The 112,794-nt window shown below is 44.8% G+C and overlaps 2 protein-coding genes and 1 long non-coding RNA gene across 26 annotated transcripts; 1 reads left to right on the top strand and 2 right to left on the bottom strand.

Moving 5' to 3' along the window:
* Window positions 1-22,685: 22,685 nt before the first annotated feature.
* On the top strand, window positions 22,686-63,992 carry epb41a (erythrocyte membrane protein band 4.1a). Of its 24 annotated transcripts, none has more exons than XM_078081232.1 (21): window positions 22,686-22,954; window positions 29,753-30,069; window positions 31,245-31,550; window positions 36,309-36,413; window positions 39,266-39,308; window positions 39,391-39,466; window positions 39,677-39,895; window positions 40,281-40,368; window positions 43,118-43,270; window positions 43,388-43,485; window positions 43,573-43,748; window positions 45,489-45,721; window positions 46,113-46,187; window positions 47,301-47,348; window positions 48,854-48,916; window positions 50,695-50,865; window positions 55,205-55,333; window positions 56,106-56,207; window positions 60,242-60,322; window positions 61,556-61,675; window positions 62,250-63,992. In XM_078081232.1, exons 2-20 carry the CDS (start codon window positions 29,761-29,763, stop codon window positions 61,652-61,654), a joined length of 2,574 nt encoding a protein of 857 aa, XP_077937358.1. In that variant the 5' UTR covers window positions 22,686-22,954; window positions 29,753-29,760; the 3' UTR covers window positions 61,655-61,675; window positions 62,250-63,992. The 24 variants fall into 24 exon arrangements, with proteins under 24 accessions (XP_077937358.1, XP_077937365.1, XP_040044503.2 ...); XM_078081235.1 differs by lacking the exon at window positions 48,854-48,916 and adding an exon at window positions 49,018-49,065 and having other exon boundaries at window positions 22,821-22,954; XM_078081234.1 differs by lacking the exon at window positions 48,854-48,916 and adding an exon at window positions 49,018-49,065 and having other exon boundaries at window positions 22,821-22,954; window positions 56,091-56,207.
* On the bottom strand, window positions 60,394-65,635 carry LOC144383523 (uncharacterized). Its single transcript, XR_013450953.1, has 3 exons — window positions 65,503-65,635; window positions 60,971-61,041; window positions 60,394-60,814 (listed from the first exon to the last, which is right to left on the bottom strand). It is a non-coding gene; the product is annotated as an uncharacterized LOC144383523 (long non-coding RNA).
* A 19,886-nt stretch (window positions 65,636-85,521) lies between these two features.
* tmem200b (transmembrane protein 200B) lies at window positions 85,522-86,884 on the bottom strand. The gene has a single exon (XM_078081255.1). It carries the CDS (start codon window positions 86,749-86,751, stop codon window positions 85,663-85,665), a length of 1,089 nt encoding a protein of 362 aa, XP_077937381.1. The 5' UTR covers window positions 86,752-86,884; the 3' UTR covers window positions 85,522-85,662.
* Window positions 86,885-112,794: the final 25,910 nt, after the last annotated feature.

The raw sequence follows: 112,794 nt of genomic DNA, 5'->3' as shown, positions 1-112,794 counted from the left end.
ATTTTGCTTGGTAGTCAGCAGGTAGCAGCAAATAATAAGCAATGTACAAGATAAAGATACACAAAAGGAATCAAATAAGTGAAAGATAAAAAATACACAAGACGAATAAAAATGTTACTGCAGTATAAAAGTATAAATAAAAATAAGTTAAATGCGTGTTTGTTTGTTAGAAAGCGATATGTCAGGTTCCTAACTTGTCTGCCTGAGCTCACGTTGATCCATTTCTGTTCGTAATATGAAGTATGAACTATATATAAAACCGTGTGGTCCTCGGCAAGATGTTAGTCAGCCTCCAGTGTGACAGTTATTAAAGTGACTTTCGGACTAACTGCATTGGACAGCTCATCACTGGTTGGACAACCTCTCTTGTAGTAACAATAAGCAGTTCACAAGTTGTACATAAGTGAATAAACCTACGTGTAACAACAACATGTGGAACATTTGGGATGTTTCTTTGTAGAGTAGAGCAACGCATAACACATAATCGACGACGATGAATAATGATCCTGCATGAACACATATGCAGTGATCATAAACACTGTTTATTGCACCTAATGTGTCTCCACTACTGCTACAAAAAAAGAAGATGAAGAAGACTTGATGGTCCGGTCAGAATTCTACAGTTCAGCTGCTCTCGGTCAATATGCAGCGTGGTGAGTTTGTCCAGCAGACAGCAGCAGAGAGCCGAGCAGCAGAAATGGAAGAGCAGGTGGTCCCTGAACTCGGATTATCATCGTCTAATGTCTGCATGCTGACCCAATAATGGTGCAGAGAGAGGGGAGCATTCTGCCGCCTGGCTGAGGAAAGGACTCCGTTGTCATCAGCTTACTGTGATGTTGTCTCCTTGTTGATTCACTGCACTTGTGCTTTCGAAGAGCAACATGCTGAACGAGTTCCATTTGCTGTCGTTTTTGTTTCAGTATTGAAAATGTAGTATTTGAACCCACTTTTACAAATGATAGATAAAGTCACAGGATAGCCCAGATGCTCAGCCTCCTTAATGACATTTAGCACATCATCATGGGACTGTGACCTAATTCTATACCTGTTTTAAAACTATGAAGTCAATACTGTGCAATACTTTCAGAGCTCAAATTTGACTAGACCACTAAGAATGATACTTGTATTGATAACCAAGTTTATAAATGGCCTAATCTATAAAAGTATCTTCTTAAATATTATAATATTATTAAGAAATACAGATAAATAGAAACATTAGAAAGTAGAATGTACCGTGTATTTATCCACCCAAACATGTTGTATTAGAATCCAGAATCTACTGTAATGTATGTCAACATGACCCACTGACGACATACAGTATGTTCAAATCAATTTCAATTTATTTAGTATAACACCAAAATCCCAAATCCCAAATTTGCCTCAGCAAGCTTTACAATCTCTAAACATGTGACGACGTCCTCTTTCCTGAAACCCTCACATCGGCACAGCAAAAGAGCACTCAACCTGGAGAAGGACAGAGGAGGGAGCCCTCCATCAGGTGTACAGAATGAAAAAAGGACGCCAGGAATTTGTCATAAAAATATTTTTTACACTATGTTACCGTAAAATGGATTACAGTAAATTGGCGTGAACTTTATAGTCAATTAAAGGTAAAATACTGGCAGTGGATGCCAGTAATTGGCTGTTTTTTATGTTACACTGCTGTAGAATACAGTATGTTACCGTAAACTTGAACCAATTTGACTGTGAATTAACTGCAATTTACTGGCAGTCAACGCTAGTAATTTACTGTTTTATTTACAGTGCCCTACCGTAATATACGGTATGTTTCCTGTATGTTCCAGTTTGTTACCATAGGATTACTGTTTTTGTGTTATAAATACCAGAATGTTACCGTTTACTTATAACCGTATACTTTTGCATTTAATTCCCCACAAATTAAAGGAAGACAACCAAACGCATTTCGGTCATAGTGGTTGGAGTTTATTAGATGCCTTTGAGACAAAAATGTTAGACATTTTTAACCAAGAACAAAACATAAAATATGTCTATTGCCCGAAGTTGGCTGGGATGGACTCCAGCCCCCCCGCGACCCTGTGTGCAGGATAAGCGGTTTGACAATGGATGGATGGATGGATGGATGTATACAATAATAAAAAAATGAATCATAAAATCATTGGGAACAAGGTAAACTAACTGCAGCAATACGCTATGGAACACTTTCAATTGACCGCAGCAAACGGCTGGCGTCCTTAATCCAGAGCCTCTGTAAAACAAACCAAAATAAAATATTTAGAAACACTGTCATTGATAAAATATTCAAATTACAAAGATGAGGAAGACAACAAGATGTAAGGAAAGAGAATGTTAATCATGCCAGGCAAATAACACTTACCAACGTTACTTGGAGAGACGAGGCAATGAGAAGCTCCCATGTTGAACTGATAGGTGTTCTGGATGAACTGAGATTCACGTCACGTTCAGGAGCAGTCGGTCACGATTAACACTCATATGACTTTTAGGCAATGAACACTTTGAATAATACAAATATTTATAATCTTTACATTCCGGCCACTGAAACGACGGGGAAGGCGGTGCGTGTGATAGGGAGGGTGTGCTGTGCAGCACAAGGTCGGTGGTTCGAACCTCTGTCAAGTCGAAGTGTCCCTGAGCAAGACACCTAACCCCCAATTACTCCACATAAATGATGTCAAACCATGGGCGTTTTGGATAAAAGTGACAGCTGCATGTGTAGTAATGTCCTGTAAGTCAGTCATCATCGTATCTCATTATGGTGACTTACAGGAGCTGTTTTTCAGTGGCTGACATGGGCTTCCATACATGAACCTCCAACAGATGTAGATGGACTGTGATTCACTGCACTTGTATGTGTATTTCCACAGCCGACGGGAAGAAACTGTTGGTGTGGCGGGAGGTCTTAGTCCTGATGGACCTCAGCCTCCTGCCAGATGGAAGGGGCACAAACAGTTTATGTCCGGGGTGGGAGGGGTAGCTGCTTCAGAGACCTGGAAGCGAACAAGTCCTGCAGGGACGGCAGATTGCAGCCGATCACCCTCTCTGCAGAGCGGATGACACGCTGCAGCCTGCCCTTGTCCTTGGCTGTGGCTGCAGCGTACCAGACGGTGATGGAGGAGCAGAGGATGGACTCCATGATGGCCGTGTAGAAGTGCACCATCATCATCTTTGGCAGGTTGAATTTCTTCAGCTGCCTCAGGAAGAACAACCTCTGCTGAGCCTTCTTTGTGATGGAGCTGATGTTCAGCTCCCACTTGAGGTCCTGGGTGATGATGGAGCCCAGGAAACGGAAGGAATCCACAATAGTGACGGGGGAGTCACACAGGGTGATGGGGGAGGGTGGGGCTCTGTTCCGCCGGAAATCCACAACCATCTCCACTGTCTTTAGAGGTTGAGCTCCAGGTTGTTGTGGCTGCACCACGACACCAGATGGTCAGACTCCCACCTGTAGGCGGACTCGTCCCCACCAGAGATTAGTCCAATGAGGGTGGTGTCATCCGCAAACTTCAGGAGCTTGACGGACTGGTGGTTGGAGGTGCAGCTGTTGGTGTACAGGGAGAAGAGCAGAGGGGAAAGAACGCAGCCTTGGGGGGCACCGGTGCTGATGGTCCGAGAGGCTGAGACATGTTTCCCCAGCTTCACGTGCTGCTTCCTGTCAGACAGGAAGTCTGTGATCCACTTGCAGGTGGAGTCGGGCACGTGCAGCTGGGAGAGTTTGTCCTGCAGCAGAGACGGGATGATAGTGTTAAAAGCAGAGCTGAAGTCCACAAACAGGATCCTGGCGTAGGTTCCTGGGGAGTCCAGATGCTGGAGGATGTAGTGGAGGGCCATGTTGACAGCATCGTCCACAGACCTGTTGGCTCTGTAGGCTGCTAATTTGTGTCAATGACATCACATTGATTTATTCAATTAAAAAAAAACGTTTTTTGTTGCTTAAGGTAAGTTTAACTATTTAACAATCTCTCCAATGCTTTGAATAAATATCCCACAGTGCATATAAACTCATAACACACACATGAGACTCAATCTTCTCTTGCGTTCCTTGCAAGCTCTCTAGTATTTATATCTAGTGAAAGTAATCTAAGCCATTGTTGCTAGATAAAGATAGAGTATTACAATTACTGTAGACATTAGTCAATGCGGTGATTAGTCAGTTAGATCGGAGAGGCCAAGACAGTAGTTAAACCAGTAGGTAACCACTTTAGGACTGACTGGAAAATGATTGTAGCTGCCAGGCTACTTTGTAGCCGCTAGGTGCGAAACACAAAGTCTGCAGGGACCACTACTGTGTCCGTAAAAGACAGTTGTTTGGAAAATGTGCTGGCTAAATGTCGGGAGATTGTTGGTCGTCATGTTCTTGAATACACATGAGACGTGAGGAGGAACCGTTCTTTATTTCAACTCCACCATGCTGTTTTCCTCCAATGGCCCATACCTGCACCAGGTTCATCCCCAACACTGAGTCCAACCTGGGGCCCCACAAGTCCCCACACGTAAAGCTTCCACCCACATGAATATATCAACATAGATTTATAACAAGTACCACATTGGGCACTTTAAACACAGCTGTCAAATGATGGAGAGCTGACAGCAGAGAGTTGCTACTTCAACATGTTCCACCCGGTGGAATTCTGCCTCCAAGATGATTAAATGTGTGGAGTTTTGTGTTAAATAAATACAATTAAATAACAAGTACACACTTACTTGTTCATTTATACGATTTTGCCTTTAGAAGAACAGTAACTTTTCATCACGATTAATCCAGATTATTTGATTTCAATTAGTTGTTGTTTTTTATCTACTGACAGCCGAATAGTGTTCATTATTATTAACGTTTTCCTGTTTTCACAAACAGATTATACTATTCCAAATGTCTTGCATATAATTCCATACACATCTCACATTAATAAACCTATTGCAGATCAGCCTGGACCAGCCCTTAGATAAGCTGCTAGTGGCCTAGACTGCCCGAGGATTTCTTAGGACACACCATGTCCCCATGAACCAACATTACCAACTTTGCCTCATTCCAAGTCTTTGTGCTTTCCCTCCCACAGGCTTCTGTAGATGGTGCTTCTATCTGGTGTCCCTCGCAATATTTGAATTTTTGTGCATCTTTTGCGTTGTTCATTCTGTACACATGACATCCATTGAAGTCTTCCCATCCCTCAATCTCAATGAATTGAATCGAATTACAAACATATACCATGCCTAATATTGGTAACTTTGGAAACTTTAGGATGCGCACTTGCATTTCAGACAAAGGTCTGTGTGTTTTAGTTTGCAGCACAGCATGAGTTCAGATATGGTGAAAAGGTTCAGAGATAATTTATGGCTCTCCTTCCCTGCTGCATGGGGGGGGGGCATGTGGAGGGCTGGGGTGGGTTCTCTACCCCTCTCTAGCTGTCACTTCACCTCGGCACCTGCTCTTCACACTGGGGAGAGGGGCAGACGGCGAGGGATGGTGAAGGGGGGAGGGGGGTAGGAGTTGAAAAGGGAGGGCTTTTGTGTAGTGGGGGAGGACAGTCTTGAATGAGTGAGGAGATGTGACTGTACAGACGGCTGATGCAGGGAGCGCCGTGCTCACCACACAAAAGCCCTCCAAAGGGCTTAGACACGCCTGCATGCCGACGCGCCTCTACGCTCCTCCTATGGCAAACAAACGCCCATTGTGCTGCTGATTTCAACATCACATTTTACGTTTCTGTTGAAGATGGAAGCATTTACTCAAGTATTGGCACTATTATTTAAACAGCTTCTTTCAGTTTTCATCAGACATTTGCATCAACTGACAGCATTAGTGAATTACAATCGATCAGTCAATCAGCAGGAAATATTCATTTCTGTGTACAGTTTATGGTGAACAATGGGATTATTGTAGTGAAACATTTAACTTAAAAACCTTTCATGTACTTATATAACCTTTGTTTTACTTTGCATTACTTATACGAATAAAAATGAAAAAGAAATTCATGAAAGACAAATTGTGTTTTTTTTATGTTGGTAAAAGAGAGTGGTGACTAAACTGTGCCTCACTTTTATTGGCTTTTACATAACAATGTAAAAGCCAATAAAAATGTATAGTCGTAGTCAGTGCATTCATCTTTCAACATCCCTTCACAATCCATTGTTTTGTAACACATGTTTTAGTTTGGCTACACTGTTAAACGCACTCTAAACCTCACATAGAGCCGTTATTGAACATCTAGATAGTCATGAGAAATGAAACAGACAATTGGGTCGTACGACACTGCGGCTCACTTTCTTTTCTCGATGACTTGCTCTTTGTACCAGGATCTGCACAAAGCCATATACGAGGACCTGAACCAGGTACCAACAGCGGCAGGATTATCCACTCATTCTCACACTGATGTGTCAATAAATGCAGCTTGCTTGGTGGCCAATTACTCTCTACACAACCCTACTGCCAGGATTGGACGTGACGGTAATACGTGTCAATATCACCAGTTACTTGCAAAATAAACTAATATAAGGTAGAAGAAGGAAACCGTATCCTCTAATGATCCCCATGGGGAGATGTTGTTCTCTCCATTTGACCCGTCACTGTAAAGGCCCCCGGGGAGCCGTTAGGGGTTGGGTGTCTTGTCGGGTGTCTCAGGGACACTTCAAAGCAGCTGGAGATCGAACCATCAACCCTCCTGTCACTGATGCACCCTCTCAACTCTCGCCACAGTCATCCTCAAAGAAGGATAGAAAGAGGAAAGCTTTATACACGAGTCATTGAGTACGCTTAAAAACAACTCACTTCAATTCCAAGAGACTCACGAGTCACGTTAGTAACGACTCACGTTAAAAAATGCAAACTTTAACCTTGGTGTCACAGAGTGCTTTAAAGGCCAGCATGGTGTCACTTTCCTTTCCTCAGGTAGGTGGAAGCTTCCTGTCTCTATGGATACAATGAATGTCTGGACATATCTGCAGAGCAGTGATGTACCAGACATGCAGAGAAATCTCCCATCTGCATTGTGAGAGAAGAGATGCAACGTGATGTCAGACAAATGCAGAAGACAAGGTTGATACTGAGACGTGTATCAAGTGTTTTGTTTGCATTGGTACATTCTGGGTGGTTGGTGATTTTGTGCAGGGTGTAAAGGTAAGCCAGTACAGCGAATTGAAGTGCTCGGAGGCCCCTTCCATTGAAACGCTGGGTTGAACAGCTTCCCCGCAGCTGCTTTTACTGTCAGAATAAGCCACTAAGTGGATATAGGCCCTTACAGTCCATACAATATTTTGCTTCTTTAAATCACAGACATCCTACTGGGAGTCTGTTTCGGGTATCTGTATCATCAAGCTTCAACACTGCCCGGCCCTTTAAGAGACTGGTCCATTTAATCCAATGGGAGAAATGAACGTGAACATTAAATATTCATGATTCTTTTGCTCCATAGACATTAAAGTCAATATTGGACACATTTATTACAAGCCAAATATCTCCAGAACATTCTGCCACTCTGAAATCTGTTGACTAAGAGTGTGTTATAAATCAAATGTATTGTTATTATTCTACATGAAAATGTTCACAAATAGGGAGAACATTCTCAACCTTACCTTCAACCTGATGCAGCATCTGGTAACTTAAGTTGTCAAACACCCAACTCACATATATCATGTCATACATAACACCCAACTCATATATATCATATCATACATAACACCCAACTCATATATATCATATCATACATAACACCCAACTCATATATATCATATCATACATAACACCCAACTCATATATATCATATCATATATAACACCCTACTCATATATATATCATATCATACATGACACCCATCTCATATATATCATATCATACATAACACCCAACTCATATATATCATATCATATATAACACCCATCTCATATATATCATATAATATATAACACCCAACTCATATATATCATATCATACATAACACCCAACTCATATATATCATATCATATATAACACCCAACTCATATATATCATATCATACATAACACCCAACTCATATATATCATATCATACATAACACCCAACTCATATATATCATATCATACATAACACCCAACTCATATATATCATATCATATATAACACCCTACTCATATATATATCATATCATACATAACACCCATCTCATATATATCATATCATACATAACACCCAACTCATATATATCATATCATATATAACACCCATCTCATATATATCATATAATATATAACACCCAACTCATTTATATCATATCATACATAACACCCAACTCATATATATCATGTCATACATAACACCCAACTCATATATATCATATCATACATAACACCCAACTCATATATATCATATCATACATAACACCCAACTCATATATATCATATCATACATAACACCCAACTCATATATATCATATCATATATAACACCCAACTCACATATATCATATCATACATAAAACCCAACTCATATATATCATATCATATATAACACCCAACTCACATATATCATATCATACATAACACCCAACTCATATATATCATATCATATATAACACCCAACTCACATATATCATATCATACATAACACCCAACTCATATATATCATATCATATATAACACCCAACTCATATATATCATATCATACATAACACCCATCTCAGATATATAATATAATATATAACACCCAACTCATATATATCATATCATACATAACACCCAACTCATATATATCATATCATACATAACACCCATCTCAGATATATAATATCATATATAACACCCAACTCATATATATCATATCATACATAACACCCAACTCATATATATCATATCATACATAACACCCATCTCAGATATATAATATAATATATAACACCCAACTCATATATATCATATCATACATAACACCCAACTCATATATATCATATCATACATAACACCCAACTCATATATATCATATCATACATAACACCCAACTCATATATATCATATCATATATAACACCCTACTCATATATATATCATATCATACATAACACCCATCTCATATATATCATATCATACATAACACCCAACTCATATATATCATATCATATATAACACCCATCTCATATATATCATATAATATATAACACCCAACTCATATATATCATATCATACATAACACCCAACTCATATATATCATGTCATACATAACACCCAACTCATATATATCATATCATACATAACACCCAACTCATATATATCATATCATACATAACACCCAACTCATATATATCATATCATACATAACACCCAACTCATATATATCATATCATATATAACACCCAACTCACATATATCATATCATACATAACACCCAACTCATATATATCATATCATATATAACACCCAACTCACATATATCATATCATACATAACACCCAACTCATATATATCATATCATATATAACACCCAACTCACATATATCATATCATACATAACACCCAACTCATATATATCATATCATACATAACACCCAACTCATATATATCATATCTTACATAACACCCAACTCAGATATATCATATCATACATAACACCCAACTTATATATATCATACATAACACCCAACTCATATATATCATATCATACATAACACCCAACTCATATATATCATATCATACATAACACCCAACTCATATATCATATCATACATAACGCCCAACTCACATATATCATATCATACATAACACCCAACTCATATATATCATATCATACATAACACCCAACTCAGATATATCATATCATACATAACACCCAACTTATATATATCATACATAACACCCAACTTATATATATCATATCATACATAACACCCAACTCATATATATCATATCATACATAACACCCAACTCACATATATCATATCATACATAACACCCAACTCATATATATCATATCATACATAACACCCAACTCATATATATCATATCATACATAACACCCAACTCATATATATCATATCATACATAACACCCAACTCATATATATCATATCATACATAACACCCAACTCATATATATCATATCATACATAACACCCAACTCATATATATCATATCATACATAACACCCAACTCATATATATCATATCATACATAACACCCAACTCAGATATATCATATCATACATAATACCCAACTTATATATATCATATCATACATAACACCCAACTCATATATATCATATCATACATAACACCCAACTCATATATATCATATCATACATAACACCCAACTCATATATAATATCATACATAACACCCAACTCACATATATCATATCATACATAACACCCAACTCATATATATCATATCATACATAACACCCAACTCATATATATCATATCATACATAACACCCAACTCATATATATCATATCATACATAACACCCATCTCATATATATAATATCATATATAACACCCAACTCACATATATCATATCATACATAACACCCAACTTATATATATCATATCATACATAACACCCAACTCACATATATCATATCATACATAACACCCAACTCATATATATCATATCATACATAACACCCAACTCATATATATCATATCATACATAACACCCAACTCACATATATCATATCATACATAACACCCAACTCATATATATCATATCATACATAACACCCAACTCACATATATCATATCATACATAACACCCAACTCATATATATCATATCATATATAACACCCAACTCATATATATCATATCATACATAACACCCAACTCATATATATCATATCATATATAACACCCAACTCATATATATCATATCATACATAACACCCAACTTATATATATCATATCATACATAACACCCAACTCATATATATCATATCATATATAACACCCAACTCATATATATCATATCATACATAACACCCAACTCATATATATCATACATAACACCCAACTCAGATATATCATATCATACATAACACCCAACTCATATATATCATATCATACATAACACCCAACTCATATATATCATATCATACATAACACCCATCTCAGATATATAATATCATATATAACACCCAACTCACATATATCATATCATACATAACACCCAACTTATATATATCATATCATACATAACACCCATCTCAGATATCTAATATCATATATAACACCCAACTCACATATATCATATCATACATAACACCCAACTTATATATATCATATCATACATAACACCCATCTCAGATATATAATATCATATATAACACCCAAGTCATATATATCATATCATACATAACACCCAACTCATATATATCATATCATACATAACACCCATCTCAGATATATAATATCATATATAACACCCAACTCATATATATCATATCATACATAACACCCAACTCATATATATCATATCATACATAACACCCAACTCATATATATCATATCATACATAACACCCAACTCATATATATCATATCATATATAACACCCTACTCATATATATATATATCATATCATACATAACACCCATCTCATATATATCATATCATACATAACACCCAACTCATATATATCATATCATATATAACACCCATCTCATATATATCATATAATATATAACACCCAACTCATATATATCATATCATACATAACACCCAACTCATATATATCATGTCATACATAACACCCAACTCATATATATCATATCATACATAACACCCAACTCATATATATCATATCATACATAACACCCAACTCATATATATCATATCATACATAACACCCAACTCATATATATCATATCATATATAACACCCAACTCACATATATCATATCATACATAACACCCAACTCATATATATCATATCATATATAACACCCAACTCACATATATCATATCATACATAACACCCAACTCATATATATCATATCATATATAACACCCAACTCACATATATCATATCATACATAACACCCAACTCATATATATCATATATAACACCCAACTCACATATATCATACATAACACCCAACTCAGATATATCATATCATACATAACACCCAACTCATATATATCATATCATACATAACACCCAACTTATATATATCATATCATACATAACACCCATCTCAGATATATAATATCATATATAACACCCAACTCACATATATCATATCATACATAACACCCAACTTATATATATCATATCATACATAACACCCATCTCAGATATATAATATCATATATAACACCCAACTCATATATATCATATCATACATAACACCCAACTCATATATATCATATCATACATAACACCCATCTCAGATATATAATATCATATATAACACCCAACTCACATATATCATATCATACATAACACCCAACTTATATATATCATATCATACATAACACCCAACTCATATATATCATATCATACATAACACCCAACTCATATATATCATATCATACATAACACCCATCTCAGATATATAATATCATATATAACACCCAACTCACATATATCATATCATACATAACACCCAACTTATATATATCCAATCATACATAACACCCATCTCAGATATATAATATCATATATAACACCCATCTCAGATATATCATATCATACATAACACCCAACTCATATATATCATATCATACATAACACCCATCTCAGATATATAATATCATATATAACACCCAACTCACATATATCATATCATACATAACACCCAACTTATATATATCATATCATACATAACACCCAACTCATATATATCATATCATACATAACACCCAACTCATATATATCATATCATACATAACACCCAACTCATATATATCATATCATACATAACACCCAACTCATATATATCATATCATATATAACACCCAACTCACATATATCATATCATACATAACACCCAACTCATATATATCATATCATATATAACACCCAACTCACATATATCATATCATACATAACACCCAACTCATATATATCATATCATATATAACACCCAACTCATATATATCATATCATACATAACACCCAACTCATATATATCATATCATATATAACACCCAACTCATATATATCATATCATATATAACACCCAACTCATATATATCATATCATACATAACACCCAACTTATATATATCATATCATACATAACACCCAACTCATATATATCATATCATATATAACACCCAACTTATATATATCATATCATACATAACACCCAACTCATATATATCATACATAACACCCAACTCATATATATCATATCATACATAACACCCAACACATATATATTATGAAGTGTTGGAAGTAGCTCATGTTGTTGGGAGCCTGTTGCTCAGAAGATGGAGCAGGTCGTTCTTCAAACAGAAGATCCTCCGTCTGAATAATGGTTCTGTCAGCCCGTGAGGAAGATAGGAAGCAGGCGCAGGGTTCTCAGGTAGGAAAGGAGATCTTTATTTATGCAGCGAAGGTCCTCCAGACAGAGTCTAAAGCGGGCTATGAAATTATCCTAGGTCACACTTCTTCCGATAAAATAAACCAGGACGAAGTGTGGCTATAAAACTATCAAAAAACAAAATCACTCCGCTCTAGGAGGAAAACAAAAGGCTTTTAAATTTATCAAAGTAACCAACGCACTCTATTGACGGAGGCAACGTCTCAAAACAAAATCACTCCTTATAGGAGGAAAAACAAAGAACTATGAAAGATTAATGTTGCATCTAACCTAGGAATACAAAACTTAAGCAAAACCAAAAAAACAACCTGCGTGGAGGTGAAGGCACTGGGCCGATCGAAGATCCTGAATAACAACAAAAAGGAACCTGTGACGTGGCAGAACGAGGTAGAACACATGGGTAATGACGAACACACTGGCACAGGACAAAGGGAGACGCAGACTATTAATACACATGGAGGGGAATGGGGAACAGGTGGACACAATCAGGAATCAGGGAAGACAATCAGACTGGTGACACATGAGGAAGGGTAAGTGACCTGAAACGAGAGGAGTTATTATTTCAAAATAAAACCGTAAATGACAAGACAAAATGCCCCACAGAGTAAAACAACAGACAATTTCACCGCGGTGTGACAGAACCCCCCCCTCTAGGACCGACACCTGACGGTCCAGGTAGCTCAGGGTGGTCTCTGTAAAAGTCCTGAATAAGTGAAGGGTCATCTATGTGGCGCCGCGGGACCCACTGTCTGTGCTCAGGACCGTATCCCTCCCAGTCCACTAAATACTGTTTACCCCTGCCTCTATTGCGTACGGCCAATAGTCTCTTGACTTTATAGAGTAAGCCTCCGTCGGCTGCTTCCAGTGGCGGCGGGGGCTCAGCGATAGGAACCATGGGGCTTTCCTTGGTGGGTTTGACCTGACTGACGTGGAATGTGGGGTACGCCCGAATTGACCTGGGCAAACGGAGACGGACGGCAGCGGGGCCAATTACTTTGGAAATGGGGAAGGGCCCAACGAACCGCGGTGCTAGTTTTTTGGAAGGGACTTTGAGGTGCAGATCCTTGGCTGATAACCAAACCCGTTGTCCCGGTTTGTATTCTGGTGCGGGACGGCGTCTTCGGTCGGCTGCCTTCTTTACTCTGTCCCCCTGTCTGATGAGCACTTGACGGGCGGCGGCCCAGATGCGATGACAGCGACGAACCAGGGCATGGGCGGAGGGAACTACAACTTCCTGCTCAGAGTAAAAAAATACAGGAGCCTCGTAACCGTATACACACTTGAAGGGTGAGAGACCTGTGGCAGAGGTGGGCAGCGTGTTGTGGGCATATTCCGCCCAGGCCAGATAGGAGCTCCACGCCGTCGGTCTTTGTGACACCAGGCATCGGAGGCTTGTCTCCAGCTGTTGGTTGAGCCGTTCGGTCTGGCCGTTGGCCTCCGGGTGGTAACCTGAAGTCAGGCTGGCTGTGGCACCGATGAGCTGACAGAACTCCCTCCAGAACCGTGAGATGAACTGGGGCCCCCGGTCTGACACGATGTCCTTGGGAAATCCGTGAATTCTAAAGATGTGTTGCATCATGATTTGGGCAGTCTCTTTAGCTGAAGGTAGTTTAGGCAAGGCAATGTAATGTGTCATCTTGGAAAAGCGATCCACCACGGTTAAAATCGTGGTGTTACCTTTTGAAGCCGGGAGCCCCGTGATGAAGTCCATCGAAATGTTCGACCACGGCCTGGATGGGATGGGTAGGGGTTGCAGCAGTCCCATGCGTGCCCCGGTGGCCGTTTTGTTCCGAGCACAGACCGGACATGCGTCGACGTATTCCCGGACCCCTGATTCCATGGATGGCCACCAGAACCGCTGAGATATGGCGAACATTGTTCTCCGGACTCCTGGATGACAGGTGAGCAGCGAGGTGTGGGCCCACCGAATCACGTTTGGGCGCAATTCCACTGGAACAAACAAACAATGCTCTGGGCACCCACGAGGTGGAGGCGCCCCCCCATTCGCACGCTTCACCTCTTGTTCTATCGGCCAGGAAACTGTTCCAACCACACAGTTCTGTGGAAGGATGGGTTCTGGTTTTTTGGCCACTGGTTCCGGGTCGTAGATGCGTGACAGGGCATCTGGTTTAACATTCCGGGACCCCGGCCTGTAAGACAAGGTGAAGCAAAAGCGGTTGAAAAACAATGCCCACCTGGCCTGGCGTGAATTTAGTCTCTTCGCTTGTTTGATGTACTCGAGGTTCCTATGGTCTGTCCACACGATAAACGGATGTTGTGCCCCCTCCAGCCAATGTCTCCACTCCTCCAAGGCCACCTTGACCGCTAGCAGCTCCCGGTTGCCAACGTCATAATTCCGCTGTGCAGAGTTTAGTCGCCGGGACAAGAAGGCGCAGGGGTGCATCTTGCCATCGGCCGCTGACCGTTGCGATAAGACGGCCCCGATCCCCTCATTGGAAGCGTCAACCTCTACCACGAACTGGCGCTGTGGGTCTGGCAGAGTAAGGATGGGCGCCGAGGTGAAGCGACACTTGAGGTTCTGAAACGCCTCCTCTGCATCTGGGGACCAGTTGAACCGCACCTGGGGGGATGTCAGGGCGTGAAGGGGACCAGCTATCGCGCTGAAGCCTCTGATAAACCGCCTGTAAAAGTTAGCAAACCCCAGGAATTGCTGAACCTTCTTGCGGCTATCGGGCGTAGGCCACTCAGCCACCGCGCTTACTTTAGCCGGATCCATCTGGACTCTTCCAGGGGCTACAATAAAACCCAGGAAGGAGATGGTGTCGGCATGAAACTCACTCTTCTCTGCTTTCACATACAGGTGATTGCAGAGAAGACGTTCAAGGACTTGGTGTACATGGCGTTTGTGTGTGTCTAGATCTGGTGAGTAGATTAAAATGTCGTCGAGGTAAACATAAACAAAGTGGTCAAGAAAATCTCTGAGGACATCGTTAATCATGGCTTGGAATACGGCAGGAGCATTGGTGAGGCCGAAAGGCATGACTAAGTATTCGTAATGACCGCTCGGTGTATTGAACCCAGTCTTCCACTCGTCTCCCTCTCTTATTCGGACCAGATGGTACGCGTTGCGCAAGTCCAGTTTTGTGAAGACTGTGGCCTGCTGGAGCTGATCAAAAACAGAGGTCATCAAGGGAAGTGGGTAGCGATTCTTTATTGTGATGTTGTTAAGTGGACTATAGTCTATACATGGTCTCAAAGACCCATCTTTTTTTTTAACAAAAAAGAACCCGGCACCCGCAGGTGACGATGACGGCCGGATGAGCCCCGATTTCAGAGATGCATCAATGTACTCAGTCATCGCCTGACGTTCGGGTCCCGACACAGAATACAAGCGACCCTTAGGAATGGTGGAGCCGGGGATGAGCTCGATGACGCAGTCATACGGTCGATGTGGAGGGAGAGACGTGGCCTTTGTTTTATTAAAGACCTCCTTGAGATGATGGTAGCAGGGGGGAACGGAGGTCAGATCTGGGTACTGGGGCTCTGCGACGGGGTGAGCAGAAACAGTGTTTATTAAAGTGGTGATGGGTCGGTGAGGCTTCTCCCGCAAACAATTCCCTTCACAGTCTTTTCCCCATCCCATGATCTTGCCCGTAGGCCAGTCTAAGTGGGGGTTGTGGCGAACAAGCCATGGGAATCCCAGTACTAGGGTGCTTGTCGGTGAGTGAAACAAAAAAAAATTCATCAGTTCTGTGTGATTGTCTATGGAAAGTACAGCAGGCTCAGTGACATGTGTGATGGTGAATAATGCTTCCCCACTTAAAGCACTAGCCCTGATGGGACGTGCGAGAGTCTTTGTCTTTAACCCCAGTCTGTTTGCTAGTCCCCAGTCCATTAAGCTCTCGTCAGCCCCTGAGTCAATTAAAACATCCAACGTCATGACTGTGGTGTTGTGTTGTACCTTAATGGAGGTCAAAACCCGTGTCGATGAGCCTGGAGCCGTGGGTCGGTTGCCTAACCACGGCGTCTTGGCCGTACATGCGGCTACCAGGTGACCGAGCTCCCCGCAGTAGAAACACCGACCTTCCCTCAATCGGCGCTGCCGTTCTTCCGGGGTGAGCCGAGCACCACCCAGCTGCATAGGTTCGTCTCCGCCAACCGGGGAAGAAGACCGGCGCTGATCTGGTGGCGCCCGGCCGGGAGCCCACCCGGAGAGGGCGGGGTAGTGCTGTGAGCGATGTGGAGCGTCCAGGCGTTGTCCCTGGAGAGCCCTAAATTCCAGGAGCCGATTATCCGTTCGGATAGCGAGGGCGATGAGGGAGTCCAGGTCTGGAGGAAGGTCCAGAGGCAGCAATCGCTCTTGGATGGGCGCAGCCAATCCTTTAAGAAAGACGTCATAAAGCGCTGTGGTATTCCAGCCGCTCTGCACCGCCAAAGTCCTGAAGCGAATGGCGTAGTCACAGACGGATTCTCTTGTCTGCTTCAGCCCACTGAGCTCTCTTGCCCGTTCTCGCTCTGTTGTGACCGGATCAAAAGTTTTTCGGAGCCCTTCTTTAAAATCCTGAATGGAGTCGCAGATTGAGGATCCGCTTTCCCATTCTGCGACGGCCCACGCCTTCGCCCTTCCCGACAGGTGGGAGACTACGTAAGCCACCTTGGCTCGATCTGTGGGGAAGTGTTGAGGCGAGAGTTCAAAATGCATGTCGCAGTCTATGAGAAATGCCTTACATTGTCCATGGTCTCCCGTATATCGCTCGGGAGGTGCCAGCCGAACCCCAGTTCCTGCGTAGGGGAAGGTGGGAGGGGGCGAAGGTTCAGGTGCAGGAGGTGCCGGGTCCCTCCTCTCAGAACCTCTGAGAAGCTGCTGAAGCTGACCCGCGAGACCCCCTATCTGGTCAAAAACAGCAGCCTTGAAGTCCTCCTGACTACGGGCCAGGCCTCTGAGTCCCTGGCTCAGTGAAGTCATCTGCTCTTCCTGCTGGAAGAGACGCTCCCCCTGAGAGGCTAGGGCCTGCGCGAGAAGGTCCTCCCCTGCTGCTTCCATACTGACCAGTGTGTACTGTCAGCCCGTGAGGAAGATAGGAAGCAGGCGCAGGGTTCTCAGGTAGGAAAGGAGATCTTTATTTATGCAGCGAAGGTCCTCCAGACAGAGTCTAAAGCGGGCTATGAAATTATCCTAGGTCACACTTCTTCCGATAAAATAAACCAGGACGAAGTGTGGCTATAAAACTATCAAAAAACAAAATCACTCCGCTCTAGGAGGAAAACAAAAGGCTTTTAAATTTATCAAAGTAACCAACGCACTCTATTGACGGAGGCAACGTCTCAAAACAAAATCACTCCTTATAGGAGGAAAAACAAAGAACTATGAAAGATTAATGTTGCATCTAACCTAGGAATACAAAACTTAAGCAAAACCAAAAAAACAACCTGCGTGGAGGTGAAGGCACTGGGCCGATCGAAGATCCTGAATAACAACAAAAAGGAACCTGTGACGTGGCAGAACGAGGTAGAACACATGGGTAATGACAAACACACTGGCACAGGACAAAGGGAGACGCAGACTATTAATACACATGGAGGGGAATGGGGAACAGGTGGACACAATCAGGAATCAGGGAAGACAATCAGACTGGTGACACATGAGGAAGGGTAAGTGACCTGAAACGAGAGGAGTTATTATTTCAAAATAAAACCGTAAATGACAAGACAAAATGCCCCACAGAGTAAAACAACAGACAATTTCACCGCGGTGTGACAGGTTCCTTTAGTCCACGTTGATGTCCTTTGGAGAGACCCTCTGTCTCCAGGTGAACAAGTGGACCTTTGCATAGTACTGTGATCAGTGTATGAATGTTTGTTAATGAGTCCATTTACCATATAAATAATAGCTAATAGCGGCTAATGTTAAAAAAAAACCTTTTACCACTGATGCCCATTGCAATGCAAAAAGTTTGTAGCGGCATTCCTTTGGTGATGAACATTATTAAGTCTTCTTTTATTCTTTGTACCATTAGAAGCATCAAAACAATGACAGATAAAAACATTTCAAAATCTAGTTTGATCAGACGCCACCGTGTCCCCGTAGCTTTCGTTTGTCTTATTACTGCAGACAATTAGATCAGGACCTGCCACTCACATGGACCTGTCTGCTACTAGAACATGCACTTGTTGTTTTTAGTTGGAGTCATGTGAGCTGCAACTATTTCTTGACAAACAGCAGGTATACGCCTGCACTTTAGTGCTTCAAGATACAAGGTGATATTAAGAGTAAAAGAGGTGTTGTTTTCCTCTGCTCACAGTATTTATGCTAAGCTAAGCTAGGATGTTATTTGTCCTCTTCCTTCAAGATTCTTTTTATAATCTTATTTAAAGATATGATAACAAAACCTTCTTGTGCAGGCACTCACAGCGTGGGCCTACTAGAGCACGTTTCATAAAATAATGTATCAGCTGACACGTGCAGGAGCTGAGATGCTGAGTGGAAATGGATGCGTGGTTTTTATAGCACAGGGCCCTTGGTTACTGATGGTGGAGGCCACCATGATCAGTAGCTCTGGGCTGTGATTGGAGCAGGCTGATCCCCGCACTACTCCTATTGGCTGCTTCCACAAACACACTTGCCTCATTACATACGAAGCTCCGCCCTCCTGTGCAAAGACGGGGCAGCAAAGAGTGTTTGTGTGAGAGTTAAACCCTACAAATTGTCTTACAGGCGGAGAGGCTCACCATTTCAAGGGCTCACCAGCAATTTTCTTTAAGTTATTATGACTTTCCAACGTGGCTTTTGAAGGCTGTATTCCATCCGCTCAGTTTCATAAATGGGAACCAGAGAACCTAATGAATCCAGTAACGAGTCCTGTAAGAGGGCTCAATTATACGCCCAAGCTCAGAAACATTTCTAGCGATATTCAGAGGGGTCCCTTGACCTCAGCTGAAGACATTTCAATGGAAATAATGTGAATCAATGCATGTTTTGAATAGTTTAGGCACTGTATAAAATGACCACTGTCTCATGGGTATGCAAACAATAAGGAGGTTTCTGAGCATCAGTACGTACTGATCGCTGAGCAACGTCAGTGTCACAGCTTGGATTGTCGTTGGTTTACTTTAGTTTTGACCATTTCTATATCTAATTTTACATTTGATACATTTAGCACCGGATGTGTCAAACAAACTGAATCCATTGTATGAGACAGACGTGAGCATGGGAATGGCCATCAGTATACCTGCACCTGAAGGTTGTACAGGCGTTAAAAATTTGATCATAAATGACAGAAGAAGTTGAAGAACACGACAATATTTATATGAAATATCAAACCTTAGGTTCCTAACTTACAGATGATGTGCAACACTTCAACGAGGGCTTAAATGTACACTCTAAAAAATTTCACCGTAAATTAACGGTATTTTACAGGCAGCAAGGACGCTAGGAATTTACCGTTATTTTGCGGTATAATACCGTACCAATTTTACTGTGAATTAACTGCAATTTACTGGCAGTCGACACTAGTAACTAACTGTTTTATTTACATTGCCCTACCGTAATATACGGTATGTTGTCGTATATTGGATTACAGTTTGTTTACTCATAACCGTATACTTTTGCATTTAATTCCCCACAAATTAAAGAAAGACAACCAAACTCATTTCGGTCATAGTGGCTGGAGTTTATTAGATGCCTTTGAGACAAAAATGTTAGACATTTTTAACCAAGAACAAAACATAAAATATGCCGCATGTATACAATAATAAAAACATGAATCATAAAATCATCAAGGAAAACTAACTGCAACAATATGCTATGGAACACTTTCAATTGACCGCAGCAAACGGCTGGCGTCCTTAATCCAGAGCCTCTGTAAAACAAACCAAAATAAAATATTTAGAAACACTGTCATTGGAAAATATTCAAATTACAAAGATGAGGAAGACAACAAGATGTAAGGAAGGAGAATGTTAATCATGAAGGCAAATAACACTTACCAACGTTACTTGGAGAGACGAGGCAATGAGAAGCTCCCATGTTGAACTGACAGGTGTTCTGGATGAACTGAGATTACGCGTCTGACGTCACGTTCAGGAGCAGTCGGTCACGATTAACACTCAAATGACTTTGTAGCAGACCACAGTCTGCAGACTGTTTTTTTCCCTACGGCTCGCCGGGTCGATCAGTCCCCACAGAAACACCTCTCCGGATTCCCAAAGTCACTCTCACCACCCCACCCGCCAACCCTCCACTCAACCCAACACTCATACCCCGTCCTCACAATAACACAACATTTCACATGATCTGGACTCCGTAACAGACGGACTTTCTACTTTATTATTGGTGTGCTTTAACGTTTTTCTTGAACTGCTGTACCTTAAGTTTTGATGGGGATTATATCATTTATGTTTGAATACAGCTGTTTTCCCTGAGTAGATGGGCTTCCTGATTTGGTCTTTGATTTACTTTACATTTTGCAGCAGCGGTACCCAGATGGTCGGGTACATTATTGTGCATTTTACAAACGATAGTATTAAAGAAATGACAGGAAGTAAAGTGGGTTATTTGCCTGTCTGGCGCCCAACCTATCCTTCGTTTTAAACACGCACCCCTACGCTACAACTTTTAGGCAATGAACACATAATACAAATATTTATAATCTTTACATTCCGGCTACTGAAATGACAGCGAAGGTGGTGCATGCGATAGGGAGGGTGTGCTGTGCAGCACACGGTCCGCGGTTTGAGTCCTGGCTGCTCCCTGTGCCATGTCGAAGTGTCCCTGAGCAAGACACCTAACCCCCAATTACTCCACATAAATTATGTCAAACCATGGGCGTTTTGGGTAAAAGTGACAGCTGCATGTGTAGTAATGTCCTGTAAGTCAGTCATCATCGTATCTCATTATGGTGACTTACAGGAGCTGTTTTTCAGTGGCTGACATGGGCTTCCATACATGAACCTACAACAGATGTAGATGGACTGTGATTCACTGCACTTGTATGTGTATTTCCACCACTTCATAAAATATATGTAACATGCAGTTGAATTACGGTAGTCTGCTATTTTTGTAAATTGACAGCTTTAACTGTTTATGCATGACATTGGCCGTTAATTTACAAGCAAGGGATGGAAATTTAACTGTATGTTACAGTTATTGTGACATACTGTAAGATACGTTAGAAATGCACCGTAAATTTACAGCAATTTGTTACAGTGTAAGGAAACGTCCACATGAACTGGAGGAGCCTTGGATCGAACCAGCGACCCTCCTTCCTCTGCCCGTACATGATATCTGAAATGAAGGCGCAATCCTGTGTCCGGTGGCCTCAGGCGGTCCCCGTCTGGTGGCGCCTGTGAGACAGCGCGGAGGGCACCGCGCGCCTCTCCTCCGCGCTGCACTGGAACCTGACACATTGTTGGAGCTTCTCCATCGCGCTTTGTTTCTCTGTGTGTCGAGGAGCACTGACCGCTGAGCATCTTCTCTTCTGCAGGCTGATCTGAACGGAGCGGTGAGTCACTGACAGCAGCATCAGCATCAGCATCATCATCATCATCATCATCATCATGACCAGCAGCAGCAGCTCGCGCACAATGTGTTGACATTTCTTTCAGTCAGCGCCATTTGCAGACAGGTGCACCCGCCGAGGCGTTTATCGTTCCTGCTCTGAAGCTCTGCTTTTATTCTGAAAGAATACAGCTGCGCGTTTCAGGGAGAGCGCGTGTGTTTCAATACGGTTCATGCATTCATCTGCATTCATTCATTGTGTCTGTTGAATCAGCCCGTCTTTTTCTTGCACAATTCGTTTATTGACACAACAAATCGTGGATGACGTACTAAATGATTTGCTGTATCAGTCGTCATAATCACCATGGCACGCACGCACGCACGCACGCACGCACGCCACAGCAGCTGCTGCTGCCGTTCAGCAGACAGAACCGGCATGGAGGCCGGTGACTGTCCGACCTGCACGGCCGTTCAGTCAGCGGAGGTCCGGGCCGAATCTTTCGAATGAGTGGACGTGGTCCTGGGGGCGGGACTACTGCTCTGATTGGTCACCGCCCCTCGACACGCTACCTGAGTGGCTGGTGTAGTGCACGGTGCTGCTGGTGCCTAACCAGTGCGCCAGCGGGGTGCACGGACCCCCTGAAGTCCGCAAAGTGCAGCGCATAGAAATAACGTGAAATAGACACCAGTACAACAACATCTCTTTAAGCCGTACGCTGTTCCTATTGGATCCCTTCACAGGGTGTCTACAGCAAAACTACTGATATACTAATGTATGATTTACCCTTAATAACTTAATACTATACATTACACATCATCAGTTTTACATTATACATAAAAGTGAGACAGCGGAGACCCTCCTTGAACTGTCACCTCTGTCCCATGACAAATAGACATGAACTTCCCTACAACCACTGCGATTGATCTCAATAAATACGGGTCAAATTTTATAAAAAATGTGTATCACCTGTACAAATATATAATATTTAAAAATATTTTCCCCTTTCATTTTTTTGGGGGTCGCTTAAGGAAAAGTCATCAAATTTCAGTATAAAAGAACGACGTTTGGGGTATTTTCTTACAGCTTTCAAATGTCAAAACGGGTCAAATTTGGATTAAGAATCCCGCGCTGGCTGTCGACCTCGGGTTGAACCCTGCGTGTGCACATTGTGTCACTAGGAGCATCGCTGTAGTGTTGGGTCGGCCTCGGCACTGAAGCTCTTCTCCATCAGTTCACATGCGCTCTCAGGGACGTCCGCCCAACTTAAGCAGCATGTTGTAGACCAAGCGGCTACGGAACAGGCTGACATGCTGGCCGGGACGGTCATGAGGCTAAATGCAACCCAATCAGGGGTCAGGCTGGGTACGCTGAATGTGTCAACAACATGTCTATATATTCTGCTAAATATCTACGTCTATATGCATTCTGTATCTTGGACAATACTACCACATATTGACGCATTTTATTTGTGGATAGTTGTTTCAAATATAACATTGCATTCTATTTAGTCAAGTGCAAATTTGTCTATTTCACAGCGATATCTGACCCCGTTCAACCAAAGCCATGTTTTATATGTAGGTATTCATATGAAATCGCTTATAATTTCACTGAACTGAATTTCAGTTACATCCCTTAGAGAATAATTAGATGACAAGGAGAAATGTAAGACCTAGTTTAAAGGGTTTGGGAGCATCTTGTGGTGACTGGAACTTTTTGATTTTCATAATTGAGTTAAGAAATCCTCCGATGAACATTTCACTGGTCTATTTCCTGTATTTTCATGTAGTTTCTGGGCTTAACAGACTTTTCACTCTATATCTATTTAAACAACCCATCTGTTCTGTTTGTGTGTACACGGTTAGTTAACTGGTTGCACCCTGAAGGTCTGTAGACCCAGATAAACCAATCCACCCAGATCTTTTCTTCTGCTTTGCCTGTGTGTCACGCTCGTCTTCTATGGAGTCTCACTTTGTTATCTGGCAACTCCAAAGTCAAACTTGTAACAGTGTTAAAATGTTTTCCTGTAGCTGACGATAGGACAACGCATTTCTGTTGTGGAGTGATACAGCGCAAAGTTCGAGGATTAGGTCCTTTCATCAGCTTTACTGTACAATAGTAGACCAATATGTAACCTTACATTAAAAGAACTGAGTGTTGGTCCCTGGAGATACACATTGTAGCTCGGCTACAGGAAGGACAGAAAACCGGTGAAGAGAACGGAGACCACGATGCTCCAACAGAGACGAGTAACATTATTGGACAAACATCCATTAGTTAGTTAACGTCCATTATGTCCGAGACATAAGCACATCCAGCCTCTCGTTGTTCCAGCGGCACTGCGTTGGTGAACGACCTGCTGGTCACTCACAGAGTGGCACCCCCAGTGGCCTTTTTAGGAATAGCAGCCACTTTTATAGAAATGCAATTTATGTCTTTGTGTAATTCTCACAATAGCGAAGTCCTTCTGCGGGCCGGACGGAGTTTGGCACCTGTTCGTTACACGTAATGTTTCAAAAATTCAAATCCACTAGTGGCTGCATTGTTTTTTAAATTCAGACAACAAATAAAGAGCGGAAATAGGGGTTATTTATTTCCATGGTGGATAGCGGAAATGATTAAGTAACAGAGACAAGCCCCTTACAGGCGCGAATGGAGCAAAATAACCACAACTGGTCGTGTGAGTAAAGCGTTTGGCAGCAGGACGGCGGTGATGACGAGCGGAGCATCTCCACTCTGATTGGCTTTCGCGTACAGCGTCGGCTGAATTTTTCAAAGTTGAAATATTTCGACCACGGCGAAAAAGCGAGTTTTCACGTCCTCGGCGCCGCCCGTTGAAAATTATCTTCTTCCGCGAAGAGTCACATCTGTGCTTTGACTTTGCACGGAATCTACTCGTGCAAATAATTTGCTTTGCTTTTGGTGTGAACGCATTACAAAGTATACTAACATGCTATGACGTAGCTTTGGTATTCTCCCCACTATGTGGCTTTTATCTTAGGAATTGTTTAGCCACGGTGGCAAATGCAATATGACATTTGAATGAAAGCGTATTTGGATAACTCTACAGGGTGTGACGGCACACGGCCCACACTGTTGTTGCTGAGCCGTTTTTGCGTTGGGGCTTTACACTGCGATCTTTGATCAACCTGTGATTTGATGAGGTCAGGCCAATTTGCCCGCACAGCGGCCCTGTGTGCATCCAGAGGCGACCGATACACATCCAGACACCAGCACACAGCAGCCTTTAATCCCACACAGGCCCGATTAGTTTTAAAGCGGATTTCAACCCTTAAGCTCACAGGCTACCTACGGAACCACGTATACCAGTATGTTTTTACTTAAAAAATGCATTTGACTTAAAACCTTAAAATAAAATGTTCAAGAATCCATTTTTAATTTTTCTAAACTGATAAAAATAGTTATGAATATTTTAGTTTAGTAAGACAAAGATCCTTCAGTGCATAACTAAGCTAAGCAGGTGAAATTAACAGCTTGACCTGGACCCATAAATTGGGTTATGGTCGTAACAACTTTACTCCCAGAATCAACTCTGTGAGGGAAACATTTAATGTGAGGGTAGTTCAATAGAATTTCTGGAAGCCGATGAAGACTAGAGGAGCTGCACAAAGGAGGGCAATTCAGATTTATTGCCAAGTATGCTGGACATATGATTTACCAAAGGGAAAGATGCTACAGGCCACATTTTCAAGCTGGTACAGACCAACGAGGCTCACGTTAACAAAATCACAAGTTCCTTAAAAAGGTCCAAATGTAGAGAATCTTTTCAATTTGACACCAAATACACTTCGACTCGAGCCATTGCTCATTTGATTAAAGTGTCCATTGAGCCCAGCTGGTTCCCTGATGACTGGAAATCTGCCGATGAGTTGCCGGGTCAGTTAGTCAGGTCCTAAGCCTCCAGTATTTTGAGTGTATCTGGGAATATATATAATTAATGTACATGACCAAGAACCAAGATTCCATGCAAAGTCAATGCACAGACGCCAAAGACGCAAAAAAGCCAATGGAGCAAAGCAACATTTGACCCACGCTGTCTTGCGAAAGCCAATGAAACTGCTGCTCACCGGAGACAGACAGACCGGTGCTGAGATTGAACGCCTGTGAATTAGTTGGCGTCCAACCGAGAGATCGTGGCACGATCTAAGCCAACTGGTTATCCAATTGGCTGCTGGTTAGCCTGAGGTATCATCCAGACGCTTTTACCAACTCCATAGAGTTTAATACAGTCCTGCAGTTTTCATGCAGTTCATCTGAATAGTTTATACCATCCTCCACGCTGTAGATTATTGTATGGCAGACTAAATGTTAGGGTTTTCACATGAAAACTGAATTGATGCAAACGCCAAGCGGCCGAGGATCTAAAGGAGCCACCGACAGTCCATCAGCTCCACCTGCTTAGTCTCCTGTACGCAGCTCGCTTCGCGCTGTAGCACGTGGCTGTAGAACTGGAGCAGCTCCGTTACCTTCAATCATTGGATCGATCAAAAAAGTCCCTTTAACAACAGCAAGCAAACTGATGGGGACTGAGAAGCTGCAGACACTTGATTCTGTGAACTTCCTGTTTGTGTGTTTACTTGTGATTAGACACAGCGGGAGCTGAGGAGCTCACACAGCACTCTGAAGCTTCATGTGGTGTGAGCAGCCATTTCTGTCGACCTTCAATTACCTTCAGTAATTAGTTGCCATCAAAATAAAGTCAGTGACCGGCTCACCTGTTGACAGTATGGAAGCTAATAGCTAACTTTATCCCTGGTTACATTGTGAAGTTCTACCCAGTAAAAGGTAATATTAGGAAAAGGTACATTTGAGTTCAAATGTAAAAGCGGCTCCTGACTGAATTGTTCCCGCTGCTTGTAATGGTAGATGGACTCTTTTTATATTTCTCTTTTCTAATCTTCTGACACTTAATGTCACCCTTCACACCCATTCCTGTACTGACGCAGGTTTTACACAGTGAATTCATTCACTGGAGGCCCAACTTGCAAGAGCAACATGGCACATTGGATGTCTTGCCCAAGGACTCCGGTGCAGCTGTCTCGCCTCACTAGCATGACATGCTGTGTGCAGACAGCGCTCATATGGTCAAATTAAGCACACGCCAAGTCGTGTTGCTGCACTGAGGAAGTGATCGGTCATGACAAGCAGAAAAGCCGGCGATGTCCCTGGGGTTGTGTCTGTCCATTTGCACCAAGTGAGACAGTAGCTTTTTCCCCCTGTGGGAATGGACACACTGTGTTATGCTAAGTGACGTCAGTGTATGATCAGGAAATGATTCATACTTTCTGGGACGGGTTCTCCCAGCGCCCCTCGAGCCTCTCCGGCCAGTCTCCCTCCAGACACCGAACAGCGCCGACTAGTGTTCAGAATTTGTATGGCTGTAAACATGAAGTACTAAACACTAAATATGTGTATAGAAGATGACTTCATGGCACTTTTACGTTATGATGATGGCAGTCGCATACCTTCAATTGCTTTTTAATTCATGGAAATCTAACTGGATGGGTTTTGATAAACGTGTTGATGAAACATCTGTGAAGAATAATGTGTATTCAAAACCATACCTGGCAGGAAAGAGTTTAGCTTCTTGAGGAATACAGTGTGCACAGGGAACATGTAACCTGACTGCTAACTCATTGATGCTGAAGAAGTACTCAAACTGGGCTCCTTTCACACAAGCAGGCTGTTCATCTGCTGAAAGAGGGAGTTTAAATGTCAATGTCTGCGATATCACAAATGGTTTCAAGCGGATCAGGGTCCAGTGTTCGGACCGTGCCACACAGGTGTGTCTCAGTAATCATTGGATTACTGGTATTGGTAATAGTTGGATTTGGAGTAATATTAGTAGTAGTTGGTGTGGCACTAACAGCAGAATAACTACTAGTAGTAGTTTTTGTTATACTAGTAGAAGAAGTAACGTTATAGTATTACTGCTTCTAATAGTGATATTTTTAGAATTACTGGTAGGAGTAATTTTAGTATTAATAGCAGTATAAATGTTTGTAGTAGTAGTATAAGTTCTAGTAATATTAGCTGCAAAGTATTTGTAGTAGAATTTGAGAGCAATAACAACAAAAGCGCTGCATTGTGAGTGAAGGCGGTGCAGCGTTTCTGTGGGATCCAGAGCTCAGTAACGCAACATCCTCCTTGCTGTCCGCCTTATTGCTGCAGCTACATCAACTCCTGTTCTTTTTAGTTTTGCAGACTTTATCTCTTTGGTTGACTTCATCTTGTTTGAATATAAGGTTGTTAATAATAATAATGATAATCACAGTGAGGCCTGCCGGATGACTTTTATATTGTGAGAATTACAGAAGGCAAACAATGCGCTCCAAACTCGTTGATCCTACACACCACTATACAACTCACCGTCTTCTGACACAATGTTCTGTTCACCTTCAACTATGTATATTTGTGTGTGTTGGGGAAACGTCACACGTTGTAAGAAACCCGTTGTTTTGTATTAGTCCCCTGTCAGGAAACATTGGTGACATATGGAAGGTTTTAACCTTCTAACACTAGACTGTCATCAGTGTATAATGGATGTGAAAGGGTGATGATGACATGTAGCGTTAAAGAGCGTTGAGGGCTTGGAGGACGAGAAAACAAGTACAAATACAAATGATCATTTACCATAAAAACAATGCTAATAATGCTAATAATAGTTAGTCCAAGGCTCCGTTTCCTTCTGGCATCAACATGTTAACTTGTCTTATGTGGATCAGCACAGGGCTCTTTCTGTTGTGGAACTTCTTCTACTAATCTTCTCCTCTGTCCCCGTAGCTGTTACCATGACAACCGACGAAGCGGAGAGTCACCAGAAGAAGCCGAGCCAGCAGGAGGAAGCAGGCCAGGACAACAGACCGCCCTCGCCGGAAGAGGAGCAGCTCCGAACTCGCAACCGCAACTCTGCCGGCCGAGGCCTCTCCCGCCTCTTCTCCTCCTTCCTGAAGAGGCGCTCGCAATGTGAGAGTGATGCGGGAGAGAAAGACGGCAAGGAAGAAGAAGCCAAGGCCCCCATCGCTGACCCTGAACCTGAACTGAGGATAGAGGGAGAAGTGGCCCCTGACCAGCACTCTGTGAGCAGTGCTGAGGCTCAGGTCAGTCTACATTATCTCAATATGTCTGTTAAATGAAGGACTTGTGACCAGTCTTTGCGTCATGAGCTTATGTTCTCTCTCAGCTCACTGATGGAGGCTTCTCACACAGTTACATTTTTAATTCAATACATTATTTGCCTTTATTCTCTAATAAATAAGGCTGTTAATAGATTTGAAAACAATTAACAAATTAATTGCACATTTTGAAATTCATTAATTACGATTGATCACGATTTTAGTTTTGCTAAATCTTTAGTAATGAGTAATGAATCATGTATTTATTTTTACTTCCAATGCAAAAAGCTCTTCAGCTACCGTCTTGCTGTCCTCTGTTAGGCGCTTTAGTTTCGGGGGTCAACAACCAAGTTGCGCTAACTGCGTTAAAACGTTGTTTCACGTTAATCTCGGCCACATTAATCACATAGATTAACGTGTTAATGTTGACCGCCCTAGAAAATACAGAAACAAGAAAAGGTCAATTGTGATTCCTACACACGCATGCGAATTCTTTAGCTCCCACAATGTTAGCCAGCGCCATGTTAGCTAACGCCATGCTGGCGCTCTGCTAGCTAGTGTGTGCGTGGCGTGATGTCCATGGGTGTGTCTGTGTGTGCTAATGCTGCGCTGCCAACTCTCACGCATTTGATCGGTTTCACACGCTCTCACGCCACACCTCCGATTTCTCACGCCAAAAACTACCATTGAAAAAGAGGGGCGCCAGAACACGACAGTAATGTAAGGTTCCCTTTCCTGTCCATGGTCACGTTTACAACGCGGATACGTCCGCGCGCTCCCATCGGCGGAGCAGAAAGCGTGTCGTCGGTGTTCGTCCGCCCCCCGTCGGCCGGTCTCACGCCAAGTTTTTTGGAAAAGTTGGACTAGTTAGCTAGTCGTAGCAGAATGATCGGTTTCGGGCAATGCAAGCTTTTGCAACGGGACAATTAACGTGGACATCATGAGCGCTGGGAATGAATAGCTAATACTATTTAGTGCTGAAAGGCAGCTATTTACTTACTAATTATAAATAGCTGCCTTTCAGCACAAAATGAGAGGGTTGCCAACACCCCCGAACTGGTACATTATTGGACGATAAGTACAGCCTCTCGTACGTTATCGCTTTCGTAACACATTTCTAGGAGTGTCTGTTCTCCTTTGTAATTAAAGTGTCTTGTCAGGCCGTCCAGGTAGAGAACAAAGAAGCTGAGGAGGAGGAGGCTGGAAACGATAAGGAGGCTAAGGAAGGAGGAGAGGAGGCTGCCCCGGAGAAGGAGGACAAGGAGAAGGAGGAGGACGATGAGGAGGAGGAGGAGAAAGAGGGTAGTCCTGAAGGAGGCCGTCACAGAGAGAAGGAGGAGGAGGAGGAGGAGGAGGAGAAGATGGCAGAGGAGGAGACCAAAGCTCCCAGAGCTCCACGCCGGCCCAAAACCATGCAGATCAGAGTCACCCTGCTGGATGACGCTCTCTATGAGTGTGAGCTGGATGTAAGAGCTTTTTCTATATATATATATTCTATAAATACATAGACACATGCACACAGTTTCAAATGATGTATCAGAGAAATTCATTTCATAGTATTAACATGTCCTACATTTGGTCATACAAAGGTTGTTTTAAGTTCTTTGAAGTATAACAGAGAAAAAACAATCAAAATCAATTAAATCTATAACTAACAACCCTTATGACACGATTATGAACCTACTAGCTAAACAAACAATCAAATAATCACACACAATAATTGTGTCGATCACCGAAACCAGGGTACAACAGCACAACTTAAAGGAATAGCGTATCTTTTCTCCGCTGACGAGCAGGAGATGATCATGAGCACATGAGGAGATAATATGTGTATTTGAATCATTTCTGTCGGATGAATTGAACGTATTATACATATTTCACGTTGTTCATTCTGTACGTCCCAGGGAGGATCGTCCTGTTTCTCTCTAAAGTTTTCTTCCCTTTATTCTCCCCATCGAAGGCCTTTTCATTGCTTGGGGAGTTGTTCTTGTGCTGATGTGATGGTTTCAGGACAGAGGATGTCACATGTGTACAGACTGTAAAGACCTCTGAGGCATTTTGTGCTATAGAAAATAAAATGAATTGAATAAAATAAAGATAAAGACTGACATTGCCCCCCTGCGATGGCTACAGGCCCGTCACCGCCACCCTTCCCTGTCATGGAATGGCTTGGTCCGCGAAGTGGGCCGTATCTGGCGCGAACCTAGAATGAGTTTGACACCTTAGGGTAGAGTAATGGAGCATTTTAGGAAAAGTGTGCCAGCAGCCGAGCATTCACGCTTTTTTTCAGACAGTAAGTAACTTGATACCGAGCTAAATGTGTAAGCAAATAAAACGAGTAGCCTCATAAGAGCACGAGTCGCTGTTTTTCTGATAAAATGACATGTGGTCACAATGCGGCATCACAGGAGAGACAGGGAAAGAGACAGGGACAAGCTCTGGACATGCAGATGATCAGGTGAGACATTAATGTGAAATTTAATGCAAATTAGTATTTATTACACATAGACAGTCATTGTGAGTATGTAGCTAAGTAAGTGAGCTTAGTTGTTCCATTGGAAGTGATCCTTTGCTACAGGACTACTGGAAAAGCATCATTGTAACTGGTAGGTGTGTTTAAGGTCAGTAAATAGTCACTGTCACAGAGAAATGACACTATTCCTTTAGATGTGAATGTAAATGGTCAATGTAGTCCTCGAAACTATGTTTTAAATGTGCAAATTTTTATATATAAATATAGAATTGTAGGCCAGACAGACAGTCCCTCTGTCCACTCAGAAGGGCCCGTCCTCTGCTATAAGGCCCTCCCCTTTCCGTAAGGAGTTAATGTTGTTGTCTTTTCCTATTTGCCGTTGTGTTTTGCACTTCAGGGCCACCGTACTTATATCTTATATATCAGAATATGTAGATGAAAACAAGCCTAAAGAGTCTAATTGATACGAATGAATAGGATATATGTACTCGATCTGCTTATGTATCTATTCTATGTATAGAACTAAGAGTTTTATCATGTGTGTGTGAATCTGTGTATGGGCGGTATATATCAGTATATATCTGTTACTCATAATCAGAAATTTGTTCAATGGAAGCAGTGAAACATGGAATATACCGAAGAAGATCTTTGAGATCCAAGCGGGTGTACCAGGGGTGTACTTTCGGGGACCACGGCTGATTTTTTCATCGTATGTGGAATGGGTGGACTGTGTCTTAGGGTAGACGGGTGCAGTTCAGCCTGATTCGTTGGTTTTCGTTTGTTTTAAGTGGAATGTTATGGTGTCTTCTGAAAGACAGGAAAGGATATGCAACTACAACAGCGTGTGTCGAAGGTGAAGGTGAGCGTCGCATCCCCTCCTCTCGTCACCTCGTTGCATTACCTCAAAGTCAATGTTAGCTGTAACATGGCATCCCACTGAAGGTTGCTCCGACCTGTAGCCACAAATGGTGCAACTGGGAGGCGTAAAGCTCTGGCATCCCGGTGCCGGGGGTCACGACGAGCAGTTGGGGTGGCTGAGAGGTTGGTGGGGTGAGCCGGCATCTTGGTGCCATGAGCCTCGCCGACAGTTTGAGTTACGTCGGTGCCTCATTGTGTTGCGTTACATTCTTGACATTGTTAGGTTACCTTGTTGTGTTACGTTTTTACATTTAATGTTGATGAAGCTTGCTGAGTTTCTCAGAGCACATTCGTTTACAGGTGGTGTCAAGTAACAAAGTACAACTACTTTGTTACCTTAATTAAGTAGAAAATTTGGGTATCTACAGCCTGACAAGACTTGTCACCAATCCATTGCATAGAAACAGCTTATAACCTGACTTTTAATCAATCCATTGGTTTTAGAAATGGCTCATATGAAAGCTGAAACCCTCCCAAATTATGTTCAATATACTGAAATAAATTTGTCATTTAATGAACACAGAACGGTCAGATTTTGGCAGGACAAAAGTTGTGTCGCCTACAGAGAGTAATGTGAAAATTGAACAAATAATTTACTTCAAATACAAAAATATGTTTCATAACATCCGTGATCAATTAGTGGTGCTGTGAGATCCATAGTTAATATCTTGTATGACTTCCGTGAGCTTGAAGGACTGCATCCATTAGGTTCAACAATGATTCTTACAGTGACGGAGTCGTCAGGTAGAGCAAAGAAAGCAGCCTTCCAGAGGTCATTAAGATTCTTTGGTTTCGTCTTCCATGCTTCCGCTTTCATTCTACCCCAGACATGCTCAATGACGTTCATGCCTCTTGACTGGGCTGGCCAGTCCTGGAGCACCTTGATCTTCTTTGCCTTGAGGAACTTTGATGTAGAGATGGAATTTTCCTGCTGCAAAATTCGACCCCTTTTATGGCTGGGAATGTAAGAGGTAGCTAATACCTTTTTAGGCTATTGATATTGCCTTCCACCCTGCAAATCTCTCCACACCCATACCGGGATTTTTCCACCACCAAACTTAACTGTTTTCTGGGTGAATCTCGAATCCATGCGGGCGCCAGTAGGTCTATTATTTGTGCCATCTGTGATGTAATTCAACCGAAGATTCATGTGAGAAATCCACCTTCTGCCACTTTTGCAGCGTCCATCCTATTAGCAGGCTGTGGGCCTTGGCAAATGCCACACGTTTTTTAATTGCCTTTTGTTTAGTGCTGGTTTCTGGGCACTGATTCGACCATGGAGGCCACACATTTCGAGACAGAATTCTACAAACTGTCCTGGTTGACACAGGAACTTGAGGTGACCAGTCCTGGTGGAGCTCTGCTGCTTGGAAAAGGGGCTGGCCTTGGATTTTCAAACGGTCCTCCCGAGGAGTTGTCTTGCCGGGGTCTGCCGGACCTGGCCTTGTCCAAAAACATCTCCAGTCTCTTCAAATCTCTCTTATTCTTTGTACATGATGCTGAGACACATTGAAGGTGTCATCCACCTCAGCAGTGGATCTGGTCTTCAGCCTCTTGAGAATCAACGCTTTGGGCTCAGGGTGAATCTAACCCTAACCCTTGATCAATTATTGTTCACAGGTGAGGCTGTAATCTAGGATTGGGTGCATCACATGACAAGGCGACAAGACTTTTGTCTTTGTAAAAACTGACTCCGTGGGCTTTACCAGGCTGTGAATGTTAGAATGCTTTTCAGCAGTTTCGTTTGGCACCAAAACATTATTTCATTAGTTCTGTTTTTATGCCTTACTGACACGGCTGAACAGAACCAACAGATTTCTATATTTCTGTTCAAACAATTTCATGAACTTAAGGTTAACATCACAACCTCAGTCCCTAGTTTCTTGAGCCAATTCACACTGGGCTAAGGGAAAAAGTCCAAGAAAAACCCCTGAAGATCACCCCTCAGTCTCTAGTGTCCTGCGGCAATTACCAAATACCAAAGATACCAAAAACCTTCTGAAGACGAAACAACTACTCCTCCCAAATGCCCAAAGAGAGTCCTAAAAACGTCTCCCAAACACCAGAGACTGCTTCCAAAGAGTTCTTAAAAACCTTCCTCCAAACCCCAAAGACTGTTCGAAAGCTTTCTTGCCCTTAAAGAAAAACACCGGTCCAGTTTTCGCTAGTAAAACGGATCTCGTCACTCCGCTCCAGCTCAAGCGGATCTTTTTTTCTTTTCCAGCCCCCACATATATACTGAGATAATGTATGGTAAACAGGAAGGTTTTGCACACGCAGAGTGATCTCATTGTACAAAGACTGTCATGTTCTTTATTACAACAGCAGTAAAGTCACAAACTCATGAATCACAACCATAGCGAACTTCTGGGCAATATAGTACAGCGTTAGAACTGCAAACAACTGCATTGTCCGTCCTTACGTTCACTTGTTGACAAAGGAACAGACCAGCGGTTCCGTTATCTCCCCTTGGATCCTGTACAAAACAAAATAAAGTAATAGTCTGCCAAGTAGAATGAGAAACTCCGGGATCGGTCACGTGCCGCAGTCCTTGCCCAGTGACAGCTTTGTCTGTTTTCACACCTTTGTTTTCCAGGAGGGCCTGGTGCCCGGTCTGTGACTTCTGGTCAATTATGCACGTCTTCTTGCCTGTTACTGTCCTCAAAGCAGCATTAATGACAGGGCCCAACACAGTCCAGTTGGAGAGGCGGCAGCTCCCCTGAGTTTTCACCATCTGCCATCACAGTTAGCACAATCCTGAATACATTGTCCTTGATGTGACGTCCGTTTGTACTATTCAGTGTCTTGTTCTCTGCGTGCATGTCTGGGTCAGAAACACGCAAAAGGTCAGGAGCTCTTCATGAAGGTGTGTGACCACCTCAACCTGCTGGAGAAAGACTACTACGGCCTGGTTACCTCGGAGTTGGCCACCATGAAGGTGAGCATCTTTAGGTATTATTCCAAGAATCCCAGCATCAATGTTTTGTCACGGTGTGGTTCACTTCCTGTCTTATTTTGTAGTTTTCTGCCACTCGTGTCCCCGGGTAACTTCACTTCCTGCCTTGTCTCGTCATCCCCTCTGTTCGTCTAATAGTTTCCACCTGTGTCCAATCACCTGCACCTCCCTTGTGTATTTAAGCCGTGTGTCTCCTGTGTCACTTGTCGCGTCATTGTCATTTCCCACGTATGTCCTGTCCTTGTCTTGGATGCCCATAGTTTCATGCCTGAGTGTTTTTGCCCCTTGGATTTTGGACCTTTTGACTATTAAAGTCTTTTGTATTGGACAACTCTGCATCTTGAGTCCTGCCTCCCACCCGCAACCCTGACAGAATGACGCGACCAAGAAAGGACTCAGCAGAGTTTTTTCCCTTGGACGAGTTTAGGGGAACCCGTCTGGCAATGGGCGGTCCACGGAGTCTCCAGCGGGCTGCCCGTAGTGGGGGAACGGTCCTCCCGGGGGTTCCAGCTGGGTACTTGTACTACTCCGTCTCCCCATCTGGAGCCCTCAGTAGGCATCTGGGTCACCATCCGCCGCCCCCCACATGGTCCCCAGAGGAGGAGACCATTTCGTGGTCGTCTGGCGGCGATTCACACTGGGAGCGGGTAATGGACCTTGCGGTCCGACTACAGGCCACCTATGCTCCCCACGCTCGGCCGCAGCGCACAATGTCCAGCGCTGGGCCGCAGCGACTTCCCGACCCCGCTCGGTCGCAGCGCACAATGTCCAGCGCTGGACCGCAGCGACGTTCCGACCCCGCTCGGTCGCAGCGCAAGATGTCCCGCGCTGGGCCGCAGCAGATTCCCGTCCCGGCCTCCCGACCCAAGCCCATGACCCCTGAGCCAGTGCCACGATCCATGCCCCCGACCCCCGAGCCAGTGCCACGATCCATGCCCCCGACCCCCGAGCCAGTGCCACGATCCATGCCCCCGACCCCCGAGCCAGTGCCACGATCCATGCCCCCGACCCCCGAGCCAGTGCCACGATCCATGCCCCCGACCCCCGAGCCAGTGCCACGATCCATGCCCCCGACCCCCGAGCCAGTGCCACGATCCATGCCCCCGACCCCCGAGCCAGTGCCACGATCCATGCCCCCGACCCCCGAGCCAGTGCCACGATCCATGCCCCCGACCCCCGAGCCAGTGCCACGATCCATGCCCCCGACCCCCGAGCCAGTGCCACGATCCATGTCCCCGACCCCCGAGCCAGTGCCACGATCCATGCCCCCGGTACCAGCACCACGTTCCATGCCCCCGACCCGACCAGTTCCGGCGCCACGCTCCATGCCCCCGACCCGACCAGTACCGGTCCCACGCTCCATGCCCCCAACTCGGCCAGTCCCCGCTCCGAGACTCAGGCTCCCTCCCTCCCATCCCATGGTCCTCTCCCACCCTCCCGTTGGTGATTTGAGGGCCGTCTGGGATCCGGCCCTTGAGGGGGGGGCTACGGGGTGGGTTATGGGGGGGGCTGAGCCGCCGCCGACTGCGGAGGTGTTCCGTGTCCCCGAGCTGGAGCCGACTATGGAGGTGTTCCGTGTCCCCGAGCTGGAGCCGACTACGGAGGTGTTCCGTGTCCCCGAGCTGGAGCCGACTACGGAGGTGTTCCGTGTCCCCGAGCTGGAGCCGACTACGGAGGTGTTCCGTGTCCCCGAGCTGGAGCCGACTACGGAGGTGTTCCGTGTCCCCGAGCTGGAGCCGACTACGGAGGTGTTCCGTGTCCCCGAGCTGGAGCCGACTACGGAGGTGTTCCGTGTCCCCGAGCTGGAGCCGACTACGGAGGTGTTCCGTGTCCCCGAGCTGGAGCCGACTACGGAGGTGTTCCGTGTCCCCGAGCTGGAGCCGACTACGGAGGTGTTCCGTGTCCCCGAGCTGGAGCCGACTACGGAGGTGTTCCGTGTCCCCGAGCTGGAGCCGACTACGGAGGTGTTCCCTGTCCCCGAGCTGGAGCCGACTACGGAGGTGTTCCCTGTCCCCGAGCTGGAGCCGACTACGGAGGTGTTCCCTGTCCCCGAGCTGCCGACGGCGACAACCGCGGAGGTGTTCCGTGTCCCCGAGCCGCCGCCGCCGCCGACCCCGGAGGTTTCCCGTGTCCCCGAGCCTGCCATTCTAGAGACGTTCCGTGCCCTGCAGTCGCCGCTCCGGAGCCGGCTTGGTGACCGCCCGCCGGGCCGACCCCCAGAGGCTCCCCGCTCGTCTGGCCACCCGCCGGGCCGCCCGCCAGAGTTTCCCGGGTGGTCCGACCAACGTCTCTGGTTTCCCTGCCCCCCCACCCCTTGTTTTGCTCTAGTGTGAGCCGCCTGGAAGTCGGTCCTTGAGGGGGGGGTACTGTCACGGTGTGGTTCACTTCCTGTCTTATTTTGTAGTTTTCTGCCACTCGTGTCCCCGGGTAACTTCACTTCCTGCCTTGTCTCGTCATCCCCTCTGTTCGTCTAATAGTTTCCACCTGTGTCCAATCACCTGCACCTCCCTTGTGTATTTAAGCCGTGTGTCTCCTGTGTCACTTGTCGCGTCATTGTCATTTCCCACGTATGTCCTGTCCTTGTCTTGGATGCCCATAGTTTCATGCCTGAGTGTTTTTGCCCCTTGGATTTTGGACCTTTTGACTATTAAAGTCTTTTGTATTGGACAACTCTGCATCTTGAGTCCTGCCTCCCACCCGCAACCCTGACATGTTTAATTAAGGCGGCAACTCTTCACATGATAATATCATTGGTGCTTAGAGTAACCGGTGTACGTCATTGCTGAATGACTTCTTACACGTGCAGTGTTTCATGATATCGTTTGTTTGATCAGACTTGGATGGACCTCACCAAGGAGATCCGCAGGCAGGTACAAGGTGAGCAAAACTCGTGGTTGACGTGCTTCTAATCCATGTTTACAGTTATTTCAACATTTCAAACCTTCCTTTTCTTCTCTAGGTACCAACTATAATTTCACATTCAATGTGAAATTCTATCCGCCGGACCCAGCACAACTGTCTGAAGACATAACAAGGTACTACATGGTTTTGTAGGTTTTTTGTCTACTACAAGCAGCAAACAGTTTTATTGTATTAAATTCCAAATGTTAGCACTCCAAACGAGAGAAAAGTTCTCGTTTTCTGTGTAAATAGTAAAATAATATTATTTGAATACGTTTTTGTAAAAATGTGATGAATCCATGGTTCCATGCAGACTCCATATTATCCCTCTATGTGCATTGCAGGTACTACCTGTGTCTCCAGCTGCGGAAGGACATCCTGCAGGGCCGCCTCCCGTGCTCCTTCGTCACCCTTTCCCTCCTGGGCTCCTACGCTCTGCAGTCGGAGCTCGGCGAGTACGACCCTGAGGTTCACGGCACTGAATACGCTAAGGATATGAAAATGGCGCAGGGTCAGACCAAGGAGCTGGAGGACAAAATGATGGAGCTGCACCGCACATACAGGTCAGAACTCGGTTTTATATTTGACCCAATCCAGCAATTACTGGGAATGGGTAAAATAATTAGAATAAAATGTCAACCTGTATTATAAATGTTTCATACGTGTACAACTATTGTCTCCAAAATGTAGTTAAGTAAACAGAATAAGGAGTAGTGATGATGATGCAACGGCCTCAAAAGTAACTAAAGTATGAATGGAATTAGTGATTATGAAAAGTACGTACAAAATGAAGGGTTTGAGTGAATACACCTCAAATTAACCTTTGAGTACTTTATTATTATGCACTTTTAATGTATTATGCAAGAACTACATTTACTATTGTAATCACAGAATCCTCACAGTAACAGTAACTACAGTTGTGGGATTCCCGCTGTGTTGTTGTGGCAGGTCAATGAGTCCAGCCCAGGCAGACCTGATGTTTCTGGAGAATGCCAAGAAACTCTCCATGTACGGAGTGGACCTCCACCAGGCCAAGGTGAGCACGGGTTGCAGGATGTGGGTTTGCGTATGCTTGGTAAAGACATGTCCTGGTCAATACTTGGGAGTTGGAAAGAATTGCCCCAATCAGTATTTGGGAAAACTCACAGCACAAACAATCTTCTAGCCAGCTATGAGGTCACTCACTCCCACTTCCTAATTATTTCCTTCAATGGTCTCCATCTCCCTGAGATACCACCTGAAACAGACCGCTATCAATCCGACATTTATGCGTGGTGGTGAGGAGTATGTTGAAGGGGAGAGTGCAGCTGGTAAATTGGATTAGCCGCAGGGCTCCAGGTGACCACAAGTAGCACGCAGTCCGCTACTGTCCTTTGGGCTCCGGGGACTGATGGTGAGACATTGTAGATGAATGTTGATTGGTGCATTTTATGTACAGACGTTGGAACCAACCGTACAAAGACCCAATAGTAAGATTTATGTCTCATAAGTGATGGTCCACTTCTACACGGCCATCATGGAGTCCATCCTCTGCTCCTCCATCACCGTCTGGTACGCTGCAGCCACAGCCAAGGACCAGGGCAGGCTGCAGCGTGTCATCCGCTCTGCAGAGAGGGTGATCGGCTGCAATCTGCCGTCCCTGCAGGACTTGTTCGCTTCCAGGTCTCTGAAGCGAGCTAAAAAGATGGTGGCCGACCCCTCTCACACCGGACAAAACCTGTTTGTGCCCCTTCCATCTGGCAGGAGGCTGAGGTCCATCAGGACTAAGACCTCCCGCCACACCAACAGTTTCTTCCCGTCGGCAGTCGGGCTCATCAACAGAGCCCGGTCCCCCACTGACTGACTATAACACTCCACTGGTCACTCCCCTTCATACTGCACACGTCACTTTAACTGTAATTCATCACTTTGTTGTCACTCGTCACTTTGTCACTTGTTCAATAGTGCACTTTATTTAATATTTAACTTTTTAAATATTTTTAATTTTATTCTTATTTTATACTAACCCATAGCCTTATTCTACTAACCAATTGCATTAGCATTTCATTTTATTTTATTACTTGTGCACTGCTGTCTTGTCTATTGTCACACTGTCTACTGTCACGCACCAACCACCAAGACAAATTCCTTGTATGTTTGACATATTTTGGCTATAAATGTTTCCTGATAGTTTCGGTTTAAAAGAGACTTTTCTGTGTGTTGACATGGCTGATCTGAGCAAGGATGATGTGAATAGATCCCATATGAACATTTAAGGAGGTTCCTTCCCCGGATGAAATAGGAAGGAAAAGGGATGTGTGCTGACTCAGTAGAGATAACAGGAGAAAAATCATGATCTGGAGGAATCCAGTAAACGACCCCACAATGAAGGTGTTTGACACCCAATGTTTCTTGGGAAAGACCTCCAGACCGTGCCAACGTACACCCCCTTTGTAGTTAATTGGTGAAAAAAAGGGCACCGTAAGAGGCGATCGTGCCTCAATAGTAGAGAAGGGTCGTCCTGTCAGAGGATGAGCAGTGCAATCCACAGCTCCACTAGGGTCCACGTGTCCTGTCATCAGTGTATGAGTGTTGAAGCGCTTTGAGTGATCAGAAAACTAGTGAAGAGCAAAACAAGACATCGTTCATCCTTTCGTCCAATTGGTCATAGATTAAATAACATGTAATCCACTTGATCAGCCGTTCAATGCTCAGTGAAGAGGATTTATTAATCACCACGGTGAAAATGATTCTCTGCATTAACCCATCCAGTGACCAGTGGCTTACTTATGGAAACACAGGCAGCACATGGCAGCAGGGAATTGAACCCCCAACCTTTCTACTCCATCCGCTAAAGACAATAACAAACTCGCCCGCTGCTTTGTCTGGTAGTATTGTAATGTCACGCATCAGATTAGAAAAATCCAGGAGACATGTGATTTACGAAATCAGGTCAATCTGTTTATGTCAGAGCAGGGATTGGACCAGATGGGAGCAGTAATGTACTGCCCCCTTGTGGATGATGGTCAGCAGCAGCAAGAACCATATCCAAATTGTTTACATACTATTCAGTAGTAAACACTGCAAACGGATGTTTGTGTGAACTGATCACTACTCTTAAAAGCACTTTAAGGGAATATTACAAGATCACTTTCCTGGAAAAAGTTGGTTAGTTAGAAGTTATTTTCAGATCCGAGGCAGAAACCTGAAAATAAAATGTTGTTGATGATAAAAATCTGTATGTGATGGATTAAAATGTACGGGCTGGATACAAGTATTTAGTCAATAAGCAACTAGAAGAAGGTCAGCTCCCTTATGGCCTTTGAGTTCTGGTTTGGGTAATTTCAGAAACAAGTAGAAATAAGCCTGACTTCATTGGACAGAGGGAGGGGATGCAGGACTTTACCTCACGTCTTCCAGGCTTAGGGTTCCAGATAGCCGTTATCATGAGAACTAGTCGTGCACACCTAACATGGACATACCACACTCAATTTTGGGGGGGTTCTGGTCCAATTGTATTAATGTAATAACCCTTAAACCTTTGAAAATAATAAAACTCACCCAGAAACTGTCTAGAAATAAATACAATGTTGCCCGATTAAACCACACAGTGGTGGTGATCTCTTGGCTCAGTCACCAGTTTAGCTGGCTTAACTAGCAGCGAGTCTGTCAACGTGGCTTTAACCGTCACGTCTAAATAAATGTTTGAAGTAAACAACCTTGTTGCCTGCATGCAGTCTACTTGAGCCACACTTAGTGTTTGTTGTTCATTCCAGGCTCCCTCAACATAAATCTGTCTCTGTTAGGATCTGGATGGTGTGGACATCATGCTGGGGGTTTGCTCCAATGGTCTGATGGTTTACAAAGACAAACTGAGGATCAACCGTTTCCCCTGGCCCAAAGTGCTCAAGGTCTCCTACAAACGTAGCAGCTTCTTCATCAAAATAAGACCCTCGGAGGTACAGGCTCTTTTCAGATGCACAAATACTATATAGCGTTCATTATTCTTTGAACGCTGAACTCACATACCCATGAAAAGCTTATTCCATTTGACATTGTTTTTCTTGTTTCAACAGGTGGAACATTATGAGAGTGCAATTGGCTTCAAACTACCCAATTACAAGGCAGCCAAGAAGCTGTGGAAGGTGTGCGTAGAACATCACACCTTCTTCAGGTAGGGTAATCCTAACGTGGCCTTGTCCTCGGGTCAGCCCGACAGACTCAGATAGGAAGATCAGGATCAGTACCCTTTTTTCTGCAGGCTGACGTCCACCGAGATGGCCACCACTCCCAGGAAGTTCCTAGCGCTGGGATCCAAGTTTCGCTACAGCGGTCGGACTCAAGCTCAGACCAGACAGGCCAGCTCTCTGATCGACAGACCGGCTCCTCTGTTCCAGCGCTCCTCCAGCAAGAGGAACTCCCGCAGCCTTGATGGAGGTAAAATGTCGCGGCTGCGGTTTGCGTAGGAGTGTGTTTGTGCAGCTCGGCAGGCGGTGACGCACCCATGCATGTAAACGTGCAGGCACGACACAACACACGTCCTAGGTGGGGACCATTGCTGGATAGGAGTTGGAACTTTGAATATATATATATATATAAATAACATTATAACACAATTGCAAAAGTAAAAGTATATCATTAGCAGGAAGTAGAGCACATTCCCAGTGGGGGTTTTCTCCACCATAGTCTAGCCCAGGTCCCACTTCAGGGTGGCGGAAGCAGGACTCAAACGCAGATGTCGTCATGAAAAACTACTTTCCAAATTCAAAACGCAGACCAGGATGCACCGCCATACGAAACCCTTTCAACGTAAAGACTCAACAAGGGACAAGAGACACATAGGGCTTAAATCCACTGGGAAGGTGCAGGTGATTGGACACAGGAGGAAACAATCAGGGACACGGCGGACAATCACGGGGTAACAGGGCAGGAAGTGAAGCTAAGCCAGGCAGGAAACTACAAAATAAAAGAGGAAAGAAACCCAAACCGTGACACCAGGGGTATTCAATTGAAATGTAAAGAAGTCCGGAAGATCATGATCATGATTCAGTGTGATTAAATAGAGGGATAAAGTCACCCAATTATAAATAATAAATCTAAACACATTTTAACAATTGTCACTTACGTCATTTGCTCGGCTGTTTTCTCACCCGTCCCTTTCTCTCGCTATCTTTCATTTTCTTCCATCCGTCTTTTTAGTTGAAAGTTGCCGCTACCTCTTTAACCAAAAGCGCTCCGTCGGGTTCAAATCACAACCGTCTGTTTTAGCTTTAGGTCCGGGCCCGGACCCGGAGCGCCACTTAGTGACCTTCGATCTAGTCCTTTCAATGCTTCTCGTTGTGATGTTCCCAGCAGGGTTGTGTAGTCGTCTCATTTCTGGTATTTTCAGAAAAGCTGCGGTTGTTCGAGCTTCTTTGACCTCTGATCGTAGGAACCGAGATGTGTTTGTTCCACCTCGAAGGACAGTTTCTAGTTTACATGCAAAGATAAGATTGAATTCAGAGCAAAGGCTGAGCAGAGCTCAGATTCTAACTTTTGAGAAGTGTTGGGTTTTGATGTGGAGAAGAAGTGCTGTGGCTGCTTTCCTTAGGAAGGAACTGGGCTGATTCTCAGGGGTCGGTTAAAGACGTCAGATATCCGGTTGCAGCCAATAGAACGACACCCTGCCCGTCGGCAGTCAACGTGGTGGAGGGGTAGAGAGGGTCCGCTGGGAACCACAAGGTTGGCGGTTCGAGCCCCGGCTGCTCCAGGTCCTGTATCAAAGTGTCCCTGAGCAAGACACCTAACCCCTAATTGCTCCCTATGGGTTATAAATGCAATGTAAGTCGCTTTGGATAAAAGTGTCAGCGTGTAATGTTCAGGCATCTGATGAGGAGGCCTCTTCCCTGGACATTTCCAACGGGAAGGAGACCTTCGGGCAGACCGAGAACATGCTGAAAGGGTTTCTATAGGCAGGAAAGGAAAATTGATGATATTTGAATGCAGACAATAGGATGTAAAAATGTACAGGAAGTTCAGAAACCGCATGCTGGGAACTGTTTTTATAATAATAATAATAATAAGCTATGATTAAAATCATTTTGCAAAAATGTTCCAGAAGCACAAAGCACAATAATTCATGACATTCTTTTGTTTTGTTTTTTAAAGTGAGCTGTGTTTTCTTCCCATCCAATCCAGCAATGGCATCCACCCCCGACAATAAATCCTCTCGTCCAGTCAGTGCCCCCATTATGTCTCCGGTGTCTCCGGGGGAGGCGGCTCCCTCCCCGCTGCTCCCGACCCTGACTCGCTCTGACCACCACCGCTCCACACACAGAGGCCATCGCTCCGCTAACAGGAAGGCAGAGGCTCAGCCAGCGGAGGACACCAAGAGCCACAGCCCCAGACCAGAGTCCACCCCGCAAATGAAGGTAGTGGACGGCCCCCGTTATAGTACTGAAGTCTTAGGGTCCCTATAATCAGGGATGAGACCAGACGGAAGAGGTCCAAAACGGAAATACACTCTCTGTCCCAATGGCCAATCAGCAACTAAGTTTACAGCATATATAACTGATGGGGAGAGAAGGAAAGAAACCTCAGTGGGACCATCAGGAGGACCATAATCCATAATACTGCTACACAATAGTAAGCTTCATGTAAATCCTAACACATCTGTTTTAAAGTCATTGTTTGAGTGATTCCCTTAGGTTTGAGGGGGGGGGATGCTCACCTGTGCATCTCACTGTGCACATGTCGAGTAGGCGGTTGTGTCGATTGTTCAGGCCTGTGATCCTGACGTGTGAGCTTTGTCTCTGCTAACAGTCAGTGGGCAGGAGGGAGCGGAGGCTCTCTCCCTCTGTGACCAGCGCCAACGGGGAAAGAGAGAAAAAGAGCAAGGTTGGTTTGCTTGACGCATGATCGGCCTGAAGCACCTGAAACAAAAACAAAACTAGACAAATCTGTACGCAGACCTTTTTAGGCCAGCATCCCCTTCTACCTCCCGCCTGTGTTCATACCTCAATCCCCCACACTTACAAAAAGAACCTGCGCTGCATGAAAATTGGACTAATTACAGAACAGTTTGCACTCAGTGTTTGTGTACAATATTCAATCAGCTGTTAAATGTGCAACATTGTGACATATTAATCCTGACAAAAACAAACTAGTGTCAATAACTTCCAGTTACCAATAAGGATGGTGAGGCACATTAGTTGACCATACAGCATTACCATTACATACAAATGTGTACTTACACATAACGACTGATCACCACAGGAAGGGGAATTTGAAACCACTTAAAGAACAATAGTGGCACATGTATTCTCTAAGAAACCGATGGGAATTCATTTGAGGATTTAACTCGCCTCCAATTCCTCACTCTGTCCCTCTCCCAATAATCAGCAATATGTCAATATGTCACCCCCCCACTAATTATCTCCAGTTGCTTTTATTTAGCTATTTTTATGAATGCATTTTTTCTAAATTGCCATAAATTGCCATAAATCTAAATACTGCGATAATTATAGATTTTATAAAGCACTGTGTTCAAATTGTTGATGGCCAGACCAAAACTATTTTTGGAGAAATATTGTAGAACTGAATAAAACTATAATAAAACGGTAATTAATGGAATAACAAGGCATTCGTGGCAACTGTGAGGCATCATTTAAGTCAGTCCTATTTCCTAGAAAACCTTTAATCTGAAATATCTGGGAAGTGGTATGTTCCATTGACAGCAGATCAGCACCTTGCTGAATGTGCCATATAGTGCCATATCCTTTCTTCTGAAGAAGCTGCCTTGATTTGTCCATGGTCGCTAATTGGCCTTCATTCTAATGATGGTTTTTATTTAAAAGTTTATGGCCCACGTTGCATGAACTGTGTTATGAACGGTCATTTTTATTCAGTACAATTAGGAAGTTGTATGTTACGTTGATTGTTGGTTGGTTGGTTAGAGTCTGAAAGGAAACCCTGACATCAGTAACTCTGCTTCCTCTGGTGGTGGAGCAGCACTCTCCTCAGGACAAAACAAAGATGGAGATGGTGCGAATGAGGAAGGTTAGCATGCTCCTGATCCAATGCTCCTGCTGACTCCCCATCCTCATTCCCTCATCACATCAAGAACATTTGCATTTGCTTGTCTGTTGTCTGCCAGCACAAGGACCCCGAGTGTTCTAATCTCTTGTGTTCGTTATGCTTTCTGGCTGTTTGTGTCCCTGTGAGAGTTATTCATGTGCAGGATTTGGTGGCGCCAGCGACGAAATTACAAATTGCAACCAAGTGAAGCTTCTCCTTTGTGCAAAGGGTGTAGATAGTAGAAGTACGTGAGCGAAAGTAAAATAGAGGAATGGGAATGTGTGGTTCAGTTCCTCTTTTCTTTAGTAGTTTCCTGCCCTGGTGTGTGTTCCCTGTGAGTGGGATGGCCTGCCGTGTCCCTGACGGTGTCCACCTGCAGCTCCCCAGTGTATTTAGACCTCATGTCCATTCTTTAGGTAATGAGTGTTGTTTGTGGTCTGATAGTCCTGGTCCCTGTTTTGCCAATAGGCATTTGGTTATTTTACTTAAATAATGTATTTTGGAAATGCAAGTCTGCGTTTGGGTCCTCGCGGTCTCCTGTCTCTGGCCTTCCCCGGGACACAATGTCCCTCGGTCTGCTTTGTCTGTTAGAAACGACTTATTCTAAGGTAACCCAACAGGAAACAGGAAAAAAATAATGATCTTACGCTTCTGTCAAACGGGCCACCTTAATGTTACGCACTCTTTCTTCAGGTCATTCCCTGCTGCTTGCTATCAAAACAGTGTGTACAAGAGGGATAATACTGTTTTTCATGATTCAATAAGTCCCTCCAGGATTCTGTTGATACTGAGATAGATATCATATGTACTTGATCGGACAGAGGCTTTGTGTGGGAAGGAGTCCAACCTTTGGAGCAGCATAAGCAGAATTTGAAAATGAAATACATGTAAATGTATAACCTTTGGTCATATAGAGTATGACCGTATGGAATAGTCAGCATAGAAATGAGCAGGCGCTATATTCAAGTCAACAAAGTTGTCGCTCTATAAAGCGCCTGGACGTTTAGTCCAATGAAGGCGCTCAGAAGGGCACAAGGCCTACAGTTAACGCTCAATAGGAATAGTAGTACGATGATTCTTTTTAAACATAAAGCAACGCTTTTATTGGCAGGATATGTTCTTTAGTTATATTTGCTGAACAGGACATTTGACGGTTTCTTTTACATTTCACAGCAATAATAATGGTATTTTAAGAAAAGAGTCATCACTGACTAAATTGCTCATCATGGGAAACACCAGCCGTGTGTCACAGGGTTGTGTTACCACCAATAACACGTTTGCATGCAGCATGTAACCTCTCTATCAGCCCTCAGTCTTCTGCTGAGCAGCCCGGTAACTGCAGCCCCACAGCCCTTTTATTTTATGTGATTCATGTCATCACCACGCTCAGTGCTGCTCTCTGGATTTCATTGCTAATCTTGTTCTAAAATGTTTTAATTAATTCCTAAATTATTTCCAACCAGCACCTTTTTCCTGATTTTCCACAGAAAAGAGCAAAGAAACTTGAGGGTGAAACTATTTATATCAGACATAGCAATTTAATGTTGGAGGTTTGTATCTTCAGTCTTCAGATATCTGTGTTTCTCCCTGCATGGCTGCTGTTCATTTTCTTTTTGCTCAGAAACCTTTGTTTTTCTTGTCTTGTTTTCAGCTTAACCCTAAAGGCTTGGCATGCACCATTTTCCTCTCTGATTCTCATGCAAGTAGCTTCACTTCCCTTTGACATTGTCTTTGTCACTTCAGATTTTCATTTGTGAAATAAATGACCGGGAAAGTTGACGTTGACGTTTCAACTGGTACAGGATCAGCACATGCATGACCTGTAGGCTATGCTCCATGGTAATGTGACTAGAGGGCCACATGTTATGGGTCCTCATCAGGGTCCACATTTGATTTTGTCGAAGCAGGAAAAGTACACGTGTAAACAACATCAATGACGGCTCCATCCCGTTAGGGGTCCCAGCAGGCCTCCTGTACGGGAATGTAGGCTGATGACAAACTACTTCTTCTTTCCCTGTCATGTATTTCTCTTTGATGCCATTAACAGATTGTGGACACTGACACTATATTGTCTCCTGGCCGGTGCTCACTGGGCCGCTCTGTCCTCTCAGAGGGGAATGACATTTTGTAGGCTTGGGGATGTATGATACAGACTCCTGTTTGGAGTCTACGTGACCAAACAACTTCAGCCTGCTACTTTTAGCACTGTAACTAACTCATGTTTAGCCTAGCTTAGCTTCAAAACATTGAATCATTTTTAAGCTGTTTGACCATTAAGGGAAAGACAAGAAGGCATTGTGGTTCTGATTCGACATCCAATCATTCATCTTCAAGATCCTCACACGGGCACAAAGTCCATGTGCGCTGTGACGCGTGTTAGAGAATATGGAAAGATGTGCAAATAAGGCTTCAAAGAGGCAACCCCCCCCCCCCCTTATTGTTCATCAGTTGTTTTATTGGAGTGAAGGTAAATTAACACTAATTCACCATCTGGTTTAAGTTGTTCACTATTAGGTACTAGAACCAAGATTTGTATTTTCGTTATCTCTTCTAATCTTTAATGTTTTCCATAATGGAAGTTATTGAAGTGAGAGAGAACTAAAGTGAGGAAACACTTTTTACATCATTAATCGTCGTGTCATTTCATTTCCCCCTGAAACCTGGAGCTCATTAACATAATTGCGTGCAGTGTTTAAAAGAAACCATAATCATCTTTTAAATCAGAAATGAAGAACATAAATATTCAAATAGTCAGACCTTGTCCACAGAGTGAGGGTAATTGTATGTCTTTATTGGTATTAGTATTGTCTTTATTGTTGTTGTCTTTCCATTCATCCCTCGTGGGAGGGACTGAGACACAAGTGAAGGAAACAAGGATGCCACTGAGGAAGTGCAGCCGACGGCCTTCTACCCAAACGAACCATTAGAGCTGTGATGTGATCGATATCATCGTAGCGTGGTGACGTCATCAACATCAAATGACAGATGTGTTGTCATCAACTTCAACGTGGATGAGTGAAGCCATTATCCTAAACGTATAGTTGGGACTGCAATGTCCTCCAAATGAAAGAGATGCGATGGCCAGTAACCAGGAAACATTCTGTGATGCCTCTTTTCTGTCATCATGACTCAGACGAGGGACATTTACAAACTGCTGGACGCAGACACAGTCACAGTGAATGATGTCTTCCTCCCTGACCTCGGCATGCCACTCATTACTCTCATTATTTTCTCTTCCCTTTCCCACTGCTCTTCTTTTACATGGTATGCATTGTTTTGGTGTCATGCCCGTCCGTCGACCTATTCTCACGTTTCTCTTGGTGTGAAGGACCTGGATAAGACTCAGACTGGCATCATGCGTCACCACTCCAGCATCAGTGAGCTGAAGAGGAGCTTCATGGAGTCAGTGCCGGAGCCTCGGCCCAGTGAGTGGGACAAGCGTCTGTCCACCAACTCGCCTTTCCGCACAGCGAGCATCAACGGGCTGCTGCAGCCATCGGTGAGTCCAAACGCACGCTGCAGTAACGCTGACTCTCCAGAAGACGTCTGTCGGGTCAGACTGTTCCTCTGACCCTTCAAGCCATCGTCTCCATTCAGTAAAGACTGAAGTCCAAGAAGCTCAGAAACTCCTATTTTTAAACTGCGTTTTCCAGAGCGCTGTGTAGCAGTTTATTCACTGTTAACAGCAGCAGTTATTAGACATCAAGTTCACAGTTTGAGATTTTCTCCCTTTTCTTTTTCTTTTAAAGAGAAGCTAGCAAATGATTTCCTTTGAGAAACGGCTCGCTGAATCTGTAATAAATAAAAGCCCCAAATAATAGTAACCCTAAAGCCTGTATATACACTGGGGCACTATCTCTATATAGATTGTGCCCGAAACATTTGAAATGGGACCTGAAGATGTTTGTGGACATTTGATTAATGCGCCTCAACAAGTCAACTACGTGGCACAAAAGTCACCGTAGAACAGGCCTTTACATGGAAGATATTTTACATATCACAGGAAAAGCAAGTCTATAAATATTCATGTGCATTCTAGTATACTGCACACTGTCATGACAACTTTTATAGTGTTCAATATGTGCATATTACCCAAAAGGTCTGGCATCCAGGCCTAGTTGCTCACTTTGTAGAAGTCACACTGTATATTCCCACTTCATGAAATTGTAAAACCATAAAGCAGCGGTTCCCAAACTCAAGAACGCCGCGGCCCACTTTGAAATCTGAAAATCTTTCGCGGCCCACCCAAACCTTCAATCACAACTCTGATCAAAACATAATGATTAAATGACCTTAAGAATTTAACCAAAATCAAACATCCGCGAGCAAAAGTCCGTCTCCGCGAGGTATTTGCTCGCTTGCGAAATGTGAACTTCGTTGCTCGCGAGGAGAATCTCTGCTCGCAATCGAGGGAGTTTTCTACACACTCGCTGTTCTTTTTGACAGTAAGGTGGAGACGGTCCGTCTCGATGCCGCGAGGTGCGTCCGCTCCCGCCGTCCCCTCGCCATCCACGCCTTAAATCTTCGGCTCCTTTTAGAATAACTTATGTTCCCCGTTAAGATGGTTCAGCTACTGTAAAGAAAATGGCACCGTCTCTCGCTCTTTAATCTCATTATCTCATCAGCTTTGTTTCTCCGACGCGCCCTGAAAGCAGCTCCATATCTCACGCGCCTGAGCGCCGCTCAGCATCTCGCCGTCGTAGACGAGCTTTGGCGTGTTTGGCAGAGCGCCTTGAGCGCCGTGTACAACCAGTATGGATCAACCGATTAACCAATTGATCCGGATTATAAGGCACTGTCGTTTGAGGAAATTAAAGTATTTTAAGTGCGCCTGGGAGTGCGGAAAATGCGGTATATTTACTTTAATACTACAAGAGGGCGCCCCATGTGACATTGGTTTGTTTGGAGGCGCCTTTTGTTGAATAACGGCAGCCGTTTCGAGCGAGAGCCTTATTGTTTTATTAATCTGTTCGTTTAAATTGTTTGTGCTTCATCAATCAATGTTTCACATAACTAATGTGCCGCATCATAAATATTTTCATATTAATTTCAAACTTTTCAAAATTGAAAATTAAAAAACGTTATTTATATATTGTAAATGACCTCTTGCGGCCCACACTTTGGGAATCGCTGCCATAAAGACTCGCATGGGGATCAGGAATCAGGAAACATTTATTACCAAAATGTGTCAGACATACAAGGAATATGACTTTGGAATTGGTGCATAGCAGCAGACAGTACGACAATAGACAACAAGACAGATAAGACGACATAGTGCAAGAAGAATAAAGTATAATATAATAAAATATGCTATGGGTTAGAATATAAGGCTATGTGTTAGTTTGAAAATGAAAGAATACAAGTTAAACAAATGTTAAAAAGTAAAAAAAAGTGCACCAGCGAACAGAAAGTGACCGGTGGGATGTCAGAGTCAGTCAGTGGGGGACCGGCTCTGTTGATCAGGTCTTAGTCCTGATGGACCTCAGCCTCCACAGGTTTTGTCCGGGGTGAGAGGGGTCGGCTACCATCTTTTTAGCTGCTTCAGGGTCCCAGAAGCGAACAAGTCCTGGAGGGACGGCAGATTGCAGCCGATCAGCCTCTCTGCAGAGACGAAAAAACTACCTTTTCCCACCACTAAAACTAGACGTTACGTGACGAAAACAGATCTTTGAAAATAAAAACTATGACTAAATCTATTCTAACTTAACGAGACGAAAATATTGGTGGTTGACAGTCACAATACTTTTTTTAATTGAATTTTAGCAGCACTTAAGTGGAATCTTAATGTCACTGTCTCCTGACGCAGACAGTTTTTAGCTAACTATCTGGTAAAACTATTATTGTGTAATGTTTTCAGGGGATTTGATGGTGTTAAAGTAGGCGTTAGCTCATTACCTTTCGCGCCAAATACTGTTTTAATTATGAAAAGTAAAAAATTTCGTAACCACTAACGCGAGTGAATTAGCCGTGCCCCAGCATCGCCCAACCGTCAGTGAGTGTTACTAACCCTTTCCTGCTGCAGTTAGACATATTTATATAGAATGGGATTCAGCTGTGGTGATGAAAGCATCCCTCACTAGCTGCTTTGGCGGGTGTAATTCTATATCTCTCCATATTGTTTATTGTAGTGTGTAAACGCACCGCAGGACTCTCGTTGTACATTTGTGGTCAGTATATTGCATATTTGACTCTGAACTTGTACTTGTGGAAGTTCTACTCACGTCGGACCACTAAACGGAGTGTTTCTGTACTAAAGCATCTGTAGGCGCAGACAGCTCGGTGAATTTCACCGACCTCTACAGAAACTGCCTCTGGATGACTGCCGCTTCCCGCGGTACATGGTGCTAGCCGTTAGCCCGTTTGGTAGCTTGTTGATCGGGCATCATACTTCCATGCCGAGGGAACTGTCCCATGGAGAGACATCGTATGCTCAATGTGACGACTCGCAGAGACGGTGAAGATTAACCTGTTCTTATTTTTCTAACTACTGCACTTCCTGTATTTAGTTTCTCGCCCTTCGTTTCTCCACACAGCTGAGTTTAGTTTGCAATTACCTCCACCTGTATTTAGGCCCCAGTCCCCCCACCTGTCCGTGCCAGGTTATCTTTTGTCCCTCCCCGAGTTGCATGTTTGTAGTCAGGTATTTCCAGTGCTTGTATGTGGTTATCTTGTTTTTACTTGCCAGGCCCTTTTCCTTTTTTTGTTTCTACAAGAGAGAAACAATTTATTCTGCAAGGAAACGTTTTTTCGTTGCCTTATTGCTCTGCACATGAGGCGAAGTCCTGACCTCTCACACTCAAGCACAATCAAACGGCTCTTTTAAGAGCAAACGTCATTTATGTTGCATAATATTTAGTATCAGTGTGTCGATTAACAATACAATTGCCCTACACTTTATTGTACTATATTCAGTGCCGTGATGGGATGTTGTAAAAATGCACATATGGTTGTATGCTGTTTGTTAAAAGTGTGAGTGTCTGATCGCCATAAAGGTCCGAGGATGTATCGTACAGCTTGGGATACGGGTGTCTGCAGGACGACGGGGATCTCGGTGCTGATAGGCTATCATGCCGCAGCGTCACCGCGAATATTTCAACTTTCACGTTTGCTGCGTTTGGGTGTTTGACGCGACTCAAATCGTGTCGACTTCCCTGCGAACTTGACGCGAGATATGGTACGTACCTTTTAGTCAAGGTAGAGTGTGAAGAGGTGTGTCTTTAGTCTGAAGATGTGAAGGCTCTCTGTGGTCCTGATGTCTTCAGAGACCTCCTTCCACCATTTAGGAGCAGGACAGCAAAGAGTGGAGATCTAGTCGAGTGTTTTGCTCCCAGTGAGGAGGAACAAGCAGTTTATCACATGCAGAGCAGAGAGTGCGGGTCGGGATGTCTGCCTGGAGGAACGCTGTCGTCTTGGATCCCCCTGGTGCAGTCCGACTACCAGTGGACCTTTTAGGAATAGCAGCTACTTTTATAGAAACACTAAAGAGCATGACAAAGCAATGATGCTTCATGCTAACAGCTGGATAAAATATATTTTCAATTCCTCACGCCAAGAAATCGGCGTATGGAGTAACCAACACGAGCCGTAGCGTCCGCGCCCCTCCCCGTCGGCCATAGCGTCCACCCCCGACAAAATGTCACTCCTGAGCCCTGTAAGTGACATATCGCAAAATATGCTTCCCAGGTGATTAGTGTAATGAGCTTCTTACATGTGTACCGCTCTTTAAGTAGAAGTTAAAAGTAACAAACTTAAGTTACAATAGCAAATTCATAAGTAGATTTCCTGATGATACAATTCATTAGAGTGTGACTTGCTGACTTTTTATCTGATCCCTCCAGTCTCCTGTGCTAAAGACCCAGACAATCACCGTCTCAGACAACACCAACTCCCTGAGAGGAAGTGTGACCTACAAGGACATCCCCTTAGTTCACACTGAGACCAAGACGATCACATACGAGTCAGCAGAGGTGAGGGGAATGCTTGGAATTGTTGACATTCCAGTTTCAGTGTTAGGAAGGTCACCTTGGATGAATTGCAGCTGATGACAAGTTGTTGACAAGATGTGCTTGTACGCATGTTTACATATATTTGCTGCGGAAAGCCTGATCCTGACATCTTGGACTTATCTGACCTCTGCAAATACTGAAGTGTGCTAAACTCAGGCCATTAACTACGATGTGATACCTTTTTCCATCTTTTGGTTCTTTAGTTTAGTAGAAATGATCATACAGGGGTAACAGAGGTGTGTAGTTGCCACACACAAGGTGATTGTGTCTCAGGAGTTTGAGTGGGTTGCCCACTTATATTAGTATTTGTACTCTCAGCCCTCCTCATTTTACTGAAACCTTAAAGGGTAGGTTGCTACATTTAGGAATGTGAATGGTTGAATGTGAGAAAATGTGTGAAGCACTCTAAAAGTGCTAAATAAATGCAACAATTTACAGTAATTCAATCGTAAGCACTGTTCCACAAGCTTAGTCTAAATGCCAATGAATAAAACTTTCAATTAGGGAAATGTCAGAGGGAAAGATGAGTTAAAAACAATGTCAGACATGAAACGGAAATTTGTTTCTGAGGTTCAATAACCAGCTCTGTTTCCAAAGGTTATTTGAATATCTTTGACAGTCTTAGAATTAAATAAATTACAAATCGGAAAAACAACACATTCGGAGAGTAAAGTATGTATGCATTTATCAATTTGAGGTCTTCTGTAACACTTAAAAGGTGTCTCTCCCACAGCCGGTGGACGGCCTGGCAGAGAGGGACACAGGAGTGTTGCTGAGTGCTCAGACCATCACCTCAGAGACCATCAGCACCACCACCACCACCCAGATCACCAAGGTCTGTTCCTCCACCAACAGCCCCACAGTCAGTCCATACAGAACAAAACAGTAGTAATTGATCCCTACTTACCTTGCAGCAGTGTCCAGCTTGGTTACCGCTACTACTCATTATTAATATCATTATTATTCGGGCGAACGGGTAGATCGCATGACTTGGTAGATTGGAAAGTAGCTTACGACCGGGAAAGGTGTGGGCACCCCTGTGTTAGACCTTCTCCATCACGCCGTCACTCCAGGCTGCAGCGCTCCCTTGAAAATGAGGTTTCCCCCACACTTCTACTTTTCCTGAGTTATTAATTAGTCGAATGTGAACACAAGACAGCATACATTGTTTACATGGATTGTGATATACACTCCAAAACCAATCATAAAAATAAACTTATTAATGGAACTCTATCATGGAAGGATAGATCTTGAAATGCATAACATCATCTTCAGGGTTTGTACGGTCATGGAAAACCTGAAAAAGTCATGGAATTTCAAAATGGTCATTTTCAGGCCTGGAAGAGTCATGGAAAGAAATAAAATCCTAAAAGTTTTGGAAAAGTCATGGAAATTTGTTATATTTCTATGATCATGTGGTTCATTTAAGATTACGTTTGAAATCATTCATATGGTTTTAAAGAGACGCTCTGATACTCGCAGCACAAATAATTTGCACCGCGGCAACACGCCTTAACTTAAAAGTTTGGTAGCTCAGGAATCATCCATTGTCAGGGAAGTGTAGATTTAACCGTGGTTGGCTACATATGGAAAAGTGCATCTCATGAGTTACAACAAACAAAGACCCGGGACGAGCAGAATGTAAGTAATGTGGAGGCGGAACATTATATATTTTAAACATGGGAGAGCGGCATTAACGAGCCGTGCTAAAGGAAGCAGACATCACTGCGCCGCTGCTAGCGAAGCTACTATAGAAACCCCATCAGAGGGCGACTGCTAGCGAAGCTACTACACCAACCCCATCAGAGGGCGACTGCTAGCGAAGCTACTATAGAAACCCCATCAGAGGGCGACTGCTAGCGAACTCTTGGTTAACATATTTGTTTTCCCAGGGTTTGGTCATGGAAAACCAGGAAAAGTCACATTTTAAAATGGTCATTTCCAGGCCTGGAAAAGTAATGGAAAAAGTCGAACCCCAAAAGGTTTGGAAAAGTAATGGAAATCTGTTATGTTCATGCGGTTCATTTAAGATACGTTTGAAATAATTCATATGGTTATAAAAGAGACGTTCAAAATACAAGCAGGACGCTACAAGCAGGACGCTCTCCTATTCGCAGCGCAAATAAATCTCACCATGTTTGCTGCTAGCGAAGCTACTACACGAACCACATCAGAGGGCGACTGCTAGCGAAGCTACTACACCAACCCCATCAGAGGGCGACTGCTAGCGAAGCTACTACACCAACCCCATCAGAGGGCGACTGCTAGCGAAGCTACTACACCAACCCCATCAGAGGGCTACTGCTAGCGAAGCTGCTACACCAACCCCATCAGAGGGCGACTGTTAGCGAAGCTACTACACCAACCCCATCAGAGGGCGACTGCTAGTGAAGCTACTACACCAACCCCATCAGAGGGCGACTGCTAGTGAAGCTACTACACCAACCCCATCAGAGGGCGACTGCTAGTGAAGCTACTATACCAACCCCATCAGAGGGCGACTGCTAGCGAAGCTACTACACCAACCCCATCAGAGGGCGACTGCTAGCGAAGCTACTACACCAACCCCATCAGAGGGCGACTGCTAGCGAAGCTACTACACCAACCCCATCAGAGGGCGACTGCTAGCGAAGCTACTACACCAACCCCATCAGAGGGCGACTGCTAGCGAAGCTACTACACCAACCCCATCAGAGGGCGACTGCTAGCGAAGCTACTACAGGAACCCCATCAGAGGGCGACTGCTAGCGAAGCTACTACAGGAACATGCCGAGCAGCCTCCGGCGCTGTACGCAACACCGACATTTCCCGACGTGCGCTGCCCGTCTGCTAGCAGCAGTTCCACGTTGTAAACAGAGGGTGTTTCGGCGTTGCTTCGGTGTTCTTTGTCATTGAGCCGTATTAAGCTGCAGACACGTGACTTAATTTTCCTCCTCGAATGACAGGAGATCATTGGATTCTTTTCGTTTTGTGTTTATTTTATGCTGCAATGCGTCAACATAATAAACAATTACTACATTCTGTCACACGGCAGATAAACGATATGCTCTTGTGCCTTATGCAGCTCTTCTGTGTTGCACCTACTGCAATCATGACGCCATTACATGGAGACACACAAGGAGCGTCAATCCAACATAAATACGTTCAATACAAGTTACATATCTTTAGTTCCTGCACAATGACCATAACTTAAATGATTAATATTCCCAAAATTCCAGTGAAGTAATACATACACTTCCGGCTCTTACAGAGACTGTATGTCTACTGTAAACTGATAACAGTTCATGTATTGTCCATCATTTGAAGTAAAATAATGGAAAGTATTGTTTAGGCACTGTTTAGGCACCGGTATGTTTTATAGGTATCGTTTCAGCACTGGTATCAAGAAAACCCCAAACGATACTCATCCATAGTGGATAATTGTATAATTGCTTAATTATAACATCTTGAGACCGAATTGAATGGTGGGGGAAACACTGTATGCTTTGGTATTTTCATTGTTAGTTTAAATACTACATTTACTCACTTTTTCATGTATACACTGAAATTTCACACTTCATGGAAATTTAGTTTGAAGTCATTGAAATCCACTGGTCAAAATGTGTATGAACCCTGATTATCCTTGTCAACAATGTCATGTTTGGAGCCAATAAGACCGGTGTTCTCGCAGCATTGACTGGGTGGTTGGGCTACACTGCTCTTACGCTCTCGTCATGTTAACAACCATGCAAAGAGCTCAGCATTTATTTGAGTTAATTAACGTTATCAAAAAAAATGCAGAAAGAACCAACCCGAATACTGTCATTGCGACAGTACTGTCTCTGTTTCTATCGCCTCGGATTCCTGCGTCTCTCTCTGTCCCTGTCCTCTCTCACGACTGGTGTCCACCTGACAGCTTACTGATTTCAGCCAGTTCATTGTTTTATAAATGTTGCTGAAAAAGCTAGCTGTTAGCTGCACAAACTAGGCTAACGTTAGCTTACTGTGTACGAGCTGCAGTGTATATATTTATTAAATTGTACATTTTTAAAACTACAAGGGTAGTTTTATAATTCATGTCTATATTTTATGTAAAAACCCAATTGATTTTTTACAAATTATATGAATTATTACCACCCTTCCTCTTGCGCACCCCCTATTGGCCAGTCGCGCACCCCCACGGGTGCCCGCACCACACTTTGGAAATCCCTGCTCTAGATTACTCATTTAACATGTTGCCCCAAATTAACCATTTATTCAAAAAACCTGCTGACGGTTTAATATTCAGAGGATGTGGATTCATTTATTATAATTTATGGTATTTGAACTGTTATACTGCACAAAATACATGGGTCTCTCTACGTCTAGCCATGGTTTCCATAGACATGTCCACGGACATGTGAAATGTGGCAAGAGTAAAATAGACTTTGCAACTGCTCGGCCCACAGGGTTAATGACTCATTATTTTAGGGTGGTCCTTTGCTGAGACATGAGTGTGTGGATGGAGCACTAATTTTTATCATTAAGAGGCTGACTAGTTAGCGACATACCTTACTAGTTGACTCCTTGGTGATGTCACGCACTACATGAAGTGCTTGTCGTTAAGTTTGTTCCTGGCTACCAGCAGCATGCCACTATCTCCCAACTCCTCCTTACTCCGAACGGATTTCAGTCGGGCAAACGGTTCGGGCCGACGGGTGGGGGGGCTATTGGTCATTCCGTTGGTGCTCTCTGGTGTCAGTGCAGAACTACCGTGCAAGAGAATTTCTTCTTTGTTTTATTCCAAACGTTTGCAGGTTGTTGAGGTAATGTTAGAATGGTAGGAGAAACACTGGATTTTGGTTTTGCATGTGTTTCCTACCCTTTTTTTGTGTCCTGTTTCTCTTGTAGACGGTTAAAGGAGGAGTCTCTGAGACTCGCATTGAGAAGAGAATTGTCATCACTGGGGACACAGAAATTGATCACGACAAGGTGAGTAACGGATCAGTATTGTCATCAGTCGGTCAGACCTGGACTTAAAAGAGGACTCAGGGGCAGAAGGGTGAGCAGATTAGGATGTCTTTATTAGGCTGTCTCATACAGGGCGAAAAAATAAGCAGTCATATAAAAAAAAAACTATAGGAAATCTATTAGCAAAATCTGAAGGAAATGATCTATAAACAGAAAATCACTCATCACAGAGGAATACCTAAGAAACTCAAAATCGCTCCATTAGGAGGAAAACCAAAAAAGCTATAAAAGGCTCGAGGCCGTTCTTAAGAAAACAAAATTCCCTCGTAAGGAGACGAGGTGAGACAAGGGACACTGTGTCTGTGGTGGCAGGCTTGAGTAGACAAATGGTGGAAACACTCCGGCACAAGACAAAGGGAGACGCAGACTATAAGACACATGAGGGCAATGGGAAACAGGTGGACACGATCAGGAATCAGGGAAGACAATTCGACTGGTGACACATGAAGTGACCTGAAACGAGAGGAAGGTTAATCTTTCAAAACAAAACGGGAAATGACAAGTATGTATATATGTATGTATACACGTATATATGTGTATGTATATAATATATATATATAATGTGTATATATACACAAGGGACCGGCGTGAAAGGGAAGCCGCACATACTCTGCTCCTGTAGAGATGCTATACTGGAAGGTTTGGCCAGCTGGATGCATTCGTGCTTACGCCATATGTTGCTTCAATCAACAGGGACAGAATTGAGCATGGACAGATATGGGAGGAAGGGACATGAAGAACTTGTCAAAAAAAATTCTGAAAAGGATAGAGAACAACAGGACACACTCGGATAACTCTGTTATTAACATAAGTTAACATCACGTTATATAATATATATATTTATAATATACACACTGAATTGTATGAATAGGTTGTTATTATGTTAAACTGTTGGAATAAATGTTAAATATTTAACTGCAAAGTAATAATGCATGTTTGATGTCTTTTATTTTTGCATTGAATAATACTGGGATGTTTGCCCTATCAAAAGAAATTCCACATGCCGCCACTGTATATATGTACATACATATATGTAGAGGTATACAGATTTCTGCTTGAAATGTTTGTTTCTGAAGCTTGAATGGCTTCATTTGCATTATAGAGCAATGTGGTCATATATCAAGGAAGTCATTTAAATGAACGCATTAACGGTTATCCACTTTACGGGCCTGAATTGTTGTCCTTCCACCACAGGCTTTGGCTCAGGCCATTAAAGAGGCGAAAGAACAGCACCCAGACATGTCTGTTACCAAAGTGGTTGTACACCAGGAGACCGAGATCAGCCCAGAGTAAGACAGGCTGAAGCTCTGGAAGGTGAGTGTCCAACCCTCAACTGAAAGCGATGCTGCGCTGCTCATTTCGAGAAGCAAAAGGAAGTTCAAAATATAAAATAATTTAGAGTATTTGATGGAAATGAAACAGACAAATCTCAATACCATCTATAAAATACGTTGCTCTCTTCTGCAAGAAAGTGGTGATTGTAAGGACGGACCCTATTCTTGCACGTTAATCTGATTATGCAATAAGAGGGCACCTCCCTTGAGTTGTTTCCAATCAAAAACCACCATTTAAATTAAAATATGTGAGATCACCTCAAATTCAACGGTAGAAAAAACCTTCTGTTAGCCTTAGCCTCAACTTCTCTTATCAGTGCTCTTAACCTCTCTACTTATTTTTTCTGAGAGTAGCTTAGAGCCGCAGTGTCGGTGAAGGACGTTCTGAATGTGATGAGTACTGTGAGACAGCAAAGAGTGTTTTAACTGTCTCATCTTTGCACTAGTGAGGACATTGTTCATTTCACTTAAAAATATTTGTATCTTCTTTTCTTTCTCTGCTCGGCTGTCAATCTCTCTTTTTCTCAATCATTCAATAACATGAATTCCCACAGCTGCCCCCCCCGACCACCAAATTCCTTACTTTCACCAAAGCCCCCCGAGAGCCATCACACCCAGCTGCACTGCCTACGACAAGGACCACTCGACCACCAGAGGAATCGAGCTTCAAGGCTGAACGATGAAGCTCACCCTGCGTGAGTCTGGAGTTTGACCCCAGGGACAGGAAGAGGCCAGAAGGTTCCCCAAAACGTCAAGCCCCTCTCCTCCACTACAGATCAGCCTTGCTGGACTGATGAAAAAACATAATAAAGTACAGCATTTGTGGATTTATTCCTCTCCAATTTGTCTGGGGAGTTTGAGAAAATGTTAAAGGACATTTGGTCTTTAAATCTTGAGATTACTGGTACTTTATTTTTCTACGGCTTTTCTTAAAATCGCAATTGGTTCAATGACTTGGACAGCAAGTGTTTTTTAACGGTATGTTCCGAGCAGCATTAACAAAGGGGTTATGGGTGACTTTCTTGGCTTGTACTCCTAGGGACCCGAGGGTCCCTCTGAAATTTAACCTTAAGTTTGCTGTCATTTCTTCTACAGTAAATATTTTATTTTCCCTCTAAAAGCGAAAAAAAATATTTTTTCAATTTCTGTATAAAGAAGATTCATTTTATCGAACCACTTGGGCAATTTCTCCTATTATCTTAGAGTTCTGACCTAATCATTTGTCGGATGGTCTTTTGACTCATTTAGTTGTTGTTGTTTTAGTGCTTGTTTATCAGGACCACAAAGTCAACAGCATATTGAAATGACCTTCATTTATTTTACATCTGTCTCCTCTTTGTGTGTCTGTATGTTTTAGGTGTACTCCGCTCAGTTGTTGTGACTTCATGACTTTGTATTGAGAACTTTCCAGTTATCAGATAGTTCTAATCATTCGTACTGAGCATGACATAAGTAACCATAGTATTTCTGCACATATCTCACATTTGTACTTTTCTACCATCGGGGCAGTGACATGTTAATGAAAGGAAATGACATGGCTGTGTGCCTGTGTGACACCACAGGATGATGATGCCCAAAGGAATTATTTTCACATTGGTTATTAATTATAAGCTAATTAAGGAAATGATTACATCAACACATTGACAAGGTTATCTGGATAAAGCGGTTAATCACACCCATTAATCACACCAGTTCTCAGCATACAGTGAGTAAATATGAGGGCTCTGACTTTTTTTTTGTTTTCTTTTGTAGCATATTGGCTCTGAAAAGTTGTGATCACAGGGGTCATTTTTGAACAAATTAAACTAAATAATTAACTCGGAACTAAAAGTTTTCACAAGAGGGCTTTCGTTCAGTGAACCTGTTGGCTGCTGGTTATTTGTTTACTCACTTACAGTGATGTATGAAATGAATGCGTGTGACCCCACAAACAGACACAATGCATTCAAATAAATGTCATATTTTCTATTTCTAATATTGGAATATTGAGTTCATGCAACCGACTGTAACCTTATAGTCCTGACATTAAAACAACATAGCGTACTGCTCAGTACACACTCCCCATTCAAATCACACCTTATTTGGAATGACATACAAAGTTTGTGTTTGTTGATTTTTAAACAGGATGCTATTTTAAAAAAGAATATTCTGTACAGCCGAACATGTTGTTCTTGTACTGTGCAGTATGCACTCCTTTTTTGAATTGTGAACCCTTACTTTACCATCAAAAGCCAACAGATTAAAAGAGCACCATGGAAAGAATAAACACACATGTATACATTGTATTTGATCCAGTTCTGTGTTGAGTCCTGATTATTTATTATGACAATGATGTATCTAATAGGACATTTGATCGTATTAGAAATAGGTTCCAGAACCAAGCTACAAAAAGCCTACGGTTGAGAAACAGACGTCCATTATCAAGATGCAGCGCGTAGAGCAACAAATAAAGGGGGAAAGAGGCCCTTTAAAATGTGCTAAACAATTGCATAACGTCGTCAGCTAGGCTGCAGTGAGTGACCTATGGGAGTCTATTGGCTGCTGATTAGAGGCAGGGAGAGAGGAGGGGACCGGCAGGGAGGCAGGACACTGCTTGGTATTGGTGAATGCTGCGAGCAACTTAATAAAATAAATGCAGTTGTGGATGTCTCCGCTCCACCGGACTGCGAGGAAAGGGGCTGCCGGGGGGAGCGCTGCTTAGAGAACCCGGCACACGGGTCGTCAGTCCGCTTAAAATCAGCTCAGGTTGTGAATCACTCCTGCACATATATAGGTGTGTCAACAAGGATGACTTGATACCTCTCACAATACCTAGGTTATCCACAGAGCATCTCTTTTATATGTATGTACTCCATAAGAATTATGTGTCAGACAGAGGCATCTTAGATTGAAGAGTTCAAATCTATTTTACTATTTAAGAAAGGCTGTTAAGAACATCTGATCTGAGGAGCCGCTGGTCGCTGCAATCAACAGGCCACAGAGCAGCGAATTGACTCCCATAGTCTGTTGCCTCCACCAGCGAACTCTAGAACAATGGGTGCCTCAGGTATTTATCCAGATCAGTAAAGGTGTGACAGTTAGTGTCCACACCTCTGGGAGTGGTCTCCTGGTGAGTTCAATGTAATGTCTCTATAGGTTAATATCAGTGTGCTGTCAAGTATTACAAGCATGCATTTCGGTTGGTTACATTACATTAAATACAATCTTAGCTGCACATTGGTATTATTCTGTTGATTACCCTTTCAAAATGACCGTGTTTTTACAATATTCTCATGACTTTTGATTACACTGTTCCAGAATCATGGCTGTATGCTGGTGTACACAAAATGCATTTTATTAATTGTTCATTTATGAACCGGGTCGTCAGTTTATTTCTAATACTCTACACCCCCTTTGGGAGTCCAGACACTGCTGGTGGTGGTAGAGAATAAGTCTTCTGATATGCCAGATTTTCCTGCTGATTGGAGGTGTCAGGGAGGTGTAGGGTTGCATTTGGTGCGTTTTGAAATGACAACTGACAGCAACAGAGCTTTAAACGTTAAACAACACTGGTTTATGGAAACAGTGTATCAGCAAACGGCATGCCCACATAGACAGCGGAGGCCCCCGGGCCTGGCATTAGCTTCTCCGGTCTTCCTGACTGAATTTCAGGAATGATTTATTAAAACAAGCATGAGTATTAAAAGTGCAGTTGGGGCTTGGACTCCATCCAGCCGTAGGATAGACCAGGAGCCGAGATGCCAAGATGAGATGAGGCATATCCCCCAAAACCAGGTTTCTTTTATGCATGCAAAAATAAACACTTACGGCCCATGAAGCGTCCCAGCCGGTTTGTCCTCCTGAGCATTCGTTACCGGGCTGAGATGTTAGGGGAGCATATAGTCGGTGAGCCCCCCCCTAGCAAGTAGCCAAGCTGGTCCCAGCACCAAGCCTTTCTCTGTCATGGTTGGAGTGGGTAAGGCTCCCAACTGGACAGAGAGTGAGCCGATCCCTCCCCAGGACGGGGAAGGCTGAGTGAATCAAAAGCAGTACATTATGTTTACATTTCTCATTTAACATCAACTCACTGATTGTATGTATTTATCACACGGCTTTTTGAGTCTTTGCGCTGGGAGGGTGACTCATGTGTGCGTGTGTGTGTGGGGGTGTGCCGCCTGGTGTTTCATTTCCTATCTGCCTGTTGGCAGTGCAGGGGAACAGATTGTCCACTTTGCATCACTGCTTCAATAATGCAGCATTTGCAAAAATGTATTTTTGCAATTTTGCAATTCTAGCACGGCATGTTTGATGCTTTAAGCAAGGCTTGACACGGCACCAGTGGAGGAACATCATGATTTGAACAATAATAGACAACAACAACAACATGCTCAATCGTTGTGTGACGTATATGTCATTTTATGAAGGTCTAGGCACTGTCAAAAACTACATTGTGCCTGGATGTTGTCATTATTAAATATTAAATAACTTAAATATGGTGGGAAGATATACCCCGGGATCTCAAAACCGTCACAATACTGCATTATCATTCAAAATGACTTAGAAAGAAGGCCAGTGGTGTCAGAGGTATTTAGATCTTCTACTTAGATGACAGTGATGTACTCTTTAAAAAATAAAAGAAACCTCACCATTCCAGCCTGTTAATGGTAACAGAGTTAAAGTAGAACAAATCGCTACAATCTCTCTGCAATTGGATTGGTTTTTCAAACTGGGGCGGGTATGAATGGCCATCAGAGGTGCTGCACCAACCAACATGAGGGGGTTAGAGATACGAAGCCAATGTCTTGAAGGTACCTTTTACTAATTAAATGGAAATAGCGCCACCATGCTTGCAAAATCTCAACGTCATCGAGAGTGTAAATAGGCCGAATAAATCCAGACATTATTTCCTATGAGCAATGTCCTTAGGTGAGTTATTGAAAAAAGCAGTGTAATTACTGTATGCATCGGTGGGTTTAGTTTTACCACAGGACATACATTCAGTTGAGCCGCAATAGCGTTCTCTATACTGGACAGCTAACAGAACACCAATTTGTCTATGTGTTGTCACGGCTCGTGAGTGGGATCCAAAAGCAAACGCCGGAACCAGGTAAAGTATAAACACAAAATGCATATTTATTGTCTCTCTTTCCAAACGACAACTGAAATACTCTGGCCTTCCGGCAATCCTCCGCACCGAACGTAGAACTGAATGTCTCTCAAAAACAACTCAAATACTCAGGCCTTCCGGCAATGCACCGCCGTCGTCGGCGGCGTCCCGTGTCTCCCTCGTGACGTAGGAATGGAAGCCACTGAAGTCTCCGGACCCAGGAAAACGCGTGTCTGGAAGGCTGTACTCGGCAATCCCTCGGCGCCGAACCTCTGAAAGATGTCCCTCTTTAACTGCTCCCTGAAGACTTGCAGCAGCTGCCAGCGATGAGTGCACTCCTCCCAGCTGCCCTGCATCAATCTGATTAGACCACAGAAGAGAGAACAAGAGTCCCACCAGCTACCTCCTGAATTACTGTGGCTCCCCCTTGTGACCCTGTCCCGTATCCCCACAGTACCCCCCCCTCAACGGGCGCCTCCTGGCGGCCGCCCGGGCTTACCCGGATTGTCCCGATAGAACTCCCGGAATAATGTGGAGCCAAAAATCTGCCGGCGGGGCAGCCAAGATCGTTCCTCCGGTCCATACCCCTCCCAGTCCACCAGATATTGAAACCCCCGCCCCCGACGCCGGACGTCCAGTATCCGGGAAACCCTGTGTGCTGGATGCCCCTCGATGACCAGGGGAGCCGGGGGAGCATTGGCCGGAGGGCTGAATTCGCTCTCCCCCACCGGTTTCAACAGCGAGACGTGAAACGTCGGATGTACCTTCAGGGCCGCCGGCAGGGTCAGACGAACCGCCGAAGGGTTGACGATCTGCTATCTGTCCGATAGGGTATGGTCCGACGTACCTTGGGTTCATCTTGCGGCCCTCCGTTGCCAGGGGGAGGTCCTTCGCGGACAACCACACCTGCTGTCCTACCCTGTACGCCGGTGCGGGGACGCGATGTCGGTCAGCCATCTTCTTGTTGATCTCCCCCGACCGGGTGATAGCTGCCCGCGCCGAGTCCCACACCTCCTGAATCCGCCAGAGATGGTTATCGACGGACGGGACTGCCACTGCTGCCTCCTGGATCTGAAACAACGGGGGCTGAAAACCGAAACAGACCATAAATGGCGACATACCCGTAGCAGAACGTGACAGGGAATTGTGGGCATACTCCACCCACGGCAGGAACTTGCTCCATGACACCGGATGCCGCGCCGCGATGCACCGCAACGCCGACCCCAGGTCTTGATTTGCCCGCTCAGTCTGTCCGTTGGACTGTGGATGATACCCTGAAGATAAACTGGCCCTTGCCCCCACAGCCCTGCAAAACGCACCCCATACCTTAGACGCGAACTGCGGTCCTCTGTCGGATACAATGTCCATAGGGATCCCGTGAATCCGGAACACATGCAAGACCAACAGCTCGGCGGTCTCCAACGCAGAAGGCAGTTTGGTGAGGGGAACATAATGAACCGCTTTGGAAAAACGGTCCACTATGGTCAGAATGGTTGTGTTCCCGTCGGATGGAGGCAAGCCCGTAACAAAGTCCACCCCGATGTGGGACCACGGCCTGCCCGGGACAGGCAATGGTTGCAGCAGGCCCGCCGAGGCCTGATGCGAGGCCTTACCTCTGGCACATTCGGGGCACGCCGCCACAAACGCCCTCGTGTCTCGATCCAGTCCCGGCCACCAAAACCGCTGACGAATGAAGAGAGCCGTCCGTCTCGCCCCCGGATGACACGTCAGCTTCGATGAATGGCCCCACTGAAGTACCTGCGATCTGACCGTCCGTGGCACGAACAGGCGGTCCGCTGGTCCCCCCTCTGGCACCGACTCCCCCCGCTGCGCCTCTTGCACCACCGACTCGATCTCCCAAGTTGCCGCACCTACAATACACTCGGACGGAAGTATGGGCGTGGAATCCGGTGATGCCGGCGGCGGGAAGATCCTGGAAAGGGCGTCCGGCTTGCCGTTCTTGCTTCCCGGGCGATAGGACAACGTAAACTGGAAACGGCTGAGGAACAAGGCCCACCGTGCTTGTCGGGAATTCAGCCTCCGAGCTGCCTGGATGTACGCCAGATTCTTGTGATCCGTCCAAATCCAGAAGGGCTGCAGGCTACCCTCCAACCAATGCCGCCATTCCTGTAGCGCGAGGACCACTGCCAGCAGCTCCCGATTCCCGACGTCATAATTCTTCTCCGCCGGACTCAACCGTTTGGAGAAGAAAGCACATGGATGTAACTTCTGCGTTGACGGATCTCGCTGAGACAGAACGGCCCCGACCCCTGCTTCCGACGCATCCACTTCCACCACAAACTGCCGAGCGGAATCAGGGTGCCTAAGAATAGGGGCGCTGGTGAAGAGAGACCTCAATTTACTAAACGCCCCCTGTGCTTCTGGCGTCCAGCAGAAGGATGCCTTGGTGGATGTTAGCGCGGTGAGAGGTGCGGCCACTCTACTGAAGTCCCTCACAAACCGGCGATAAAAATTTGCGAACCCCAGGAACCGCTGCAAGTCCTTCCGCGTGCCCGGGATCGGCCAGTCTGCTACCGCTCGAATCTTATCAGGATCCGGTTCCACCTGCCCCCGCGCAATCACGAACCCGAGGAAACGAACCGACGCCACGTGAAATTCGCACTTCTCGGGTTTAACGTATAGCCTGTTTTCCAAAAGTCGCCGCAGCACCAGTCGCACCTGTTGCTGGTGCTCGGTGAGGGACCGGGAGAAAATCAGGATATCGTCCAGATAAATGAAAGCGAAGCTACTGGTGATATCCCGAAACAGATTATTCATTAATGACTGGAAGACGGCCGGGGCATTTGTCAACCCAAACGGCATGACCCGATACTCGAATTGCCCCATGGGCGTGTTAAAGGCCGTCTTCCATTCATCACCTTCGCGGATACGAACCAAATGATAGGCGTTTCGGAGATCCAGCTTGGTAAAAAACTGCGCCTGAGAGAGAGGTTCGAATGACGGGTCGATTAACGGCAATGGAGTCTTATTCTTTATCGTGATTTGATTCAAGCCCCGATAGTCAATGCACGGACGCAGTGAGTGGTCCTTTTTCTCAACGAAAAAGAACCCCGCGCCTAACGGGGCGGACGAAGGACGGATGAGACCCGCGTCCAGGCACTCCCGAACGTATTTTTCCATTGCTAACCGTTCCGGGCGGGAGATGTTGAAAAGACGGCTAGTGGGCAGCGGAGCCCCCGGGAGCAAGTCTATCGCACAATCGAAAGGTCGGTGCGGTGGCAGAGTACAAGCCTTGTCCTTACTAAACACCTGCGCAAGGTCATGGTAGACTGATGGAACCGTGGATAAGTCTGGAGGAAGTGATGGTACCACTGGCGTCGCTGGTGTTCCCCCCGCAGCCCGCAGACACCGGGCATGACACCCCACGCTCCAGCCCGCGATGGCCATAGTTGTCCAATCCACCATGGGGTTATGAAGTTTTAACCACGGGAGACCCAGCACGATCGGACTCGCCGGAGACGGAATAATTAGCAACTGAATGGTTTCTGAATGGTTTCCCGATATACGGAGCGTGAGGGGGCCTGTGCGATGCGTGACCCGGCTGATCAGTCGACCATCTAGCGCGTTAACTGCCCTGGCGCCCTCGAGCGTCTCTAACGGTACTCGCAACCGGGCGGCTAGTCCCTCGTCCATAAAATTAGCATCAGAACCGGAGTCCACGAGGGCGGTGGTCGAGTGATTATGGGAATGAAACAGTAGAATGGCCGGAATGGAAATACGGGATGGGATAGTAGAGGACGCCGCGTTACTCACCAGGAGGTCCTCTCCGCCTGGTGAGGAGCCCCGTTTGGGGACTCCGGACAGTTCCTAGCATAATGTCCCGCGCGTCCGCAATACAAACACAGTCGACGACTAAACCGCCGTTCGCGTTCGGACGGAGTCAACCGAGCCCGCCCCAACTGCATCGGCTCGCCCGCGCCTCCCGAAAACTCCCCCCCCGACCCAACCGGGCTCGAAACCTCCCCCCCCGTGAACTGCGGACGCGACGGCCGCCTCCCCCGCTCGCGTTCACGTTCCTGAATGCGATTATCCATCGTAATCGCCAACGAAATAAGCTGCTCCAAAGTGGTGGTGGCGTCGCGAGAGAGCAGCTCGTCTTTCAGGGTCTCCGACAGGTTCCGCGCAAAAATGGTCCTTAGCGTGTGTTCGTTGGCACCGCTCTCGGCGGCAAGGATCCGGAACGAGATAGCAAAGTCCGCCACTGATCCAGACCCCTGCCGCAGCGACAGCAGCCTATTCAAAGCATCCTGCCCCCGCACCGGGTGGTCGAACACACGTCGCAGTTCCTCAGAAAAACCCGCGAAAGAGCTCAACGCCGAGGACTGACCCCCCCACAACGCGGTCGCCCACTGGGCCGCCCTTCCCCGAAACAAATTCATACAAAAGGCTATCTTGGCTCTGTCGGTGGTATAACTGCGGGGCTGCAGGTCGAACACGAGCTCGCAGTTCAGTAAGAAGCGGCCGCACCCCCCGGCTTCCCCTGCATACGGTTCTGGCAGTGGAACCCGCGGCTCCCGGTCGTTGGCGGCGTTGGTCGGACCCTGGTCCTCCTCTCTCCCTGGAAGATCCGGACCTCCCGATGCCGCAGCCCCCGACGTCCCAGGCCGGTCCATCCGTCGATTCAGCCTCTCCAAGGACTCCATCATCAGCACCAGCATCTGCTCGTGCCTCCCCACCATCGCTCCCTGGGCGCTGAGAGCCTCCTGCACGGATGCCGGGTTTGCTGGATCCATGTTGTCTGGCCGAGGGATTCTGTCACGGCTCGTGAGTGGGATCCAAAAGCAAACGCCGGAACCAGGTAAAGTATAAACACAAAATGCGTATTTATTGTCTCTCTTTCCAAACGACAACTGAAATACTCTGGCCTTCCGGCAATCCTCTGCACCGAACGTAGAACTGAATGTCTCTCAAAAACAACTCAAATACTCAGGCCTTCCGGCAATGCACCGCCGTCGTCGGCGGCGTCCCGTGTCTCCCTCGTGACGTAGGAATGGAAGCCACTGAAGTCTCCGGACCCAGGAAAACGCGTGTCTGGAAGGCTGTACTCGGCAATCCCTCGGCGCCGAACCTCTGAAAGATGTCCCTCTTTAACTGCTCCCTGAAGACTTGCAGCAGCTGCCAGCGATGAGTGCACTCCTCCCAGCTGCCCTGCATCAATCTGATTAGACCACAGAAGAGAGAACAAGAGTCCCACCAGCTACCTCCTGAATTACTGTGGCTCCCCCTTGTGACCCTGTCCCGTATCCCCACATGTGTACAGAATCAGATTCAGAAGCCATTTATTGCCACATATGTTCTACAGTTTGACTTGGTACAATATAAGAATAAAATATAATAAAGTAAAATAAATTAATTCTTGCTTGTATAATTATCTTATAGAATTTTTAATCACTTCTGTTTATTACACTTTACCTTGGCAAAACCTAAACTGATATCTACACATGATGGAATAGTATCAGACCTTATTACAGTTCTTTACAGTGACCTTTACATTATGTATCAAGCTTAAAATATAATAGCTGTTAAATGTGCATTTGTTACATTAGAAATAAACATTAAGTCGTAAAAATAAATCAATATTTTCTTTGGTTTTGCTGGTAGGAGAAGCTCGTTAGCACCACTGGGAGCACCCGGCCGGTCTTCGCATTGTATTTAAGCCCCAGTCGTCAGTCTCTCGGTTTTGTGAGAGCCTCATGGCTTTGTTTGTGGGAGCGCTGTTTCTTTGTGTTGTTGAACAACAAAACAATTAATCCTGTGTTTCTCCATTTTTGTCATGGCCCAAGAGCCAGGTTGTGACAATGGGAGGCTCGTCCGGGATTTGAACCAGGGAACTTCGCAGGAGGTCTATAGTTGTCATCAGCAGAGTGTACAAATTATTTGGTTGTGAAGTCAGCTGCGTGGAGGGCTTTTGAATTGGTCCCGGAGGCGTATTGCCAACGTTTTCGGACATGGAGAATTTGCCCGTGACTTGACTGCTGATTTTGGGCGCTGGTGTGCTACATTGAAGGTGGAGTGTTTTGAGGAACTGTGTTAATTGGTAGTGCTGAAACAGTTTGGAAATAATATACTTGAGGTGATAGCGACGCACATTAGTGATCGAAAAGTGAAAAACTGTCACGGAGGCAGCTGCTTTGGACGATGACTACGTGTTGACGCACAAGCAGAATTTTGGGGAGTAGCGTACTTGCCGTGCTGGCTCTGGTGAAAGTGCTCGGGTCGGTGGGGTCTATCCTGTTCATCAGCCGTTTAACCCTGAGACAAGGGGTTGAGGCATAGGGAGTCCAGATAAGGTCTAACTTTTGCCATAGAAGAGGGCATTGGAGGGCAGCTTGTTATGCATATAAGGAGGGGCCGAGACAGAGTGGGGCTACAGAACAGCCAAGAGGGGCTTTTCTGGCAGGGATCTGGATATCCCCAGGTTGGGACCTATTTTAACTAAATATCTTTTATAATCATTTACACCTTTTCTTGGGTTTATCACAAAAAAGATAGTGTCTAAAGACCTGTTGCACAGCATCTACAAAGACTTGAAAGCCTTTTAGTTTCTATGTATATCTCTTAAGCATTACTTCAGAGACAACCGCAACCTCATCTGAAGAGTTTGAACTTGCCCAGGCAGGTCTTGGAAAAAGACATCTCAACATGGCCAGGGATATGGACAAAAAATGCGATGTTCATATTTGAAACATGCCACCATATCCTAGTGTTAGGCTTTTCCTAATTCAGATCTGATAGACAATGGGACAGTCCTGACTCCATCTCTCCCTCCTCCTACCTCTGTATTGCCCTTCCCTTCCCCACCCCCCTCTCCAGTAACGACCCTCTCTATTCCGGAGCCGGATCCCCCACTGACGGACACTGGCATTTCCTTTTTTGCTCTGCTTGTCCATTGTTATGCACCAACCGCCATGTCAAATTCCTTGTATTTCTAATATATTTTGGCAAAAAATGTCCGGGCTCCCAAGTGTCACGCACTCCCGCCACACATCGTATTTCTCACGCCCCGTTGGTTCCTCTCGATTTGCATCCATTTGCCCTAAGGCCCTTTTCAGTTCGTTTTTAGCTCCGACAAAGTTACTTCCTTGATCACATGTCAATTGACGTACGGCTCTGTTGATAAGTCATTCAACATTTCAATGTGGGTGGCACGACAGGAGAGACATGTAAAGATGTAAAAATGTATATTTTTCTTTTTCTTTTTTACTTTTTAATATTTAAATTTTTTTAACTTTATTCCCTTGTTTTATACTAACCCATAGCCTTAGCCTTATTCTACTAACCCTTTGCATTAGCATTTCATTCCACTTTATTTTATTACTTGTGCACTGTTGTCTTGTCTGTCTACTGTCGCGCACTAACCGCCAAGACAAATTCCTTGTATGTTTGACATATTTTGGCTAATAAATGTTTCCTAATTCCTGATTCCTGATTCCTAAAGAGCAGGTCGTATCGCTTATGCCCCTTACGCCCTTGCTTGGTGGGGAATGGACCAAAACAGTCCATTCTACAATAGGTGAATGGTGGGGATGGATCAACGCGCTCCGACGGCAGATCTGCCATTCGCTGCTCTTCCACAGATCTCCAGAGTTTCCTACATTTGACACAATGATGCACATGTGATGCAACGGCTCTGCTGCATCACATGTGCATCATGTGATTCCTCTGTTGATTCCTGGAATCCAGTATCCGTTTGATCTGATTTCATCTATGGTGATTCCCTTTCCTTGATGTTGAACCTTCTCATGACAATGAAATGAGGATCATCACATTACCAAGATGATAATAATCATCAAATAATCATGGATCCTTGTGGATGATCACTGGGTGTTTCTCTGAAGTAAGGCGCGATGAATGTCTCCCTCCCACCTTGAGAATCCCATCTTGATCAAGGAAAGCATCCATGTGATGCAGTTTACTGTGGGATAGGAGTCGGGATCCTTTACTGATCAGCTTAATGTCTTCTGAATGCACTTGGATCTTTAAGGATCTTTGACCTACTTCTTATCTCGCTCCTGAACCGTGCTGTGACTTGCTGATTTATCCTTCTTTACACAACGAAGGAGACGCGCTACAGCTTGTGTGGCTTTATACCATGACGAAAACTTTGACAGGCGGTCAGAGAGACTTACTTGCTCTGTTGTTTGGGCATTCGGTGTTCGAATCCTTTTGACTTCAGGGTCTCCGATTGTGATTTCTGTGAAGACCGCTGTAGCTGGAGGTATTTCCTTCTCCCACAGAAACTCAGGTCCTGTAAACCAGTTTGACGTGAGAAGCTGGCTTATACTTGAACCTCTTGAGGCAACGTCTGCTGGGTTCTTGTCAGTGGCAACAAATTGCCATTGTTGTGGAGTTGTGCTGAGATGTACCTTCTATATCCTATTTGACACGAATGTGTGAAAACAACTCATTGCGAATGTATCCTAAAACTACTTTGGAGTCAGTCCAAAAGTATTCCCCAACCTCCTCAAGGCCAAGCTCCTCCTTCAGGATGTTGTTTGCTGTAACTGAGATGACAGCAGCAGTCACCTGGGGATGGTTAGGATCTTAATGGGAGCTACTCTGGTTATGGGGAAATCCAGAGTTCAATGAACACTTCCATCCTCGTTCACTTGTCTCAGATAAGAACAGTGGCCATACGCGTATGTGCTTGCATCAGAAAAGTGGTGTAGCTCTCTTTTAGAACCCTTCCAAAGTCAGTTGGCACATGCCAACATGGTATGTTCATTTTCTCCAGATTCACCAGATTGTCCTTCCATTGTTGCCACACTGGTTGCAGCTCACTGATGAGCGAGTCATTCCAACCAGTGCCATTTCTGCATGTTTCCTGAAGCACCCTTTTTCCAGTGAGTAGAAAGGAAGCGACAAACCCCAGTGGATCGTAAAGGGACGCAACTGTGGACAGAATGCCACGTTGTGTTGCCGGCTGATCCTTCAGACAGAAGAAAAATCTGAAGCAGTCAGTTTCAATGCTCCAGAGGATGCCAAACGCTCTCTCCATATTTGAATCGATGGGGGCGAGGTCAAAAGTGTTTGTTTCACTGGCGCGTTCAGATGTTGGTATAGGCTACTCACCAGCGCTAATCGCTTGTTACTCAAACTTGTGCAGTTTCAGCCGACCCATGGCACAGAGTTTCCGGACTTTCTTTACAAGCCGTATAGCTTCATTCACATTTTCTATACCCGTGACACCATTGTCAACATAAAAGTCTGTCAGGGGGGGAACAGGCTCTCATTTTCCTTGGCGAGATGTTTTAGTCCGTAGTTTGCACATCCAGGTGATGAATGCACCGAACAGATGAACCTTCATGCGGTATTCCCTCGGCTCTGCATTCAGGTTTCCATCCTTCCACCAAAGGAATCGCAGGTACTCTTTGTCGGCCTCACACACATGAAACATCTTCTCGATATCACACATCGGGGCAATGCAGTGCTGTCGGAATCTTATAACACCATCAAGATTGTTTATCAGATCAGGGCCAGACAGTAGATGGTCGTTTAGGCGTTTAGTTCCCTTGTACTTGGCTGAACAATCAAAAACAACGCAAAACTTCTGTTTTTGAGTGATATACCCCGTGGTGAGGGTTATACCATTGTTCTCCGTCCTTCCTTTTGTCATTAACTTCCTCTGCGTCACCATTTTCTATAATTTCTTTCATAAATTTCATGTAATGCCCCTTGTACTTCTCATTGTTTAGGGGCTTTCTCTTGAGATGATTGAGCCGGGCACTGACTGGTCGCCTATTGTCAGGGATATCTGGTCTCTCTTTGAAGGTAGAGGCATCTCAAAGTGGCCATGACTGTTCCTTTGAATGCCTTTCTTTAAAATGCCCAAAAAACGTATGTCATCACGAGACACCGTTTTGCGTCTTTATGGTGTCACTGGAGGAAGTTCTTTAACAGCAACTCTGTGACACAAGTTGGTGATGCTTAGTGAGTCATTGTGAGGTGATGAAAAACCTACAATACTCCAGCCGAGGTCTGTGCAAACTGCATAAGGTTTGTTGTCTCCTCCTGAGATTACAGTTATGGTCAAAAGTTTACATACACGTGTAAAGAACATAATCTCATGGCTCTCTTGAGTTTCCCGTTATTTCTACAAGTCTGATTTTTCTCTGATAGAGTGATTGGAAGAGATACTTCTTCCATAGCATAGTCTGCTGTCCTTCAAATAATTTCTTCTTTCATCCAGAGACTGCCCAATAAACTCAGGGCAATAGTGTAGGCTATGTTTGCTGTCTTAACAGAACATGCAGGGGAACCTTAAGCCTGTCTTGGACTGCGTGTGATTCTCCGTCTCTGCCACTGTCTCTGTATGGAGGACGCTGGATTTGGCATTTCTTTCTGTGAGATGGCGTTTCTCTGTTGGTGACTCCAATAACTTCAGTGCTTGAAAGGAGGTTATTCGATTACAGGCAATCTCTGCCTCCATTTCCATGAAAGTGACAAAATCCTTGAAGCTTGGAAATTCCAGCGTGTCTCTCATAACTCAAGTGGCCTGGCGGTTCCACCGTGATGCTGCCCGGTTAGGTAACTTAAGGACCGACTTCTGGTTCTCTTCAGTCATTCAGAATGCTGAGGCCTTTAACATGAGGCATGGCTTCCTGACAAGCATAAAGAAAGTCAGCAAATGTCCTGAATCCCTCTGCATCCATCAAAACTTGGATGACCTGCAACTTCCTGATGCTAAACTCAGAAAAAACACAAGTTATCCTGATAGGCCCAGAGCGCCTTTGAAGCCAGCTGTCACGTGATACAGTTTTTATGGATGGAATTGCTCTGGTACCCAGCAGCACCGTCAGGAATCTGGGAGTTCTCTTCGACCAGGATATGACCTTCAACTCGCATATAAAGAAGACTTCAAGGACTGCCTATTTTCATCTACGTAACATATCAAAAATCAGGAACTTCCTGTCTCAAAGTGACGGAGAAAAATTAGTTCACGCGTTTGTCACTTCCAGACTGGACTACTGTAATTCTTTGTTATCAGGCTGCTCTTGTAAATCTCTTAAGCATCTCCAGTTGATTCAGAATGCTGCAGCACGTGTATTAACAAGAACTAAGAAAAGGAATCATATCACTCCTGTATTAACTTCTCTGCACTGGCTCCCTGTTAAATCAAGAATAGATTTTAAGGTACTTCTCCTCACCTACAAGGCACTTGCTGGTGAGGCACCGTCGTATCTTAAAGAGCTTGTAACACCTTATTGCCCTACAAGGCAGCTGCGCTCCATAGATGCTGGGTAACTTGTTGTTCCTATGGTTTTAAAAAGTAGGCTGGGGGCCAGAGCCTTCAGTTATCAAGCTCCTCTTTTGTGGAACCAGCTTCCACTTTCAGTCCGGGGGGCAGATTCGGTCATCTCTTTTAAAGTAAAACTTAAAACTTTCCTTTGATTCTGCCTATAGTTAGGGCTGGCTCAGGTTAGTCCGGACCAGCCCTTAGTTAAGCTGCTATAGGCTTAGAATGCCGGGGGAATTCTTAGGACACGCCGAGCTCCTCTCTCACGCTCTCGTTCTACCATAATTCACGTCTTATTAATGCACATGACTAATTCTGCTTCTTTCCAGGAGTTTTTTTGTGCTTTCTCCCCTAGCAGGTCTCCGTAGATCATGGTTCCTTCTGGACCCTGGTCCTGACACCTACCGTGGCCCTGCTGACGCCTGCTGCTTCCATCATCATCATCATCATTATTATTTTAGATATTAATCATATTTCTGTACTCGTAAACCAACATTACCCTCTCCTAAAGTCTCTGTGCTCTCCCTCCCCACAGGCTTCTGTGGATGGTGGTTCTATGTGATGGTGGTTCTATCTGATGGTGGTTCTATGTGCCGGTGGTTCTATCTGATGGTGGTTCTATGTGATGGTGGTTCTATCTGATGGTGGTTCTATCTGATGATGGTTGTCCCTGCAGTGGTCCTGCTGTGCGCCTGGCTTACTACTCACAATTACTTGAATAATTTCTGTCATAGGAATTGCATGTATTATACATTGTTCATTCTGTACACATGGCATCCATTGTAGTCTGTCCATCCCGTGAGTGGGATCCCTCTTCTGACGTTCTCCCTATGGTTTCTTCCCTTTTTTCCCTCTTGGAAGGGTTTTTTCATTTTTTGGGGAGTTTTTTCTGTGCCGATGGTGGGTTTCGGGACAGAGGATGTTGTATGTGTACAGACTGTAAAGCCCTCTGAGGCAAATTTGTAATTTGCGATCTTGGGCTATACAAAATAAAATGAATTGAATTGAATCCTTATTCTGGATCTTTGTCCAGCTTGACAGTTTTTCTCTGAAGGCTCTCTGTACAACAAACGGCTGACCATACCTGTGGTTGAGATGGTTCCATGCATCTTTGTAGGCCTCGTCATCATTTTTGTACAGTGTGCCATCAAGTGTCTTTCGGGCTGGACCTCCTACATACTTTAAATAGTGCAGTTTCTGAGCAAACAAGATGTTGTTTCTGTCTCTGAGTGATATGAATGAGGCCTTCCACTCTATGAACTGGATTGGGTGAAGGAAGCTACTAATAATATCTTGCCTACACCGGAGAGAGAGGACGGCACTTCAAATGAAGAGGTCTCAGGAGCTCAGAAGTCGGTTAAACACGAAATAGTTTGCTTTGCTGGGACAGAGAACCCAGAGTATATGCTATCAATTGTGCCTGTAAAAGTGAGATCCGATAAAGGTGGAAGGTGTATAGAGACGTATGCTTTTATAGATCCTGGAAGTACAAACACGTTCTGTACAGACGAGCTACGAAAGAGACTGAATATTAGAAGAAAAACATTTATTGAGCACCATGGCTCAAGATGTACCTGGCTAACAGCGACTACTTGACAGTCATCACATGGTCTCAGAACTGGAAGTGTGTGGTCTTGAAGACACAAGGTATGTCCAGTGTTGAGAGGATCGAATGATATGAAAAATTGATAAAGGGTTTAGGATAGGAAAAGGGGACACATAACCGCAGTGCCTATGTTTTAACCTTACAAGTAAGACCAAAAACCTTTTGATAATACAATCAGCCGTATCATGGAGTACACATAAGAGATGCTCTGTAGTTTTACCTGGGCTTGACCTAGGTATTCTAAGACATATAAAGTCATCCTTGTTGACACACCTGCAAGTGGTCTTATTTTTGCATGTGCATGTCATCTAAAACTGTAAAATGCACAATATATATTGAAATGTTTGTGTTATGGACAAAAGTGACAGCAGTTCTGCGAGGAGGTGATGCCTACGTGCAGGTGGACACTGGGATTTATGTGGGGATTTTCAACCGGAGAACAAGGTTTTTTATTCTTCTTTTGGCTATTTTTTAAACTTTTGCTTTTTTAGGGCCTGAGCAGACTGAATGTCGGGCGAAGAATTCTTCCTTATTATTTCAAAACTTCAATCGCACTTTTGAGGCCTTTATCATAGTCAAAAAACTGAATTTTGGCGTGTGCATCAGAAATTTGGATATTCTTGGTTGCACATTAGGTAGAAAAAAATGTCTCTAGCGCCCCCTGGAAGTGCTCCCTCTGGGGAAATGATTACCCAGTTTCACCGATTGAATTGACACCAACACACAGGTGCTCTTGGATATGCTCTACAAAAAAAGTCAATCATGGAATGCAAATGTGCCTAACTAGATTTTCCGCCATTTTGAATGTTGTTATAAACACGTTTTTGCAAACTCCTTTGTGAGTTGAACTTTGTGATTCTCAGGAAATTCTCAGGAAATCATTATTGGGTCAATGCTATTAAAATATTGTTAATATCTCATTGGGTTTCAAAGTTATGGACCACTGAATTTGAAGGCGGTGTGGCCTAAAAGTGAAAGACCTATAACCTATAAGCCACCCACGTTGTCATACAGTGTGTGTAGTTCACAATTTATTATTTCTTGATGGAGCAGAAGTGGTGTGATTAGCTCCCGTTCTCTGCCTTGACTAAATAATGATGGTGATCCTACATATTTTATTTACTTTTTGCATTGACCTTTTGGCACACGGGTCGTCAGTCCAGTTAAAAGTCAGCCTAGCTTATTTTTCTCAACCTCTATAGGCAACATAGAGAACTCTCTCCAGGAATTTTCAATCGTCACTAATCTCAACTGTCACAGAGCAAATACCACCGGAATGTTTTTAATCTCTCAACAAAATTGATCTTATCTCGGGCTCAGAAATACCGAGAAATCATTTTAGACTCTGCTACAAGGGGACCACTGTACATCTCCAAGCTACATGGAACCTTCCCAGCCTGGAGCTCCTGAAGACGTCTCTGTCCCTCCCCGTGTGTGATGAGGTGTGGAGTGAGTGGGTGCAAGTGTCCGTAGTGGATTTACCTCAGGCTGACCCAGGGGCTCACCGGAGTCCGCCGCTCGGCCTCAATGAAGAAACTTTTCAAAAAACTTCAGAGGCTCAGAGCGAACTCGGTTTTATTTACTTCAGAACAAAGATCAGATTATAACGAGTTACAGAGAAAAAGGATAATAAAATGTTGAACAAAAAAAACTGAGATATGTGTTGATAAAAAAACGGCCCGGAGATCTTAATCTACAGCTCTATCACCGTCCAGCAAAAAGCATGAACAAACCAATAACCCCAAAACAACTCTTCTCCGGTTGAACTGAATAACACCGTCCGGATGAGGCCATAAATCCCCCCCAGTGTCCACCTGCATTTGAGCCTCCCATCTCCTTGAAGAACCGTTGTCACTTCTGTCCATTACCTAACACAAACATCTCTGTCTGTCTTACACACTTCTCTGCGCTTCCATCTGAGCAGTCACTCAGCATAATGAACCCTATAGAGACCTTGTCTGCCCCACGGACACAGTTATCTAAGTTAAAGGCAAAGAACCGAGGAGTTATAGTAAATAACTTAATTAAAGTTAAAACTAATAATGCAACAAAATAGGAGAATTAAAGGGGGTCTTTTTCTTCTTTCACAGTTCTTAACGAGTTTGGTCCTTAAAACGGACAAGGTAATTATTGTGGGTGACTTTAACATTCATGTGGATGTCGACAACGACAGCCTTAGTACTGCATTCCTTTCATTGTTAGATTCAATTGGTTTCTGTCAGTGTGTAAATGAACCAACTCACTGTTTTAACCACACTATCGACTTGGTTCTTGTGTATGGGATTGGGATTGAACATTTAACAATTTTTCCACAGAACCCTCTCCTGTCGGACCATTGTCTGATAACCTTTGAATTTCTACTATCAGAACCACCTCCTCCTGCAAAGGGTTTCTACAGTCGACGCTTATCGGATAACGCTGTAGCCTTATTTAAAGAAGCCATTCCTTCTGCTCTAAGTTCAGTGCCCTGCCTCAAGATACAAGAAGACTCCTGTGAGAACCTCAGTCCGTCCCAGATCGATCATTTTGTCGATGCTGCTACAGGCTCTTTGAGAGTGGCGCTGGATGCTAATGTGTTTTTTTATATTTAGTTAATGCTTTTGCTGCGTGAAATAAAAGATTTGAATGCTGTCATTCACATTAAGGAAATTAAATTCCTGTGTCTGCAGCTTAATTGCGACTTGATAATGTCACCGAAGAAATGGCACTACAACACTATAATGTAGTTGTACCAGTGGTGGGTCATCGGGCCCTAAAAAGTTAAAGCTATTTCATAATTTACATTTTGATGAAACATATACCTAGAGCTTTGCCCACTAGCAGCTCATAAAACAAATCAACAGGTAGATGGCTAACCAGCTCCTGGGTGTAGACAGTGGTTTTCCAACAATCAGAAATCAGGAACATTTATTGCCAAATTACGTTAGACATACAAGGAATTTGACATGGCGGTTGGTGCATGACATTGGACAATAAGACAGTGGACAACAATAACACAGTGCAGGAGAATGACATTCAATTTCATTTTGTTCAATTTACAAAATGACTATTTAAATCTACAGTATAAAGTAAAAGAATATAAACTACAGGAATATAAAAGACAGAAGGAAAATAAAACGAAGGTGTTGAGGCGAACAGTTAATCATACTCTACACAACTGTACTGTGAGTGTATGTACATATGGAGTGTGAAGGGATGTGCAGGGGAGTGACCGTTGGAAAAAGGGATGTCGGAGTCAGTCAGTGGGCGACCCGGGGTCTGTCGATGAACGCGACTGCCGCCATTATTCAACAAAGTGAAATTCTGTGGTTGACAAGAGACACCCATGATTGTTTGGTCAGACTGCTCATATTGTTTGGTATACATTTAGAACACAGAGAGTCACACATGGCATACGGAACAGGCACCACAGACAGACAATACTAGAGTATGACTTTCACAGGTGGAGGGGGCACTTTTGCACATCTGCAATGACATACTATCAGTTTTTTTATCTATCACAAAAGGCTGGGGGAGGGAAAGGACGAGGGACGGGGGGGATGCAGGAGGATCCCTGCTTTCACTACAAGCTACTACTGTGGCAACAAGAAGGACAATAAAAAGAAACTACTTTTGTTACGGATCAGGCTTTTTAGGACATGGGTCTTCGGCCTTTATTCTGATGAGTGATAATAACATTGCAATTTCCAGTCAGCAAATGTGGCCGGTTATGTCAGCTTGGTCTCCTAAATAAGAAATTTGTTATTGGCGCCTCACAGATCTGTTTAATCAGAATGTGTAGGGAGGAAGATGGGGGCAAAGCGGGGCTGAGACAAAGGACAGCATGAAAATGCATGAAACCCAAAGTTATTTGAACCTAAATATTTATATTTGATCAACCCTGAACTGAACCTGAACCACTTGGGTGTGCTTTGGGGGGAGGAAAGGCGGGGGGGGTGGCGGCTCGGTGAGAAGAGTGAGAATGCCACGTGCATCACGTCAGTCACAAAATGTCTCAAATTACACCAGAAAAAGTACATTTGTCGCTGCTGCTGTTTTTCTTTTCGTAAAGGGTTTGATAGGTGGCGTAAGCAAAGTTGGGTCAAACCATCCTGGTATGGGGGGGTGCCGCTGGGCTTTTCGGATAATAAAATGTAATAGCCTTCTGAATATAGAATTCAGTTAATGAACTTACACTTATATTAACTGTTTGTATTTGTGAGCATTGCGGTTGGTTTGAATTAAAATGCAGCTTGTTATGTAAAAGACAATATTTTCCTCTCCAGCATTTTCCTTTTGGTTTAGCATTAAAACATTTTAAAATTATTTCTTATTACTACTATGTATTATATATAAATATGCACTAACTCAGGATCATGCACCATCTTTAAAGACAGCACAGAAAAAGTTCACTTCACTGTTATTCACTAATAACCAAAAGAACTCCTTTTTTTATGTCAAGGATTAAACAGCCTAGAAATGCTTATGACCGACCCCCATTACTTGGAGGACACAGCTGTTATCATTATTAAAATATGGTAATGTTTTTAACACTGGATGAAGGGTTATCACATCTGTGAGAAGTCCAGCGGGCTGGAGATGCTCATCGATGCATGTGGTGGTAGTGAAAACAAGTGGCTATTATACTGGTTACTATGCGTTGCAAACATCCACACTATTTATTGTTGGTTCCACACCTTTTACGGAGGAGGTCCGGGTGAAAAGCATTATTGTAGCTGATACAAGAGAAATAAGAATGTAAGACCCAAACTATAATAATCCAGAATGAATTGTCATTGGTTCTTATACACACACAAAACCCACAAGACCATTCTCTGCATGAGTATTAATAGCATACCTGCAAACAAGGGGTGAAAAAGAAAAGGGGGGGGGGGTGTTGAGAGAGTTAAGTATAATCCAAAAGGTGAGCCGATGCACAACAATGTATCATACATATTAGGATGGTGCAGTGTGGTCTTCTTCAAACAAACATCACATTGAGACAAACCATGGCCTCCATGTTGTGTGATGAACCCTCAAAGCTTTTAAACTACGGCCTTTTGAGGGTTCTGCCCAAAAGTCTATCTGATCTGATAAAGATCACAGATTGGGCCCAAACACGTACGGTAATGATAATATGAATCCAGTGCCAAGACTCGACACGTCACATCAAAGATGTTTTATTGCAAAGATCACAAAATCACATTTTCTCCTTGTCTCACTCTAATCTCAGAAAAGTTCCCCAACCCCCCCCCTTCAAAAAAAACCTCTTTGTATTTAACGTGATTAATGTCGATGACATATTTTGATTTCAAAACAGCCGAAAAGCAACATGTTTCCAAGTATGTAATAAGATAAGATAAGTGACATGTAATACATCACTGCCAGGCATTGCATTGCAAAAGAAATCAGATTTTATATCCTAGTTTCATTTGTGAAGAGCTGTTTTGTGCTTTTTATGAACTCAGGTAGTCCAGATAGTTTGGTTCAAAATTGATAGCACAGTGAAAACCATCACCCTTCTATCAATGCTACACCATGTTGTCCACACACGACTTGGAAACAGGGAAAACAATTTGGCATTGAGACATTTGATTTCTCGCAATGCAACCAACCCAAACAGCAGAAGTGTCTGTATATTGTTGCTTTAGTCATATAAAAAAATCGTCTGAATCTATTCTGCAGCCAAGCATAACCATACCCTGTGTATATTAGATATTACATTTAACAATGTGAATAAGCTCACATTTTGGAACATCCTTGTCAGAAATACTGTAATCCAGATAATCCAGGGTTTGGTCTCTCTCTCTGCCCCCCAACGGACAAAACAATATAGTGCAGTTATGGAATTCAAGGGAACATATGATTATGATCCTTTGTTATCAGGGTGACTATCTCCTTCTGTGGAGAGCAGCCAATCACTGGAAAGGCCCTGAGCCAAGACTCTAATCCCACTGATAACACTGCTGCTCTAACTGGTCCAGCAGTTTATCCACTGAGTGTTCTTTGTTCTCTAGTTTTACATATGTCTCCCAGTGATCAGGTCCAGCCGAGGCCGGTTTGCTTTTCTGCAGCCTCCATAACCTTGTTCACACAAACCTGTGAACCAGTCTCTCCAGTAAGTACCACTTGATTCATTTTGCCCTCCTCCTCCGTTTTATGATGACCGTCCGGCATACCAGTTCCAGCTCTATACGAGTCAGTCCTGTAGCTCATACTGTGGCAGCGCCTCGGCTGGATGGCTGGCATATCTATCTTGTCCAGCGTGGATAAAGAGGTGGCGGACACCAGGCAACTGTTGAGCTTGACAAGTGGGGGGGGCAGCAAATTGAAGCTGGCACTGCCCCCGTGCTCAGCCCCAAACTGTGTGTAAAAGTCTGTCTGACTAGAATTACATGAGTTGGAGTAGCATGAGTGGAGGGAGAGCGGAGGCTCTGACTCGTGGTCGTGGAGGACTTCTGTCTGAAGAACTGCTTGCTGGTAGATGCCCTCCACAATGCGCTCTTGGTCTCTGGGGTGTCTGGTGAGAAGCAGCGGCTCAGAGCTGGCCAGCTGCAGGAGGATGTTGAGATGGGCAGCTGGTAAACTGCTCACCCAGTGGTAGGGTCTAGCCATGGAGTTGGCTGCAGCTCTTTCTTTAAGTTCTGCCAAGTGAACCGTTGCGGACACAGAGCAGATTACACTGCGCATCTGAGCCAGCAGCATCTGAGTCTCTCTGTCCCTGTTCTCATACAGGATTGTGGTGGCACATATTAGGATGAAGAGTCCAACCCCCATGATGACAGGACCCAGCAGCTTTATCCGCTCACTGTGGATGGGACTGGCTGTGTGAGCTGGCTTACCTTCAAGACTCGATCCAGATGTCTGTGACTCAGAGACATTTTTCCCATCTGTTGGCTCCAGGATGGAAGTTCTCTGTAACCAGTAGGGCCAGTATCCTGCCACAGCCAGAGCAGTGCCAACAACCACCACGATGACCCCCAGCACCAAGAAGGCTCCAGGTATGGAGCGGATGCGAAGTCTGCCTCGAATCAAACCGTCCTTCTTTCTTCCTCTTAAGGTAAAAGTAGACGTCTGTCGGCAGGGATGTGAAGGGGGTGTAACACCCTCGCCATTCTGGGTCTTCATGGCTCAGGTAAGTACAGAGCTACTGATCAACCCTGTGAGAGAAGTGATGACATTTTAAGAATTCCTGCAGTTTTAACAACATGTTAAATACCTTCCAGCCTGTATCTGGGCGTGGAAATACATCAGTCAGCTTAATGTTTTAAACTTTGGCCTGATAAGATCACACATATGGAGCAAGTCTCTAATCCATTTCTTATGGAACTAAGGAAAGGGATCATAATGCTCCGGTATTAGTTTCTCTGCACCGGCTCCCCAAAAATGTAAGGTACTTCTCCTCACTTACAAGGCACTTGCCTTATCTTAAGGAGCTTATAATACCATATTTCCCTACTAGAGAGTATTAAGTATAATTTTGGCTGAACAGTTAATCTAACTTCCAAAACTCACTCAGACCAACAATACACTCCAGATGCGCTCGTTCCACTAATCACTGGAAACAAAATCTCAGAAAATGTCACTCATAACACACTGACCTAAAAAACAGGGGGCATTACATTAATTATGAACTTTTATTTTATTTAAGTTTTACATAAACAGTATTTTATTATAGAATAAAATATTTTTTCTTCTCCACACCCCGCATTCATTGCCTCCAGTGAAGTTATCTGGTCATGTGGATGGTGGTCATAAACCTTCCACCTCTATGCAGAGAAAAATTCCACTATGGGGTTTAAGAAGGGGAGTATGGAGGCAGGAATAATACTGACATCCCTTGGGGTGCTGCAAAACGCCTGTGACAGAAACAGAGTGGTGGAATGCCACATGATCCCACACAACAACCAAGCTCTTGAAGATACAACGGTGCCTCACCAGCAAGTGCCTTGTAGGTGAGGAGAAGTACCTTAAAATCTATTCATGATTTGACAGGGAGCCAGTGCAGAGAAGTTAATACAGGAGTGATATGATCACTTTTCTCAGTTCTTGTTAATACACGTGCTGCAGCATTCTGAATCAACTGGAGAGGCTTAAGAGATTTACAAAAGCTGAGTGCAGTTCCTTTGATACCAATTAAATGTTCTAGTCTCTGCAACAGGATACAATGGTCTATGGTATCATAGAGGTCCAGCACTGTTTCTGTACTGTGATGCGCTCAAAATCCTGACTGGAAATCCTCAAACAAAGAATTGTTTTGTAGAAAGTCACATAATTGATTTGCGACGGATTTCTCAAGGATCTTAGGGAGGAAGGGAAGATTAGAGATAGGTCTGTAGTTAGCCAACACCTCTGGAGCAAGAGTAGGTTTCTTAAGAAGAGGTTTAATTACAGCTACCTTGAAGGACTGTGGTACATGTCCTGTCAACAAAGACAGATCCATAATATCTAATAAGGATGTGCTAACTAAAGGAAAAACTTCCTTAAGCAGCTTGGTCGGAATCGGATCCAGGAGACAAGTAGAAGATTTAGACTTTGAAAATAAAGTCAGTTGATCAAGGTTGATGGAAGAGAAGGCATCCAAACAGGCATCAGGGCCCACTGCTGCATCCAAGGTTCCTACATCGGAGGACAGGTTGGCACTGGTTGAAGGCAGGAGACCATCAATTTTCTCTTTGATAGTCAGAATCTTATCATTGAAGAAGTTCATGAAGTCGTTACTAGTGAGGTCCAAAGGAATACACGGCTCGACAGAGCTGTGACTCTCTGTCAGTCGGGCTACAGTGCTGAAGAGAAACCTGGAGTTGTTTTTATTTTTCTCTATTAATGATGAGTAATAAGATGCTCTTGCGTTACGGAGAGCCTTCTTATACGTTTTAAGGCTGTCTTGCCAAACTAGCCTAGATCCTTCTGATTTGGTGGAACGCCATAATCGTTCAAGCTTCCGCACAGTTTGCTTTAGGTTCCGTGTTTGAGGGTTATACCACGGAGCAGACTTCCTTCTTGTTGCTATTCTTCTTTCCAGAGGAGCAATAGCATCCAGCGCCACTCTCAAAGAGCCTGTAGCAGCATCGACAAAATGATCGATCTGGGACGGATTGAGGTTCTCACAGGAGTCTTCTTGTATCTTGAGGCAGGGCACTGAACTTAGAGCAGAAGGAATGGCTTCTTTAAATAAGGCTACAGCAATATCCGATAAGCGTCGACTGTAGAAACCTTTGGCAGGAGGAGGTGGTTCTGATAGTAGAAATTCAAAGGTTATCAGACAATGGTCCGACAGGAGTCAAGTCAAGTAATTTTATTTTGTAAAGCCCATAATCGCAAATTACAAATTTGCCTCAGAGGGCTTTACAGTCTGTACACATACAACATCCTCTGCCCCGAAACCCACCATCGGCACAGGAAAAACTCCCCAAAAAATTTAAAAACCCTTACAAGAGGGAAAAAAGGGAAGAAACCTTAGGGAGAACGTCAGAGGAGGGATCCCACTCCCGGGATGGACAGACTACAATGGATGCCATGTGTACAGAATGAACAATGTATAATACATGCAATTCCTATGACAGAAATGATTCAAGCAATTGTGAGTAGTAAGCCAGGCGCACAGCAGGACCACTGCAGGGACAACCACCATCACATAGAACCCCCATCACATAGAACCACAATCCACAGAATCCTGTGGGGAGGGAGAGCACAGAGATTTTAGGAGAGGGTAATGTCGGTTTATGAGTAAAGTAATATGATTAATATCCAAAATAATAATAATGATGATGATGGCAGCAGCAGGCGTCAGCATGGCCACGGTAGGTGTCAGGAACCACGATCTACGGAGACCTGCTAGGGAAGAAAGCACAAAAAAAAACTCCCGGAAAGAAGCTGAATTAGTCATGTGCATTAATAAAACTTGAATTATGGTAGAACGAGAGCGTGAGAGAGGAGCTCGGCGTGTCCTAAGAATTCCCCCGGCATTCTAAGCCTATAGCAGCTTCACTAAGGGCTGGTCCGGGCTAACCTGAGCCAGCCCTAACTATAGGCAGAATCAAAGAGGAACGTTTTAAGTTTTACTTTAAAAGAGCTGACCGAATCTGCCCCCCGGACTGAAAGTGGAACCTGGTTCCACAAAAGAGGAGCTTGATAACTTAGGGCTCTGGCCCCCGGCCTACTTTTGATTTTTGATATGTTACGTAGATGAAAATAGGCAGTCCTTGAAATCTTCTTTATATGCGAGTTGAAGGTCATATCCTAGTCGAAGAGAACTCCCAGATTCCTGATGGTGCTGCTGGGTACCAGAGCAATTCCATCCATAAAAACTGTATCACGTGACAGCTGGCTTCGAAGGAGAGGGTTCTGTGGAAAAATTGTTAAATGTTCAATCTCAATCCCATACACAAGCACCAAGTCGAGAGTGTGGTTAAAACAGTGAGTTGGTTTATTTACACACTGACAGAAACCGATTGAATCTAACAATGAAAGGAATGCAGTACTAAGGCTGTCGTTGTCGACATCCACATGAATGTTAAAGTCACCCACAATAATTACCTTGTCCGTTTTAAGGACCAACCTTGTTAAGAACTGTGAAAATTCAGAAAGAAATTCTGAATAAGGACCTGGGGCCCTGTACACTATTACAAAGAGAACCAGGCTTTCAAATGAGTTATAATCCACTTTAGGTTTAAAGTTTATTAAAAGGCAGGAGTCATAAATAGCTGCCACTCCTCCCCCTCGGCCTGTGCCTCGGGGAATATGAGTATTAACATGACTCGGAGGAGTCGCTTCATTTAAACAGAAATATTCCCCATTCAACAACCACGTTTCAGTAAGACAAAATATATCGACATGGTGATCTGATATTAGTTCATTTACCCAAACAGCTTTAGATGACAGAGATCTGATATTCAAAAGACCCCCTTTAATTCTCCTATTTTGTTTCACTATTGCATTATTAGTTTTAACTTTAATTAAGTTATTTACTACAACTCCTCGGTTGTTTGCCTTTAACTTAGATAACTGTGTCCGTGGGGCAGACAAGGTCTCTATAGGGTTCATTATGCTGAGTGACTGCTCAGATCGAAGCGCAGAGAAGTGTGTAAGACTGCGACTCTGCTCCCTGGTCTGAACTCTGGGTCATGGATTAAGTCCACTAAGAAACTGGGTCAGGTTCTTAGAAAGAAGTTCAGCTCCATCCAAAGTGGGATGGATGCCGTCCCTCCTAATCAGACCAGGCTCTCCCCAAAACGTCTTCCAGTGATCAACGAAGCCCACATTATTTACTGGGCACCACCTCGACAACCAGCGGCGGAATGACGACATGCGGCTGTACATGACGTGCAGAGACTCTCCTCTCAACTCTTTCCTCCTCTCTAGACTCTCTCTGCCCTCTTATGACACGACAGACTGGCAAATCCCCTCCGGCTCCGTGGCTGTCTCAACCGGTCCGTGCCATGAGAGCCACCATGCGAGCGTCGGAAAGGAGATGGCGTAAATATAAACGACCCTGCGACCTGCTTAAATTTCAATCTCTCCTCTCCTCGTTTTCTGCTTCTATCTCTGCTGCCAAAAGCTCTTTCTACCAATCCAAAATCGAATCTTCATTTTCTAACCCCAAAAAACCCTTCTCGATCTTCCCCAACCTCCTCGAACCCCCTACCCCTCCTCCCCCCTCCACCCTTCTTCCGGGAGACTTGGTCAACTACTTCACCAAGAAAATAGCTGACATACGCTCCTCCTTCTCAAACCCACCTCCTACTTCTCGCGTTGCACCAACCTCACCTCTTTCGCCCTGACTTTCCTCTTTCACCGCCCTCTCTCCTAACCAAATTCTTACCCTAGTAACCTCTGCCCGTCCGACCACCTGCCCTCTTTACCCCATTCCATCACATCTTCTACAATCTATCGCACCTGACCTTCTTCCGTTCCTCACCTGTCTCATCAACAACGCTCTGTTATCTGGCTGTTTTCCCAATTCTCTGAAGGAGGCAAGAGTCAATCCCCTCCTGAAGAAATCTACCCTCAACCCTTCTGAAGAAAACAACTACAGACCGGTCTCTCTTCTTCCCTTTTTGTCCAAAACCCTTGAACGTGCTCTTTCTCGTATCTTTAATCAACTCTCTTCTTATCTCCGCTGTAACAACCTCCTTGACCCCCACCAGTCAGGTTTCAAGGCAGGCCACTCCACAGAGACTGCCCTCCTTGCTGTCTCAGAGCAACTCCACACTGCTAGAGCCGCCTCGCTCTCCTCTGTCCTCATCCTTCTGGACCTCTCTGCTGCATTTGACACGGTCAACCACCAGATCCTTATTTCCTCCCTTCAGGAACTTGGTGTCACAGGCTCTGCTCTCTCCCTTCTCTCGTCCTACCTCGACGGCCGCACCTACCGGGTAACCTGGCGAGGATCTGTGTCGGAACCTTGTCCTCTTACTACTGGAATTCCTCAGGGTTCGGTGCTGGGTCCCCTCCTGTTTTCGCTTTACACCAACTCTCTTGGCGCTGTCATTTGCTCGCATGGCTTCTCCTACCACAGCTATGCCGATGACACCCAACTAATTCTCTCCTTCCCTCACTCGGACACCCAGGTGGCGGCTTGGATCTCTGTCTGTCTAACTGACATCTCTCGGTGGATGTCTGCCCACCATCTGAAAATCAACCCCGACAAGACTGAACTACTTCTCTTTCCCGGAAAAGATTCGCTTACCCAGGACCTGACAGTCAACTTTGGAAACTCCGTACTAACGCCCACTTTGACCGCTAAGAACCTCGGTGTTACACTCGACAGCCAACTCTTCCTAACTCCCAACATCACAGCGACAACGCGATCCTGTAGATACACGCTCTACAACATCAGGAGAATACGTCCCCTTCTCACTCAGAAGGCAGCGCAGGTACTGATTCAGGCTCTTGTCATCTCCCGCCTGGACTACTGCAACTCCCTCCTGGCTGGTCTCCCTGCCACCGCCATTCGACCTCTGCAGCTCATTCAGAATGCAGCAGCTCGACTGGTCTTCAACCTTCCGAAATTCTCCCACACTACTCCACTCCTCCGCTCTCTTCACTGGCTACCGGTGGCCGCCCGCATCCAGTTCAAAACATTGGTGCTCACGTACCATGCTGTCAATGGATCGGGTCCAGCGTACATCCAGGACATGGTCAAACCCTACATCCCAACCCGCACTCTCCGCTCTGCATCTGCAAAATGACTCGTCCCTCCCTCACTGAGAGCAAAACACTCGACTAGATCTCGACTCTTTGCTATCCTTGCGCCGAAATGGTGGAACAAGCTCTCTGAAGACACCAGGACCGCAGAGAGCCTTCACATCTTCCGCCGCAAACTAAAGACACACCTCTTCACACTCTACCTCGACTAAAGACTAACAAATTGTAGCACTTAAATTGTACTGCTAACGTCACTCATCTATAGCAAATTGTAAATTGGCTTATTTGAGGAAATTGCACTTTCTTGTTTCTTGTTCTCCTGAGTTTCTCCTGAGTTACATTACATGTCATTTAGCGTCCGCTAAATGACATGTAATGTAATGTAATGTAATGACGTCACTGGTCAAGTTTGGGAGGGGGCCAGAGAAAACTACGGTGTCCGACATTGTTTTAGCGTATGTACACACCAATTCCACATTAACTTTAGTGACCTCCGAGCAACGTAATCGGGAGTCATTACCGCCGACATGTATTACAATCTTACTGTATTTACGTTTATCCTTAGCCAGCAGTTTAAGATAAGACTCAATGTCGACCGCTCTGGCCCCCGGTATACATGTAACTACGGTCCCTGGTTTCGCTAACTTCACGTTCCTCAGAATGGAGCTACCTATCACCAGAGTTGGCTTCTCAGCGGGTGTGTCGCCGAGTGGGGAGAAGCGGTTTGAAACGTGAAGTGGTTGGTGGTTAACCGTGTGCTTCGACTTAGACTTATGCTTACTCCGGACAGTCACCCAGCCTCCCGGCTGCTTGGGGGTTGCCGGGGGAATTACATGTAAAAATGTAACAACGTAACACAACTGTCACGGTGTGGTTCACTTCCTGTCTTATTTTGTAGTTTTCTGCCACTCGTGTCCCCGGGTAACTTCATTTCCTGCCTGGTCCTGTCATCCCCTGTGATTGTCGGATTGTTTCCACCTGTGTCCAATCACCTGCACCTCCCTAGTGTATTTAAGCAGTGTGCGTTGTTTGTCACTTGTGGCGTCATTGTCTATTGTCACGGATGTTCCCTGTCAATAGTCCTGAATGTCTCTCGTTCCTGTCTGCCTTTTTCCCCCCTGCTCCTTGGCCTTTTGTTTGTTGAGTTTATGACTATTAAAGTCTTTTTGTTACTCAAACTCTGTATTTGAGTCCTGACTCGCCACGCATCCCTGACAACAACAAGATAACCTACCAATGCAACTCAAGAGCATTACTCAACAAGAAAGACACAAGGTAACGTAGCATAACAACTTAGCACAAACGACGCAGCACATAATGCAAGCTGTAGGCGAGCCTCATGGCCCCAAGATGCCAGCCCACCTTACCACCCTCTACCAGCCACCCCAACCGCTCGGCGTAACCCCGACATCGGGATGCCAGACCCTAATGCCTCCCAGTCACATCATTCATGGCTACAAGTTGGAGCTACCAGCACCGGGATGCCAGCTCACAGCTAACGCCAATGTTCAGTGTTTACATAATGTAAAATGTAACGTCACACAAAAAGGCAACCTAACGCTGTCAAGACATGTCAAGAATGTAAAGCAGCAAGGCAGGAACGTATCGCAAGCTGTAGGCAAAGCTCATGGCACTGGGATGCTGGCGTACATCTTGTGCAGTTCCTTATCGATGGACTTAAAAAAAGGTTTCCACTCGGGACTCGCCACTCAATTGTCCACCCCTTTTCAAATGCAAAAAAATCAGTCAGCCCTGAAAGAACCAGAATCCGTCGAACAGCACCTTGCCACGGAAGTGAAAGAAGGTTTCATGATCGGCCGGTCCACACAACCGCCGAACCCCTTATTACCACATAAACCTCATCGGCATCGCAACTAGGAAATACTCAGAAAAGAAAGGTATCATCATTTGGAACAGGACACCCCTTTTCTATGACGACACACAATCTACAAGATCTACAATCTTTGTATGCGGACTCCGCTCCTGTTGGTTTTGGGGGCTTCTATAATGGGAGTTGAAGTTCAGAAGCTTGGCCCTTCATGCAGGCGCTGATGTTCAACCTGTAAACCCTGCCCTTCTACCGCTGATCGCCAGATCGCAAAACTCCATACTCCAGCCTATCAGCATCCACCCTTTTGTCTTACTGGACAGCATGCCAGAGCTTCCACAAACGATACCAAGTACCTTCCCGTCATCCAACCTGGTCTCCATGACATGCTTCGTCACCTTTGCCCATTCCGAGATGGCCATCAAAACGTTTACTCTCAAAACCTACTGTAGTGGCATAAACTTCTTCTGCAAACTCTTAACCGGGAAAACATGTGCAGCCTGGAATCATCCCCAATGAGCCTCCCTCCTCAAAAGACTATCAAAGAAAGAGCCCTCACACAGCCTTCGTCACCTCCCCCTCACCTTTTGACCTCCTGTTCACCCATATGATCACTATCTGTTGTAGATACAATAACCTGCAACCTTGGAAGCCATGTTCTACCTGGTCTTTTTCGGATTACTCAGATGCTGAAGAGTTTACCGCCTCAACCCTCACCTTCAATGCACACCGCCATGCCTGCATACATAACGTATCCTGTCTTTCGGAAGACACTACATTGACATTGGTTGGATTTTGTTTGCTTTAAGTAGAATGTCAATCAGGCCGACCGACACTGGCCTTTTACTTGGTCAGTTGTTAGTCCTTTGAACAAACCCACTCTTCATCTCACAATCCGGCGAAGCAGCCACCAGATTTGGATTCAGAACACCCCATCCAAATCATGGGCCTGGTCCTCATTAGCCTACCACCGCTACATCCATTCAGATCTCAAGGATCTTCTAGCCGCTCAATCACACCTCAGGTAATGGGAGTTGATTGATTTCGTCTGGTGGGTCGGATGTGTTGTGGGGAACTACGTCGGAGGATCCATCGTGCACCCTCCGCCGTAGTTCCCCACAACCCATCCGACCGACCAGACAAAATCAATCAACAACACATTCACTCATGTTAAACGCTTCAGTGGATGGCGTGGTCTTGGCTAGTGGAGCATGGATGGAATTGCTCTGGGTTGGCTAGTGGAGCATGGATGGAATTGCTCTGGTATCCAGCAGCACCGTCAAGAATCTTGGAGTTCTCTTCGACCAGGATTTGTCCTCCAACTCTCATATGAAGAAGGACTGCCTTTTTTCATCTATATACATAGAAAATCAGGAACTATCCAGTAAGGTACTTCTCCTCACCCAGACGATACTCAACTGTATCTGTTGATCAAACCAGAAGAGACCAACCAGCTTGTTAGACTTCAAGAATGTCTTGGAGACATCAAAACTTGGATGGCCGGCAACTTCCTGATGCTAAACTCAGAAAAAACACAAGTTATCTTGATAGGCCCAGAGCGCCTTTGAAGCCAGCTGTCATGTGATACAGTTTTTAGGGATGGAATTGCTCTGATAGCCAGCAGCACTGTCAAGAATCTGGGAATTCTCTTGGACCAGGATATGACCTTCAACTCTCATATAAAGAAGACTTCAAGGACTGCCTATTTTCATCTACGTAACATGTCAAAAATCAGGAACTTCTTGTCTCAAAGTGATGCAGAAAAATTAGTTCATGCGTTTGTCACTTCCAGACTGGACTACTGTAATTCTTTGTTATCAGGCTGCTCTTGTAAATCTCTTAAGCCTCTCCAATTGATTCAGAATGCTTCAGCACGTGTATTAACAAGAACTAAGAAAAGGGATCATATCACTCCTGTATTACCTTCTCTGCACTGGCTCCCTGTTAAATCAAGAATAGATTTTAAGGTACTTCTCCTCACCTACAAGGCACTTCCTGGTGAGGCACCGTTTTATCTTAAAGAGCTTGTAACGCCGTATTGCCCTACAAGGCAGCTGCGCTCCATAGATGCTGGGTTACTTTTTTCTAGGGTTTTAAAAAAGTAGGATGGGAGCCAGAGCCTTCAGTTATCAAGCTACTCTTTTGTGGAACTAGCTTCCACTTTCAGTCCGGGGGGCAGATTCGGTCAGCTCTTTTAAAGTAAAGCTTAAAACATTCCTCTTTCATTTTGCTTATAGTTAGGGCTGGCTCCAGTTAGCCCAGACCAGCCCTTAGTTAAGCTGCTATAGGCTTAAACTGCCGGGGGACTTCTTAGGACACACCGAGCTCATCTCTCATGCTCTCTTTCTACAATAATCCACGTTTTATTAATGCACATGACTAATTCAGTTTCTTTCTGGGAGTTTTTTTTTGTGCTTTTTCCCCTAGCAGGTCTCCGTAGATCGTGGTTCCTTCTGGACCCTAGTCCTGACACCTGCTGCTGCGATCATCATTATTATTTTAAATATTAATCATATTACTGTAATCATAAACCAACATTACCCTCTCCTAAAGTCTTTGTGCTTTCCCTCCCACAGGCTTCTGTCTGATGGTGGTTCTATCTGATGGTGGTTCTATCTGATGGTGGTAGGGTTTCGACCTTTTGGACGAGAGGAAGCGTTTCCATTTAAAAAAACACAGAAAGGTAAAACAAGTAAAGTTGTTAAAAGAACTAAGAAGTAAATATGTCTTGCAGTGTTTTTTTCTTTGTTGGTTACTGTTGGACTGACTCGTATATGCCACTGCCATGCAAACACTAAAAATAGGGTCTTTGAACATTAATGGTGGAAAAGATCAGAACAAAAGGGCCATAATCTCGAATTTCTGCTCAGAAAAAGGTGGAGGTGTTATTTCTGCAGGAGACACACACGGTTCCAGCAGACGAGGTGGATTGTGGGTTATGGTGGGATGGGTCCGTTTCTCACAGCCATGGCACCAACATTAGTGCAGGGGTAGCAGTGATATTTAGAAGAGTAGTTGGTGCAACCATCTTGCCCTCTACGGACGTGGTGAAGGGTCGGCTGATTACTGTGAGGGCAGAGATAGAGAGCGCTATCTTCTGCTTCATAAACATCTATGCACCAAACCAGGGAGCAGAGCGGGTTGTTTTTTATCGCTACACTAGAAAATTAGTTAAAAAATCATAATCAAGAGCATTTGGTGATTTCAGCTGCACGTTAAGATTTCACTATAGACCGGACTGGTGAGGAACCACAATCTGCTCACAACCTTCACAAAGTCATCACACAACTTGTCCTAGTAGACACTTGGAGAACCAAACATCCACACTCAAGGCAGAACACATGGGTGAGGGTTAGCAACAACCGGGTGAGGGAGCCAGATTGGACAGAATGTACATTTCACAAACTCTCAGCTCCAGAATAGTCCACAGAAACCTACTGGACTAATTGTACTGTTATCATCACATTGTCACTGTGGACCTGATTACTTCACCGGGTGAAAGGGTCAAGTCCAACTGGTGTTTCAATAACAACCTTCTGCGAGATAGGGTTTTCTGCCAGAGCTTTGAGATTTTTTGGCAGGTACAGTTTTGACTCTTGTTTTTGTGGAGTGTTTCGGAACAGTCAAGTCAAGTCAAGTCATTTTATTTTGTATAGCCCAGAATCGCAAATTACAAATTTGCCTCAGAGGGCTTTACAGTCTGGTCACATACAACATCCTCTGCCCCGAAACCCACCATCGGCACAGGAAAAACTCCCCAAAAAATGAAAAAACCCTTACAAGAGGGAAAAAAGGGAAGAAACCTTAGGGAGAACGTCAGGGGAGGGATCCCACTCCCGGGATGGACAGACTACAATGGATGCCATGTGTACAGAATGAACAATGTATAATACATGCAATTCCTATGACAGAAATTATTCAAGTAATTGTGAGTAGTAAGCCAGGCGCACAGCAGGACCACTGCAGGGGCAACCACCATCAGATAGAACCACCATCCACAGAATCCTGTGGGGAGGGAGAGCACAGAGATTTTAGGAGAGGGTAATGTCGGTTTATGAGTAAAGTAATATGATTAATATCTAAAATAATGATGATGATGGCAGCAGCAGGCGTCAGCATGGCCACGGTAGGTGTCAGGACCAGGGTCCAGAAGGAACCACAATCTACGGAGATCAAACAGGATCTCTTCCTGTCTCCTGTCAGCGTGCGGTGCTTTCTCTGCTGCCAAAGAAAAGAGATCTGGCACTACTAAAGAACTGGAGGCCAAACAAACTAAAGGTCAGCCTGGAAATGATAGTACATACTGACCAGACATATTGCATACAAGGCAGAACAATTAGGTTTCGCCGCTGGGGCCACAAGGGTCTAGACTCAAAAGCAGACTCAAGGAGGAGTAGTCAGAGGCAAAAATAGTCTTTACTTCAGGCAGGAGTTCGGTACACAGGTAGTCAGACAGAAAAGGTGGATCAATTCAAATCGGCAGGCAAAGGTTGACGGAGAGACGGAAAAGGGTCAAAACACGGGAAGGCACACTCAGGAGAATCGCGGGTAAGCTCATTGGAAACAAAGAGACAAACTGGCACAGAACAAGCTGTTGGCACAGAGTAAATACACCGGAGAACGAGACAGGTGGAAACAATAAGGGTGGGGCTTGCAATCACAGAGGGCGGCTGCACACAGGGAGGAGGTGTCTGAAACGAGAGGGAAAGGTGAGTGATAGAAACACAACAGAAAACAACATGTGGCCTAATGCCCCAGTCTAGGTGTTACAAATTATGGACAACATTTTCTTCACGAGAGACATATTGGATTTGTGTAGGAACAACAATGTAAACCTGGGGATTGTGTCACTGGATCAGGAGAAAGCCTTTGACAGGGTAGATCACTCGTATTTGTTTTCTGCACTTCGGGCTTTTGGTATTTTGGTGATGGTTTTCTGGCTTGGGTGGGTTTATTGTACATAGGTCCTCAATGTTTGGTTAAGGCGGGGGTGGGGCTGAGTCGGCCAATCCCTGTGCAGCACGGGATAAGACAAGAATGTCCTATTTCAGGGCAACTTTATAGCCTAGTGGTTGAACCTTTGCTGTGCAGGCTGAGAAGTTGACTCTCACTGCCAGGGTCCTCCAGTCTCGAAAGACCTCCTACTGTTTCTGCTTATGCAGACGATATATGTGTGTTTGTCACCAACCAGGAGGACGTCAAGTGTGGTCAGGAAGCTTTGTATTACATGAAAAGGCACAGGTGAACTGGGCTAAGAGTGAAGCCTTGTTGGGGGGGCAGTGGAGGGGTCGGGCAGCCCCCAGTCTGCCTGGTGGACGTGAGTGGGGGAAAGAGGGACTGAAAGTCTTGGGAGTGTTTTTGAGCACAGAGGGTTTTCAAGCAAAGAATTGGGAGGGAGTGAAGGAGAAAGTGTGTGCTCGGTTTGTTAGGGGGGTGTAGTTGGTGGACCCAAATGCACACGCACAGCAGTTTCTATTGATAGCCAAATGATTTTATTTCCCACAAAAAAACAAAAGGCGAAAAAGGGAAACAGAAAGCGCTCCTCTGGCTCAACTGGAGTCGGAAGGGAACTCCACCGACGTCTTGTGGTCTGGGGCGGATCAAGGTCTGTTGTGGAAACCCGAGACCATAACCAGAGTCCAATTCAAACGAGTCACATGTACTCTGTGGTACTCCGTGGGTCTGATACTGCAGGGGAAAAAAAACATGCAAAACTGGTTAGCTGCTACTTCTGATATTTAACAGCACCTAAGACCAGTTTGGGTACTGGTACGGACTGACGACGAGCCTCTGAACTCCGGAGCCTTTATGTCCGTCACTAGTGATCCCCGGAATGAACCACAGCTGAGCTCTTGGGAGAGGGGCGGGACCGGAGGCGGAACACAAGGTTGGAAACTCAAAAAACAACAAAACAAAAGCACAGACGGGGGAAAAACTGATAAGCAAATAGACTTGATTTTGAAAACTAAAACTCGCTCTCTGTCTGTCTGTCTTTTGTGTTTTCTCCCCTTGCAGGTCTCCGTGGATCGTGGTTCCGTCTGGACCCTGGTCCTGACTCCTGCCTGGCCGCGTGGACACCTACCGCTTCTAACACCATTGATATTCCCAATTCTATCACTGTAAACATTAATGTGCATCACAAACTTTGTTTCTTCCACAGACTATTTGTGCTTTCTCGCCACACAGGTTTCCATGAATCATGGTTCTATCTGGACTCTGTTCTTGCCTTCTACCGTGGCCCAGCTGACACTTGCTGCTGCAACTCCACGTCTATAGCAGGAGGCAGGGCCAGCGTCCTGATAGAACCACAATCCATGGAAACCTGTGATGAGAGAAAGCACAAAAACTCCAGGGAAGAGGCTGAATTAATGTGCATTATGTGCATTGATGAGATGTGAATTATAGAAAGAGAGAGGAGAGACTAAACAAATGATGACCTTTTGTTGAGCAGTAATGTTTCCTTTGCATTTTTTTTATCTAGGAACAAGTGTTGAGCGTTGTGGGTTTGTCAATTAATTTGTTAATTAATTTCCAACTATTTGATCATTGATTTCTTGTCACTTGTACTAAATCATTTTAAAGAAAATTCTCGGATTTCAGCTTCTCAAACGTGACTTTTTTTCTCGTTCTAGTGCTTTATGATAGAACACTGAATATATTTGACTTACAGATGGGCAGTTGTCCAAGTGATGGGCACATCTGGTCAAACACATCCAGCAGTTTTTTCACTCAGATTCTTAACAACGGTGACCTCATTATACATACAGTAACTCCTTCTCTCGCAAGCCAGTCTGTTAAGGGGTGGGCAGTCTGCATGTTCTCCCCGTGTCTGCGTGGGTTCTCTCCGGGTTCTCTGGCTTCCTCCCACAGTCCAAAGACATGTTCTGGGGATCAGGTTGATTGGGGACTCTAAATTGCCCGTAGATGTGTGAATGTGAGTGAGAATGGTTGTGTGTCTCTGTGTAGCCCTGCGATTGGCTGGCGACCAATCCAGGATGTACCCCGTCTATCGCCCGAAGTTGGCTGGGATGGACTCCAGCCCCCCCTATGTGCAGGATAAGCGGAGGGACGGAGGTAGACGGTATTCTTGGTGACCAAATGGAAGTTGGTCACCAAGAATGAGCCTCCTGGGGATCCACATCCTTTCCTCGGGTCCATACCCCTCCCAATCCAGATATTGATATCTCCTACCACGTCTTCGAACGTCCAAGAGTTGACGGACCGTGTAGGCTGGGTGGTCATCGATCAAACGCACCGGGGTGGGGTTCAGGAGGGGGACAAAGGGGACTGGAGGACACGGGTTTAAGTTTAAGTTGTGACACAGGTTGGGTGAATCTTCATCGGAGGCAACTTCAGCCGAACAGCAGATGGGTGCACGATGGACTCAATGACAAATGGTCCCAGATACCAGGGCCTCGGAGGAGGAGCAGGGGTTCTATGTCTATCCGCAGTCTCCTTATTGCGTGGTCCGAAGCAGGACAGCATCGCTCCAAACCCGGTGACAGCGGCGAAGATGTTCCTGCACAGAGGGCATAGCCAGTTCCTTCTCCTGGGTGGGAAACAGCGGGGGTTGGTATCCCGGAGCTACTTCGAAGGGAGAGAGGCCGGTAGCAGAGGTGGTCAGCGAGTTTTGAGCGTACTCAATCCAAGGGAGGTGTTTGGCCCAGGAGGAGGGATGCTGAGCGGCCACACAACTGAGGGATGCTTCCAGGTCGTGAGGACCATTAGATTGGGCACCAAGGGCAGAACAGTATGTCCTAAAAACACTTAAAAAACATTGTGGGCCTCTATCGAAAACGATATCCACAGGTATTCCATGGGGACCAGTGCTGTAGTGGTAAAATTAGAGGTGGGTAAACTCTGAATTTTGTGATCATACAGATCTCAACGCGATGCGAAGCAACGCAACACAAAGCGTTGCGACTCTGTAAGGCTGTCCTGGCTATATTGCATTATGTTATCAGTAAAAGTCATATACAATCAATGACAATGAATAAATGTGTTAGTAGTTTATTAAATTAAAGAAAACAGTAAAGAAAAGTATGACAACACAACACAATTGCAGATTAAGAACTATCTACATACGGAGTCTCCTTTTCACAGTAGTGCCCAGAGGGCCTCCTTGTCCTCCACGTCAGGTCCTGCCTTGCACTGAGGAGCCATGAACCCCAGAACACGTGTTCTGGGGTTCATGGCTCCTCTGTGCTTCTCCTCTCTCTATTGGACCTGGTGTTTCTCTCCCTGTGCTCTCTGCATCATTGCCTGTCCTCTCACTGCCTGAAAAAATATGTTGAATTTAAGAGTTAACCAGTTAAGCAGCCTGTCAATTACACTGACAACATAAGTTGAAGGAACACTCATGTACTACCTATGTCATCATAAATAGCCTATACAGCAGGGTTTTTTTCACATTGAGAACTGACTTGTTTTCTAACGCTTACAGGCTCCTCTACACCTTTCATGACTTAAAATAATTGATTAAGCATATAGGCCTATTCAGTGAAGCAACAGCTTTGCTCCCCGCTCATGATGACAGGGGAGGCAGAGCCTTTGAACATTGACTGGATTTTCTCCTAATTATGCGCACACGTCACCAGGCGTTTTTCTTGTCCTTTTACCGTGCACGCCCAGCGAACACAGAGCGCGCAACTACTACCCCCCCCCTCCCGCTTCGGTCGTTCCGCCCGCAACGACTACTACACCCCCCCCGTCGGACCTTCTCGACCGGTCCGCGAAATATTGTCTGACATGAAACCGGTCCGAAACGTAGTTTTAGCTGTTTTAAAATTATACCAAGTTTATTTCGGATTATTCCAACGGAAGAATACAAGGCGCAGGGAACTTTGAGGTGCGTAAACGCTATTTATAGGTGCGTAAACGCTATTTCCAAAATTCCAGAGGTGCGTAAACGGCGTTTACGTGCGTTTACCCTCCACTACAGCCCTGATGGGGACGGAATACATGTTGGACTATGAGGTCCGCTGTCTCACTAGCAGTAGGTAATTTGGGTAATGCTATATTGTGAACCGATTTAGAGAATCTGTCCACAATGGTAAGTATAGTATCATTACCTTCACACATAGGTAGGCCGGTGACAAAATCCAACGCCACGTGAGACCAGGGGTGACTAGGGACTGGAAGGGGTTGCAGAAGTTCAGAGGGCGATTGGTGGGTGGCTTTACCCCGAGCACAGATCGAGCAGGCTGCCACGTAGACTCGGACATCAGCTTCCACCGAAGGCCACCAGAAGTGTCTCTTTGCTTGGGCCAGTCAGTAACCGCCTTGGTCTTCTCCGGGTCTGCAGACACTCTCAATCCCAGGAAGGGGACCGAACGCTGATGGAAGTCGCATTTTTTCGCTTTAAATCATCATTAAATCATTAGGTTCATCCCGGACCGCTAGTTCATCTTTGACTGAGTCATTCAGACCATTGAGAAATGCTCCCTGCAGTGCCTCCTCATTCCACTTGGAGTCCGCCGCCAGCGTCCAAAATCCAACAGAGTAGTTTGCCACGCTGCCGGCACCCTGCTTCAGGTTCATCAGTCGCTTTGAAGCGCTTCCAGCATAGCCTGGATGATCAAAAACACACAAAAACACAGACTCAGTGGTGAAGGACTGTGGCCGTTGTTCGAAGATCAACCCGCATTGTAGGAGAAATCCACGGCATTTATCCAGCTCCCCAGCAAAAGACTCAGGTGAGTTGATGGGAGGCTCACGGTGGGACGGAATGGTTGCCATGTCTGGGGAAACAGGTGGTGAGACGGAAGGACCAGAGAGAGATGGGGGATTGGGAAGAGATAGGTTAGCCACTTGTGTAGTTAATTGGGTGACTGGTTGATTAGCTGCTGATTGTTCTCCAGAAGGGTGCGAATCATCTGGTCGTGTTGTCCAAGCAAAATTCCTTGAGAGTTGATTGCCTGTTGTGTGCCATCCGCCTGAACAGCCTGGGGAATCTCCGAAGGGTCCATGGCCAGATCGTTCTGTTAAGGGGTGGGTATTCGACCCAGCACACAGAGATTCAACCAGGAGTGGTAATGCATAGGAGTGATTTAATGAATACAGATTTCTAGGGAAGGGGGACCCCGGAGGGACAGAGGCAGACGGCAGGACAGAACAGGGACAGCGGGATCACGTGTGGGTGTGTCACGATCTGGCGCTGGAGAAGCGGGCAGCCCGGGTCTAAATACTGCAGGGGTGGATTGTGGAATGTGGATCAGCTGTGTGGGGACGGAGCAGGATGGATGGCCACGCCTCTTGTAGGTGGGGACAGGCAGCACAGACAGACACACACACAGGATGGGGAGAAACTGCAGCCTACCCATAACACAGTCAGTTTATGCTAAATCCAACACCAGTTACTCTGCATTACTAATAAAAAAAAGTGTTGTCAGTTAAAAAGGACTACGGGAGAACAAATGAATCACTTTGGATGGCCTTCTGTTTGTATCCACCCATTTAACTAAAAACAATCTCCACTGCTTTAAAGTTCAGCTGAGTAGCCGTCATCAGCCGTCATGTTTAGAGAAACCAAAAACGTGAACAAAACCTGGATAAGATGGCGCATGGTTTTCCGGAAATCAGGAAACATTTATTGCCATAATATGTCAGACATACAAGGAATTTGACTTGGCGGTTGGTGCGTGACAGTAGACAGTACTACAATAGACGACAGGACAACAGTGCACGAGGAATGAAATCAAATATAATGAAGCCATCTCATATATTGCGTTGCCTATACAATTTGGCCAATTCAATGATCCTTGAAATTCAGCCGTCGACGGATCCCAGGACTTGAGAGACACCTTGTACATGTGGTCACCGCAAACGAAACACATCTCTGCCCAGACAAAGAGGATATGTTAACCACACGACATGAACAACGGACAACTGCCAGTTTGTCAATATTTTGCTCCTCATGTCTGTTGTTGGGAGGGGATGGTGGCTGGTCCACAACACGCTCTGGCATCTTTTATGAGGCGGCCACATAACATGAAGCTGCAGGCCAACAAGATGAAGCAAACATATGTCCTCACAGCTCTTACTAATGGGTAATATGAGCAGTAAAACAGTAAGTCACAATATCAATGTGGTAAATCTATCACATCTCCGTTTATTGTCAAATAATGTAGTTTTCTACCAGTCACATGTGACTGTTGCTCCACCCTTTACTACAACAAAAAGCACCACTGCATTGACCCATTCCCCGCTCAGCAGAGGAAGCTGCACCGCCGCTAATTCGCTGGTGGGAAGCCACAAGTTGTGCATCGTGATGGGATGGACGGTGAACCTCACAGCGCCGTGCATGGGTGGACATGGTCTATAAGACGCATCCGCACCGGCCGAACCCGTAAACATCATCGGAATTCGAGGCTTCGCTGGAGAAGCAGCATCGCTCTGCCTGAAGCAGTGATGCGTCTGTGTCACCGCCGCGCAGCGGCAACCTCCTCTCCCCGTACACACGCATCCATGGAGGAGAAAGTACCATTAAGCCGAGTGTCTGTCCTCGGTATCGGGTTCAATCACAGGAGACTCAATGGCAGAAGTTACCGAGCCGGCAGTTGGTGACTTTTGTAAACTTGCCTTATTGCTCGATTCCTGTTGCAGCTTGTACATAGTTGGAGGACATTCGGGATTGAGTCTCCGGGCTGAACACAATCCAGCTGTCAACCCTATTTATTAGTCCTCACCGAGTGCTCCGACTGGACGGTTGATGTGAGCCAGACGGTCGTTCCTGCGGTCTCCGCGCTGCGGTCTCTGCGGTCTCCGGTCTCCGCGCTGCGGTCTCTGCGGTCTCCGCGCTGCGGTCTCCGCTGTCTCCGCTCTCCGCGCTGCGGTCTCCGCTGTCTCCGCTCTCCGCGCTGCGGTCTCTGCGGTCTCCGCTCTCCGCGCTGCGGCACGGCGCGCAGCTTCCAGCGGACCAGCACCGCGAAGCGAGCAGCAAAACCGCTGGTTGACAAAATAAATAAAAGGTCTTCAAAATAAAAGGACAGGAGACCTGCATCCAACAACGTGACGCTCACAAGGTGTCTGCATCTATTTAGGTTATCGTGACTCAGAAGGTAGTTGTTAGTACACATAAATAGAATATTAGACTGCGGTCAATTTAGCAGACACTCGGGTGTCCTTGGTCAACTCAGCAGATACTTGTTAGTGAACTTATATGCACACAATTACGGTAAATGCATAAAACGGCCCAGATCGGTGAGAAAGGACCGGCTCAATTCAGCAGGGCCGAGATCCTCCTTGTGGCACCGGCACGCAACGGCAAGTCTGTGACTGTCAGAGAGGGGGGGGGGGGGGGGGCGCGGAGTGTTCATGTGGCCCCACTCATACAGTGCAGCCCCCGGTGGACTGATTAGGGATAGCGGCAGTGGCGGCTGCTGGATTTCTTTTTGGTAGGGCCAGCCAATTAGTTTCAGTAAACATCCCAGTAGGATTCAATGCAAAAAAGGTCTTAAACATGCATTATTACTTTGCAGTTAAATATTAAACATAACATTTTAACATAAGGACATCTTATGCCTTTGACCCCGCGACCCAACCCAGGTTAAGCTTTTGAAAATGGATGGAGGCACCAGATTCTGTTTATATTTCCTATTTCAACACTAGGAGAACAATACGGTCCTTGAGAGTACAAGTGTTGTCAGTGGTAATTGATTTAGTAAGAAAACGCCAATGAGTGATATTGTGGGTATGTCTCGATTCCCTAGGCTGCATCCTTAACGACTCCGAACGCGGTCGAAGACCGCAGCCCTGCAGGCACAGATTTGGAGGACACATCTGATCTGTCCTTTGCGGCCCAACATATCCCATCATGCAGTGCGGGCCGACGACAATTTAATTTATTCAGGACGGAGACAGGTGAGCTGACAGCGGGGAAATCGAAATCACTCAAATATCTCCTGATAGAATTGTTATATTATAATTAGGCCTGTCAATATGAACACTTTAGTCTATGCAATTAATGTCATTCAATACGTCGACAACATTCTCATCTACAAGAGAACCGTGTGAAAAAGGCTCCTCTGCAGTCCATTGCATTTTTTTTTAACGGAGGCCACAAAGTAAATACAATTTTGTCAGGATGAGGTCAAGTCTGTAGGGCGAGCGCTATAGTTCATGGATAAATAAATACTTTATTAACCCCCAAGGGGAAATTTGTGTGCAATAGCAGCAGTACAGTAAATAAAATGAGAAATGTACAATATATACAACACAGTACTGTAGAATAAAATAGAATAGCGTAGCAGAACATATTCAATTCAATTAAGTGAAAGGAGTATGCACAGTGGGGTGGAATATGTATAAAATTAAATTAAGACAATACTTCAGGGGTTGTTCAAATAAACATGCATTTAGCCAGAGGTGTTGTTGTACAGTCTTATTGCAGTTGGCAGGAATGTTTTCCTGTATCTGTCCTTCTCACAGCTCCGCTGTTCCTGCAGTAGGTGGTGAAGAGGGTGGTCCGGGTTGTCCAATACGGACAACAGTTTTTTCAGTGTCCTCGTCTCCATCACCTGTTCAGGATGCTCTTGTTGGCAGCCAATGATGGAGCTGGCCTTTTTCACCAGCTTCTTAAGTCTGTTGGTGTCACCAGCTCCAATCCTGTTCCCCCAGCAGACAATGGCAAAGGAGCAGACTGGTAGAACATCTCCAACATCTTGCTGCACACATTAAAGGATCGAAGTTTCCTCAAGAGAAACAGTCAGGTACTTGTACTCCACCATGTCCACTTCTTCACCCAGAACTCTCAATGGTGAAGAAGTCCACCACCATCTCTCTGGTCTCCACGTTCAAACTTAGGTGATTTCTACCGGCCCACTCCACAAAGTCCTCCTCCCTTCTGTCCTACACCCGACCAATGCAGATTCATCAGAGAACTTCTGCAGATGGCATGATGGAGAGTTGTACTGGAAGTCAGTGGTGTACAAGGTGAACAGGGTGGGAGACAGGACAGCTCCCTGTGGGGCTCCAATATCACTGACCACCACATCAGACAGCGCACGGTCCTGTCGGACTAACTCTGGTCTGCGGGTCATCACAGGTTATGTGGCAGAACATCTCAAGGTAATTTACAAACAAATGTTTATGGTTACAACATGGCTGAGGCACAATTCAAATCTGACCTATCATGTATATAAGCAATGAGCAATCTGGTTTGCCAAAGCAGATAGTTTGTGGCGCCAGCTACCTCAGTTGTTTCACATGGCTTATGGGGTTGCCCATGGAGCCAGAGGGGAGGTGATCAAAGACATATAGTGTTACGCCCGGCCTATGGGAGCCGGAGCACAACATACCAAAGAGTCTCCCCACCTCCCAAATTAGGACCTATGCTGCAGGGTTATCGTTTAAAAATGGTTATTTATTGTGAGCATGGGGGTCATGAGCTCCCTTCAGGGTGAGCACGGCCCAAAACACCAAACAAAACAATCTGTGCAGGTCACCTAACTTCCCTAGACCACACAAAGGAACAACAAAAGTACAAGTATCTTACCCATCTCCCGACCCAGAAACAGGAGAAAACATGGTCAAACTAAAAGGGCTTCTCGCCCCTACCACTGCTGACCCCCTTGCTAACCCCACCACCCAAAAATCTGTGCGATGCAGCATGGGCCGGTTGGAAGCTGGAGAGACAGGAAAGAAGACCCGGCTGGCTTCTTTCTTCCTTCCTTCCTTTGCTTTTTATGGCGGTTGGCAGCTTTTGGGTGCATTACTACCACTATCCACCCACTGATCTGGAGTGTGGACTTTAAGAAAAATAAACCTACTACAAACAAAACAAAACTCTCAAATTCTATTCATTAATCTTGTATCCTCTTAATATGCCAAAAGAAGTTCCCAACACTTGTCCCCAAAGCCCTTTTTCAGTACATGACTTATATTTACCGCTCCCAGCTCTCTTAGCCCCTTCCTCAGGAGTTCTCTCTGCCTCGTACCTCTGACATGCCATCAAAACATGGTCCAGTTTCCTCTTCTTGACAATATTCGCACCTTCCATTACTTTGTTTCCCAACCACATAGAGGGAACTGTTAAGACCAGTATGGCCATTTCTTAATCTTGTCATTACCCTCTCCTCTTTTCTATTTCGTCCACCAACTCCTACACTCCCAACCTGCGCTGTGGCAGTATCCAAGGAGGAACAGCTGGCTGCACCACTGCTGGAGAGTAACTCATATTTAGTATACCTAGTTCCCTAGCCTTCTCCCTAGCAACCCAACCAAAGCTCTTTGATGGCGCTTTATCATGTTCCCAGCACGGCTCAATTGCACTTATTGTTGGATGGTTGATATGTCCTTGTAGACTGGCCAAATATGTCATCATTATCTGTGTCCTTCAACTCCAATGGCATTTCCCCCATTTCAACCTGCAATGCCGGCACTGATGTTGTTTTAACAGCCCACTACATTGTCTTAATGCTTTTGCCTGTATTACATCTAATTTTCCCAACATGGATTTAAACGGCGACCTGTAAGCAACACACCCATAGTCTATTACTGATCTAATCAGTGCCATATATATATATATATATATATATATATATATAAATATATATATATATATATATATCTTTTAAAGCAGCCCTGTCAGCTCCCCACTCTGTTCCCACCAAGCATCTCATTACATTTAAAACCTTTTTACATACATTAACCACTTTCTCAATATGTCCCTTCCAGGTGAGCTTCGCATCAAACCACATTCCTAAAAATTTGTACGAGTCCATCCTTTTCAGTTCCTTCCCATATAAATACATTTTGCCCATTGTCTCAATTTTCTTTCTTGTAAAGAAAAGGGAATTTGTTTTTTCCACTGAAAATCCAAATCCAAATCCCCATTCCAATGACCACTGTTCCACTTTTTTGATTGTTTCCTGCATCTGTTTCACCACATATTCCACATTCCTACCTCTTTTCCACAAGCCCCATCATCTGCCCCATCATCTGCCAATAAAGATCTCCCTATATTATGTGCAACATTTTCATATACATCATCAATCATTATTGAAAACAATAACGGACTAATCACACTTCCCTGCAGTGTTCCATTGTCCACCAAATGACTGGCCGACACACACCTTCCCGCTCTTCTATTGAGCGCCCCACCAAAAACTGTTTAATCCATCTGAACATTTTACCCGATATTCCCAATTTCTTCATTTTGATTAATAGTCCCTCTTTCCACAGTAAATCATATGCTTTTTTCACATCAAAAAATACTGCAACTACCACTTCCTTATTCACTTGTGCCTTCCTCACCTCTGCTTCTAGACACACTATTGGATCCGTTGTTCCCCTTCCTTTTCTAAATCCACTTTGATATTTTGACCTAAGATTCCGTGTTTCCAAATAATAAGTTAGTCTTTCTATTATCATTCGCTCCATGACTTTGCACATGTGGAAAGTCAATGCTATTGGTCTATAGTTTGCTGGATTAGTGGGATCTTTTCCTGGTTTCCTGATGGTACGATCACTGCTCTTTTCCAAAGTCTTGGTCATTTTCCTTTCTGCCAAACTTTGTTATACAAATGCAAAATCACCTCTAATGCTGAATCTGACAAATGGTTCAACATGATGTAACTAATCTGATCTTTACCTGGAGCAGTTAGCCCTGATTTTCGTATGTGCTCTTTTTATTTTTTCCAGAGTGAAGGGAGCATTAATTGCATCTTCCCTCCCTTCATCTGTTTCCAACAATTCTTTATTTGTTTCACTTGTTTTTTGTCTTCCATTTAAACTCTCCTCTGACATATTAGCAGAACTGTGGACCTCAATCAGTGCTTTAGCTATCAATTCTGCCTTTGCTTCATCATCGTTAGCCACCACTCCGCCATTTTCCAATACTGGATACCCCCACTCCCGTTTTACTCCACTCATTTTCTTAATCATCCCCAAACTTGACTAATTGAAGTGCTTCTCCCTATTGTGGGCCCGGTGGGCTCCCACGGGATCCTTCTTATACACCACTGTGTCTGCCTGGTTGGCACTTTCTGCTCTGCTTTCTGACCTTGCATTCCTCAACCAGGATAAGACAGGGACTCCCTAAATGAGCAGTTTAATCATCAATTCCCCCGTTTTACATAATATATTATGTGAACCACTAACTCAAAAATAACTAATCTAAATATTACAAACCTATATCAGTGAGTATGTGTGGATTTGTTAATCATGGAAATCCCTAAACAGCACAGACTTATTTTCTACTATCTATTAAATACAAATTGTAAGAAAAGCTAAGCTAAACCATTTCACATTACACATGTATAATATTGAAATGTGCAGAATCTTTGGCAATTGGACTCCATCCTAAACTGGTATAATCAAGGGGCTATGATGCCGAGTTCCGCTTGACACAATCCCCCTCTGGAGTCCAGACACTGGTGGTGATGGTGAAGAAGAGAGTTGATGAAAACCAAGGACAAGTGAACAATACCCGATAGCTGCTGGAGGTGCCTGGGGTGGAGGAGGGTCGCAAGCTGTTTTGCACTGAAATGACAACTGACAGCAAAACAGAGAGAATCCCTTAAAAAAGGTTTGACAGCCACTATATGATTGGTTTAGAGCCACAGCGCCGCCTCTGTTGGTCGCATACACTTGGCGCAGCCAATCTCCGCTGATTGGATAATTCTGGAAGACCAGCTGAAGCATATCTACATTACGCGGGGCATAAAGGGAGTCTTCCTTCTAGAACTACCGCTTAAGCTCCATTTATTCCAGAAGTATATTCGTCTCAGTGCTAGGGAAAAGTGCCTGTAGGTATTTCGAATTCTCACTTTACCCAACTGGATCTTTACTAAACATAATAAAAACAAATACATCCTAGCATAAATTTCTCATCAACTACGTGTATTCGTACACTATATAGGATGATCCTTATTTCCTCCCTTCAGGAACTTGGTGTCTCAGGCTCTGCTTTCTCTCATCCTACCTTGACGGCCGCACCTACCGGCTAACCTGGAGAGGATCTGTGTCGGAACCTTGTCCTCTTACTACTGGAGTTCCTCAGGGTTCTGTCCTGGGTCCCCTACTCTTCTCGCTCCACACCAACTCTCTTGGCTCTGTCATTCCCTCGCATGGCTTCTCCTACCACAGCTATGCCGATGACACCCAACTAATTCTCTTTTTCGCTCACTCGGACACTCGGGTGGCGGCGCGGATCTCTGCCTGTCTGACTGACATCTCTCAGTGGATCCGCCCAC

The sequence above is a fragment of the Gasterosteus aculeatus genome, chromosome 10 (assembly GCF_964276395.1).
Source record: "Gasterosteus aculeatus chromosome 10, fGasAcu3.hap1.1, whole genome shotgun sequence".
Taxonomy (NCBI): domain Eukaryota; kingdom Metazoa; phylum Chordata; class Actinopteri; order Perciformes; family Gasterosteidae; genus Gasterosteus; species Gasterosteus aculeatus.
This window is presented reverse-complemented; position numbering and strand designations above follow the sequence as displayed.

Coding starts and splice junctions, on each gene's coding strand:
- tmem200b (XM_078081255.1), bottom strand. CDS start 86,751: ATGAAGACCCAGAATGGCGAGGGTGTTACACCCCCTTCACATCCCTGC.
- epb41a (XM_040188563.2), top strand. CDS start 29,761: ATGACAACCGACGAAGCGGAGAGTCACCAGAAGAAGCCGAGCCAGCAG. Junction 40,369..43,117: donor TGGACCTCCACCAGGCCAAG/GTGAGCACGGGT, acceptor TGTCTCTGTTAG/GATCTGGATGGTGTGGACAT. Junction 50,866..55,204: donor ACGGGCTGCTGCAGCCATCG/GTGAGTCCAAAC, acceptor TGATCCCTCCAG/TCTCCTGTGCTAAAGACCCA.